The 144179-nt window shown below is 39.5% G+C and overlaps 1 protein-coding gene, 1 long non-coding RNA gene and 2 pseudogenes across 7 annotated transcripts in view; 1 reads left to right on the top strand and 3 right to left on the bottom strand.

Annotated features, from left to right (window-relative positions):
* The window catches only part of LOC140534529 (uncharacterized), a 769311-nt gene extending 754138 nt beyond the window's left edge, over positions 1-15173 (bottom strand). The window contains exon 1 of the long non-coding RNA XR_011977353.1: positions 10972-15173. This is a non-coding gene — a long non-coding RNA (uncharacterized lncRNA). The remainder of the gene's footprint in view (positions 1-10971) is intronic.
* Positions 15174-43151: 27978 nt separating this feature from the next.
* NEDD1 (NEDD1 gamma-tubulin ring complex targeting factor) lies at positions 43152-121222 on the bottom strand. Of its 6 annotated transcripts, none has more exons than XM_072655645.1 (15): positions 114093-121222; positions 110927-111070; positions 107714-107808; positions 101109-101225; positions 98223-98363; positions 78673-78902; positions 76335-76536; positions 75775-75961; positions 71163-71297; positions 56468-56515; positions 56026-56255; positions 54446-54602; positions 49128-49284; positions 45690-45756; positions 43152-45211 (listed from the first exon to the last, which is right to left on the bottom strand). In XM_072655645.1, exons 2-15 carry the CDS (start codon positions 111060-111062, stop codon positions 45107-45109), a joined length of 2007 nt encoding a protein of 668 aa, XP_072511746.1. In that variant the 5' UTR covers positions 111063-111070; positions 114093-121222; the 3' UTR covers positions 43152-45106. The 6 variants fall into 6 exon arrangements, with proteins under 6 accessions (XP_072511746.1, XP_072511748.1, XP_072511750.1 ...); XM_072655647.1 differs by having other exon boundaries at positions 56053-56255; XM_072655649.1 differs by having other exon boundaries at positions 75853-75961.
* LOC140534528 (NADH dehydrogenase [ubiquinone] 1 alpha subcomplex subunit 11 pseudogene) lies at positions 76962-77630 on the bottom strand (annotated as a pseudogene).
* Positions 121223-127463: 6241 nt separating the features above from the next.
* On the top strand, positions 127464-128848 carry LOC140534525 (transforming protein RhoA pseudogene; annotated as a pseudogene).
* The last annotated feature ends 15331 nt before the right edge of the window (positions 128849-144179 follow it).

The raw sequence follows: 144179 nt of genomic DNA, 5'->3' as shown, positions 1-144179 counted from the left end.
TTCTAACAACTAAATAAATAAAACTTTGGACCAAATGTTACCTTAGAACCAAGGATTATCCTACCTCCCCCCAAAAAATCACATGAAAAAATACACAGAAGAAAAAAATAATTTCAGAGGGAGACACAAATGTGGGTAGGGGGAGAGATTTTATTCCTACCTCATTAGATTAACAAATAATAGTTTTTCAAAGTCAACTATACAAACAATGAAACTATATACAAATGATGAAAACACAGAAAGACCTGTATGAAAAAATGATTAATGAAACAAGTAGACTCAAGAGATCGCTGTACACAATATTTTGTACTGTTTGAAGAGTAAATGAATGACTAGGCTATTCTGAGTTACATGAATATTCAAATCATCTACAAAGGGATCTATGAAGGAAGATACTTTCCACTTCCAGAGAAGTTCGTATTGTGTGGTTTCATATCTACATGTGTGTATGTACATCTATGTGTATGTTGTATAAGTGTGTGTGCACATAATGTATGTATATATAATATACATATGTGTATGTGTGTATATATATATGTATGAAACCATACAATACATACTTCCATATATCAGCTCTTTTTCTGGAGGTGGATACCAAACAGACAGATACACACACACACACACACACACACACACACACACAAACATGTAAACTCTTTGTCAAATCTTGGCCAAGTTGGGAAGGAAACAGGTTGGAATTCAAATGTAACAAAAATAAACAATTTTTCTTAAAGTCAATTCACAGTTTTATGTACTATCTTCTTTTTATACTGAAATGTTTTTTATGGAATATTGTTAAATTGACATTTTATTAAAAAGACCACTAAACACAAACACACACACACACACACTCATCTTGATATCAGTTCAATGAATTATTAACCTGGTCATATCCACAGGACTTACTTAGGACACTGGTATTCAGAAAACCAACAGTACAAGTTCATAGGCTATAGATTTGGCCATTGGGAGGGGCCAAAGTTGGGAGGGGCTTTTGAGATCACCCAGTCTGAGACCCTCTATATACCCCTGAGGATATGACTTGCCCAAGGTTCCACAGATAGTAAGTAGAAGAGATGAGGTTTGAACACAGGTCCACTGAATTCAGTGACAGTGCAGTATTCAACAAATTCTGGCTACCACATAGAATTCAGTTCTGGCCTTCACTGGTAAAATTCCCATCTAAATGGATATACACACAATTAGTGGAGGGGAAGAACCAGAAAGGGAGATCAGAAAATGTTCTGAGATCATTGATTGACTTAATAATCAGTCACTTCCATGGTCAATTTCAGTATCCTCTGGAAGAGGATGAAATTTTAATTATAATTTAATAATTTATATTTATTATGTTATATTATATTAAATTATAATTTAATAATAATGAAAATTTGATGTTTTAAAAAGTGATGTAGTAAGAGTGAGGAAGGCTTGTACAGTCAAACGATTCCATCTACCAAAATGGAGGTAGGTTATCACTTTTGGTATCACTGTTAAAAGAAAATCCAGATCAATAAAACCAGTAAGCAACCAAGGTACAGTGGAAAGAACACTAAATTTGGGCCCAAAGGGCCTATGTTTATATTTATAGATTTGCTGCATACTAGATGAATGGCCCTCAGCATGGTATTTCCCCTTTCTGGGCCTTAGTTTCCCCAGATGTAAAAAAGATGACTTTGGACTTAAAAATCTGTGATCTGGTAAGGATTATTTACTTTACAGATACATTCAAGTAGCCAGTTCTTTTTAAGTTCCCATATGTAGTAAAGCATATAAAGTAGGATTTGATTTACAAGAATTCTATTTATCAGTTTTTCCAAAATATATCTATTGAAAAATTCAAGCTGCTTCTTCAACTGCTCATACTTCCTGCTTTCCCACAAAAGTCTACAAGCCAACAAGGAATATTCAGCAATATTCACTATACAGAGCCTGCAAACTACAGGTCCATGAGTTTGACTTTGATTCCTGGGAAAATATTAAAATTGATCATTAAAGAGATGGTTGGCAAACATCTCAAAAAGGAAGCAGTGATTACAAAGAACCAGCATGGCTTCCTCAGCAAAAGGGCATGCCAGACTAACCTCATTTCCTCTTTTGACAGGATTATTGAACTAACTGATGAAAGAATGCTGCAGATAGAGTATGCCAAGATTTTTTAGCAATGCTTCTAATAAAATATCTCAGATTATTCTTATAAAGAAGATGGAGAGATATGGATTAAATGATAATACGATCAGAGGCTTCATAAGTGGATACATGGCTGGACTCAAAAAAGGTTTTTAATGATTCACATCAAGATGACAGGAGGTCTCCAGGGGTACTCTTGGTCCTGTGCTTTTTAACATTTTTATTAGTGATCTGCATAAAGGCATAGATGGGATGCTCATCAAATCTGCAGATAACACAAAACTGTGAGAGACAGAATAATATAGAACATGACAGAATTAGACTCCAAAAGACTAACTCCACTGAAATGAAATTTAATAGATATAAAGGTAAAATAATGGGTATAAGAAGTCAAGAGCAGCTAGGTGGCACAAGGTTGAGCACCACAGAATTGACACTTTTGAACTGTGATGCTGGGGAAGAGTCCCTTGGACAGCAAGGACATCAAATCGGTAAATATTAAAGAAATTAATCCAGGCTATTCACTGGAAGGTCAAATACTGAAAATGAAGCTTAAATATTCTGGCCACATAATGAGAAGCTGGGATTCATTGGAAAAGACCCTGATATGGAGAAAGATTGAAAGCAAAAGAAAAAGGAGATTGCAGAGAATTAGATGGATAGATGGTACCATGAAAACAATAAATATAAATTTGGACAGACTTTAAGGGACAGTAGAGAACAGAAGTGTCTGGCATGCTATGATCCTTCTCATGAAGAGTTGTACACAACTAAGTGACTGAATCACAACAAAAAAATCAACAGAGAGAAGCTTTCCTGAAAGGACTCTGGGATTTTTAGTGAATCAAAGCTGAAGAGGGGTCAGATGTGTGATGTGGCAGCCAAAGGAGCAATTAAGATCTTAGGGGGCAATAAGAGAAGCAATGCTTTTAGGAATAAAGAGGCAATTGTCCTGTGGTATTCTGCTCACCTCAGACCTCATCTGGGTACCATGGTTTAGGAAGACAATGATAAGCTGGAGTTTGTCTAGAGAAAGACAACCAAAATGATGGAAGACCTTGACTCTAGGACATAGGATGATCCCTTAAAGGAACTGGGGAATGTTTTACTTAGAGAAGACAGACTTCAAGTATTTAATGGGCTAATATGTAGAAGCACAATTAGACTTGTTCTGTTTGGTCCCAGAGAGTAGAACCAGGACCAATGGACAAGTTAGAAAGAAGGCAACTAAGGCTCCTAAAAACTTCCTAAGAATTAGTTGTCAACATGGAGAGTGGAAGATCTCAAAGAGGCTTCCTCCTCTTCAGAGATCTACAAGCTGAGATTCAATGGCCATTTTCTGGATATGTTATAGTAGGGATTCCTTTAGTGTCTAGTTGGCCAATGAGGTCCCTTCCACCTCTCAAAATCTGAGATTCTGTAATTTTGTAAGGGTGCTCTGAATCCAAGTAATAATCACCACACTTTAGAGTTGGGGAGAGGATGAAACTTCCAGATCATCTACGCCAACCTGCCCATCCAACCAAGAATTCATTTCAAGCATATTTCCAAAGGATGCCCATCCAACATCTACTTGCATACTTCTAGTCTACAGGAAAATCACTAAAATCACTACCTACAAGGGAAGGCATTCTACTTTGAATGTACCTCAATATAAACTGGTAATATAACAAGTAAAGATGCCCTTATATATCTTCAGTATTGACAGGAAAATTCTACTCATGTGAATGTCTTAAAGAAGAAAGATTCCAACTGCATATTCATATACCCACATGCATGTATTTCAGAACCACAAATTGCGAGTTCAGGTTGTGGAGTGGGACAGGAGTATATTATTTCATTAACTTTGGCCAGATGAAGCTCGTGGGTTAGCAATTCACATGTATGTGTGTGTGTGCATGTGCTGCGCGACATCTCCATGCCATTTACCTATAAATCATCACTTGGCCCAGAACTAAAGCTCTGGATTTACAAAGGCCAGGTCTGATCTTCTTGGCTTCTCACAAAAATCTCTGTATTTGTTTACATTCAGAGTTTTCTGGCACTTGGCTCATGTCTTACATTTCACATCCATGAATCTGACCAATAATTGATCTGACCAAGTCTGACCAATAATCTCTTATGGTATATCAGTAACTAGGAGTTTAACTATGTCATTCAATCAAAAAAAATTATTAAGCACTTACTGTGTGCAATGCACTGTCTTGGGTGCCAGGGATACAAAGGTGAGAAACCTCACAACCCTTGACCTTAATGAACCTGCATTCTGGTATGGGCAATGTGTCACACAGACCAATAGGCACTTGTGGAATACTCCCTCTCCTCTATTCCAACTACTAACCTCCTTGGCTTCCTTTAAGATCCAAGTAAAATCTTACCTTCCACAGAGAGCCTTTCCCAACCCCTCTTAATTCCAGTGCCTTCCCTCCATTAATTATTTCCTATTTATCCTGCATATGGCTGGCTTTGTATATATTTTTTTGCTGGCTGCCTTCCTCATTAGACTATAAGCTCCCTGGGCAGGGACTGTCTTTTGTCTCTTTTTGTGTCCCCAGTACTTAGTACAGTACCTGGTATATTTGTTATTGCTGTGGTTGTTCATAACCCATTAGGGATTTTCTTGGCAAAGATATTGAAGTGGTTTGCCATTTACTTCTCAGTTCATTTTACAGATGAGGCAAATAGGCAAATAGGATTAAGTGACTTGCTCAGGATCACACAGCCAGTAAGTATCTGAGGCCAGATTTGAACTCAGGAAGATGATGCCAAGCCTAGTACTTTATCCATTGCTCCACCTAGCTGCCCTGCCTGTTAGATAGTTGGCACTTAATAAATGTTGATTGGTTAATTGATTATGATAGGGACAAAGAAGAAATCCAGACAAAGTGAACTAGGAACATGTGAGAAGAGACCACTTTTAGCTACGGGATCTGGGATGGCCACATGGGCAAAGTAGATCCTGAGGTGAACCTTGAGGGAAAAGAAAATCTGAAAAGGCAGTATGGTATAGCAGATAGAGTGCTAGACCAGAAGATAGGGAGGGCTGGGTGGGAATTTTGCCTCAGATACTTACTAACCATGGGAGTCTGGGTAAGGCATTTCTCTGAGTCTCAGTTGCCTCATCTGTAAAATGAGATTGGACTTGGACTCCAGGGCCCTTTCTAGCTCTAATCATATAAGCCCATGCTCCAAACATGGGGGAAGATCTATCCAAAAACAGACACACAGGAAAGAGCTTTTGGTTTTGCTACGAAGTACAGGAAGGCAGTTATTTCCTGACTCCAAGTTAAGCAGCTTGTGAATTTACCCCACTGATACTAGTGAATCACTGAAGGGTTCAAGCAGAGGCATAACATGGGACAAACCTGTTTATGAGGAGGAACACTAGCATCTGTACTTAGGATGAATTGCAGGAGAGAAGACAGAATCAATCTATCAACAAACACATTAAGTACCCACTGTGTGCCAGTCACCACATGAGGTTCTACATTCAAACCCAGGTCCACTGACTCCAAATCCAGTGCTCTCAGGGACACATACGTAAGTCAAGCAAGTCCTGTTTCAGAATCCATTTTGGACATCAACCACAAGAAGGCCTTGGCTGATTTTGTAGCATCAATAGTATAACAGCAGAGAGAAAATTTAAAAGTTCTTACCATCAGCTAAGTGAGAAGTGATGAGAGTCTGAACCTTGGTGGTGGCCTTGTGTTTAGAGAGGACAGAAGAGAGAAGGGAAATATCCTGTCAACAGTGTTTAGCCACAAAGGGGCTACCATTGCACTAGGCGATCCTAATAGGGCCACAGGGAGGAGAGACAAGACAAAGTCCTGTCCCTGCCCAAAAGGATTTTACAGTCTCTTCAGGGAGAGAAGATGAACACAATCAAGGCATAAATCATTAAACTAACATTTAAGCTTCCAGCATTGAAACATAAAGTAGAGGGATAATTTGTAGATTTGCTAATTATCATTCCCTGCTACAGACATTAGTCCAGATTGGCTAATGTGAGGCTTAACCAGACTTCAGGGATTCTTCCAAAGGGCCCCTCTTGATTCTGATGCACATTTTGTAACTCCTGCTACTTAATCCTCCTTCCTCAGGCAACACAGCCTATGTTTTGGTATCAGAAACACATCTCTGGCATCTTCAAAGAATAAAACAGGAAAAGTTGGACACTTCCAATACCAACCTTAAATTATTTCCAAAAATTTTCAAACGAGATGCCAATATGGAAATAAGCCTCCGGTATATACAAAGCATGTTCTCTCTCTCTCTCTCTCCCTCTCTCTCCTTCTCTCTGTATATAGACATATATGCATAGACTTACTTGAAACAGTTTTAAATAATTTACAATCCCTTTCACACATTCCTGTAACAGTTTCTTTTAAGCTTAATGTTAACTAGTAAAGAATCAGCTAAAGAAAATAGCAGAAAGTTAACAGCAAACAAAGGCTTGAAAGCAAACACATAAAAGAAATCCACAAATGCTCTGAACAGTTCCTTATTTCTTCTTCTTTTTTCATCCTTCCCTCCCTCCCTCCATTCAATTGCACACTTAAAAACAGCCTCCAAAGCTGAGACAAAGCAGGAAGGATAGATAGCGTAATGTCATTTTTTAAAAGAAAATAACCCCATTCTTCTTGGAGCAAATTCACGTCAACATCTCCCTCCTTTGCAGATGAATAAAGACATTTTAAAATAAAAAGTCACCATAAATTTTGATGCCACTAAAATAAATCCTCCCAAATGTTTTGTACAGCTTCCACAGCAAAAGCTTCTAAAACAATTATCCCAACATAATACTCTATTTTACAATAACAGTCTGAATGCTAATGCTACAGTGGTATTTCGGGTAATATAATTACGTAAACGATATTTGGTGTAATTTAACAAGCTCAAACTTTGGACTTTTCAGGGAACCTGCTTCTTTGAATGTAATTTCTTTGCCAAATACAATGTTGAGGCTACAGCAAATATGCTATTTAATGAGTTTAGGAAAATCAAAGGGCACAGTTTGAACCCAGCTGGTACTAATGCTTAAACCTGGAGTGTGTTTGCTTCAGAAGGGGATCCAAAATTACTGCCATAGCTCCTTGGTTATATCCAGCCAAGATGAAAATGTAGAAAGGTTTGTTAAAAAAAAAAATACTGTTAACATGTCCTATAAAACAAGAGACTGAAGATTGGACAATTCATAGATTTAGAACCAGAAGGACTTTGGAGGTCATCTGGTCTCTCTAGAGGTTTGAAACTTGAGGTCTGTGGACTAAAAAAATATATAAGTAGGTAGATAGGTAGACTGACAGGCTGATAGAATGATATAGATAGGTAGATAGATAGATAGAAATAAAGAAGATAGATGATGGGTAGACATACAAAATGACAGAAATACAGAGATAAGTGAATTATAACCTATTCCTTTTCCTTTGTAAACCTTCACATTTTATTTGATGCATTTGAAAACATAATTCTTCCGATTTCAAATCGGGCTTCAGACACTTGACACTTACTAGCTGTGTGACCTTGGGCAAGTCACCTTCCTCCCCCCCCCCCAAAAAAAAGAAAGAAATAATTCTGAAAAGAGGTACATAGGTTTTACCAGACTGCCAAAGAGGTCCAAAAAAGACTTCAGAAGCCTTGACAGTTCAACCTCTTTCATTTTACAGATGAGGAAACTGTAGCCTAGAGAGGTAAGAAATGACAGTCACCACTTGAGCTCAGGTCTTCTAAATTCCAAAGCCTTTCCATTCTACCACCTGCCCCTCACCTGAAAGCCCATTTTCCTTCTGTTCCCCGCACCTCACAGAGTGCCTGGCATGTAATTGGTGCTTAATAAACTCTTCTTGAACAAATAATTGATTCATTACAATATTTAGAATATAGTGTTTGAGGGCTTGTTTGGATTTTTGTCTTTTTGTTTTGTTTTGTTTGCTCCTAGACCTCAACTAACAAAACACCAGTTTTCCTGAAAACGAAATGTTGGCAAGGCTGAACGAAACTCAGAAAATTTGGGACGGCTGTGCCCTCTGGAGGTGACATGAGGGAATTGACAAAAGCTGCCATCCCTGGGAACAATGACTTTTGTAAAGAATTGAAGGTGCACTTGAAAATGCAAAGAAGGCTTAGAAAGGTTTCATTCCTGATACATTCTTTGTGAGAAAGCAGTTTTCAATGAATACTAATTCAGCATTTCAATTTGGAAGTGTTCAAACAGACGCAAAACATTTTGGTAGGAGGGATTAAAAGATTCTGCTCAATATCTGGTCTGCAATGATTAGGGATCACTGTGGAATATTACAAAAACCGAATGAACTGAGGTTCTAAATCAAATATCCTCTATGCTCCTTAGAGAGAATGTGAGTGAGTTGATGTTCGGCCCTCTTTCAAACACACTTTCCAAAACTCTGGATAACGTGGTACTGTCTGGGCTAGAAAAATATTCCAACTCCTTTCAGAATCCCCACTTTTCCTTGTTGTTTTTTTTTTTAATTAAACTCTTTCTGCAGGGCTCCTTAAAAAAAATGGAACTCAGCTTTGCCCATCTGTAAAAATGAGTGGTAGAGGTGAGAAAGGATGCCTCACACAAAGTCGAGGAAAAGAACTGGAGATTTGTGATCAGAGACCTTAGGTAAGTCACTGACAAGATCATAAACTCAGAGCTGGAAGTGACCTCAAAAGCCAACTTCTCATTTTACAGATGAGGAAACTGAGCCCCAGAGAGGACAAATAACTTGCCCAGGCTCACACAACTTAGTGACTGTCCAAAGCAGGATTTGAATATAGGTCTTCTTAAGGCTAAGCCCAGCTGTTCCACTGGGACACCTGGATGAACCTCTGATATTTAGTTTCTCCTTTTCAGAGAATCCAGTTCCAAGAGTGGTACAATGGATAGAATGTGGGACCTGGAGTGAGGAAGTTTCCTCTTCCTGAGTTCAAATCTAGCCTTAAGACACTTACTAGCTGTGTGACCCTGGGTGAATCACTTAACTCCGTTGTCTCAGTTTCCTCATCTGTAGAACAAGTTGAAGAAGAAAATGGCAAACTATTCCAGTATCCTTACCAAGTAAACCCCAAATGGTGTCACAAAGAGTCACACATGACTTAAAACAACTGAACAACAAATCCTAGAGTGGAGGTTGGCCAAGATTTCCCCTTATGGTTGCTTCCTATTCTAAATCTAGAATCTTAGATGTTGAACCAAAATGTTGTTGGGGGCAAGAAGTGTTTTTCATAGTCTCTACTTGTTGGGAGTTTCAGAAATGGGGGTTAATAAAGGTAGTATCTCCAAAAGCTCAGAATATAAACTCTTTGAAAACAGGAGCTGTCTACAGTTTTTTGTATCCTTGACACTTAGCATGCATAGTGCCTGCATGCAATAAGTGGTCAGGGCCACTGGATAAAAGATTTAAAGCTAGAAGGGACCTTAGAAGCCATCTAAAAAGTTAAGTGACTTGTCCAAAGCCACACCAGTAGCTTAATAAATCCTTACTGAATTCATGAATTTGAATGGCAAAAGAAATGTCAACAGAAAATGTTTCCCTAAGATACCCCTCCACTTTCTTTAACAGAGAACAAAAAGCTTTGCTTTGAAGGGAAACTTAAGACTTCTTTGACGTTTCTAATTATTTTGTTAGATAGAGGTGAACTGTGGCAGTCTTTTTGAAAACAAGTTGGGGTTGGGGAGGGGACGCCACAAGAATTAAGTAAGTCTGGTGTACAAGGGGAGGCTGTATAATTAGTATCAGTTGGTATGTAGGAGAAATAAGCCCAAATATCAGTGGGATATAATTCTTTTAAGTAAATAGGCTCCCTGCTGCCTGGAGAATGAGCTTACCTCCCTTGTTACAGGGCTGGGCCTAGAATTTAGTGCTGTCACATATATTGTTTTGAATGAAAGAGAACTCAGGACACCTTTCCCCCAACCTGGAGGGAGAGATGTCAACTGCCTCTGTCCATCTGAAGAGCAACTTGTTAGTGATTTGGTATTAAAAAAAAAAAATAGAAATCTGGACACTCTGGCCCCTTAACTCTTAATTGGCCAGTATCCCAGCTGTGCTTAGTTTCAACTCAGGAGCACTTATTCAATAACTATCTCTCCTCTCCTTCCCTCTCCTCCCCTCTCCTCTCCTCTCCTCTCCTCTCCTCTCCTCTCCTCTCCTCTCCTCTCCTCTCCTCTCCTCTCCTCTCCTCTCCTCTCCTTCCCTCTCCTCCCCTCTCCTCCCCTCTCCTCCCCTTCCCTCCCCTTCCCTCTTTTCCTCTCCTATCCTGTACTGTCCTGTCCTCTCCTCTTCTGTCATGTCCTCTCCTCTTCTCCTCTGTCCTCTCCTCTCCCTGTCCGTTTGCCTCCAGCTCCTCTGGAGGATCTGCCAAGGGCTGGGAGATTCAAGAAATGTAACTGAAAGGAGTTTAGATTCGCCTTCGATGAAGGCACCTGGGGGTGCGGGGGAGGGCAGGGAGAGAATCTCAACCCAACTTTTAAGAGCTGCTACTTTGGAAGGAAGAAAGAAAGATCCTTTTGAACATCTGATTCAAAAATCCTTGGCTCGGAGATGACTGGCTCCCCGCCCCCGACATTTTTTCCAGACCCTCCTCCGAATCCCCAGATGTAAAGGCAGGGGCTGCGCCCAAGTGTCGCTGTCAGTGCCCCCACCCCAGGAGCACAGGGCAGGACCCCCAAGCTGCCCTTGCTCCCAGGTCATGTCCAGGTCAGCCTGGTGACCCAAAGACGCGAGTCTTCCCGGAAACTTTCTGACACCTGCATTTTGGGGATCTCCGGTCCCCCCTCTCCAGGGCTGCCTACCCCACCCCCCAATCCCCCAGCCGGGCCGCGGTCGTGCTCACCCCGGTAGTAGAGAGGACACGGGTGCTACCTCGGCCGCTGCCTCCACGGGGGCAGCCGTCTCCCCCGGCGCTCCGGCTGTGCCCGATAAGGATCATGCCAGGGGGCGCGGCACAGCGCCGGCAGAAAGAAGGCTCCAGAGCCCGGCTCCGCGAGGCAAGCTAGTGCCGCCTGGCCTCCCGGCCCGCAGCACGCCCTGCCTGGCCCCAAGGTGGCCAAGCGTCGAGCTGCCGGCCCCGCTCCTCTGCCCCGGAGGGCCGGTCCCAGGCTCCTCAGCGCCCACCTCGGGCGCTGGCAAAGTTTCCAGAGTCAGACTGAGTCGAAACCCTGGCCCCCAGCCAGACCTTAAGCACCTGCTGGCCACGGGGACCTGAGTGCTGGAGATGGCCACCTATGCTGGGCTGCAGCCAGGGCCAGTCCGAGGGCAGAGGATGGGGTGGGAGGACCTGGAATCTCACCCCAGTGCTACCACTCGTTACCAGGGCAAGTCATCCAAGCTCTGGGAACCTCAGTTTCTTCATCTGCATCGCGTGACCTCTGATGCCCCTGGCAGCTACAAATCGTGATCCTGCTGTCCTGGAGGGCAGGGGGCACTCCTCTGCCACAGAAGGAGGAGGGGACCCCAGAACACTGTGTTTTTCTGGAAACAGGCTGTTCAGAATTTTGAGAAGAGAGGAAAGGGGCATTATGGAGAAAAGTAGGATACATAGCTTTGCTATTGGCAGGAACTGATGAAGAAGGGTTAAGGGGTGCTAAAGCATCACTTGGCCTGGAGTCAGAAGACTTGAGATCAAGCATGGCTTCAGACATTTACTAGATGTGTGACCCTGAGCAAGTCACTTAACCCTGTTTGCTTCAGTTTCCTCATCTGAAAAATGAATTGGAGAAGGAATCGCAACCACTCCAGTATCTTTGCCAAGAAAACCCCAAATGGGATCAGAAAGAGTCAAACCCGACTGAACAACAACCACCAAAGCAGTGCTGGAGCTGAATTTGGAAAAGACCGGTTCTGGCTTTGGCTAATTAGTGACTTTGGGCAAGTCACTTCACTTTTTCTGGGCATCAGCTTCCTGGTCGGTAAAAATTAAGGGCATTTGACTAGACGACCTCTAAGGTCCCTTCCCATATTAAACCTACAATCCTATGAGGGGGACCTCTCTCAAACTCAGTTTTTTCAAGTGTAAAATGGGCATGGGAATACATGCATCACCAGATTTATTTATTACGAAAAACAAAAGGGATTTACAAAGCCAAAGCACTATGAAAACAATAATAATATAGTTATCATCATCATCATCATTACTATAATTATGGAAAACAGCACACACAAAAAAGAGACTAAATTTTAAATGGAAACTAAAAGTAGAGAATATCAACCAGAGACCCTCACACATTATAAATAAAAGTATAGGAAAGTGATAATCTACAAATGTGCTTATTGAAAGTGGTCTGTTGAAATTATAACAAAGTACCTCCATTTTTCAGACATGAGTCTAGCAACAAATTCTCAAGGGAAGTCATTCCAGGGATGTTGGAGCCATGTGGAGTCACCAAGGTTTGGGTTCAAATCCTGCTTCTGATGGCTACCTTAGACTAGTCATTTCACATTACTGGGGCTCATCTGTAAAAGGAAAGAGTAACTTCTAAAATCCCTTCTAAATGTGCGATCCTAATCTGAGGTATTATTCTCATCATTTTGGCAGTCAGGAAACTAGGACTCAGACAGGACCTATTCTTAACTCTTATTTTTCTTGTTTTCTCTACCAAGATGAAGATCTTTGAGCTAGAAAAGATAGAATAGAAATGGGTGACAAGAAATTGAAACTCCAGACACATGAAGAGATAATACAAGAATATCCATCTGCCCTCCCAGAATTCAATTCCCTTTCTTGTCCTGGAAAAAACTCCTTCTAGGATAATGAAATATCTTGTGAATGTCATTGCATCAACTGTATTGGATGAGTGATTTTTTTAAAAATATGAAAGGTGCCATGGGACTGGAGGTGGGGAAGGGTTCTCCCAATTTCTCATCCCCCTTCCCCCAAAAAAGGGTAACAAATAAGAAGAAAGTACTTCAGATTATAAGAGAATAAGCTTGGCCTCTTTCTGATAAAATTCTAGAATGTGTTATTAAGTGGATGGTTTATGAACCCTTGGGTAGAAGATGTTGAATTTTTTTTTAATTTTTCACAAACATGTACAATCAAAATTTGAAGTGAAGTAATTAACTGGGGGGGAATAATTGCAGTACATTTCTCTGATAATGATCTAATATCCAAGGTGTTTAAGGAAACTGTTCAAATTTATAAGATTGAGTCATTCCCCAAGAGGTTAACAGTCAAAAGATATTACAAGTAGTTTTCAAAGGAAGGAATTCCAGTTATCAATAGCTATGTAAAATGCTCCAAATGACCAATAAAAATGCAAATTAAAGCAATTCTGACATTCTATGTCAAACTCATCATATTGGCAAAGATGACCCCCCAAAAAAGGCAAATGACAATTTGTTGGAGAGACTGAGGGAGAAAAGGCACAGCAATGCACAGTTGGTAGAATTGTGAATTGGCACAGCCATTCTGGAAAGCAATTTGAGACTCTGCCCTTCCAAATGACTAATATGTGTTTATCCTTTGATCCAGTGATATCACACCTAAACAAATATCCCAAAGAGAAAAAAGAGGAAATGGAATCAGATGTCATGGCAAAGAACTAGTTAGAAACAAAGAGGTTACCCTTAATTGGAAAATCAGTAAATTCTGACATTTGAATATGATGAAATTGCACCATAAGAAATCCTAGAAGGAATGATTTCAGAGCAGCCTGAGAAGACTTCTATGAACAAAGAATAATAGCTTAAGAACCGTGTTCCATGCAACGATCAAAACTGATTCTATCAAAGCAGCAATAAAATATGCCACCCACCCTACTGACAGAGATGATGGAATCAAGGTGTAGAATAAGACTTAGATTTTCAGATACCTCCAAGGGGGGTTCGTTTCCCTGAACTTTGCATATTTATTTCAAGCTGTTTTTTTCCCACTTATGGAAATTAAGGGTGAGAGTGGAAGGGATAGAGTACTTAAACAGGGAGGAGAGCGGTGGGTGCTAGGCAAGCAAGGAAAACCAAGGGCCACAAAGAATATCACGCTACTGACAGAAGAATTTTGAAAGTGACATCTTGAATTAATTATATTTTGAAAAGAAAGTCCCTGGCTTGGACAAATGTCCGTGGTCTTCAATAAATTTTAATTCTGTCTTGGAAAAAGCCATAGCTGGAATTCTTGAGATTATAGATAATGAAATTGCAAAGACCAAAAAAAAAAAATGCATTAAATGAAATAATCTAGTTCACAGAGAGAGAAAGCTAACTGAAGTGATCCCAGAGATTGCAGGGTACAATTACCTTATTTTACAGGTAAAGGGTCCAGGTTGTCCTAATATGGAGGCTACGGACGAGGCTTGTCCTGGGCATGCGTGGACCTCCCAACTGAAGGCATTCCATCCCCTAGCACGTGGCTGGTGGGTAGGCTCCTTTGATTGACTGCATAGCCCGAAGAGACAGCCCCTTTTAAAACTGGCAGGCCTGAGTGTGTCCCCTGGGCGCTCCTTACACCTGGGTCCAGAGGATGGAGCGCACCATGCGCTCACAGCGGAGGGACATGCATTGAGCCAGTAAGAGGGACATGCCGCCCTCCCTTGCACCCTCTGGGGCTTGGAGAGTGTTTGTCTCGTTCAGTTTGGGGGGCTGGAGATGATTCCCAAAGGCGGGGACAATTGGAGCCATGGGGACCTTGGAACCAGAGTGTCTGTAGGATGAGCCCAGCCTGGAAGCCAGGGAAGCCAGGGTGCCTGGGACTTGAGGCCAAGGGGAATTTTGAACCTAAAATCGGAACTGTGCTCTATAGGAACAGAAGGAAACTGCAAACCCATGCTCCTTTCTCGCTGCAGAGACCCAGGCAGTATAAGGAGAGACATGGGAATTATACCTCCCGCATGTTGGGGAATGAGTTTGATTATACCTCTGGAGGTGAATATTCCTTTGCAAAAGCGAATCCAACTGTTTGAGGCTCAGGGGAACTGGGTGCAAGGTACCATGCCCTATTCATGGGGGAACATCCATTGGTGAGGGCTGGAGCCTAGACAGCCCCAAACCTGAAAGGGTACCAAAGAACCTTGGGAGAAAGGTGAGATGTCAAGTACCTGGCCTGCGGGCAGTGGGGCTAGGGCAGTCAGCGTTATGTGCAGGTTGAGGAAACTGAGGGGAAGGGAGATGAAATGATGCCTTGCTCAAGAACACAAAGGTAGAATTTGAATCCAGGTCTTCTGCCTTCAGGGCTAGCATACTCTCCTGCCTACCATAATGCAAAAAATTTAAATAAAACTCACCCACAAATATAAACCCACATATATGTATCTATATACATACCCACATATATACACATATGTATACATATGTGTATATATGTATATTATATAGATACATGTATACATATATATATATTTGAAATTTGAAGGAAGCTAGAAAGTCAAAAAGTAGAGGTGAGGAAAGACACCATCCCAGAAATTTGGGCTTACCATCCTGGATCAAAGAACTGGTTCTGACTGGGACTGACAAAGGGACTAGAGGAGGAAAAGACAGGGGAGTACTTGAGCATGCTTGGGGGTGGTATTCAAAGCCATACAAGTTTCTGATGGTTAGTACCTAGACGTCATAGTGCATAGAGTGATAGACTTGGAGTCCTGAAGACATGAGTTCAAATCCTGGCACAGACATTTACCAGCAATGTGACCTGGGGCAAGTTGCTTCATCTCATTATCTATGCATGTATACGCATTGGTTGTTTAATCTTTTCAATTGTGTCCAACACTTCATGACCCCATTTGGAATTTTCTTGGCAGAGACGCTGGAGTGGTTTGCCATTTCCTTCTCCAGCTCATTTTGCCAATGAGGAAACTGAAGCAAACAGGATTAAGTATCTTGCCCAGGGTCACACAGCTAGTGTCTTGAGACTGGATTTGAACTCAGGAAAATGAGTTTTTCTGATTTCAAGTCCAATGTTCTATGCACTATGGCACCACCTAGTTGCCCCCTGTATATGTATACCTATTTGTATGCATGCATGTGTGTACAGATAGAAGATAGATAATGTGTACATGTGTGTTATAAATATTTTCTCTACAAATAGAATATAAACTCCTTGAGCACAGGAATTATTTCTTTTTGGTCACAGTATTTCCAGCATTTGGCACAAAATAAGTACTTCGTAAATGCTTGAATTGCCTTTCCACATTCACCTGGACCAGTTGCCCCAGTTATAATTTTCCTTTTCACTTGAAACTAGTTCCAACATCAAGTAAGCACCTACTATGTGCATCTAGAGCACAGTATCTTTATTGGATTAAGTACAAAATTCAACTAGGTCCACCTCCTTTCATAAAACTTAATTAAATAATTAAGAAAACTTAATTATTCTAGGTCATATTTATACTCAGGGTTGTATTGGTAAATGTATAAAAACCAACTCTTTGAAAAAAAAGTACCTTTAACACATTTTAAGTTTAATTTGCATTATTAAATTTTTCTCTCCATCACTTTCTTAACTTTAAATCAATCTGATTCTTAGCATTTGTTGATTTCCAAGGTGTAAATTCTTGCACTGATAATTTAACAATCAGCTCTGGTCAGAAGTTACTCCAGCACCGCATGGTATCTTACTTACCTCCAAATATATTCACCAAAGACTGGCCCCCTGGGTTGACTTAGTCTGCAGATGACTCAGGGTTTAATCAAGTAAAGTTATAACAGAAGTGAGTTTGGAGGAACAGCTGTTTTAATCAAAGAAAATGTCACTGTTCTAGATGTCATGAGAGAATAATTGTCCATTAAGTAACCTCTCTAATGTCAGCAATGTGGCACAGAACCATTTTATAGGCTGGGGGGAGGAAGAGAGACTTACCTGCTTAGGCATAACTGTCTAATAAAGTGCCAGCCCTCCTCACCTCAGTGGACATTCACACACAACCATAATAATTACTTACAGGTGCATTTCCTGACCACTGTTTTCCCAACAAACCTATAAATTGACTTGATCCTACATTTTCTGGGCAGTTCAGTGACAGATCCCAATTACCTCACTGTTACCATAGTAACTAACAGACCACCTAGGGAAGGGGGAAGAGGGAGGCATAAAGATGAAAATCAGAGAGAAAAGCATTCCAAATGGTCATTAATGGGTGAGCCTTGGAGTGCAATGAAATGTTAATTGACACCTTTGGGAGTAGTCTTGCTGTATCCCATCTCTTAGGAATGGGGATAAGGATGCAAATGGAGATGGGAATGGGGGAGGTGGAAGGGCACTCCATGAGCGCCATCCTGTTTTTCTAGAACAAGTGACAGCTAAAACTTTACAAGCACTTCCTCCTAAGCCTTGCAATGTGTAGCTCTCTCTTATTTGGTTTTTCTCTTTTGTTTGTCATTTCCTCTGCTTCTCCTCCCACCCACCCGCCACCCCCACTTTCTGAACACATTAGTTACTATGGAAACATTGGTGTGAATGTCAAAAGAGACTGCCCAGAAGGAAGAGCTGTCTAAAGTCAATTTATAGAATGGCTTGACATGCGTTTCATGTTTGGGGAATCTGGAGACTTTGAAATATTCATGACCAGTATGTGGGTGGGTGGGTGTTATCTGTGGCTTCAAAATATTTTTGATATAAGCAAAGGAATCCTGCCAAGTATTCTTTTTTAGAAGAAGAGGGGGAAAATAAACAGTGGCCTTGTTGGGAATTTAGAATCCAATTGATTATCAGTCAGGCTCATGGATAATGCTTGCCTTCTAAGTTTTTCACGTGCATTGGAATGGCTATTCAGGTGAATCTGAATCTTTCAAGGAGAAAGAAATAAATGCTTTGGAGAGAATTATACTTGACATTTAAAAAAATAAATTTTATTGATATTTTAATCTGTCTAAATATATCCCCTCATCTCCTTTAACCCATAGAACTGTGCCTTATAATAAAGAATAAACAAAAGATATAAGGTAGATAAAAGAATAAATAAAAAGGGAAAAAATAAAAAACAAAACAAGTAGAGGATAAAATATTTCAGCAAAACTATCACATCGAAAAATGTCTGACACCAAATGCAGCATTCTAAGCCACTGTCCCCCACCCCTGCAGAGAAGTGACTGAAGGTGTTTCTTTGGGGCTAAACCTGCTCATTTTATTTTTGCCACCTTCAAGGTTGTTTAACGTCATGATTCTTCCCATGTTCTTAAAGTAAATGTTGTGTCTGTTGTTTTACCTGGTTATACTTCTTTTAGCTAGGTGACCCAGTGGAGGGAGTCAGGAAGACCTGAGTTCAAATCTGACCACAGATACTTCCTAGCTGTGTGATCCTGGGCAAGTCACTGAACCCCGTTTGCCTCAGTTCCCTCATCTGTAAAATGAGCTGGAGAAGGGAATGGTAAAGCACTCCAGTATCTCTGCCAAAAAAACTCCAAGTGGGGTTACGAAGGGACTAAAAAATGACTAAACAACAAATACTTCTTTCACATATCAGTTCAGAGAAATTTTTCCTTGGCTTATTTTTTAATATGTCATCTGAAAACCAACTAAAAATGAAAACAAAGGAACTTTTTTAAAAGTTATTTTATTTGTTTTCAGTTTTCTACAATCACTTCCACATGTCTTGGATTTTTTCCTCTCCTTTCCCCCCGCTTCTCACTCCCTCCCCTAGATGGTGTGCAATCTTATATAGGTTCTACACATTCATTCCTATTAAATACATTTTCACCTTAGTCATCTTGAATAGAAGAATTAAAATGAATGGGAGAAACCATAAAACAAAACAAAATATAACACAAGAGAAAATTGTCTGCTTCATTCTGCAATCCAATTCCATAGTTCTTTCTCTGGAAGTGGAAGGTGTTTTGCCTCAAGAGTCCATAGAGAATTTTTTAGGTCCTCACACTACTGTGAAGGGCTAAGTCTACCAGAAAAATTTCTCACAGACTGTGGTTGTTGTCATGTACAAAGATCTCCTGGCTCTGCTCCTTTCACTCAGCATCAGTTCATATAAGTCCTTCCAGGCCTCTCTGAAGTCTTCCTGTTCATCATTTCTTACAGCATAATAGTATTCCATTACAGTCATATACCACAATTTGTTCAGTCATTCCCCAATTGTTGGGCATCCCTCAGTTTCCAGTTCTTGGCCACCACAAAGAGAGCTGCCATAAATATTGTTGTACATGTGGGACCCTTTCCCATTTTTATGATCTCTTGGGGATACAGTCCTAGTAGCGATATTGCTGGGTCAAAGGGTATGCACATTTCTGTAGCCCTTTGGGCATAGTTCCAAATTGCTCTCTAGAATGGTTGGATTAGCTCACAACTCCACTATCAATGAATTTGTGTTCCAACTCTCCCACATCCTCTCCAACATTTACCATCTTCCTGTCTTGTCATGTTAGCCAATATGATAGGTGTGATGTGGTACCTCAAAGTTGTTTTGATTTAGAGCATTTTTTCATATGACTATAGATAGCTTTAATTTCTTTCTCTGAAAACTGCCTGTTCATATCTTTTGACTGTTTATCAATTGGGGAATGACTTGTATTCTTGTAAATTTCACTCAGTTCTCTATATAGTCAAGAAATGAGGCCTTTATCACAGACACTAGTTGCAAAAATTCCCAGTTTTCTTCTTCCCTCCTAATCTTGGTTGCATTGGGTTTGTTTATGCAAAATCTTTTCAATTTAATGTAATCAAAATTATCCATTTTGCACTTCATAAACAAAGGAATTTTTAAGCTCCTTGTTGGCAGTCACAACCAATCAATGTGCATTTATTAAGCATTTACGAGGCACTGGGCACTGTCCTAAACCCTGGGCTTACAAAGGCAAAAATAGGCATCAGAGACAAACAACAAATGTTTGTTGAATTCTGTTGAATTACAGTACACAGAGAAATTCAAATAGGATTACTGTAAAAGTCCATGCCCTCCTTTGATGAGTATGGACGTTAACAAGTATAAAAGCTGGTCCTCCTCTACATGTTGGGGGGCCAAGAATCCATGACCTAGTGAATCAGTCTTGTGATGAACCACCACTGCCATGGTTATGGAGGTGAATCGTTAGACAACTGATAGTTGGTAGCTGGGCCCATGTGGGTAGAATTTCCCAGAGCATGTTCCCATGATGGCATAGACTTTCAGAGCCTTCACAATATGAGACATATGAAGACTTTGAACTGGAGGGCAAAAAGAAATCCAAATTGAATTTATCAGATGATGAACTCGGGGCTGTTCTGAGCAAGGAGACTTTTTAAAATGTTCCTTAAAAAAAAGAAAAAAGCCTAGCTTGTAAGCACCATGAAAAAGGCTTCCGCTAAAGTAGCATCTAGGGGTGTAAGAAGAGGCCAGGATCACGGCCTGTGATTATCAGCACCAAGTATGAGACCAAAGGCAGCCAAGGGCAATGTAACGTGCACTCAGGCTGACTAGAACACAAATCTACCCTGATAAGCTGTGTGACTCTGGGCAAGCCCCTTCATCCTATTTGCCTCAGCGTCCTCATTTGTAAAATGAGCTAGAGAAGGAAATTGCAAAACCTGCTCCATTATCTGTGCCAAGAAAACCCCAAATAGGGTCATTAAGGATCAGATATCACTGAAAAATGAGTGAACAACAAAACATGAGAGTAAAAAATAAGTTGAAAGAGTTCCAGATTTGTCAAGAGAATCTGGGCTGGAGTATTAGTTCTTCTTATTATTACCTGGGTGACCTTAGGAAACTCCTATCCATTCTCTAGACCTTTAGCTTTCTCCTGGCAGGAAGTAAGGTATTGTAGGAGACTGAGAGGTACAATAGAAAGCATAGTGACTCTGGAGTCAGATGATAGGAGATCAAATTTGACACTGTGGTCAAGTCTTTTGAGCTCTTTTGGCCTCAGTTTCCTTCCCTGTAAAATGAGAGGGGCTGGACTAGAAATTTGAGGATTTTGAGGATCCTTGATGATTCAAATCTATGACCCTATTAAACTTTAAATGAAGGGATTTCAGCTCTATATCTATGATCCTTTTCACCCCTAACATTCCATATGTTGTCTCTTCTGTAGGACAAACATGTCCAGTTATTTAACAGTCTCGCATTACTGGGTTTGGAGTCTGCAAATGCACCATTAGGACATTTTCTGCCATTGAATCCTATTTGCTCAGTGCTGTTGAAGGGCCACGGCATTGTTTCCTAACGACTTAGTTGATGCTCCACTGTATCCTGGGATGTATCTGTCAAGTATGGGACTTGGCAGCTTGTTCTTTCTGCCCCAGTGATCAGGCATCTAGATTAAAACTGGTAACTCCCTAAGAATCCAATAGGCCTTGAAATCAGTATATAGGAATCCTAGAATTCAGAGGGACCCTACTGATCGTCTAGAGCTGAGATCTGATTCTTGGGGGCCATGAACTTGTTTATATATCATCAATTTATACATAATCAATATTTTATTATTGAGTTGTTTCAGTCATGTTCGAATCTCTGTGACCCCATTTGAGAAGTGCTTGGAAAACATACTGAAGTGTTTTGCCATTTCTTTCTCCCACTCATTTTACAGATGAGGAAACTGACATCAACAGAGTTAAGTGACCTGCCCAGGATTATATTGTGAATTAAGTATCTGAGGCAGGATTTGAACTCAGGAAGGTGAATCTTCCTGACTCATATGTCAACGCTCTTATCTGCTGTGCCATCTAGGTGATATAATCAATATACATATAACCAATTTATATGTGGTTTATGTATAATCAACTTGTTTATATAATGGATTATATGGAAACACAGTTTTCCACATATATATGTGTATATTGATATATAGTGATATATAGCTATATGAAAATGTACCTATATATCACTACATGCATATATTCTTATATATGTAATATAATGATATATTTATTAATATAGATTGATATATTACAAAGGAAATTAATTATACTGAAACAATTTATAGGTATGTATTGATATGTTATGTATTATATATGCACTATATGACTATATATATAACTTGGCATATATAGTAATATATAGAGTAATCTATAGGCATACATGGTGAGTATGTAATGTAGTTATACATCTATATCACCATCTATATATTTACACACATATATATATATTGACCACCATGTTTCAGTATAATTGGTTTCCTTTGTAATCTTTTGTATTTAGAAATATTATTCTGAGAAGGGCTACATAGGCTTTACCAAAGTCTCCATGACACACACAGAAAAGATTAAAAACCCCTGATTCTACTCCAACCTCCTCATTTTGCAGATGGGGAAACTGAGTCATGGGGGGAAATGATTTGAGGAGGGTCATGTAAACAGTAAATAGCAAAGCTGAGACTCCAGTACAGGTCCTCTATGCCAAATCCAGCCTTCTTTATTCTGCAACAAGCTATATAGTTATTAAAGCTAGGTATCTCTTTGTGCTGTTTGCTGTTTGGCAAAACAGCTTAAGATCTGAAGGAAGAATACACAGGACCAAAAAGTCAGTGAGCTATCAAGGTCTCCAGTATGCCTTTCTTTGATTGCTCAGACCCTGTGCTTTTTGGCATTTGCTGGGAGATGCTGGCTTTTAACAGTGAACAGGTTGATCTAGGATAAAGGAAAGAGCAGATGTAGGAATGTAACAGATGTACTGATCCAAAAGGCAGCAGGAAATGAACAAGCCAGAGAGCACACTGACTGGGAGATATCCAAAAGGAGATTGAAGTAAAACAGACAAGCTTTGCCTATTGCCATGAAGTGCTCCTGGAATCTGGACAGTAAAGCAGATTACTGAGAAGGGAAGGAAGGAAGGAAGACAGGGGAGAGGGAGGGAAGGAAGGAAGGAAGGAAGGAAGGAAGGAAGGAAGGAAGGAAGGAAGGAAGGAAGGAAGGAAGGAAAGAAAGAGAGGGAAGGAAGGAAGGAAGGAAGGAAGGAAAGAAAGAGAGGGAAGGAAGGAAGGAAGGAAGGAAGGAAGGAAGGAAGGAAGGAAGGAAGGAAGGAAGGAAGAAAAGAAAGAGAGGGAAGGGAGGAAGGAAAGAAAGAGAGGGAAGGGAGGAAGGAAAGAAAGAGAGGGAAGGAGGAATGAGAGAGGGAGAGAGATGGGAGGGAGAAAAGGAAGAAAGGAAGGGAGGGAAGAAAGGTAAGAAGGGACAGAATGGAAGAAAAGAAATTGGCTAGGCTGGATGGGGTCCCCCAAGGGACTGTCCATTGAGTTGGGTTGGCTGGTGGAGCTGGCTGGTAAGGACTGATGAGTAGAACTTAATTAAGGCTACTAACCCTAAATATACAGAGCAGCAACTGGTAACTGAAGGGCAATGGCAGGTGATTAGCTGGGTAGCCAAGAGCCAGCTGAGAGAAGGGAAAGAGCAGGTTAGGTCCAGAATGTCACATGTATCCCTTATCCAGGGCTCAGAAATCAAGCATGAGTTCAGTCAGTACAGATCAGATAGGTGCTGAATGGCTGGATCTGAACAGTTTTCATTGTGTTCTATCTATAGGCTTCCTCAGTTCGGGAGCATGATGTTTGTGGCTCTAGACAGAGCAGTGTGACCCATAAGCCCAGACTGACAGAGTGACAAGATGGGAGAGTTAGATGGGCCGCTGGACTTGAAGTGAGGGAAACCTGGGGCCAGATCACACCTAGACACTTACTAGTTGTGTAACCCTGGGCAAGTCCGTCCATCTGTAAAATGAGAGGCAAATGAGTGGCCTCCAAGGTCCCTTCTGACACCCAGCTAGTCTGACCTACACAAGGACAAGAATTCCATTTATCTTCCCCATTCTGTCTCAGACTTAATCATCTCTGGTGATGCACATATCCCCACATTCTGAGTATCCCACCTATTCTACTTTTGAACGGCTCTAAATGTTGGCAAACACATTTCTCTGAATTTTGCCTCAGTAATTTCTATCCATTATTCCTAATTTTGCCTTCTGGAGCCAAACAGAACAAATTTGATCCTTGTCTTCCCAAGGGTCATCTCTGTCTCCTGTGCAGCTTTGATAAGCATGTTATCTAAGCCTTTACTGAAGTCATTAAAAATATTAAACAGATCAGTGCCAAGGACAGGCTCCTGGTGCACTCTACCAGTTGCTACTTTGGGAGTTCAGTCTATTCAGTCAATTTCAAATCTACCTTACTAGAATGTTGTCTAGCTCATTTCTCCCATCTTGTCTACCAGAATATCACTCATATCAGAGACAGCTATCTTCTGAGGTTTCCATCATTTCTACTTTGGCAATTAGTTCCTACATACTGTTCAGAATCAGGTCAGATTAAGACTAATGGTTTACTGTATCACTTCTAATTTTTAAGACAGACAGAGAGGAAGAAGGGAGGGAGGGAGAGAGAAAGGAAGTGGGAGGGAGGAGGAGAGAGAGAGGGAGAGAGAGGGAGAGAGAGACAGAGAGAGAGACAGAGAGAGAATGAGAGAGAATTGTTTCCTTTTCTTAATGCCAACCTAATTATATCCTGCCTTCTTCCTAGGCAGGAAGATCTTTTTCCTAAACTCATCATCCATTTCCTCCTTCTGGCTGGGTGATTCCATGATTCATAGGATCATACATGTCATGAATCCCTTTGGCAGAATCTGGTGAAGCCTCTAGACTTCTCAGAATAATGGTCTTTAATTCATAAAATACAACATAGGATTACAAAGAAAAACAATTAGATTGAAATAAAGATGTAAGCTCTTTTTCCAGTCCCATTTTGTGGACTCCCTGAAATCTCTTTTGGGGGCATTCTGAGTCCCAGGTTTAGAGCCCCCAGTCTGGTCAAACTGCCTCATAGTACAGATAAGCAAAGGAAAGCCCAGAGATCATATAAATTTAAAGCTGGTAGGGTCTTCAGAGGCTATCTAGTTTACAGATGAAGGGGCAGCTAGGCAGTGCAGTGGACAGAGCACCAGTACAGGAGTCAGGAGGACCTGAGTTCAAATCTCACCTCAAACACTTGACACTCACTAGCTGTGTGACCTTGGGCAAGTCACTTAACCCCAACTGCCTCATCCTGGGTCAATTCCAGTCATCCTGATGAATATCTGGTCACTGGATTCAGATGACTCTGGAGGAGAAGTGAGGCTAGTGATCTGCACAGCCCTCCCTCACTCAAAAAACAAAAGTTAAGTGCAAGTCATGTCATCATTTCTCTGATGGCATGGTCTTCTTCAGCAACGAAGGATGGATATACAGTTTACAGATGAAGAGACTGAACCCCAAGGAGATTTGCCTAAGTCACTGGAGTGGTACATGTCAGAGGTAGGATTTAAATCCATGTCTTCTGCCCCTGATCCTTCCCCTGAACCACAAAAAATTGAGTGGCAGGCTAAGGTCACAAATACTAACAAGATTCGGACCAAGATTCTCTGATTCCAAATTCTAAACTCTATGCAGTATATGATGTTACTTCTTCCTCCTGTTTCTCACTCCAATGACCTTTATCCAAATGTTCTCCATCATGCTTGTCTCCCCCTAGTGTACATATTTCCTTACATGCATGAACCTTATTTTTAACATTATTTATTCTTTTATGAATTATTTTTATATATACAAGACTAGACCACAACCAGTTTTGTCAATTCTAATCTCTTTTGAGGGCAGCTAGGAGGCAGCGTGGATAGAGCGCTAGGCCTGCAGTCAGAAACACTCATCTTCCTGAGTTCAAATCTGGCCTCAGATACTTACTAGCTGTGTGACCCTGAGCATGTTACCTGCCTGCCTCAGTTTCCTCATCTGCAAAATGAGCTGGAGAAGGAAAGGACAAAACCATTCCAGTATCTTTGCCAAGAAAACCCCAAATGAGGTCACAAAGAGTCAGACAAGACTGAAAAAGTCACTGAAAAACAACAAAAGTCCCTTCTGAATATGGTATAAAATTCTCCTAGCTAAGATAGTAGAGTGTCTGTGAACTCTAAGGGAATATATATTCCACCTTAGATCAGTGAATCATAGAAGCTTGGTGGTGAAGGCCACCAAGTCTCACCTGTACCTGAACAGGGATATCTTGTGCTATTTATATAGCCTTTCCCTGAAGGCCTCCAATACAGAAAACCTACTAAATCTCTACTTTTGTATAGCTGTTAGGAAGTTTTTCTTTACAGAAAACTTAAGCTTGCTTCTCTACAATTCCCACCTATTGGTCCTAAGTTTTTCTTTCTGAGGCCAGCAGAACAAATCTAATCATTTTTTCTGATGATAGTCATTCAAAAACTTAAGACATTTACCTCCTAAATCTTGTCTTCTCCAGCCCTCAATTCTTTCAACTCATCCTCATGATTTTGAGGTCTTTCACTGTTCTGAAACCCTTTCTCTTAACATTTTTCTAAATTATCAATGGCCTTACTAAAACAGTACCCAGAACTGAGTACAATATTCTAGATTAGATGTTCTTAACCTGCCAGTCATGGATATATAGACTTCATAAGGTCTGTGAATTTGGATGAGAAAAAAAAAATATCTCTATTTTCTCTAACCTTTGGGTTCCCTTGTAATCCTATGTATTTTGTCTCATGTATTTAAAAATATGATTATGAGAAGGGCTCATAATCCAGCTTCACTGGATGGCCAAAGGAGTTCATGACACAAAATAATAGACCATGTGTAGGCCCTGTGGGACTGTGATCTCTCTCACCTTGAAGACTATGTCTCTGCCTTCCGAAGATCATTTTAGATTTCTTAGATTCCATATCACATTTTTGACTTGAGCATCCTTGAGATACTCCATTAGAAGTCTTCTTTCCTATGACACTGAATTATGAACTTGGTAAACTCTTTGTATAGTGAAGCTAGGTGGTACAGTAGATAAGAGTGCTAGACCTGGAGTTCAACTCTACTCTCAGACACTAGCTGTGTGACCCTGGGCAAGTCACTTTACCCTGTTGACCTCAGTTTCCTCATCTGTAAAATGAACTGGAGAAGGAAATGGCCATTCGCCCCAGTATCTTTGCCAAGAAAATCCCAAATGGGACCATGAAGGGTCAGAAATGACTGAACAACAACTGTGTATCTTTTTCATTCAACTTGTTTCAAACCCACCGTGCCATTGTCGAGTGCACTACACTAGATGGTCTCTGAGATCTCTACAACTCTAGTTTCATCTCTATAGACAGCCTTCTGATGAAGCAACTGCCTTTACCAATATGCAGTCTTAGATTTTCAAGGGTTCTTAACCTAGGATTCAGGAACATTTTAATTCAATAACTATGTTTCAATATAGTTTGCTTCCATTGTAATCTTATCTATTTTATTTTATGCCTTTAAAAGCATTATTCTGAAAAGGGGTGAGACTCCATGAGGGGTCCAAAACACAGAACAAGATCAAGAATTCTTTGAAGAGAGCTTGGAGTGTTGGTCTTAGCACCAAGAGGTTAAGTGGCTTGCCTCAATCATGCAACTAGCGTGTACCAGACACAGGATTCAAATTCAGTCAGGTTGGCCTGACTCCCAAGGCCATGTCTCAAGTGCCAGGTTGCCTCTTTATAAAATAACAAGCATAGACTATGATAAATATTAGAGAGAAAGACAAATACAGTCACATGGAAGTTAACGAGAGGACACGATCTTTTGAGACTGGGAGACAACAAACAGTGGAGGCGTCATGAAGGAAGTGACATTTAAGCTGGTCTTTGCAGGGTGGATAGGATTTCACCAGGTGCAGGTCGGGGTTGGGGAGGGGGAGAGGTATTTATTGTATTCCGTAGTTTAAACTTTATGAGGAGACAGCCTGGCTTATTGGATGGAGAGCTGACATCAGGGTCAGGAACATCTGAGTTCAAGTTTTACCTGCGAAACTGCCTATGTTTATGATTACAATCTCACCTCAGACACTTGACACTCACTACCTGTGTGACCTTGGGCAAGTCACTTAACCCTAACTGCCTCATCCTGGGTCATCTCCAGTCATCCTGATGGATATCTGGTCACTGGATTCAGTTGGCTCTGGAGGAGAAGTGAGGCTGGTGACCTGCACAGCCCTCCCTCACTCAAAACAAAGTCAAGTGCAAGTCAAGTCATCATTTCTCTGATAGCATGGTCTTCTTCAGCAATGAAGGACGAGTACACAATCCCTTAACTTCTTTAGCATCCCCAGAGGTAATTATGAACAAAAGCTTGTAAGCCAGATGATCAGAGGTGTAGAGCTGGAAAGGGCCTCAGAGACCACGAAGTCCAATCCCCTCATTTTACAGATGAGAAAACTGAGGCCCAGAGAATTGAAATGACTTCACACAAAGCTAGTAAATGGAAAAGTCAGAATCAGAACCCAGGATGTCTAGTGCCAAATTCAGGGCCTCTTCTATTGTACCAGGCTGCCTCTCAAAAGAACAACAAAAATAACATACAATAATTTGATATTTCAGGGGCTACATGATCTCATCTGCTGTTCCTTTCTATAGACTTCAAAACCATGTCTCCTTCATTAGCTCCTCCTCTTTTAAGGTCCTGACGTACTGTGTTCCTCCCATTGGGCAGCTAGGTTGTGAAGTGGATAAAGCTCTAGGCCTGGAGTCAGGAAGATTCATTTTTTTGAGTTCAAATCCGGCCTCAGACATTTACTAGTTGTGTGTCCCTAGGCAAGTCATTTAACCCTATTTGCCTCAATTTACTCATCTGAAAAGTGAGCTGCAGAAGGAAATGGCAAACCACTGCCTTATCTTTGCCAAGAAAACCCTAAATGGAGTCATGAAGAGTCAGACACAACTAAACAACATCTCCCCACACCATTAGAATGTAAGCAGTGACTGTTTCTCTTTCCTTGTTTATGTATCCTTTCTTCAGCAAGGCTGGCAATTCATCCATGGCATAGATCCTCTTATTCCCTGTCATTCCTATCCAAGTGCTTCCACAAATCCTTATAAAGGTTCAACCAGTAAGCTGTGGTTCTTCTTGGTATTTTTACATTTTGGGTATAACAGTACAGACTCAGGGCTGCCTGGTTTGTTTGTTTTTTTTAATATCCCTCAAATAATAATGACATTTTCCATTAGAGAGTACTTTAAAACTATCAAAATGTTTTCCTCACATAAATCGAACCTGAGGTCTTCGGACTCCAGGACACCTACACCAAGCTGCCACTCCAGGCAGGACGTGGTCTAATTTGACAGGAAAGGGAAGGTATGGTGAAGGCAAACTGCACAGGACAGTAGGATTAGAAGTGAACACACATGTACATTTTTCCTTCCTCCCATGCAGAGGTAGGGGCCCTCCTAGAGTGAAACACTGCATGTACCATCAGACTCGGTTGCCATGTGGGTTAGATTTGTTACACTGCCTTTTCTTTTTTTCATTCTATGTTAGAAGGGATAACTTTCTGAGAAAGAGAAGGGAGAATAATATTTTTGAAAATGAAGGGAATGTCAAAAAAAAAGGTTGGCAATTTCAAAACACCAACAACCAAAATGTTATAATAAGGTGAAAGATAATGAAGGTCTGGACCAGAGGGCTAGCAGTAGTAAGGTAACCAGAGTTAGTTATCTTTGGAAGAGGGCACAAGTTCTATAAAATGAATCTTCAGGCAAAGGATAACAAATCTGTTCCATGCTTTGTAAACACAGTAAATATCTGCATGCTGTTTCCGTAAACAAGTATACTTTTAACAAGGGGTAGTTACATAGAGATGAAATGTAATTTAAATGTGTTCCTGATTTCTTATTCTTTTTAGCCAAATGCCTAGATACTTGAAGAAAACTCAATATATATAACAAAATTCAGACATCCAACCTTCTTCTTTCTTGTTTTGGCAAGTATAGATATAATGCAAGAAATCAATAAATAAAGATGATAAATAAAAATTTCTTCTAGTCCCACCAGGATACCAAAAATGTAACAGGTGTCTATTGACAGAATAGGTATTCCAAAGAGGGAGAAAGCATTTCATTTCTTTTGAATGAGAAAGTGAACTTAATGGATTTCTGACAGTTTAATTTTTTTTTTTATGATGGGCTTTATGTCAAATTTTGTTTTAACAGAAAATGGGCCCTCAGAAAAGGTGCTGTGAGGAAACTGCCATCTTCAACCATTCTGGCAATTCTGTTCGTGCACACAAATGCCACCTGTTATGGGAAATTCTAATCAGGTATACTTGGAGAACATGTGGGAACAGGAAAAGGTACACATCTTCTCTGTCATCTTGTTTGCCACTGGAGACAGTCCAAAGATGCTTTCAGTGAGCCTACAGAAAATGAACGTACATCAGAGGCCGTTTAATCCATTTATTTTTATCCACCGATGTGCTGAGTCCCAGAACATTAAATGTAAAAAATAACAGGGCAGTGATTTGTTGTAGGATTAATTCTACCTGTTAATAATAATCATAATAAAGATTTATACAGTAATATAAAATTAGCAAAGCACTTTACACACATTATCTCATTAGGATCTCACGATGACCCTTTGTAGTAGATACTACAGGTCTCACCAACCCCATTTTACCAATAAGAAAATGAGCTCAAAGAGGCTAACTGACTAACCCTTGGTTACACAGTCAGTACCTATCAGAAGTGAGATTGGAACCCAATCTTTTTCTAATTCCAGGTTGTGGTTGTGGCTTGTCCTTCGTTCTCAGAAGACATGACATCAGCAAGATGATGTCATGACTTGCAAATGACTTTGATTTACGTGAGGGAGGGCTGTGCAAAGTCATCAGCCTTACTCTTTCCTCTGGAGCCTTCTAGGTCTAGTGGCCAGATATAGATCAGGACAACAGGAGATGGCCCAGGATGCAGGGGGAGGCCTTGGCCTTTTGAAGCTAAGGTCTTTCCAAAACTACCCATAATAGGATCTCTTAAATTAAATGTTTAAAATGTAAGACCGAGTGTATCTGAATGTTTCTTGGATTCAGAAGGCAGGAATTTGAGATCTGGCAGCCCAGAAACTCTGGGTTAGGGACTCAAAGCAGCTTCAGTGAGCAGAATAAGTAATCTAGATATCTAAATTGGGGCCAGGTTGTATGGTCACTACAGCAAAATGAGAATGTCCTTTAGGTGACAGACCCAAGCAATGGGCCCAACATGATGAAGTCACTCAATAAAGGTGAACTGAATTTTAGGTTCTGGCCCTGCTGGAGGATCATCACTGTGAACCAGTCTGATGTTCAGAATTCCTATTTAATAAAAAGCCTGCTAACCCTGCTTGTGTTGTGCAGTGTTTGGAAAGACGTCATATTTGATCAAAAGCTACGTTAGCTGGAGAACTATTTTTGTTCAGCCTCAGCAATATCCTGCATCCTGTTTTTCTGGGGCAATTATTTATGCAATGATTTGTACAAGGTACTTCCTAGCACACACAAGACCACTAAGTTGCATTTACAATGTGCGTCAAACAGCATTTTCTTCCACAATAGGAATGGTAGTCACCTCATTAGCGTAGCACTGACACTGTGGCATACGTGAGTTTGTGAAACACTTAGCACAATGCCTAACAAACAGCAAACACCATACAAATATCTGCTATCATTACTGCTGTTGTGAGATTTTCGAGTTGGTCTCTGATCAAGTCAAGTCAACGAGTTCAGTGCTTACTCTGCTGCTAGGTCCTGTGTGAAGAGCTGGGAGCACAAGCACAAATTAAAAAGACAAGAATCCCTACCCTGGAGAAGCTTAACTTCTCATGGGGAAAGACAACGCAGAAAATGAAATTGTAAAGGGGAGTCAGGGATATGGGTCCTACAAGGAGGCATGGTAGAGAAAGTCAAGAGTCTGGAGTGGAGCCTGGGGAGAAATAAAAGACATGGCTAGCCTAGGCACTTTCCTTCAAATAGAGATTTTAGGATGAACTAACCAATCAGAGGAAGAGGTCATAGGGGCAAGAGTGAACTTCCAGGGTGAGAAGGAAGCTATGGCAGGACAGAGAAAGACTGGAGAGTCAAGAAGAGAGCACAAGATGGGCAAGGACATTGGTTGGCTGAACTGAGCGGCAGAAACCACTAACATTTCCATAGTGGGGTGAGCAGGAGCACTAGGACCCTCTTCTTGACAAAGGATTCAGAAGTAAAGTAACTGGCTAGGAAAATGCCCAAAAAAGGGAAAAAAATAAGACTATAGAAGGTTACTTTCTTGGTGAACAACTGACAGAGGAAGTTCAGGCTTCTGCATCCAGTACCTCCAAAATGAATATACAATGGGTTCAGGTCATGGAAGAGCTTGAAAAGAGGGTCAGCAGCTTGCTAAAGGAGATCCAAAAAAATAACACCTTTAAAAATAGGCTAACTCAATTGGAGAAAGAGGACCAAAAAGCCAATAAGGAGAAGGCGGCTTTAGAAAGCAGAATTAGCCTAATGGAAAAGGAAGTTCAAAAGCTCACGAGTGGAGTTCAGGAAAGCTAATGACTACATGATAAAGCAAGAAGTTGGAAAACAAAACCAAAGGAATGAAAAAATAGAAGATAATGTGAAATATCTCATTGGAAAAACAACTGACCTGGAAAACAGATCCAGGAGAGACAATTTAAAAATTTTGGGACTACCTGAAAGCCATGATCAAAAAAAAAAAAAACTTAGATATTATCTTTCATGAAACTATCAAGGAAAACTGCCCTGATATTCTAGAACCAGAGGGCAAAATAAATACTGAAAGAATCCACCAATCACCTCCTGAAGGAGACCTGAAAAGAGAAACTCGTAGGAATATTGTGGCCAAATTTCAGAGTTCCCAGGTCAAGGAGAGAATATTGCAAGCAGCCAGAAAGAAACAATTCAAGTATTGTGGAAACACAATCAGGATAACACAGGACCTGGCAGCTTTTACATTAAGGGACTGAAGGGCTTGGAATAGGATATTCCAGAAGTCAAAGGAACTGGGATTAAAACCAAGAATCACCTACCCAGCAAAACTGAGTATAATAGCTCAGGGGGAAAAATAATCATTCAGTGAGATAGAGGACTTTCAAGCATTCTTGATTAAAATACCAGAACTGAAGAGAAAATTTGACTTTCAAACACAAGAATCAAGAGAAGCATGAAAAGGGAAACAGGAAAAAGAAATTATAAAGGACTTTCTAAAGCTGAACTGTTTACATTCCTACATGGAAATATAATATGAGTAACTCTTGAGACTTTTCTCAGTATTTGGGTAGGTGGAGGGATTACACACACACACACACACACACACACACAGCACAGGTTGAGCTGAATCAGAAGGAATGATATCTACAAAAAATAAAATTAAGGGGTGAGAGAGGAATATACTGGGAGGAGAAAGGGAGAAATGGAATGGCGCAAACTATCACTCATAAAAGAGATAAGAAAAATCTTTTTCAATGGAGGAAAAAAGGGAGGAGGTGAGAGGGGAAAAGTGAAGCTTACTCTCTTCGCATATAGCTTAAGGAGGGAATAACACGCTCACTCAATTTAGTATGAAAATCTAGATTACCCTACAGGAAAGTAGGGGAGAAAGGTACAAGTGGGGTGAGGGGGATAACAGAAGGGAGGGCAAATGGGAGAAGGGAGTAATTAGAAGTGAACACTTTGGGGAAGGGACAAGGTCAAATGAGAGAATAGAATAAATGGGGGACAGGGTAGGATGGAGGGAAATATAGTTAATCTTACACAACATGACCATCATGGAAGTCTTTTGCAAAACGACACATATATTGCCTGTATTGAATTGCTTGCCTTCTCAGTGGGGATAAGTGGAGAGGGAGGGAGAGAGGTTGGAATTCAAAGTATTAGAAACGAATGTTGAGAATTGTTATTGCATATAACTGGGAAATAAGAAATATAGGTATGGGGTATAGAAATCTATCTTGCCCATCAAGAAAAGAGAGAAGATAAGGATAAGGGAAGCGTGGGGTGTGAAAGAAGGGAGGGCACATTGAGGGAAGGGGTAATCAGAATGCAAGGTGTTATGGGGTGGGGGGAGGGGAGAGATGGGGAAAAAATTGGAACTCAAAATTTTGTGGTAGTGAATGTTGAAATCTAAAAATAAATAAAACTATGAAAAAGAAGAATGGATTTGGTTGTACAGGGAGGGGAGAAGGGCACATAAGGGTGGTTAAATATATGAGATAGTTATTATCTATGAACGAATGCTTTGATCTCTGGTCCAGGTATAAGGGAGACCTAACTTTAATCAGTTGGCATTCTGCTTGGTTTTAGTTGGTTGGAATACAGAGGCTCTGTATTGTCAACCTGACCTTTTGAGGACAGGTTTTAGTCAGTGTCCTAGCAGACTGCATGCCCAGCAGAAACAGTGCCATGCTTTCATATGCAATCTCAAAGCGTGTCCACTGTCCATTTTTGGGAAAGTATGTCCTAAGTTTGTAAGGGGAATGTTGTACACAATCTTGTCTATCATGCTATTTCACTAAATGTCTTTGTTTTAGGCTGATGGTGTCTTTTGGCAGACATGGTGGTGGGCGCTCAAGAGCTATCATTTGGATAGAGGACTTTGAACCTGGGTAAACTATTCTGGGATAATAAAGAGATAAGGGGAACTACAGACCGAAAGAAACAGTTCCCACGTGAAGGGAGGTCATGCTGGCCATGCAAGAGTGACCAGAAGACTTCCCAGCACACCATACTGCCCCTCAGGGTGGAGCATCCAAATTGCAACAGAGAAGGGACTTGGTCTTCTGCAAGTCTAACCCAGGAGGGGACCAGTGAACAAAAGTGATAATGTAAGGATGTCTTAACTGAAGTCTTACGCTCATCAATCAATGTTTATTTAATACTCTACTGTACAAAGCGTGACCTTCAGGAAGGGAGGCCCAACTTTCTAAAGAAACAACTGAGAAAATAGCAGATTAGCCTTTCTGATGATGGTGAGAGGTTTTTTCCAGCAGAGAAAAGTAAAATGGAAATGGAGTACCTATTCCAAGCCCCATAGTAATAATTATGAATGGAGTACATGCCTTTTTCATGTGTTTAAAGGCTCTATATTTCTGGTCAGAATTCACAAACGGGACATTATCAGAACTCAAGGAACACCGTGATGTAGATCAGATGTCAGACATGCTGGTATAAGATTAAAATGTAATTGGGAAATGTCTTAACAACATAAATAAAAATACAATACAACGAAGTTGATGTTAATTTGTGTTTTTCTAAGTCAATATGTGCCCCACCCACCCAGGGATCCTTTCTATTTGAGTTTGACACCACTGGTATAGTGGACATTGGCAACTTTGGAGAGACAGAAGACTTGGGTCACAATTGTACTGCTCTCAGCCTGTTACTTCATCTATGAAACAGGGTTTAATGATGGCACCTCCCTCACAGGATTGTTACTCAAACGCTAAAGTTTTCATATGGATCTGTAACATTTGAGATTTTACAGATTCTTTCCAACAATGCAGATCACACACAGCCCATTGTGTCTTAGATTTTCCCTGGCTTCCAAAAGCTCTGCCATCTGGCTTCTAATCTCATTTTCCAAAGTTACCGCTGATCTCTTAACTGCCAAATCTAATGGTCTTTTCTCAAATCTCATCCTCCTTAATTTCTCTGCCGTCTCTGAAACTGTCATCTGTCATCTTCTGGATCCCCCATAATACTGCTCTCTCCTGTTCTCATTATGTCCATCAGAGCAGTATTTCTGAGCTTCCTTTGTTAGAACTATAGCCAAGTCAGACTCATTAACCTTGGTGTCTACCAAGTTTCTGTACCTGTCCTCATCTCTTTATATACTCTCTCCTGCGGTTTCGCTGATCACCTCCACGTGAACAATTCCCAGATTTATCTACTCAGCATTCATATTCATTTCTCTCTTGAGTTCTACTCTTGCATCACCAACTGCCCTTTGGACACCTTGAACCAGACACTTCAGAGACATCTCAACAAGTCCACAACAGAAAACATTATCTTTTCCCCCAAACTCTTCCTTCTTCCCAAGTTTTTTATTCTTGTCAAGGACATCACCATCTTCTAAGTCAAACAGGCTGAAAACCTCAGGTCTTCCTGACTCCAAGGATGACCCCTAATATACTATCTTCCGCTGCCTCCTATAGTATGGTGGAAAGACTATTGGACTTGGGAGTCAAGACAGATCTGAGTTAGAATCCTGTCTCTGAAACCTAGTAGCTGTGTGACCCTAGGCAAGTCACTTAACTTCTCTGAGCCTCAGTTTTCCTATCTGTAAAATGGAGGTAATAAAGCATCAACCTCACAGGGTTGTTGAGGATCAAATAAGATTCCATACATAAAGTGCTTTGCGGACCTTAAAGCTGAAAAATAAATTTAGATTGTTATTAGTACTGTTATCACACCATGAGGCCTCTCTAAGAATGCATTTTATCTTTGAGCCCTAGGTTCCTGGTCTATCAAATGGACATAATCATCCTTCACCCCCAAGACTGTTGTGGGATCTGGTCAGATAATATATACAATATAATTTGCCAATCTTTCAGGGCTACATAAATAACAATATTCTCACCCAGGGATTATAGAACTACAATGGGAAAGGACCTTTGAGGCCAGGGCATCCAATCTCTTTGCAGATGAGGAAACTGGAACCTAGAAAGTCTCTGTGGTTTGCTCACCGTCATGGAAATATTAAATCAATGGCTGAGGCAGGACTCAGACTCAGGTCCTCAACTTCAAATCCAGCTGTATTTTCACTGTCCAACACTGCTTCTCCTGTGGTAGATTACATGTCACCTACTTAAAGGAATAGTTCTTATGTCACACCTGACCACTTGTTGGATATGTCATACTGGGAGTCTTCATTGTTTCTAAGTTGGAATTGAGGTCAAATTTGATGATTCCATGATGTAGTGAACTAACGTAACTCTGTCAAAAGGATTTGTTCTAAAGCAAAAATGTAAAAAGCATACTAGGTGGGTTTTTTTTATTTAAACTATAATGAACTTTTAAAAATAATTTTCAATTAATACAGATCAAAAGAAGAAAAACCAATACCAATTAAAAGATGTATGAGAACAGGGTTAATGAGATAGGATCAAGGAGTAACCAAAAAGGTCAGGAGCTGGCTTATCCCCACACCATGCCTACCCCTAGGTCTGCTAGTGCCCATTTCTAGTGAGGTTAACAGCCTTCATATTGCTCAGAGCAAACAGCAACCGTTGACTCAACGCTGGGCAAACTGTCTCCTTCCTTCAAACAGAACCCACCATTGTGTGGACAATTTGTTCTGAGAAGATTCCAGTGACAGTTCTTCAAATACACCCCTTGGCTGCCCTGGATCATTTAAGACAGAGAACAGATAAGGTCTTGTTATGGCTTTCCACAGGACTCTGGGCCTTCCAAGACAAAGGCGCTAAGAGTTTTTCCTGACCAAAGAGGAAACATAAGGGCAAGACCAGCAGGCAATAAAGCCATGTCTAAACTGGGATTCCTTGATCCTGCCAAGGGAGGCAGAGGGGTATAGTGGGGAAAAAAAACTGGATTTGCTCAGAAGTCCCAGTTTCATGCCTCTCTTTTGCACTAGCAGAATGACCTTGGAAAAGTCATCGATTAGCAAGTCAAAAGAACCGTTTGTGAGGGGTGGCTCATGATGGGGGGGAGGGGGTGAAGAGGGAGAAGCACTATCAAGAGTTTGCTTTGAAAATAACCAAAATAACCCAATTAAAATTAAAAATAATAACCTTCATTTTATAGAGGAGGAAAGCGGGGCACTGAGAGGTCAAACAAACACTGAACAGCCACTACTGTATTTCTTTTCTTCAGTGCTGTGGGACTGCGTAGAAATCAGCAGATCACTCTTCCCCACACCCCCACCCCCTGAGAATTTCATGGAGATTCTGGTACTTAAGTCTGGGAGTTATAGTGACAGAAGTAAGAAGTGAAACACATTTTCACAACCACTTTCTGTTAAAAACCATGAAGGTAGAAAGGGGGCACCAACAGGAAGCTAATATTCAGGTGCCACAAAAAAAAAAAAAAAAAGTGATCGCAGGGAAGAAAACTGAGTAGTCCAAAAGGCAAGTAAGCAAGATCATCTTTCCAAACAGCCTTGTGGGACATGAAATGAATTTAGAAAAGTACAATTAATGTTTGCAACAAGCAAATCTTCCTGTCAATGAGCTTTTTGTTGCTGCTTTCGACAAGTCAAAAGCATATCAATGAGCACCATTTTGAGAAGGACCCAGGACCATTTAACCCAATTTTGGGATAACTCAAGGATCAAGGACTGCTGGAAAAACCCACCCAGAGGGAGGGTGTTCTGGAGAGATAATGGAATGGTTTGCCATTTTCTTCTCCATTCATCTTACAGATGAGGAAACTGAGACAAACAGGGTTAAGTGACTTACCAAGGGTCACATAAATAGGAAGTATATGCGGCCATGGGCCAATGATTACTAAGAAGAGAAGGCCACCAGGGCCCCTCCACTGGAGGAAGCAGCATTTGTAGCCAATCTGACTCCATCCAATCCCATCCCATCCCACTTGTACTGTAACGTTACGAGTCTAACGTAGTTATTTTTACTACTTTGGGCAAGAGGAAAACATTAATAAAGTAGTTATTGCTTCTCCTCTCCTGGACGTGTCACCTAGCCTGGAGCAATTTTAAAAGCTCAAGAGCCTATATTTGTCCAAAATGTGAATAGGAGGTTCAATGACATGATAACACTAGAAAGACAGACAGACAGACAGACAGACACACACACACACAATTCACTAACAACTCAGGTTTACACAACAGACTTGCAGAATCTTGCTCACAGGTTAAAAGGCCTTCACTTGTCTTCTAGGTCAACTTGTACCTGGACTGCCTCAACCAAGACAGAAAGTCTAGGACAAGGGAAGCAATAGTTCTCTTGGTTAGATTATATCATCAGTACTCTGGAGAGAGAGAGAGGGGAGGGAGTGATGAAAGGAAGGAGAGAGCAAGAGAGGCAAAGGAATGACTGCACATGCATATTCTGTATCCAACTGCTTGCCTTGTCAAGGACTGGAGAGGGTAAGGGAGGGAGAGACTCTGGAACTCAAAATTCTTTTTTAAGTGTTAAATAAAAATGTTATTACACGTAATTGGAAAAAATACTAAAATAAATACTAAAAACATCTAAATCATCTAAAAACAAAGAAGGGGTGGAAGAAGGGAGGAAGTGAGGGAGACCCTCAGGGACAATGGCCAGGACAGTGCAGGACCTTGAGATCAAAGCATGAGGACTGGCTGAAGGAATTGGAGATGCTTATAGTGGAGAAGAATTAGGGGACACAATGGTTATCTTTAAGTTTTGGAAGGGCGATCACATGGAAAGATGACTGGACCTGTTCTGTTTGGTTCTAGCAGACAGAACTGGGAACAGTGGGTGGAAGTTTCAGGTCAATGTAACAACGCAACTATTTTTCTGGAAGAACTAAGAGTTTGAAAGGGGAATAAAATATATCAATAAAGTGCTCACAGTGAGCAGAAGAAACCCTAAGCAGGTTCTGAAGATGACAGTGCCAAGTGGGACCCTTCTGTACACTTGGGGAAAAACCCCGTAAGTTATCTATAATGAGATCTGCAGTTTCATAAATGATCCTTGCATGTGGAAAAGATCATGTTTGTGGGTGTTTATCAAGTTCAGAATAGAAAAAAATTAAAAATTAAAGCAATGAGAAGTGCTATTGCTTCTCATTCTACATTTCACACATACTGATCAAAGTTCTGTCTTTTTAACTTAATCTTTCCATTTCTAAAATTATAAAACATGGCTATTTGTCTCCACTGGCTACCTGGAGACTAATAGCCTTTCCCCGGTGGGGCATTCTTTGCTGCTATGTGGAAGCTCAGAACTAGCTCATGGCTTTGGACACAGTTTTAGTGGCAACAGGTAACCGTCTGAGGGGCTCCTAGGAGAGTGCCAAGGGAGAGTCTCTCCCTTGAGGGAGAGGAGGGGAAAGTTTGGGGCCACTGTCAGCTGTGATGCCACTGATGGATAGGGGATGTTGCCCTTTAAAACCTGGGCTTCTAGGCCTCATTTCTAAAATATATAGAGAACTGAGTCAAATGTAAAAGAATACAAGTCATTCCCCAACTGATAAATGGTCAAAGAATATGAACAGGCAGTTTTCAGAGGAAGAAATTAAAGCTATCTATAGTCATGTGAAAAATTGCTCTAAATCACTATTGATTAGAGAGATGCAAACCAAAACAACTCTGAGGTACCACATCACACCTATCAGATTGGCTAACATGCCAAAACAGGAGGATGAGAAATGTTGGAGAGGATGTGGGAGAGTTGGAACACCAATTCATTGTTGGTGGAGCTGTGAGCTCATCCAACCATTCTGGAGAGCAATTTGGAAATATGCCCAAAGGGCTACAAAAATGTGCATACCCTTTGACCCAGCAATATCACTTCTAGAACTGTATCCCCAAGAGATCATAAAAATGGGAAAGGGTCCCACATGTACAAAAATATTTATAGCAGCCCTCTTTGTGGTGGCCAAAAACTGGAAATGAAGGGGATGCCCATCAGTTGAAGAATGGCTGAATAAATTGTGGTATATGAATGTAATGGAATACTTTTGTGCTATAAGAAATGATGAACAGGAAGACTTCAGAGAGGCATGGAAAGACCTATATGCACTGATGCTAAGTGAAAGAAGCAGAACCAGGAGAACTTTGTACACAGCAACAACCACAGTGTGCAAGGACTTTTTCTGGTTGACTAAGATCTTCATTGCAATGCAAGGACTTAAAAAATTCCCAATGATCTTTAAAGGCAAAAAGCCTTCCACATCCAGAAAAAGAACTATGGAATTCAATCACAGATTGTAGCAGATCATTTTCTTTTGTATTACGGTTTGGTTTGTTATACGATTTCTCCCATTCATTTTAATTCTTCTATACAACATGACTATGGTGAAAATGTATTTAATAGGAATGTATGTGTAGAACCTATATAAAATTGTATGTCATCTCAGGGAGGAAGGGGGAAGTGGGGGGGGAGGGAGAGGGAGGGAAAGAAAAAAATCTAGGTTGTATGGTAGTAATTGTGGAACATGGAAAATAAATAAACTCAAAAAATAATTAAATAAATAAAAAATAAAAAGGGAACAAAGACCCTGGAAAAAAAACAACAAAAAACCTGGCCTTCTAGAACCCACAGTGATCACTACCCTGTAAGGAGGCATCAGCATAGAATTCGAGTGCCCCCAAAACCTTACTGCTCCAAAATGCCCTTTTTATGGCTGGGTAGAAGGCAATGTTTCAGTCTCAAGAAAAAAACTCTCAGGTCATTCACCTACTTGTCATATGCTGAATATAGTAAACTATGACTAATTTGAACTATGACAAAATGACATGTCAGTTATAGGAATTCACAGGCTCTTAGTTTGAGGGTTAGAAAGGATCTCCAAGGTCATTTAATTCAACCCTCTTACCTTCTTGATCAAGAAACTGAGGCTCAGGACCATTAAGAGACATGCCCAAGATGACCTTGGTATATATTTCCAAGGTAGGATTTGAACTCTGACTCTCCCTGACTCCAGAACAGGTATTCCTTCTAGCACACATCATCAACCTTCTATCTGCCAAAGAAGCTGCACATTAAGTTAATAGCAAAGTTCAACAGAATAGCTCACTGCCACATAAAGGGCATCTTGAATGGACTTTCCTTGGCATGATAATGTTTGAGAAGCTAAAGTTCCTTCAAGGCTTTTTAAAACAACCTGTCAAGCTATGCCAAACATGGATGTGATGTCTTTAAAGTGCATCTTTCCTAAGACGAGACCATCAGATGCTCAGCCTAGCTCCATGTCATGCGTGCTGAAAGGTTTAATAATTACTGATGAAAACAATGAATTACGGCTGCAAGAGCGCTTCCCGACTGATCATTCCTCACACCCACTGACCAGAACACTGCTCCCTGAACATCAACTTGACTCAATTCTAAGAAGAAATTTGGAATTAGAGAGTTTTGCTCTCCTAATTTGTTGGAAAGATGATAAGGACTAGGAATAAAGACTTGATCCCTCAGAGCCTCAGTCTCCTTGTCTGTGAAATGAGGAGGAAGGGCTAGATCGTCCAAGAGGTCTCCATTCTATGATCCTGTGATTAACGGATCTGACAAAGACACAAGTTAATCTACAAATACAGCCAGGCACTGAAATTCTTCTTTCGCTGAAGCTGGGTGTTTTAAGATATAAAACACATTCTCAGGGTAAGTTTTCAGGAAAAGCAGTTGCATAAGTTTTGCTCTAAAAAAAAGTATTCACATTTTACAAAGCAGTAGATAATGCATGTTTTAAAAGAACATTTTCAGTTTTTCTTGTAGCTACTAGAAAACAAAATATAAGAATTACAAAGAAAAAGACTTCTTCCCCCATCCCCACCACTGCCCCAACCAATAAGCTCATTCTGAAACTAATAAGAAAATCATGATCTAATACTCTCATTTCACCTTTTTGTGCTTATGTATCTAATTACAACGCATAAAAACCGTGATAATAATCTTTAAGATGGATACTAGAGTACTTCCTAAAACATGTTAAGAGCAGAGTATTTAGAGTTTGGTGGGAAAGTGCCATCGAGACTATTTTAGTAATTTACAACTACAACAACCGCTATAATTATGACGACAGAATGTATAAGGCCACCTACCTAGATATCAGGTGCTTCATAAATAATTACCTCATTTGATTCTCACAACAACTCTGGGACACAGGTACTATTATCATCATACCTATTTTCCAGTTCAGGAAATTGAGGCAGATGGTGGTGAAGTGACTGGCCCAGGGTCACACAGCTACAGAGGATGGGACTCCAGGTCCAGCACTCCGTGCACACCCCCCCACCCCCACCCCCACTATGCGGATGACGGGAAGAAAATGGCCAATCATACTTTGCAGTAAATAAGTGGCTAAGTCGACTTTAACCTCTCTGGCCCTTTTACCTCATCTGTAACTGAACACCTCCCTCACAAGGATCAAGTGACAAAATGTTTGTAAGGCTCTAGATAAATGTGCACCAGGTTAACAGCAGGTTTCCATTCAGTATCTACGTGCCCACTAGGCATTTGAAATATCTTACACAGTTGGAGGAAAAGTAAAGAGAATCTCCAGAACTGCGAATACAGGATTTTTGCCATGTGCACTGAGATATTATGCTAGTATTTAAGTTCTGCTTATCTGCTTGAAGGATCACATTAGTAAAATGATATTGCAGCAGGTAGTAAAACCATTTTTGTGGCTAAAAATCACCATATTAACATTCCTTTGTTCTTTGATATTTAAAAACCATACTGAGAAAAAGAGCAATAACTCTATTCCTTATTTTTATTTATAAAGTGGTTATTAGTACAAATTACATTTATTAAGTCCTTGTCACTTAAAATTCATCCGTCACATTGTTAAACTATTGCTCATTAACTATGTTGTGCTATTTTTTTGAGTGACTATCAGTTTCATCTCAGTTAAAAAAAATCAAAAGGAGAACTGCACATCAGGTGAACAGTTTACAATCTTTGGAACAAAGAGCTAAGCCAATGCAATTACAAATTTCATTTACGCTGATGAAACTGTAGCTTGAAAAGCTAGAAATAAATCTGCACCTAAGTTAAAGTCTCTGCATTTATCTGGCATTGAATGCTGCCAAAGATTTCTGCTACAAAACCAGGAAAACAAAAACTCTTCACACAGAAACATAAACTTCTGAAAAATGATACAGAAATAATAATTTTAAAAATACAAACCCTTTTATATTTGGAGCAAAATATAGGAAACTACTGCAAATTTGTATATTCATTATATATGATTTCATTTTAGTTATGTGAATTTTTCTAAACATTACTGTTAAAATTTTACAAATTGTCTTTTTCATTATACTTCAAATATAACTTATTATATATTAATGAAAACCTGTGGGCATTTAATGAAATGGTTTTGAGGTACTTCTAAAACTTATCTGATAGTAATGCAAAACAACTTTCAGCAGCTATCTGACAAGTTGTCAGCCTTGAATAATACTGTATTTTGCTTTTAACTTCCTCCCATGCTGTTTTGTCATGACTTGGCTCTTCAGAAGCTACTTAATGAAGAATAGTATTTAAGTGCATGCGTGTGCGTGTGCACGTGTGTGTGTGTGATTCATTTGAAAAACATACATTTGATAGTAGTGGCCACTTGGATATAATCATGGAAAAGAACAAAAAATGAGAGACCTAAACTTTAACTTTTTAACAGATTCAGTGTTTTCCAGATAAGAAACACTGCGCTACCTGTTCTTCAGCCTTACTAAAATTCTAACTTGTACAAAAATACATTGAGAATTTTTCAGAGTTTGTCTCATCTTTACTTGGAGTAAATTAGATTGTTCCAGGAGAACATAAACTCCTTTGGTTTTTGTATTTCTTGCAACCTAGCAGGGTACCCAGCACACATTCAGTGTTTAATAAATTCCTGCCTGCTATTGTTGAAATCACATCTAAGTATTCACCATGAAGTCTGCAAGGTTTACAAGTCTAATCATATTCACTGAACCTTCACAAAATAATTCAGCATATTAACTCATGTGATGCCAATAAAGAAAGGAATGAAATATTTTTATAAAAATCTCAAATAGCTCACTTACTAAAGTAACTTGACCTATAAAAACCAATAGCAGAGGTTATTTTTAAAGTATAATATTCTTACAATAAATGCAGTAGTTTTAATATGCAATTCCAGAATTTTAATTTTTCAAAACATATGGAATAATAAATATGGTCATGTTCAGCTCTGTCATAATAATGAAATAATCACTAATCAACCCTGTATTTTATTAGCTAATTGCTTTAAAATTCCAACTGTCCTATTAAAATGACTTTCAGAAAAACAGGACATCCCAAAATTCTCAGTTTGGGCAGACAAAAAAAAATTGGAAGGCAATGTGTTAATCAAAAATAGATCTGTGAAAAACCTACATAAAATATAATTTTATGCAAATTTCTTTTTCTTATGAAAAGAGGCACTTAAGTGTATATAACTGGAGTTTCAGTACAGTAAACACCCTATGGACCTTCCTATTATGCAAAAGGCATTGTTTACACTTTCATCACAAAAATACACATTTTTAAGAGCAGTCAGTTGAGATACAGTGGTGACTGATAATCTACAGTTTGAGGAAAAAAAACAACTCACAACTCTTCAGTAATCACGAAAACAACACAGTCAGAATGTTTCTGTGCCGCCAAGGCCATCCCACATGACAAAGCCAATGTTTCCAAGTGTAGCTTTTAAAAATTGGTCCGAAGTTTTTTATTCTCTTCTCGCAGCCTCTCGATTTCAGCCACTAAACTCCCATTGACTGAGTACTTTTCCAGTAAGCAGTGCATTTCATTCTGGAGGGGAACAAAATCAGTAGCGAGACTTGATTTGGCAATCTGCACTTTCAGTTGGTCATTTTTCCCATCATGATCCCCTCCTTCAAATGGCTAACAAGAGCTCTTCTCCTGTATTCAAGTCATCCTTTGTACATCATGTTAAAAGAAATGCGATTGAAACTGCTGAGATTCTTTTAAATCTAGGAGTTTTTGCGGGCATATCCTTCTGAAAAGAAGAATATGCAAAAAACAAATCAGACTTATTTAACTGGGTTCTCATATTCATTCCTTTCATTTCACATATACAGTCAGTTAAAAAATATAATTGGTCAATTAAAACTCATTTATTCACTCCGCTCTTATTATTCCTTATTCAGATAGCTTAGCAACTAGATTTAGCAGTTAGGTAAAAAATAACTATAGATGTCCTTTCGATAGACTTGCTAACTTTCCAACTGCTCCGACTTCCTTTTCATACACCATTTGCAGTACATACCAATTGCATATGGAACTGTTTAATCATCTCCACTTGCAAATTTACAATGTCACGATGACATGCTTCCCTAGGAAAACAAGAACAAAGAACATCATAACACAGGAAAGTCGATCCATTCTGTCTTAAAAAAGTTATCTATTAACTTCTCTTCTTCGTGCACTTCTGGTTCAAAGGCATTTCACCGTATTCATTCCTACAGGACTGTCAATGAATTGTTTCAAGAAAAGTAAGATGTCTGGTATAACTGCAGGGAGAAGGAACAGTCAGGAGAAGAGATGCTCTTGGAAGGATTCTCCAAAGCTGAATTTAGAGCCCTCTGGGGTGGAGTTCTCTCTACAAATCACCACTGTGTAAATTCTATACCTGTCTAACTACAGGTCTACGTTCATGCACCTAAAGTAGCCCAAGGTCAGATAATAAATAGGAGTCGTAAAGTTGGTCGAATTTGGCCTGTTTATCTCTACGTTTTAAAAGTATTCCATATGAATTCATTTAACAAATACTTGTAAATGCAAGGCAATGTACAGAATTACTATGCTAAGTAAATACAAACAAGAACGAGCCCTCATTCCTACCCTCTAGAGGCATGGCTGAAATCATGTGTATGTATGTGTGAGTATACATATGTCTGTGAGAAAGAGAGAGACAGGCAGAGAGACAGTGCTAGCGTAAGAGATTTGAGCATATCCCGTACTACAAAGCAATCTATGACAAATGCCGTAAGAAAGCTACACAGCGTTAACAGGAGACTGTGAGAAGGGAAAAAATAATTTCTACTTGGAGTAATCAGATAAACAGGAATTCTGTTGGTGAAAATGGAGAGGACAGAGTTTCTACTGAGTTGTTTCTGAATCAGTTGTTATTTAAATTTCTTAAACCAATGAAGAGAAATCACTGGGACTTGCTCATGTGCCTCCTCCCTCTCATCTCATAGCCCAGGCACAGCAAACTGAAGGCACATGGGAAGAACCTGACAAGAGTTAGCTGAAAACCACCTTGGCCTCTCATGTTGAATCTTAAGCAAAAATTCTCTCTTCTCTCCCACCATTCTTCCTTCCTACCACTCAGGGCCCTAGTGCTCACTTAGATTTTTCTCTGCGCAAAATCCTACATTGCTAGCACCCCCTTACAGATGCCATCGTTCCCCACATCCCAAAATTGTCTCTTCTGCCTCCCCTGGAGCTTAAAAAAAATTAACACCTGGCTCTAAGAAACTGGAAGAGTAAATTGATGCCATATATTATGACTGCAGAGATACCTGTTATATAAAAATTAAGATAATTATTTTCAATTATATGAATAGCTAATACTTATATTTAATTTCCATGCAGCATACCAACAATAACACATATCATTAAATGTGGGTCAGATTAACTGCTTTAAATTTCTTTAATTTCAAAAAGTTAAAATATCTTCATAGTTTATTTTTTAATTAACAGGGCTGTCCATTCACAATTATAAAAAAGGTGAAAGCAGGAAAGTAGAAATGAGAGAGCTTAGGAAAAGGGATATCAGTGTCAAACGAATTCAATTAAATTATTTTGTGGGCAGAAGACTGTGAAAGAAAATGTTATAAACCAATCAACGGATGGCAAAGTCTACTATGGTAGAATGAGCTAAAAGTGGGATTTCTGCTAGGTATATTAAGAATACAAAAACTACAACTAGGAGAGTGTCAAAGCTTGATATAGCATTTTTAGCATCTGAGGGATGTCTCAGATCTTCTAACTGCACTGATACCATTCCCATCACCACTGTTCCTGGAATCACAGATGATTTTAGAAAATGTCATGACAGTCACTTGACTTAGAGCATCTACTTCAGGAAACCCTGGACTAGAGATGACCTCTAAGGGTCCTTCAATACCAACAAAATGTACGGAGTACATGACTTAATATCACTTTGATTTCTTGCCCAAGGTAAGATGGGCGGGTAAGGAAGGGAAGGGGAAGAACGTACAATTAGCTTTCCAATATCAATGCAAAGGAAAACATTACTAAATTTGAATAAGCTTTTTATTAAAAAAAAGAAGCAACTATGACCAATAAAGGGAAATTGTTAGCCTCAGAAATTTATGTTCAAACAAAAACCAAACTTTAGGCTAACTGGTCAACACGCATTTGGTGATACAGACGATAAATGTTTTTGCCTTTCTCAGTATCTAAGCACGGTGTCTGGCACTTTTCATAAAGGATTTTTGACTAACAATAAGATAGTCCCTTCCCTCAAAAAGCTTACATTCAATCACAAGAGAAAATGTGTACATTCACAAGAGAAAATGTGTACATACACAAGTATCCGAAAATGCATTCAAAGTAACTACAAAGTCACATTTTCTTTTGGGGGGGTGGGTGGTGTTGGTGGGCAGCAAGCAAGGGGGAAATCAAAAAAGATTTCAGGTGAAAGGACTCACGTAAGCAGAGTTTTGAAGGAAACAAAAGAAATCTCCAGGCAGAGCTTAGGTGAGGTTCCACTGGCCTCGGGGGTAATAGAGAGGAAGATTACAAACTCAAGGTGGCCTTTCTTTTGTATCCCACTAGCTCCAACAACTTCCTGGCTAACCAAATGTCACCTTTGTCCTCTTGCCCTTTGTAGCAATATTTAAGATCTACAGACTTCTCATTAGTTTCCTTTAGAATGCTCAAATATCCATTACAAATGTTCTTAAAACAGTACATCTCAATAGAGGACTAGTGGCATTCTACAAATCCCCTGCCAATGCTAATCCATCATGGATTTTGAGGGTGTTTAATAGCTGTGTAGGACTTTAAAAAAAAAAAAAAGTAACCAACCCAGTAATTAAACAGTTTCAAATGCTGGATGGAAGACACTGAGAAAGATGTAGCACCATATTTAACAAACTACTTTCACAACTTTCTAGAAGTTTAAGGAAAGGCTGAGAATTAAAAGGCAAGGGACAAACATAAGTTACCAAAAAAAAAAAAAAAAAAAGCTACAAACAGATGTGTTCTACTCACAGAATGCATGTCTCATAATTGCTTTTTAAAATGTATTTCTCTACTGTATAAATAAATGGTATATTTGACAGATAATCTGCAAGTCTTATATTTAGGGGACCTTGTAAAAGGGAAAACCAAAAACTTTATGCTTTCTGTTTTTCAAATTTTAGGAACATTATTTTGTTAACAAAAGCTTCCAAACTGACAGCTTGCCTGCTAAACTGCAGTTGTCAGGTTGCCCTGAATGAATGAGCCTTTCACTGCAGGATAATTGGTAAATGCAAGACTGAGGTCAGCATCATAATCCACTATGTTTGCTAAAGTCATACTGCAAAACCACATTCAAATTTTTGACCTCAGGACTTGAAGTAGAAACTTCAAAGTAGTAGCTTTCAGTTTTAGTTTGCTTGGGTTATGAACAAGAAAACAAACAAAAAACAAGTCAAAATAGGGGGGAAATAATTTTATTAAGTAATACCTAAAGTCATCCAATGTGTCCTGTATCATGTTCTGGATAAAATGGATTTGAACAGATGTCAGTGGTATATTTGATCTGTTGTTTCCAATGGTATCTGCTATTTTTTCTGAAAGTGAATTGGCAACTCCGGAAGTGACAGAGGACGTTATCTTTGGATCTAAAATAGATCAAAAAACAATAAAACATTTCTAAAAAACAAAACACCTGGCAAATAAATACTTGAAAAACTGGGGAAAAGAGCTAAGTTTATATGACATTTAGGAGAGAAAATGTCTCTCAAACAGATTCCAGGAACTTTCTATTAAGTTATTCCCAACAGTCATTTATCTTATCTATACTTATAAACTGCCAACAGACCAACGTGGTAACACATGACAAGGGGATTCATCTTAAAATTTCTACGAGCCATTTACCTATTTTACATAGAACAAACATGACAAGTTGGTCATAGTTCAACAACAAGAGAGTATATGAGTACAGATAAGTATCACTAAGAGATAATTGGCTAAAAATGCTTTTAAAATTATTAGACCAACACCCAGAAAGATGACTGAAAGTCGAAACACACAAGAACCTCATATTTAGTCATAACAAATACAGTTTACTGCCAAGTGACAGTTGAATGTTTAGCTAACATTTTTGCTAACATCTTGAAACGTTATTAAGTTGTACATTCTTCTGTTCAAAGATTTAAATGTCAAAACTTCCCTTCTTCAGAGAACTTTGTAAAGATAGACGTGCGAGAGAAGTCCTAAGGGTACGCACTAAAATGTTGTAAAAACCACTTAACCATGAGCAACGTCTGGGAGTTAAACTCCTTGTAGCTAAATCTGGTGGCCTGAATCCTTGGAAGGATTCAAGCCAGATTTGTGTTATCCCTGAAACTGCAGAATCTTGGGCTGGAATTGACCCTTTTCTAGACTCAACGTTTCTACTTCCAAGATTCATAGAATCTCAGAGCCCTAAATGGGAAGCCCATCTCTACCACCTCCAACAATTCATGAGCCAACTTCTACTTGAAAACCTTGAGGGAAGTGAAACACCCTCAATACCTCTTCCTAAGATACTCCATTCCATGTTGGACTGTTGCTACTTCTTAGAAAGTTTAACTTGACCATCAAAAGACTCTAAAATCCCCACCCACTGATATCAATTTTGCCTTCTGCCAAGCAAAATAAACAGAATCTCTTTACCAGAGGACAATCCTTTGAACACCTGAAGACCTCTATCATGATTCCCCTTAGCCTTCAGAACAGAAGGTGCAACATTCCCAATCCCCTCTACTAATCCTTTTGTGACATGATTTCTATTCTCTCACCATCCTGGAAGCGCACCTCTGGACACTGTCCAGCTGATCAATGTCTTTCCCTAAAATGTGGCATCTAGAACTGGACACAGTGCTCCAGATATGTTCTGACCTTGGAAGAATAAAGAAGGATTACACCCTCCTTCACTGTGGCCACCACACCATTTAAGAAGTTGCCAAATAATGCTGCTATCTCACGCTGAGGTTACAATCCACTAAACATCCTAATTTGTTTCTGGTACATAGCCATGTTCCCCACTTGTGTAGGAAATTCCTCAATCCCAAGGGAAAGAATTGACAATTATCCCTGATAAATCTCATCTTATTAGATATAGCCCATTGTTCCAGTCTGTTAGTTCTTTTTGAAATTCGACAGTCTTACACATACTAATGATCCCCCCCCCCTGGCCTCCCTGCATTGTGTCATCTGCAAATCTGCTATCTGTGACAGTTTTCAAGTTCCTCATAAACATGCTGAGTAGCATAGGGCCCAGGACAGGTCTTTGGAGCACTCTGCTAGAGACCTGGCTGCAGGCTAAAGGCCTATTAATGACCACTCTGTGGGGTTGGTAATTCAACCAACTGAGAATACTATACTGTTGTCTGGCTTGTGTTTTTCCCTGTTATTCTCAAGGACAGCATTGGAGCCTGTCAAATGGTTTACTGAAATACAGGCATACCACAGTTACAGTTTTTCCCTGATCTACTAGACTAGTAATCCTACCAAGAGAAGAAATGAAGTTAATCTGGTATGACTCTGATGAAGCCTTGGGGGATCTTAGGAATAAAAAAAAAACAAAAAAACTCTGCTTTCCTTTCTAAATGGTCATAGTCTTATCTCTTAATCATGGCTTCTTACCTCATTTTGGCAATCCAAGCCTAGATTCATCAGAATAATGTTTTAAATGTATAAAATAAAATACAAAGATTACCAAGAAAGTACACACACACACACACTCACACAGACATGGAAAACAAGTTCACAGACCTCAGGTTGAGGAGATATTTAATAATACTTTCCAGAATTTTACCAGAAATTCAACTCCATTGTCTTCCCTTTCAGAAAACTAAGAAATTTATCAAGTATTCCAACAGATTTTCCATTCTTCATTAATACCAGCATATAGCCATTACACCTTCCTGTTCTTTCAGAACCGAGGACTGTAATTTGTTGTACTTGTTAAGGAGAGCTGGGTGTTCTTTTTTTATCTTATTTATGTTTCATCTCCCTGCTCACCATCTTTTATTCCTCCCAATAAAAAGACTGCTCTTCGAGGAACTGAAATGAGCAAGAGTTGACCCAATTCCATCTTCTTCCTATCCTAACCACTGAGGCTGGTCCTATTTCTGCAATAAAAGGTATTTTTATTGTTCTCCTTATTAGCATTCACCTCCAGCCCCACTGCACCCAAAGATCTGCACTTACATGAATGTGCCACTTTCATATTTGTTCTGAATTACTTGCCCTTCCATCTTTCATCTTTTTAAAATGTGGAACTGGACAACAACTTCCCTCAGTATCCTCAATAGTCTCTTTAGACAGAGGCTTCTTTATTTTCTCAATGGAATAATTCATGCCAATGCATTCAAAACTTCTGGCTATGTCATCCTAATTCTAAGACCAACTCTCCTGTGTATTAATAACTGCTGTGTGTCAGGTTGTTTTGCTTCCTCTGTTAAATACAGACTACAGTCTATTACTCATTCTTCTATCGGTATTTTTCCTACGTCACACTTGCTACTCTCTACAGTTTATATGGCTTAGCAGCTACCATATGGATAGTTTTTTTTTCCCCTCTGTTGTCTATTTAAGGCCCTCTTTTTGATTTTATGAATCTTTAGACAAATACATATTTAAATGGTCCTTTTTAAATATGCTGCATTCAAGATAGAAGTCCATCATTCAGATGCTATTTAGTTGCGATCAATAACCAAGGCCATTTTTAAAGTATCACCTTCATAACCAGATGCTCACTTCCCAATTCTAGCGTTTCTCTTCTGAATATACCTCAGTAAGACAAAAGACTTCCCTGCTGTTAAGGTCAGAGCAACATATGCTCGCTTTCAGCAACCACTATTACTTGTGTCTCCTTTTGGTCATGAGCCCTGGATGGCCTCTCATGGTGGTGCCTGGGGGCTATCAATCATCACTCCTTGCAGTGGAAGAATCTGATCTTTGCTCAAGTGAGTTGAACTCTGTCCTTTTTGGGGAGAGTTTCCCAATCTATTCCTCGTCTTCGAGGGCTGTTTGCTGTCCTTTTTCACCCTTTCCTTGCCTGTGCCCCATTCTTCCATCTTTGTAGGGCCAAAGAGCAAGAGTAAGAAGGGACCACCAGGGCCATCTAGTACAACACCCTGGTTTTATGACTCGGATGCTACTGAGGCCCAGGAATGTGAAGGCATTTGCTCAAAGTCTCACAGGGATGAAGTGTTAAAAGTGTAATTTGAATCCAAGTGTCTGACACCAGAGCCAGTATTTTTTTCACACTGGCTCCCCCAGACTGTGGACACAGGCTAGCATCCATCAAAGTCTGTTTCTTCTGTCTTCCCTTCGATAATTTTTTCTATTGATGTCACTATCTGTCACTAGTGAGCCCAAGATAGCTTCTAGAATACACCACTTCCTTTTGTGTAACCTTCACGATGCATTCATTTAGTAAAAATCGCTAAATTATATATTTGGGGGAAATGTCTTCCTCCTTTCAAACATTTTATTCTCTGGGATGAACTGATTTCAAGCAGCTGTGTGCTCTTCTCATCAGTAGGACCTAGAATCAGGAAAACCAAAGTTCCAATGGAGCCTCAGACATTTACTAGATGACCCGCGGTCCAGGCACTTACCCTCCCTCTGCTTCAATCTCCTCATGTATAAAATGGGGATAACAAAAACAGCCTCTGCCTCATAGGACTGTTGTGAGGATCCAATGAGGTAACTCTGGCACTCTTCAAATATGAGTCATTATGATAACTGTTAGCATCTTGCCTATCTTGGACTCTGAGTCCTTCTCACACATCTGTCTTGCTCTTTCCAGTCTGTCCTTCTGAAGAAGATAAATTAAAACTAGGAGCCACCTCACTCTGCCTTTTCTGTCATCTGTTAAAACTGAACCTTTATCCCCAACAGTGACCCTCTTCCCTCCTTGTTCTGACTGCCTTTCAAAAGCCCTTTTTTGCCCTTTGTGTGTCCCACAAGAGTCAGATCATTTCATTCCAGGCATTAGCTTTTCTGACACTACCCTTGCAGTTCCATTTACAGCTGCATTTGTCAATGGTTACATGTCTCCTCTTCTAACTGTTGAACGTCTTCCTAAAATCTGAGCCAGGCAGTCATAGTGGTTTCTCTGGATTCTTGTCTCTTTCTTACCCATCAGCATCATTTGTTCGTCTATTATCAGAATTTCATATTTTGGTCACGTGAAATTTTTGGTAATTTGATCACTGTCCATCTCTTTTCCTTCTGCAGTCTCTGGCGGTGGGGTGATACCAATCACTTTTCTTATCTCTTTAAAGGCTGCTTTCCTACAGTCTAAGGGACATGTCTCACGATGGCCAGCATTGCCTTCTCTTCACTATGATAGACTCTAAAATTACAAGGGTTACATAGTCAAGCTACAGTGAGTCATATCTGAAAAAAGGCTCCAGTCCATGCAAATCACCTTAAAGAAGTTGGTCCCTGGAAATGTAATGAAATAGTACAGATCTTTGCTGATTCATATACAATGATAATTTCCTTCTGTAGTCTTCAAAAAATTGAAAACAAAGTTACTTTGGACATGGGTACTAAATTAAACTAAATAAACATATGTACATACTTGAGAAATATTTAAATAAGTAAAAATGTATTTTAAAAAATAGAGAATAAGAAAAAACCTAAGTACTGCATATCTTAAACCTCTTTTCCAAACTTGGTGCTCCCTACTGTACTTATTTAAATATTTCAAGTTAAATTTCTAAAACTTTTGAATCCATGCACACACGAAAAACATATCAATAAGCAGTTTTATGCACTTACGAGGTATGGCAGTTCCATTGATTGGGGATTCGTGTGCCAAATGGCCTTGAATTTCTCTGTCTGGTCGTTCTGTTTTCTCAGGGCTTCTTGCTGCATTAGATGTTGAGGAGGTATTCAGATTTCCAGATTCAGCACCAGAAGAGATGAACTTGGCGAGCTTCAAATTTACAATAACAACTCATTTTAGCAATGCATTTGTAGCTTCCAATTTTTTAAATATATTAATCTAAGATATCAACAGATTTTTATCTTCTTTTTGGGAATGGAAGAGAAGTTAAAAAAAAGTCAAAAGAAAAGTAGTACTGGGGCTAATTATTAAGATAAATCTTACCAGAATGTTAGAACTAGACTCACTGACCTCTTCAACAAATACAAAAACAGACTGTTTTTGATAGCCTAATAAAGAAAAATCCAGTCATCCTGAACTTATTCCTAAATATCACCTTCAATAGAAATATAATCTGACAAAATAGGATTCTTTGTGAGAATAAAGGTATACAATTGACCCGTCCCATAAATATCTGTTAAGCAGTGCAAGCATTACTTTCCATTCTTCTTGAACAACATGTATATTGATTGCTTCCTTCCTCTCAGGAAAGAAGTGGTGGACTACAGGTACAGAACGATACCAAGTCTATCCATGGCAGTCCCTGACAGTTTTGTTGTGCTATTTTTTGTTGGTTTTGTTATTGTTAGAAGAAAGTTACTATGGTGGATATTATTGAAATAACCATTGGAAATTGGCTATTGTATTAAAAAATTACACTAATAAAATATTTTAAAAACCTGTTTTAATATATTCAGTACAGCATGAGACTAACAATGGTGCTCTAAACATGAATAAAAATCATATTCTACTGTGTGACTATTTAGCTATAACTCTGGCCTTTCTGCATGTTCTTACTAGTTCTGCCTCTTATGAAGAAGCAAGTTTTTGTAGAAAATAAAATGATTTAAGTCAAGTAAGCTAGATTCTAATCTAAGTGCCACTGATTTGCTATATAGCGTAGGCTAAATTATTTAAGTTATTTTAAGGTATTTTATGTTCCAACAGATATAAGTTCCAGGTGAATAGGGGTGAAGAGTGATGTGACATCCACTTAAAAGAATCTTGTTTTTAAAAGAATAAAGAAAATTTAGCCAATTTAGTCAATTAGCTTATAGATCCTTGCACCAACAACACAATTTCCAATAACCTTCTAACAACAAACTGCACCATCCTCCATACAAGTCATACTCCAATTCCTCATGGTGTAATGGAGGTGACTCTGAATTCCAGAATACTCTATCAGTGGTTTATAAGTTTTGTCACATTTTACAAGACACAAAAAGCTTGGAGACAGACTCAGAGACAAGACCATATGCCTGCTAGGTGAGAGTCAGCCTTGCTAACTCAGCACCCAAGAGGGGCCAGCAGGTGTTGAATCTCTTTGGCCAATGAAACTCATGAAGATGCAAAAAAGTCTTAACTAGCATCAAAAGAGCATTAGCCAAACCTATGAAATCATGAATCTGGTTAACTATTAAAACGCATTATGCTTCCTATCTATAAAAAGATACAAACAAAAAAAAAAACCAACCTGATGGAAATTCTCCTGCAAAGATACCTGTTTTAAAGGTTCCCTCGATTCCTGTTTTCCTGGCTGTATCTTCTTACTCTCAGCTGCTATATCTTGACTTTCATTCTCTTCTGTAAGTGGGAATTCCATTGAGACATGGAGAGAGCTAAGATGTGATCCTGGTGTGTTTGTACTTGATGGTTGTTTTCTTGTTGGAAACATTGCATTTAGCTGTGGAAGAAAGTCTAGGCCTAAAAAGAAGGGAAAATGGACAATACTTCTATTGTACATGACTGATATCACCTGTAATCTATATGCCATTCCACAAAACAGAAGTTGTTTAAGTAGTTCTTATAAATAACAAAGAAAATTATTAACTTCGCAGAGGTTTTAATCTATAACATAAATCTCTCATAAAAGTCCTCTCTATTAAGATGGGGAAAAAGTGTTGCAAAATTCCTACCATCTCCTCTGGCAACAGAGTCCTCACTTGCCTTGTGGACAGCAGCATCTATAAAAAATTATACAGTAAAGAAAAAAGTGAAAATAAAACCAAAGTTCTGATTCCCCTTCTATTCACTATGAAGCCTCTTGAGGGAACAGAAAAGTGGCAGAGGACAAGGAAAGGATTAGAGTTGGCACTTTCCTCTTCATTTCTTCAAGTGGTTGCTACAAAACAATACAAAAAAAACTCCAAACCCACAACTCTACCATGTATGTTCATTTTCCTCCACAATCAATAACTTATTTATTTTACCTTAGATCAGACTAATTTATCAATATATCTAAATGAAACTACCTTTGGAACAAAGAAAATGTAAGCAAAAAGAATGAAGTACATACGTTTCCTCTTCTCTCCAGGTGGGTTCAATTAAATAAGACTAGTAATGTCATATTTAAAGAAGGGTCTTAAAGGCCAGGAGAAATGTGTTCTAATCCTGACTCATTACATCCCAGTGAGTAAACTAAGGAAAGTCATGGCTTCTCCAAATCTCAGTTTTACACTACCTGTAAAACAGGAATAATGATACCTGTCCTGCCCATCTCACATGGTTACTGAGAGGACCAAGCGAGATAACATGGTTGGAAATACTTCAAAATTCATCTAAAAATTTTATACCAGACAGTCTTTTATTTTTAATTAAATTTCATTTTATTTTCAAGCAAAGATCCGTCTTTTCTTGCCCTCCTGCCCCCAAAACAAACACTCGTTAAGTCCCAAACAATGCTTCTCAATTTGCACCCTACCACCTGAACAGCATGTTTTATCCCAAGTGTAAGGTATTATTTTAAACAATATGATGTTCACTTCACTGCTAGTCTGTTCCCACCTAGATCACTTGACCCCAATGCCCCACTGTTCTGGTTCCTTTCTTTGAATTAAAGAAACTTGCTTTTAATTTCTTTCTTCTTTTTCTCCAGACTCTTTAACACGTATTTTGTAGGATGTGAACAGTCTCCCACCCTCTATCTGCCAAACTATCCCTCTCCACATTCAAAACCCAATTCAAACAAGTCATATGGCTGGATTGAAGCATAAGGAATATGAAAGAAAACACATGTGAAATAAGGTATGCAAAGGCAGGTTGGGGTTAGTTTATAGGAAGGCTTGAACGTCACACTATTGGTTTTATTTGTTAGACAATGAGTAGCCACTGAAAGTTAACAGGGAGATAATGCCATAAGCTCTGTGAAATTACAAATACCAATTTGACAGCAAATGGGCACACACTACCTAGCAATTCTTTCATTCAATTCTAATGGAATCAAAGTGTCTTAAACTTCTTCCTCTCTCCTTAAGTCATCAAAATTACCACCATGGTCTTGTTTCTCTCTCAATAGATAACCCTACTTTACTGAAAAGATTGAAGCCATACAGTGTAAGCTCACTTATCTTCAATCATCAAAAACTGAAAAATCTCTCTAAGTGTTCATCCATCCTCTAAGGATGAGGTACTCTACCTATCTGAAGATACTTCTACCCTTGACCTCATGCCACTAAAATTCCCTCTAATCTTCAGCGTCTCCCTCTCTGATGGTTCTTTCCCTGCTGCTTGTAAATATGGTGAAGTCCTGTTATCCTCAAAGGCTAACATTCTATATCTTCTCTCTTCCTATTAACAGTTAAAATTGGGGGCAGAGCCAAGATGGAGGAGTAGAAGCAGGGACCCATTAGAGCTCTCCCCACAAACCCCTTAAAAAAACCTATAAAAAATGACTCTAAACAAATTCTAGAGCAGCAGAAGCCACAAAATGACAGACTGAAGCAAATTTCCAGCCCAAGACAATCTGGAAGGTTGACAGGAAGGGTCTATCACACCAGGCTGGGAGCAGAGCTCAGTCTGGTATGCGCCACACCAACACAGACAGAGTTGGAACAGGCCTTAGGGAAGTGAATTGCTGGTGGCTATGGCGGTTTCCAGACTTCTCAACCCACAAATGCCTAAGACAGCTTCAAAGGTCAGTGGGAAGTGTCTCTCACATGGCTGAGAGGAAAGGGTGGTCCAGCCCTGGCCCCAGCCCTAGGGTGGTGGTAGCCACTGCTAAAGGGGAGATTGCTTCTGGAGCACTCCATTTAACAAAGAGCTCAAAAGTCAAGTAATTGGCTAGGAAAATGAGCCAATGGGAAAAAAGAAAAGGATTACAGATTCTTATTTTCTCAGTGAAGAGGTATTTTCGTACGTCACTGGTGACAAGGAAATGGAAAACATACAACCATAAGAAGACAACAAAACTAAAGTTCCTGCATCCAAAGCCTCCAAGAAAAATATAAATTGGTCTGAAGGAAGAGAATCAAAAGGATTTTGAAAATCAAGCAAAAGAAACAGAAGAAAAACTGGGAAAAAGTGATGCAATAAAATCATGAAAAACTAGTCAACAGCTTGCTAAAGGCAACCCAAAAAAAGTGCTGAAGAAAATAACACCTTTAAAATTAGACTAACCAAATGGAAAAAGAGGTCCAAAATGTCAATGAGAAGAAGAATGCTTTAAAAAGCAGAATTAGCCAAATGGAAAAGGACATCCAAAAGCTCACTGAAGAAAATAATGCCTTAAAAATTAGAATGAAGCAAATGGAAGCTAATGACTTTATAAGAAATCAAGAAATTATAAAGCAAAACCAAAAGAATGAAAAAATAGAAGACAATATGAAGTATCTCACTGGAAAAACAACTGACCTGGAAAATGGATCGAAGGGAGATAATTTAAAAATTATTGGACTAACTTGAAAGCCATGATCAAAAAAAAGGGCTTAGACATTATCTTTCAAGAAATTATCAAGGAAAATTACCCTGATATTCTAGAACCAGAGAGTAAAATAGAAATGGAAAGAATTCACTGATCACCTCCTGAAAGAGATTCCAAAAGGAAAACTCCTAGGAATATTGTAGCCAAATTCCAGAATTTCAGGTTAAAGAGAACACATTACAAAGCAGTCAGAAAAAAGCAATTCAAGTATTGTGGAAACACAATCAGGATAACACAAGATTTAGCAGCTTTGACACTAAGTGACTGGTGGGCTTAGAATATGATATTCCAGAGGTCAAAGGAGATAAGATTAAAACCAAGAATCACCTACTCAGCAAAACTGAGTATAATACTTCAAGGGAAAAAATGGAACTTCAATGAAACAGAGGACTTTCAAACATGCTTGCTGAAAAGACCAGAGTTGAATAGAAAATATGACTTTCAAATACACAAATCAAGAGAACATGAAAAGGTAAATAGGAAAGAGAAACCATAAGGGACTTATTAAAGTTGAACTGTTTACATTCCTACAAGGAAAGATGATATTTGTAACTCATGAGACCTTTCTCAGTATTAGGATAGTTGGAGGGAATATATATATGTGTATGTGTACATATACATATATATGTATATATATAAACCGAGAGAGAGGGGGGGGGAGAGAGGGGGAGAGAGGGAGAGAGAGAGAGAGAGAGAGAGAGAGAGAGAGAGAGAGAGAGAGAGAGAGAGAGAGAGAGAGAGAGCACATGCACAGGGTGAGCTGAATGTGAAAGGATGATATCCAAAAAAGAAAATTAAGGGTTAAGAGGAATGTAGTAGGAGAAAGAGAAAGGGAAAGGTAGGATGTAGTGAAACCATCTCACATAAGAGGCAAAAAAAAGAGCTTTTTCAATGGTGGGGAAGAAAGGAAAGTTGAAAGGGAACAAGTGAGCCTTACTTTCATCAAATTTGACTTCAGGAAGGAATAATATACACTCTCAACTAGGTATGGAAGTTTATCTTATCCTACAGGAAAGCAGGGAGGAAGAGGATAATAGAGAGTCAATAATAGAAGGGACATAAGATTGGGATAATCTGGGATGGGGTAATTGGAAACAAACACTTCAATAAAGGGACAGGTCAAAGGAGCGAATAGAATAAATGGAAGGTAGGACAAGATGGAGGGAAGTATAGTTAGTCTTTCACAACATGACTGTTATGGAAGTGTTTTGCATGGCTACACATGTATAACCTATATTGAATTGCTTACCTTCTCACTGGGTTGGAAGGGGGGAAAGGGAGAGAATGTGGAACTCAAAGCTTTAAAAATGAATGTTAAAAATTGTTTTTACATGCAACTAGGAAATAAGATACATAGGCAATGGGGTACAGAAATCTATCTTGCCCTATAGGAAAACAGAAGAGAATGGGATAACAGGGTGCGGGTAGGGGGGGAATGGGGAGAAAATTTGAAATTCCAAATTTTGTGGAAGTGAATGTTGAAAACTGAAAATAAATTTATTTTTAAAAAAAGTTAAACTTGCAGAAGAGTAGACTAACACTCAGTGCCTCAACTTCCTTACCACCTCAACCCCCTGCAAATCTGGTTTCCATCCAAAGCACTCTCTTCAAGTTCATCAATAACATTTTATCTGCCAAGCTGAACACTCTTTTCTCAGGCCAAATCTTTCTAGTCTTTTCTGTAGCTTCCAATACTCCTGACCATCCTGACCTGTTTTTCCCTAGCTTCTAGGGCAGTTTTCATGGCTTCTCTCCTTTTATCTGACCTGGTATCCCCACAATGGTTCATCATACCACTCTCTCCTTGCCAGTAAATGTAGGGCTGTGTTCCCAAGGTTCTGTCCTCAGCCGGCTTTTCTCAATACTCTTATGGTTCCAATTATGCCCCCTCTGTGTAGCTCTCTTTCCTGATTCTCCTACCTGTTGACAACAGGTAGACAACAAAATATCTGACTGAATTTCTATCTCACCATGAAAAAGCCTTTTTTTTTTTTCTCAGCTTCTGAATTTCCACTATTGGCACCACCATCCTCCAAATCACCCAGGCTTAAAACCTCACAATATTTTCTTTTTTCTTCCAAACCACATCTAACAAGTCTTAATTGACTCTACTTTTTGTCCTTGTTCCCATTGCTATTGTTCTTAGGACAATTTAATCAAGCTACAAATATGTCAAATGGGCTTGAGATTCAAGGCCCAAGTATAGTACAAACATTGTAAACACAGCACTTGGTCATCGGAGAGGGAGAAGACACAGCATTTCTAATTCAGCTGCCAGGCTGCTCGAGAGCCACATTACAATGTCTTGGCCCAGGCTACTGATTAGGGTCCTCATGTTTAAGGGCACCATGAAGGTAGTATCTGTTTGTTCTTCTGCACATTAAGACAACAAGCTAGGTCAGCTTCCCCAAGGTGCCTGGCAGAAAGCAGTTCACTTCTGCTTGTTAGAACATTCCTTACTCCTCTAGAGGTGCAGCTTAAAGGTACTTAAAGGTACTTCACTATGCTTGTCTACAAGCTGAAAGGCCTGTACTCATCTCAGCATCTCATCCACAGAAAGGCCCACAGGAAGGTGATCTGCAAAGGATCCCCTTCTCCTCTGAGTGAAATGTATTTCACTTTGTAACTAGAAAGGCTGATGTCTTTGAACTGCTCATCTGACATAACAACTGTAGCTTTGAAGCCTGGGGCTGGGTACCCAATTCTGGCATTTCATGCTGACAGCAAGCACTCCACAGAATTCTGACTCCAACCCTAATTTCTAACTCTACCATCTGAGGAGGTAAGCAAGTAGCAGCCCCCAACACTACTTCTGAAATCTCTCTCATTCCTGCCCTCTTCTCTCACTTATTTCTCCTCTGCCACCTGCCTCCCTAGTTCAGGCTTTTATCATTTAACACTTGCACTATAGTAACATGTCTAATGGGTCTCCCCACCTCTAATCTCTTACCTTTGTACATCACAAACTTGCCTAAATACATTTTCCAGAAAAGTAAAGATCTTAGTATGACATTTCTCTAAGAAGGAACCTTCCATGAGTTCCTTCTACCAAAGGTAAACCATCTTCAGACTGACTTTTAGGTCCTTTATTTTGGGTTCAACCTACCTTTCCAAACACGTTTGATAACCCTCTCCCTCTTTACATACTCCATGTTCCAGCAATACTGATTACTCACAGTTCTTCCATCTTATTTTTTTTTACTCCTCTTTCTCCATGCAGATGACTCCCATACTGACAACACACTGGCCATACCCTCATTTGCTGAAACCTCATACTGCCTTTAGGGGCCAGAGCTTTGCTTAACATTCCTCCACCAATCCTTCCTTCTTCTTTTCTCTCTTTATACTTTTTTCCTTGGTGAACTCATGAGTTTCCATTGGTTTACTTATCACTTCTATGAAGAATACTCATAGAACTCTAAATTTTAGCCCCAGTATCCTCCTGACCTTCAGTCCAGCATAAGAAACTAATAACTCTACATTTCAAACTTTATGTCTCAAAAGCACTGCAAACATAACTTGTCCAAAACAGCACCTACTATATTTCTCAAAAAAACCTAGACTTCTTCTAAACTTGCCTTTTATAGAAATGTAGATCACCATGAGAGTCTCCCAGGTCCATCACCTTGGTTCCTCACTCTTGCTTGCTCTACATATCTAAGCAGTTGTAAAATGTTGCCATTTCTATCTCAACATCTCTCAGATCTGATCCTTTCTACTCATGTAGTGGCCCCCTTAGTTCAGGTCCCTATCCCCTCTTGCCTCAACAATTTCAATGGCTTCCTAATTGTTCTTCCCACCTCAACTCTCTCTCTACGCAACAAACTCCACACAGCTGCCAAGTGATTTTCCTTAGTACTGCCCTGACCATATTCACTCTCCTCTTTAATAAACTTCTCTCTAATCAAATATAAACTCTGCTTATCCTCTAAAGACCTTCACAACCTGGCCCCAACTTGACTTCCCACATTTGTTATACATGACTTCCCACTTCTGGCAGCCAAGCTGGCCAGTCCACCATTCCTCACATATTCTGTACTTCTGCACTGACAATCTCATGACTTAAATACACTCCCCCTCTTCATCTCCTCCTCAAAGAATCTCTCTGTTCCCACAACAAAATTCAAAGAGGAGTTCTCAACCTGGGATACATGAACTTGAATTTTTAAAAATATTTTGACAATGATTTCAATATAATTAGTTTCCTTTGTAATCCTATTTATTTTTTGCTCTTCATTTAAAAACATTATTCTGAGCAGAGATCCATAGGTTGCACCAGATTGTCCAAGAGGACCATGAGCTATATGAGGATAAGAGCCTCTTTTCTACATGAAGTCTTTCCTGATCCCTTAAATCGCTAGAAGCCTCCCCATCTCCTAAACTACCTTCTCTTTATGTGGTATTTATTCTGTGTATACACACACTATCTCCCTTAATAAAAGACAAGTTCCTTGAAGTACAGATAATTTTATTCTTTGTATTTATATACCTTGTGTCTACCATGATATTGGGCACATAGTAGGTGTCATATAATGGTATGTAGTAGACACAGTGACTGGCACATAGTAGGTGTTGTACAAATGGCACAGTGTAGGCATGGCATCTGCACATAGTGAGCGCAGTGCCTGACACAAGTAGGTACTATATAAATGTTTATTTCCTTCCCTTACCTTCAATGTATGTTGACTGACAAGTGATCACTCCTTTACTCTCCTACCACAGGCATTCACAACTTGTACATTTGTGTGCCTGTCATTTACTCCACCAGGGCACTGGAGATGCAGCTTTAAATGCCATCTGCATAAAGTACTTACTTATGTGAATCCTTTGAATAACTGAGACTTCCAAAGAATGGGGGGAGGGGAATAAAGGGAGCCAAGGACAGTGTTCTTGGGGAACCATTTATCTTAAGAAATCAGGAAAAGTAAAAGGAGTCAGCAAATGAGACAGAAAAGGAAGAAATTGTCTCTGAAGCTGGGATATCTCCACACCTAAGAGGACTTAGTAAACACCAGGCTACAGATATGTCAGGGATGAATGGAGAAAAGTCATTGGAATTGCCAAGTTGCTCATTATTGAGTGACCAATAAGGAAAGCAGAGTCATTACAACACTAGTAAGGGACTCTACTCTTCACCAGACCTCAAAGCCACCAACTGAGGAAGCTGCTCTACAGAAGAGGTCAGCCATCCCCACCAAGTGACAACTAATTGCAACATCCAGTGCAGACATGCCAGCCTAGTTGAAGAGCAAGGCACCCTGAGGGAGAGAGAGGAAGTAAGGGCCAGGCAAACTGAACTAAAATTATCACTATCACCCTGTCATTCTCCTCTCAGACTGTGATGGGGGCAGCTTGGAACCTTGAACCCAAAAGCCTTGGGAATAGCAATGCTTCCAGCCCAGTACTCACAACCATCACCCTGAGATGGAATCCCTGTGCAGATGCAGTCTGTGAACTGCTCCTACAGAGGCTACAGTCATAGCTACTACAGACTAAGAGAGAAAAGTTTTTGCTACCAAAGCTACCTTGGCACTGTCAGAAGGTTTAACATCAGAAAGTGCTATTATTTTATCAGTAGAAGGGACTTTAAAGAAAAGGTATGATGACCATCCGTTTGGAGGCTGCACCCAAAAGACCATGGGGCTTTCTTTCTATCTGTCTCCCATCAGAAATCTTCTGTATGGGTTATCTTTCCCATTAGAATGTGAGATGTTTGAAACAGAGACCATCTGGCCCTTTCATTTATATTCCCAAAGCTTATTGCACAGTAACATGCTTCATAAATGCTCCATTCATTTATTCATTCATTCATTTATCACAGCTACCTTCTTCTGGACAACACTAAGATGTGGTACCTAAAACTGCACAAAATATTCCCAAAGTGCTTTAGTGAGGACAGGGCAAAATAGGACTGTCATCTCCTTCATTCTAGACATTATTCATGGAGTCAAGAGATTTCATTAACTTTTATTTTATAGCTGAGGGTACAAAAATTGGAATCAGGAAAACTTGGGTTACCCAGGCAAATCATGTAAAGTCTCCTGAGCATTAGTTTCCTCAACTGTGAACTTCATAAGACTCAAATGTTATCATCTATATAAGGGGCTTTGGAAAACTTAAAGTACTCTAGAAATTCCAGTAATAAATATGACTCATTCATATTAAGTTTGTAATTCACAATATTCCAAAGGTCTTTTTGATAATAAAGTGCTGTATGGGGAGGCCAGCTAGGTGGCACAGTGGACAGAACGCTGGGCTTAAAATCAGGAAGACTCATCTTCATAAGTTGAAATCTGGCCACAGATACTAACTAGTTGTATGACCCTGAGCAAGACACTTAACCCTGTTTGCCTCAATTTCCTCATCTGGAAAATGAGCTGGAGAAGGAAATGATGAACCACTTCAGCATCTCTGACAAGAAAATCCCAAATGGGGTCACAAAGAGTCAGACATGACCAAACAACAACAAGAAGCTGCAAAGGTAGATTTCCCTCCAAACCACAATGGTATGGTCTTCTGAAGCCATGTGTGGGACTTTGTGTTTGTTTCTAAGAAGCAGATCATCTACCCTATCCAGATATTTTATAATTTAATAAGGCGAGGGGGTAGTGCCAAGATGGCAGAGTAGAAAGATGCACATACTCTAGTTCTTCCCCCACAGCCCACAAAATACCCGTAAAACTGACTCTCAACAAATTCTAGAGCAGCAGAAGCTACAGAACGACAGAGTGAAAGAGATTTCCAGCCCAAGGTAGCCTGGAAGGCCCACAGAAAAGGTCTATCACACGGGGCATGGAGTGGAGCACAGCCCAGCCTTGGCTGAACGGCACAGGGAGGAACAGAACTGGAACAGGCCTCAGGGGCAGAATTCCCAGCAGCAGTGTCGTTTTTCAGATCCCACAACGCACAAACACCAAAGGCAGCTTCAAAGGTCAGTGAGAAAGCTTTTTCACCTCAGTGACAAAAAAGCAGAGTCCTCCCCTACCCCTGGCCTCAGGAGACAGCAGCAGTGCAGCAGCAGCGGCAGCAGCAACAGCGTCCACTTGTGGAGCCCTTCACCTAAAGCCCCTGGGGGAATTGAGCAGCTGATCTAAAACTCAGCAGAGAGCCCCAGGAGTGAGGAGGAGCACTGGTGTGGCAGAGATGGAGGCAGTTGTGGAGAGGGAATGCTACTACTCACAGATTCTGGGCACAAAAGTTTGTTGTTGCTCCCAGACCAGTGTGCAGGACAGGAGAGGAGTAAACTCTTCTCCCTTGATTGTGCCCCCTTAGAGAAACTCAGAACTTATAGGTCTCCAGAGTATACCCTCCTCTTCACAAAGGACTCAAAAGTCAAATAATTGGCTGGGAAAATGCCCAAAACAGGGGAAAAAAATAAGACTACAGAAGGTTACTTTCTTGGTGAACTGGTATTTTCTTCCATCCTTTCCAATGAGAAAGAACAATATATACCCCTAGAGGTCTCTGCACCCAAAACCTCCAAAATAAATATGCAATGGTCTCAGGCCATGGAAGAGCTCAAAAATCAAGTAAGAGAGGTGGAGGAAAAACTGGAAAGGGAAATGAGAGTGATGCAAGAAAATCATGAAAAGCAAGTCAACAGCTTGCTAAAGAGGACCCACAAAACATGCTTAGGAAAATAACACCTTTAAAATAGGCTAACTCAACTGACAAAAGAGGTCCAAAAAGCCAATGAGGAAAAGACTGCTTTAAAAAGCAGAATCAGTCAAATGGAAAAGGAGGTTCAAAACCTCACTGAAGAAAATAATTCTTTAAAAACTAGAATGGAGCAAACGGAAGCTAATGACTTTATGAGAAACCAAGAAATTATAAAACAAAACCAAAAGAATGAAAAAATAGAAGATAATATGAAATATCTCACTGGAAAAACAACTGACCTGGAAAATACATACAGGAGAGACAATTTAAAAATTATGGGACTACCTGAAAGCCATGATCAAAAAAAGAGCCTGGACATCATCTTTCATGAAATTATCAAGGAAAACTGCCATGATATTCTAGAACCAGAAGGCAAAATAAATATTGAAAGAATCTACTGATCACCTCCTGAAAGAGATCCAAAAAGAGAAACTCCTAGGAATACTGTAGCCAAATTCCAGAGTTGCCAGGTCAAGGAGAAAATATTGCAAGTAGCTAGAAAGAAACAATTTTAGTATTGTGGAAATACAATCAGGATAACACAAGATCCAGCATCTTCTACATTAAGGGATCGAAGGGCGTAGAATAAGATATTCCAGAAGTCAAAGGAACTAAGATTAAAACCAAGAATCATCTACGTAGCGAAACTGAATATAATACTTCTGGGGGAAAAATGGTCATTTAATGAAGTAGGGGACTTTCAAGTATTCTTGATGAAAAGACCAAAGCTGAAAAGAAAATATGACTTTCAAACACAAGAATCAAGAGAAGCATGAAAAGGTAAACAGGAAATTATAATAAGGGACTTACTAAAGTTGAACTGTTTACACTACTACATGGAAAGATAATATTTGTAACTCTTGAAACTTTTCTCAGTATTTGGGTAGTTCGAGGGATTATACACATACACACACACACACACACATACACACACACGGGTATAGACAGAGAGCACAGGTTGAGTTGAATAGGAGGGGATGATATCTAAAAAATAAAATTAAGGGGTGAGAGAGGAATATATTGGGAGGAGAAAGGGAGAAATGGAATGGGGCAAATTATCTCTCATAATAGGCTTTTTCAATGGAGGGGAAAAGGGAGAAGGTGAGAGGGGAAAAGTGAAGCTTACTCTCATCACATTTGGCTCAAGGAAGGAATAACATGCATACTTAATTTGGTGTGAAAACCTATTTTACACTACAGGAAAGTAGGGGAGATAAGCAGGGTGGGGGGGATGATAGAAGGGAGAGCAAATGGGAGGAGGGAGCAATTAGAAGTCAACACTCTTGAGAAGGGACAAGGTCAAAAGAGAGAATCGAAGAAATGGGGGGCAGTACAGGATGGAGGGAAATATAGTTAGTCTTACACAACATCACTATTATGGAAGTTATTTGCAAAACTACACATATATAGCCTATATTGAATTGCTTGCCTTCTCAATGGGGATGAGTGGGGAGGGAGGAAGGAAGAGAAGTTGGAACTCAAAGTTTTAGGAATAAATGTTGAGAGTTTGCATACAACTGGGAAATAAGAAATACAGGTAATGGGGTACAGAAATTTATCTTGCCCCACAAGACAAGAGAGAAGATAGGAATAAGGGAAGGGAGGGGTGTTAGAAGGGAGGGCGCATTGGTGAAGGGGCAACCAGAATGCTCGGCGTTTTTGGGTGGGGGGAGGGGAGAGATGGGGAGAAAATCTGGAACTCAAAATTTTGTGGAAATGAATGTTGAAAACTAAAAATAAACAAATAAACATTAAAAAAATAGTTTAATAAGGCTATTTTTTGGACCTTACAGGGTTGTTCTGAGAATCGCATGATAGCATATATGAAAGAGTTAAACAAATATACAGTATTCCTGGATATCATCCACCTTTACCTCATTTCACCATTTACAAATGAGTTGTGAAAAAGGGCCAAACATCATTAACAGTGTTTTACGAACAGGGAAAGAGAATCAGAAGCATTCAAATGACCAGTCCAAGGTTATGGACTAGTAAGTGGCAGAGCCAGGAGTTTAGCCCAGTTCTGAGACCCCACATTCAGCACCATTTTTTCCTTTACAGACAGCATGAAACTAAAAATTGGCAGACTTAGTTAGCCATAAGAACTAGAAAGAAGGCCCAGTTCTAACACTTACTATGTGACCCTAGTAAAGTTACTTCAGTTCTCTAAGCCTCACTTTCCTTATCTGGAAAGTGGGGATAATCCTTGCATTACTCTTGAAACTGGAATGAGGAAAGGGCTCCAGTCAAGCAAGCTGTTAACGGTTATCATTGTCATGACTGTCCATTTCATCTTCTTGCCTCTTGGTACAAGACTGTCAGGGGTGCCTGGCTTTGCTCTCACTACCTCTGTGATTTGGAACAGATCACATCCCTTCTCTGGTTCGATTTCCTCTTCTGTAAAATGAAGAGTTTGGTCTAAATGGCTTCTGAGCCATCTGAAATCCCAGGAATGTGACAATAACTGCACAAAAGCCTCCTATGAACATTCTGTTCCAACAAGTATAATGTATCAGGAAGATTATCATTAGAGGAATTCAGGTATGAAAGAATCGCACCAAATGTTCCTTTGACTCATTTCCTAAACAAACCAGTCTTTCACCGTGTTCTAAAGGTGTAAAGCAGTGATTACCAAAGTTGCAGTGAACTTTATCCACCATTTTTACCCAGGAGATTTTCTGACTATAGTTACTTAAAGAAAAGGGGGCAACTTCCTGTTTGGTAAACCCAAGGACCCCAGCTGCTGGGATAAGAAGTTACTGTTCGACAAAAATTTCTGGGAAAACCGGATAACAGTGTGACGGCAACTGGGCATAGACCCATGCCTGACACCGTACACAAGAATAAAGTCCAAATGGGTACATGATCTAGGTATAAAGACTGAAACCATGGACAAACTGGAGGAACAAGGAATAGTGTGTTTATCAGATTTATGGAGAAGGGAAGAATTTTTGACTAAAGAAGACATAGAAAGCATTATGAAGTGCAAGATGGATAATTTTGATTACATTAAACTGAAAAGTTTTTGCACAACCAAACCCAATGCAACCAAAATTCAGAGGGATGTAGTAAATTGGGAAAGAATTTTTTACAGCTAATCTCGGGATACAGGCCTCATTTCGAGAATATATAGAGAACTGAATCAAATGTACAAAAATACAAGTCATTCCCCACTCGATAAATGGTCAAAGGATATGAACAGGCAGTTTTCAGAGGAAGAAATTAAAGTTATCTATAGTCATATGAAAAAATGCTCTAAATCACTATTGATTAGAGAGATGCAAATCAAAACAACTTTGAGGTACCACATCACACCTATCAGATTGGCTAACATGACAGAACAGGAAAATGATAAATGTTGGAGAGGATATGAGAGTGTTGGAACACTAATTCATTGTTGGTGGAGCTGTGAGCTCATCCAACCATTCTGGAGAGCAATTTGGAACTATGACCAAAGGGCAACAAAAATGTGCATACCCTTTGACCCAGCAATATCGCTTCTAGGACTGTATCGCCAAGAGATCATAAAAATGGGAAAGGGTCCCACATGTACAAAAATGTTTATAGCAGCTCTCTTTGTAGTTGCCAAAAAATGGAAATCAAGGGGATGCCCATCAATTGGGGAATGGCTGAATAAATTATGGTATATGAATGTAATGGAATACTATTGCACCATAAGAAATTATGAACAAGAAGACTTCAGAGAAGCCTGGAAAGACTTATATGATCTGATGCTGAGTGAAAGGAGCAGAACCAGGAGAACTCTGTGCACAGTAACTACCACAGTGCGTGAGAGTTTTTTCTGGTAGACTTCGATCTTCATAGCAATTCAAGGACATAAAAAAAATTTAAAAAATTCCCAATGGTCTTCTAAGGCAAAATGCCTTCCATATTCAGAGAAAGAACTATGGAATTCAATCGCAGAATGCAGCAGATCATTTGTGTGTGTTTGTGTTTGTGTGTGTGTGTGTGTGTGTGTGTGTGTGTGTGTATTATGTTTTGGTTTGTTATATGATTTCTCCCACTTATTTTAGTTCTTCTACACAGCATGACTACAGTGAAAATGTTTTCAATAGGAATGTACGTGTAGATCCTGTATAGAATTGTATGCCATCTTGGGGAGGAAGGGGTGGGGTGTAGGTAGGGCGGAAAAAAATCTAAGTTTTATGGCAGTGATTGTAGAACATTAAAAAGAAAAAAGAAATAAAAAGAAAAGGGGGACAGGGGATGAAAGACAGGAAGTAAAGACTTACCATCTCTCACTGGTGAGAAGAGGTCTCCTAAACTACTTCTCCCTCCAGAATCATCAAAGCTGGAGAGATCTGAATTTTTCCCACATTCTGTCTCTCGAGATGAAATGACATCTGGATTTGTGCTGCGAGGCAAAACTGAAGAAAAAGATAACAGATATAAAACTAAGTCCTATGTTACATGGAATTAGCAACTGAAACCTGCATTCAAAAATTGGAAAATCGTATGTGTTCTGGCAGTGTGGCATTTAGCAATGACATGGCTTCTTCAAGAAGTAGAACACAAACACTAGTACAAGGGAGCACAGAGAGCAAGGTCCCATTTCTGTAGCATCTTTTGAGTTCTATAAAAGTTGAGTTTTTAAGAGAGTGGAAGCTTTTGAGTACCACAATTCTGTTTATCCTAAACAATTCTGATGAAAATCCTGACTAGGATATATGATACCCTTCTATACTCAATGTTGTTTAACCTTTCCTTGAAGATTCGTATCTTTACTATCCATTATTATCCCCACCTGGAATTGACAAATAATTTGGGTGTTTTGGGATAAATGGGTTCTGAAGAGAGCTTAGGCCCCCACGCTCAGAGCAGAAAGCCTAATTTTAGAGCAGGTGCTCAGAGTCATCTGTTCTGGATGGTTAGTAACCCTTTTTGCTTTTCCCACCTTAAGAACTATGTTCCAGAAGGTCAAAGATGGTAAAAGACTCAGGGAATAAGTGGTAGTTTACCATATTATCTGAAAGGAAGCAGCTTTAGTATATTTTTACAGTGGAAACACAAAAGATGCCTAAGAATGGTCACAATATGCTCTGACTTTTCGAAGCCCTGTTGTTGGACCATTTGTTTGGAGTATTATCTGATATGAAACTATGGAACCCAATTATTTCTATAATTAGTGCCAGCCAGAAGCCTCTAGGAGAGCCAGGAGCCAATAGCTAAGATCCACAAGCCTGGCCAAAACAAGATGCTTTAAGCAGCAGCATATTGACAACTTGTCGAGCTTTCAGCTCTCTGATTTTTTTCTGAAATTTGTAGTGAGTGGCAAGAAGATTATAAACAAACATCTGACAAACATTTTGGGTAAATGTCTTTCTGGATGTAAGACAAAAGTCTGTGGAACCGGACAATTATCACAGTGGTCATAATTGTTGACATACGCTACCCAGTTCCCAGAATATAAGGAGACAGCTCTTTAGAAATGACTCCCTTTTAAACAAGCCTGACAGATCTTAGAGAAAAGTTTAAACCACCAAAACCAAAGGAAGAGTTTCCAGCAAGCATTTAATAAAATGTCTTTTTTTTACACTAACAGAGACTATATTATTTATCCTTTAAAATGAAAATAATTTTATCAATTTCTAAGACTGTAAGGTATATGTACACAGACACAATATCTTGTTTCTGAGTGAAGGAAAAAACTCTTTGGGTGGGGGGAGCAGGGAGGAAAAATCTCCAAAAGATATGAGACTGATAGAAATTTCTGTTATTCATGAAACAGCATCAAAGAAATATAGACTCTCCAAATTTGAAGGATGGAACCTCAATCAGCATTAGTCCACCCTATCTAAAGCATGAATTTCCCAAACATGAATCTCATCCCAAAGTGGTAATTTGGCTTCAGCTTAAATATCTTAAGTAATAAGGAACTCACTACCTGCAGGCAACAATTGTCATGAGGAAATACTTACTTACAGTTAGCCAAAATTTATCTAACTTCTGCCAGTAACCTTAGTTCTTCCCTTGAGAGTCAAGAAGTATAAATGTGATCTTTCTTCTAACCTATGAGCCAATCAAATATACAAAGACAGCTTTCATGTTCCGTCCTTCCCCCACAGTATCCTCCTTTCTAGGATAAACACCCCTAATACACAACTATCTCTTTCCATGATGGGTAGTGATCTTGTCAAGTATCATTACAATAGCAAAAGAATATCCAGACCAAGTAGTGGTAATGATAATGATGATGATAAAATGACAGTAGTTGTAGCAGCAGCACTTTCTAAAGCACTTTAGATGTTACTTCATTTGATCTAAGTTTCCATCATGAAGCCTCCTAAGTGCATTTCATGAACACCATATAAAGGATTCTTCTAACTCTCAAGAATTAGGCATCATTTAAAGATTTACCACTTTACCTTTTTAAAGCTTACTCAAAACACTGTAATAACATAATAGTTTAATGAATAAACATTTTTCTAACAAGTTACATGTAAATTCACTCTCAGTACAATGAATCTGTTTAAATGGCCTAGGTGGGACTTTGCTTCTTCACATAGACTCTAAGGTTATTCACTTGACAAAAGTTATTAACTAACATGATGAGAACTGTAGCTATGAAACATTGTCCTCACATTTAAAATTAAATATAATTAAAATAAAGAAAATTAAAATAAAATAATATAAAAATAATATAATAATATAAATAATATAAAAATAAAATAAAAAAAGTTTGCTTCTCCACTTAAAATTAAGAAATCCTCTGGAAAGAAGTGATTAATGGAGCTTGGTCATTTTTGCTCTGGACTTGTCAAAGGACCTGGACCTATGTGTCTTTTGGTCAAATGGCTGAACCTTTGAGTTTTCTGAACTATTAAAAGGCAGATTAAATTAGACAACCATCAAAATTCTTCCAAGCCCTAAAATTCAATAAATGTATGACTCCTCACTCCCTAATTTGTAAATATAAGCCTGATCTTAAAGTTCTTAGTTTTGCAACCCTGGGGTTTTTTTTAAAGGCACATTAGGATAGCTATTCTAATCTCCAGGATAGTAATTCTGGTCAATGATACTTTGTAGGCAAATAGTAAACTCTCTATTTCACCTACAGGGTAACTACCTAATGGTATCATTAAGAAATAATACCCTTAGCAAGCCTGAGGGGGCAGCTAAGTGGCACAGTGGATAGAGCACTGAATTTGAAATCAGGAAGACCTGAGTTCAAATCTGACCTCAGACACGTACTACTTGTATAACCCTGGGCAAGTCACTTAATCCTGTTTGCTTCAGTTTCCTCATTTGGAAAATGAGCTGGAGAAGGAAATGGAAAACCACTATCTTTGCCAAGAAAACCCCAAATGGGGTCATGAAGAATCAGACATGACTAAAAACAACTGAATAAGAACAATAACTTGATACTGAACTTTTTTACTTCTTCAAGACTGTTGTCATTATTAAAAAGAAAGACTTCCAAAAACTTACATTCAATAGCACTAATTTTATAATCCTTAAAAATAACTACAGTTCACATAAAAAATTAATTCTAAGTCCAGGCAAAAATTACTTAATATCATATTGGAAAAAAACAACAGTTTTCCCTACGTGAGGTGAAATGCTATTTCACTGGATTGTATAATGATTAATAATTTCCCCTGTAACTATCAGGACTTATGGGGATAGTACAGATCTCCAGAGCCCATATAAAATAACTACTTAGTTTCCAAAAGCACTCATCACATCAAACACATGAGTGAGAAACAAGTGCTAGTCATATGAGAGAGTAAGAATGTGGTAGGTGGGCTGAGAACTCCATCACCCCACAAAGTCAGGAGAAAGGCCCCCACGCTTTGGGCAGAGCCCTTGGGAAACATTTAAGGGAGGGAATGGACAAAGAGTGCTCAGGACAGGGTGAGATCCTCATCACAAGAAGGAATGTTCAAAGGGATGAGATCACAGATGCATTTGCATATTTTGAAGACTGAACAGCCATTGCTATCCAAGTCAACAAACAGACCATCTATTTTACAATCAGAAAGGAAGGCACATCCACTAACTATACAACCCATGAAAGAAAATATTTTTGCTAAGCTTCTTACATTTTAAAATTAAGACACACATATACAAGTACTTCTATACCAGAAAGTAACTACTATTCTGGAAATGGCCTTGAGCATTGAAGGCATCAATAAATACCTGTTGAATAAGTGAAAAATGGCACCTCCATATGCTCATTTCCATACCAGCACACATTTACGTTTTTTCTTTTAATTAGCTGTTGGAAGTTGATGATGTGACATATTTCTTAGTAGATACTAAAAAGGCTTCCTTCCTTTCAACAATTTAAGAGTGCTGTACCATTGTACTCTATTGCAGGGCAAAAGCAAATGAACAGTTGGTCAATGCAGAAAGAAGTAGTATTGTGGAAAGAAAAAGTTTATCCCAAAGATTTACCTCTAAGTAGCAAAAAAAAAAAAAATCTTTCAATGATTTTCATCCGTAAATTTTGAAATGACAATCTGAAATAAAATATAAAATAAAATATGCTCTACTTAATTGGGTAAGACTGAATTCATGTTTGGGAAGACTACTCCATGCTATCTCAACTTCATAAATGTGAAAGCTCTTTGGTCATGCTACTATACATGTGGTAGCCTGAACATCAAGAATTTCTGCAATCAGCATCACTGTCAGTTTAGCCAATATTCTTTACTGTGCACAGTTTTCATTTTTAATCTTTAAAAGAACCCTAAAACTTTTACTTAAAAATAAACACAAAAAGAAAACTAAGTTTACTTTAAACAAAGAAATAAATAAAACATTCAAAGCTTCGAGGAAAATTCCGGCTGTATAAATCTGATGAAAAACACAAAAAATATTAAGGTGCTAAAGTCGGTTTACCTGACTTGCCCGGAACAGCCACCGATCCTTTCCCTTCCATGAGCTGAGATAAAACAGCAGTACCTGATAGAGAAGTACCTGATAGAGGCTCTCTGACAATTCCAGGATTTTGGACTGGTGTGCTGCTCACTTTACCCGTTCTTTTGTTCACGGCAGATTTATTTGATGAGCCTTTATTTAAACTTGACTAAAATATAATAAGGAATAAGTTTAAAATTTTTGGTTTTTTGCTATGGAGGTCAGAGTTCTCCCCCATCAATTTCAGCATTTTTAATAGCATCTGTACATTTTTTTCTAAATTACAAAGAAAAGTTTAGCTATTTTTAAAATAGAGGTTTCAGAAGGAAGAGAGAATATCTGAGAATTAAATGTAGAAATCAAATATCATAAAGACAGTTTATCACATGGATATTTAAAAAAGCAAGAATGCCATTTAAAATTTAATACACAATAACTTTATTCAAATCATGTTTTAAGTCTTGAACATAAAGCTCAATCTTTCAGATTACTGCCGTGATTTTATTTAGCAAAATCTAAAATGATAAAAGGAAATTTCTCACCTTAGACAGGGCAGAAGAAGCCTGAAATGTTATACACTGCACAGATGTCTTGTGAGCAAGGATAGTCTTTACTGGAGAATTCAACATCCTTAAGTCATATTGATATATTTTCCCACGGGAAGATCCAATTGCCAGCGTAGCTCCATCAGGCATGAAGTCTACCGCAGTCAGGGGAGCCTCAGCCACCAAACTTCTTAGTTGCCTTCACAAAGGAAAGAAGACATAGGTCTATGTGTAAGTGTGTGCTAACGCAGCCTTGAAATATCCCTCATATATAAAATGTCATAGGAATGTGACCCTCCCAATATGGCAGTCTAAACAAACAGTATTCTAGAACAGGACTAAGATATCTTTAATGCACGGCATACATACTTACTTATAAAAGACATTTATTTTCCTGTTAACTTATATGCTTGTGTTACTACACAAAAAATATGTTCCTCTTGTCGCTGCCCATGACTTTGTTGGGTTTGTACATGTTAAACTAGTAGCAGAAAGAACCAAATGAAGGCATGTAAACCACATGCCAAACGGACATGTATATTGACAAATAGGAGGACATGTCCTCCTACCTCCCCTATGTCCATTTCTCCCTCTCAAATGCTGTAGCCCCTGGGTTGGAGATTCTTTTTTTTTTTTTTTCAGGTTTTTCCAAGCTTTATTTAACATCAAGAGAGAATGAGAAAACTGTTTAGGGAAACACTGAGTAGGGTTACTACATATCAATCTTTTTTTTACAAAACGCCCAACAAAGGCATTGTTGGCTTAGATTCGAGGCTCATTGGCCAGCTTCCAACCTTCCAGTTTGCCCAACTTCAAAAGGGCAGTGGCAGCACCCATGTACACACACCCTGCTGCCCCACTGGTGTAGCTGTGCATTCGGGCTCTGAGGGTCAAGCCTGCAGCACAGCCTCCAATGAAGTAGTTCAGGGGATCATCTGGTTTTTCCCGAATTTGAGCACCGATACAGGAAGTGATCCCAAATATGGCGCCTACAGCAGCCATGGAGAACGTAAATTTCCCAGCCCTTAATATTCCTTCAGCAGTTGATTCAGGTGGGACAAACACAAGGTGGTAGGCAGATGTCACCAAGCCAATAGCAGCACCCATCTTGGTGGCGGCACAGGCCTTGCGGTGGCATTCTGTGCCATCGGGGACATCCCAGTATTCCTTCACCAGCACAGACACCATGATCACCCCTCGTCCCGCCCCAAGGGCAGCTACTCCAAGTCCGGATAGAGGCCTGGGTTGGAGATTCTTAAGCATCATCATTCCCACTCCTCCACCCTGCCTTAGTGCTCTACCTTTACATCCACAGCAAAGCAAGCTAGGAGCCTTTCTTGTGAAGAGAACCTTCTCCTTAGCTCTTTTTAGCTGCTCCTCTCTTAGATTTGGAAGCAATTAAGAGGAGAACAGAAGCAGCTTTCCCCAAAGAAGTGGTGGAGTACTTGGGCAGAGGCAACAAACTATAACAGGTAAAGCTTCTAACTCCCATAACTAAGACAAAGCCAACCAGGAGGGAAAGAAGGAAAGGGTGTGGAAGGACAACAGACCAATTCTAGTCAATCTCATCATATCAACAGTATAGCCATTAACATGAATACAGAAGCAATGAATTGAGGGAACAAAGGGCATTACAATTTATAGAACCCTATCAAATTTGAGTAGTTAAGGACTTACTTCTTGGGTAGTAGTTGGGTTATAATAATGAATATTCAAAAAGCTATAAAAGGTAGCAGGGCAGAAGATGTCAGCTAAGACATTCCCTGACATTACTTGTAACATTATCTTTTACCACATGAATCACATAGTTGAGGGCTCTGGTCTTTCTATAACATCCTGGTAACTATTTTTATGAAAGACCAGCATTAGGCCAGATTAGAGCTCAGATAATATGGTACATAATAGTATAGTACCAATATCCAGCAAATTCTCTAACAACAAGATTTTTGGTAATTAGTTTTTCCTAATGTATTAAAACAAAATGAATCCTGTTTTAAAGTTTACATACTCAGCTGATCTACTATGAAGGACATCCAATTTGACAGTTAATTCTGTATGCTTAAAATAATAAGCAACTATACTATATAGAAAATTTCTTTTTAAACACTGTATCATCATTGTAACAAGAACACCATCCCTGAAAAAACATTCTAGCTTTTGGAATATCCTTTGTAAAAGAAGAAAAGAAAAAGTTATCTTGTTTCAAACCATCTCCTTCACATCTTTGGTGCTGCTGAATTTTCTCTAGATTTTGTACAAGTCATAAATGCACACTCTAATTAATATGGGGTAATACTTACTCATTACCAAATTAAGAAAATAATGAACCACTTACATCTTACTTGTAGTGTCATAGAGAATGATTCTTTTATCCAGGCCTATGGTTACAAGCAGCAAGTCATTGACAGGAGAAAAAGCTATTCCTGAGGCTGGAGCTTTGTGGCTACATTCAAAGTTATGATAAGGACTCTGACTATTTGCATCCCAGAGAGTTACCATTCCATTATCAGACACACTGCCCAGAAGAGATTTCTTAAACAAGGAGTACTTCAATTGACGAACAGACTGTTAAAAACAAAACAGAAAACATTTCATGGAAATGTGAACATATACAGCATTTTGTGAATATAGACAAAGATATATGTATATAACTGATCAACCAACAGGCAGATACTGGATGCCCATGGGGTGGGTACCTAACCGGTAATATTCAGGTTTCTAGAACAAGAGCTTTCAAACATCCCAGCAAATATCTTATTTAATGGTTAAGTCCCAGCTTCTGCCCTCAAGGAGCTTGCAAGCAAATGGGAGAAAAGAGGAAGGAAATACTCCATTACCAATGACACAAAGTAGAAGGTGCTAAGTGCTATAAAAGAGATAAAAAGTATGATGGGAATGTATAAAACCACATAATCTTGGAGTTGAAAAGACTCCATCTTAAATCACTAGGCATATCCATTCTGAGATTCCCCATTGCCTGCCAAATCACATTTAAAAGCATGGCCCTCCACTACACGACCCCACTTTGCTTCGGTAACTTCCCTTAGTTATTCCCCTCCCCTCTATGCCCTATCCCTTCTCACCACAGGGCCTTTGGGAACCCTTGTTGCTAAAACACTTTTCCCTAAAAACACTCTTCACCCCCTGAATTCCTATCCATCCTTTAAAGTCCAAATACGATGACATCTTTCAATAACTAGAACTTAAAGTTAGAGAACACTTCTACACTTGTTTTTCCCCAGGTCAGTAATGATCACCCTCTTCCCCTCAGAGTTCAGAAAGTACATTCTTTATGCTTTATTGAGAAATGAGATAGGAAAGCACCACGGAGAACAACACATGGAGAACTATACTTGGGAGTCAGAAAGACTTGGGTTCAAATTCTTCCGCCACCAGTTACTAGAACTGTGTGACCATGGGCAAATCACTCCATCTCTTTAAGCCTCAAAGTTCTCACCTCTAACATGAGGATACTGATACCTTCTATATTGTTACAGCTCATCATTCCACCTGAGCTCTAGAACTTCCACTCACTGACTGCTCCCCTGTGCCATGGGCCCTGGCCTTTAGTAGAGACTGAACAAAACCATCAAGGCTCTGCTATCTCCAGAAATGGAGATAGCAATATCTAACAAGATGAGTGATGACATTTTTAGATAACTCAAACTGTTAGGCAGTGAACTAAAAGTCTGACCACCTCTAACTTCTACCCTCTTGTTCTAACTGTAGGGCCGACCAAACAGTTCCCTCTGCTACATAATAGACCTTTCAAACATGTGAACACTGTGACTGCAACCTTCCCCATGCCCATATCTCTCCTCTTTTCTACAACAAAGTTCTTTAGATTCTGATGCTGACCCTCACAAGCCTGGACAAGCTCCTGCTTATCCAGCTCCTTTATAAAAAGCTAACAGCCAAAAGTGAAGCCAGTGCCCAGATACAACGCCAGGGCCTCTGCATTTGTGGATGTCATGATGTCACTGTTATTCACTCACAAGGGACTTGCAGCGTTAAAAAAAAAAAAAAAGTCTTTTTCATTGGAACTGTTGCTCTCAGAAGTCCTTCCACTGTACAATGGATTTTTTTCTCCTTGACCGCATCATCTTAATAACACTATTAAAACTATTAAAGCCTCTCATTAGATATGGGCCATTATCAAACCCTGCTGAGGCCTTTTCAGATTCTGATCTCACCATCCAGCACATCATCAAGTCTAGCTTCCCAACATCCATGAATAGAATAAACATCCTTCTCCAACTAAACAGAATAAGACCTAGGACCCAGGACAGCACCCGGCAGTGAGAGGCAGACTGCCTCCTGCTGGGAAGGGTGCATTCTCAGAGTCAGGAGAAACTTAGGTCAAAAATCCACCTCTGGCCTTGGTAAGTCAATTAATGTCATTAAGCCTCAGCTTCTACCTCTGTAAAAATGGGAATCCCAATATCTGTTGTAACTACTTCACTAGGCTTTAGCAAGGTTTATATAGGATAATATACATCATGGGCTTTGCAAACATGTAAGTGTCAGATAAACCTCAGCTCTTATTATCTCACTCCAGATTGTATCAAAGGTACCTAATTTTATATCGCTCTAGCACTCTCTTAATCCTTAATAAAAGGATTTATTCTGTGAAGTTTGGATTCAGTCAAAGGATTGTACTTGAGGACCTAGAGGGCCACATGTAGCCTCAAGGCCACAGGTTCCCCACCCCTTCTCTTGCCTGTGTAACTCTATCTTGTCCACCAGGATATTATAAAGTCACTTTTTAAAAAAAATTCATTCACTAACCATTTATTAGTATCTATCAAAAGCAAAATACTATTAAACATCGGAGGAAATAGGAAGAGAAATGAGACACAGTCCCTGCACTCAAAGAGTCTAAAAGTCTTTATGCCAACTCCCTAATGGATGATGGCTCAGTATAATAACCCAATTCCTTTTCAGTGCAAACAAACCATTGCTTTAATAATCCTCCAAGAATTTTGTCAGCTTCCCGGTCTATAAATCTGAATCCACCTAATTCCTTCTTTTTGACAATGAGAGGAATTATTTCCTATTTTAAGTTCCATACCAACGTTCCTGTTCATAATTCGTCACAGACTGCCAACTAAGGTTCAACAATCACACCCACAAGTTTTAGTACACTGGGACGGAATTCACCTGGGCCAGCGAAACTGACTTAGTAAGGACCAATTAGGTGTTCTTGTATTAACTCCTTATCTGCCTCTGCTTTGAGTTCTCTCTTATCTATTTTTGCTCAATCCTTTTTCTGTTTAATGGTCACTTTTCTTGACAGAGAAAACAGAAATAAAGAACTCAATGGTTCTGCTTTCCTTTTCATTCACTGAAATTTTCACACCTACTCATCAAGTTGTAGCTCCATTACCCCTTTGTTTAAAATCTTCCTCTGCCAGGCCCCTACCACAATACAGTTAAGGAAAATGTTTATAGTTGTCCTGGGAATTTATGGGTTTAGACCAGAGTGGTATTTAACCTTCCTAAGGTCTATTTACCATTTCCTTCCTTCTCAGCCCCAGTCACCATTCCCCACCTGACCTTGTTTGCACTATTAGACCTATTCTTCTAAAATATGAGTCCAGATAGTTCAGAGCACAAGCCCCAGAGGTTACAGCCTGACCTTTTCCTCTACATTGGGATTATATATAATTATACTATCAACATATTGTTGTCTCCAAGTCTTATTCCATCATATTTTTCTTTCAGTGTCCATTCATGAGATCATACCAAACTATTTTTCAAACTTACAGAAATCTCTTTTCTAAATTCTTAAGTAAAGGCAACAGCATTCATTCAACATCTGACGTTGAAGTGCATACTACATGTTCTACATGTCTTTTTTTCTAACACAAATGCTAAGATGACATAGCCTCTGTTTCCCAAAGTTCCTGTGAACTTCAACCACTTCCTTACTGATAAGCATTAAATCCAGCAGTAACTTTGCTCCTTGGTTTTTCTATCTTTCAAAAGCTGAATGAATTAGTAAGAGAAGCAAAACTCCCCAGACATCCTGAAGGACTCAAATTTTCTGTGACTATGCCTTTGTGCCATAGTGTCTTGACTTCCTATTATAGTGTTACTTCCTATTACGAACCCCTACCTCCCATCCCCCAGAGAAAAAAGTCTAATCCATTCATGTAAAGATTTGATAATATGGGCCTGTGACTGGTAATGAAAGATTACTTAATGAGATAAGCTTCATATACTTAAGAGGATAAGCTCTGGTAACCCTATGTAACACAGGGTTTAGCCCAGGGGACTGGTCTCATCTGGGGCCATATTATTTCAACAACTTCTCCACATATTCTTTCAAAAGATGCCAGAATTAACTGATTTCAGCTTTACTTTCTTCTTTCTCTTGAATCCTAGTAGGAGATATAAACATGTTCTAAACTAGCTTAAAACATAGACACCAAAGAGAGGCAAGCAAGAGGAGAAAGAGGACAAAACAAACTGGGCAATCAAAATGGGATCAGATTTCTTTTACTAGACACACATCACACGTTTAAAAAAAAACGTTACATTATTGGCAACCTAATAACATAGTTCTAAAGAAAACTTTCACTGCTATAAAACCAATTCCTGACAACAACTATCAGCTAGATAAGAATTCCCTCATTCTTGTTCCATGAGGTACCACCAGTCACAATGGTTTCAAGTAGAGATGAGCTGACACTTCACCCAAACTCACCTCATTTCTTCGTCATTCTGGTACCTACATACTCTTAGGTGGAGAAAGAGGTTTATGTCCATTCTTAAAATAACTAGTCTGACAGCGGCGAGAACGTTGGATTCAGGGTCAGAAAGCCTGGTTTAACATCTCTGCTCAGATACTTGCTATTTGTGTGACCCTAGGCAAATCATTTAGCCTTCAGGGGCCTTACTTTATTCAAATACTTTAAAAAAAAAAAAAAAGGCAGAGGAAGAAGACTGGATCAGTTCAGGGCTCTTAACTGTGAACTTGAGTTTTCTTTTAACACATAAGCTGATCACATAATATATAATTGATCCCTATTATACAACCTTGTGTAATTTGTTCTGCATTTAAAACTATTATTCCAAAAGGGATCCACAGGATTTACCAGATCACCAAATGGGTCCATAAACCAAAAAAGGTTAAGGAACCCTGGACTAGATAATTCCCATGATCCATTCTAGCTCTAAGTGCTATGATTCTTTGATTCTAAGGGCAGGTAATGGTAGAAGAATAAACTCCTTAGGTCAAATTATGTCCTTCACCCTTCTTTTTAAACATGGCCTGAAAAGCCTTCTCTGATTTACCCTAACCAAACACTGACCCCTCCTCTCATCATCGAAGGACTCAGTTTATGTCACATTTTCAAGTGTTCTTTGGTTTTTGCTGTGGGTGTGGGTATGTTTTATTTCACCAAACAAACTAGACCTCTGAGGAAGGGATCTTGTTTTTTATGTTTAGTGTCTCCCTCTGTCAATGTCCAACATAGTGGTATGCATGCTAAAGTCCCTAACACATCACTAACCGAATCAAAATAACTTCAGCTAGAAAACCCATGCAATCAAATTCTTTAAAAAAGGTCAAAAAAGCTTGTTATCAGACAGCATTATCACATCACCATATGCTGCTTTTACCTCTTAGGCAAATCAATACACTGCACATACAGGAAATACAAAAGGCTCTTCTCAGTGAAATGAAAGCTGAAAGGACAATGCTGTGCATACCAAGTCATTAGCTGTATAATGACATTTCACTTAAAACTACCCAAAACCACAATACAAAGACTAAATAAATGGGTATCCACAGATTTCATAGAACTCCAGAAAAGGACAATCAGATGCACATTTTGTGCAACCTGACAGTTCCATTAAATACATAGAGATGCAGCCTTCAGGACAATTCTTGTGGAGACCATTGCTCTAGATATGAAATCTTTTAGCAAATGAAAAAGAGAAATTTTCTAGGAAGCAAGCCTTAAAAAAAAAAGTGAAGAATTAAACAAACTATAGCTAAAGTGGCTTAAAACACTTTATGTGTCATTAATAATAATAATAATTATAATAAGACATTTAGTTATCTCTTACAGTATAAATATATCTACCAATAATAACCTGTTGTATTTTCAAATGTTAAAAATTTCCCTTTAGAAAAAGAAAGTGAGATGTAACTTGCAAAGAGTTTTCTACATATAGCAACATTCTAAAAATCTTAATCTCACTTAAAATGATTATACTAAAATTGCTACATTTAAAGCCCATTTTGGATGTAAAGGGCCAAATATAATCAAATGTTTCATTTCCAAGCTTCATTTCAAGAAATGGATCTCAGGGGTTGGCTAGTCACTAATCTGTGTGCCTAACTAGTTATGAGTAATTATAATCCAAGAGATCTATCAGTCATGGCATTTTTTGCAGAAGCAGCAAAGTTTGTTCCTTTAGAGACATATTCCTGATCTACAGAAAGCTCAACAGTGTTAGAATACCTCAAGACAGTTTCAGGTACTTGAAAGCAAATTTCTTAACATATTCAGAAGATCTATTTCCAACAAAACATTGAGTCTCTGATAATTTATGTGACTCCATAATACTGTTAGCTTCACTAAAAAAAAAAAAACCTAATTTCCCCCTTTTCACAGATTTCAGATTCTTGGTTTTTTAAAGAGTCCATGGAATCAATAATATTAGACTATATTAATGTACTTGTTGAATATGCCCTACTAACAATTTTTCTCAAGAACTCTTTTTAAAGTAATCAACATAAAAAAGAGCAACGAAACCAAGTGTTTTACACTTCTTAAGTGTGTATTTTAATGGAAAGAAGATGAATTTCTCTTCATGGGTGCATACGAAATGTTATTTTTACGAAAGGAGTGCTTTAATCATAGTTCCCTGTCCCCCACCCCTGTCCCATCCCCCTTATCCCCCCAAAGCTGGGTGCTGACAACAGCCCAGTGATGCCATATGGCTGTGAATCGTGGAACACCAGGTCCTGAATAATTAACATGACAAATAACTCAAAAGGTAATGGAAAAGCCAGATGGTGGATATAACTGCTTATAGTTAGCAGGCTCCAGCATGCTACCAACAATGCCTTGCATGAAGGATGTGGCATAAAAGGCATTATGAAGGACATGGATAACTGGGAAAGGAGGTGGGCTGGTTGTGTAAGAGAAAGAGCGACAATAGTTAAACTAAGTCTGAAGGATGCACTGGTACCCCTGAGAACAAGAAAAACACTTTAAATGTGCCCGACAGTTTTCCCAGGTGAGGAATCACACAAGATGAGAGAGAGGTTACAATCTACATCAGTAAAAGAAGCACTTCCACCAATGAAATCATGTCAAACTAAGGGTGACAATTTCAAGAGAAGCTTCCAATTTGCTTCTGGAAAAATAAATAGTTTTCCATAATGCTCCCCCACTCAAGAAGGGAAGAAACTGAGGTCAGGAAGACATAAATCTACAGGCACGATCTGCACATGACTTCTCATCTGAGGATGAGAGGGATGCCTCCTCACCTACATATGGGAAATAACACTTTACCCAGGTTCTATTTTCTGGGCCTTATAAGTTGGTTTGGAGGATAGCCCTCTGGGGAAAAAAGACAGAATTGAGAAATTATTATAGTCATCGCCATCTAAAGCAGATTATGTAGTTATAGAAGCCAATTTTTATGTTCAATAAATGCTAAGGAAAAAAACCTAAATGTTTTAAAATTTACTTGAGAAAGACAAATAGATTAAAAGCTACTTTAACTGATTAGTATTATTACTTTAATAAATCTGATGTACCTAAAAATGCTAAAACTGCCCTGCAGCACAATCTTTCAGATTTCTCATGTGTATAACTATGTCAAAGATCACACAGCCCTGTAGTTTGGTCAAATACAAGCGATGGAAGAGAAATCTCCTGAGTTCTGGCTTTTTTGACCTAGGGCAAGAAACAAGCTCTCAGTATTATAATCTCATCTATAAACTGAGGAGGATAGGAACTAGGCTGTAACAGTTACATGGTGAAGAAAAAGGAAATCAATGATTATATAGATGTTTAAAAATTAGAAGGGTGATAGTCATTCAGTTATCTAAAAATATGAAGGAAATACTGTGGCTCTCTTTATATAAAATACACATTTTAAAAAGACTTTAAGGGGAGCTGGCATGTGAGAGAAATGATTATTAATAACCAAAGATTTGAGAAGACCCAAAGTTCCCCCCTTTTTCTAAAGTCCTCATTTCAAAACTCAGTCTCTGAAGGTTGAATTAACTTTCTCTTCAGTTGTGATCAGACTACACCCAACCTTACAAGGAACTTAGTGTGTAAGGAGTCCACTGGGCTCCACACAGCTTTGCATGGGGATAAATTCTCTGCCTAGATTGCCCAAGGATGATATTGTAGAAGTAAATGACATCATCAAAGTTCATTAGAACAGGTCCAGCTTCTCACTGTAAGATTCATTCTCTCTCATTACTTGTTAGCCAATCAGAGTTGTTTGCCATCCTCTGGAACACTTACTTTTCAAAGCGTGTATAACCCATGAGCCCTGAGAGTGTCACTGACCTCTTTTATTTAAATGCTAGTGTTCTTAATAAAAATGACTAGTTACCCCGAAATTATGTGTTTATGTGTATTATCTTGTTAAATGTCACATGGGTAAGACTTTGGAAGCAGAAAGGGTGGGCAGGTGACCACATCATCCCTTTGTTTTCCCATGATCAGAAACTTAAAACATCAAGGAAAAGAAAAACTGAATCCATGGGTGTCAAGATCCTCAGTCTTCAAGGAGTCATAGGCCCTTGAATATCTATCTACTACATTTGCCTCTGTGCCCATAGATTAAGAAGAGATGTGAGTTAAGAAGCACACTGGTGAATCCACTCAAAAGGGCACAAGATTGAAAAATATATTTTTTCAAACGTTAAGGGCATATATTAAAAGGTCCCGTTCATACCAACAATATGTGGCAAATATTTTGGCCTTTCAGGTAATCCAAGCTCTTGCTGGGTGACACTTCTCCCTTCTTTGGTCACCAAGAACAGAGCCAGTTCAAACCATTCATAGAGTAAGGACAACAGCTACTTCCTTGCTGGATTTGTAAGTTCATCTATTTTTTTTGGACAATTTTTGTCCAAGTTTATATAGGTCACCCTCTCAGTGAAGGGTTCTAAAGGTTTGTGTGTCACAGACTCCTTTGACAATCTGGTGAAACCAAATCCCTTTAGAGAATGTTTTTTTCTACAATGCACAAAATGAAATACAGGATCAAAAAGGAAATTAATTATAATGAAATACAGTTATCAAAATATATACAAAAAAACTAAGTTCATGGACCCCAAGTTAAGAATCTCTGCTCTAGGGGGCGGAGCCAAGATGGCGGAGTCAAGATGGCGGAGTAGAAACACACACATATGCTAGCTCTGAACCCACAGCCCATAAAATATCTGTAAAAAAGAACTCCAAACAAATTCTGGAGCAGCAGAAGCCACAGAACAATGGAACGGACAAGATTTCTGTTCCAGAGAGCCCTGAAAACCTCTCACAAAAGGTCCATCGCACCCCGGACCTGGAGCTGAGCCCAGCCCTGCCTTGGGCGCGGCACCAAAAGGAGCGGATCCGAGCAGGCTTCAGGGATGGAATCTCCAGCGGCCGTGCAGGTCCCTCCACCCATGGGCCCCAAATGTTGGTGAGAGGGTCTTCTCAGCTTGCCGAGAGGGGAGTGGGGTCCCCCCATAACTCAGGCCCCCTCGGGAGGCAGCAGCGGAGGCAGGAGTAGATAGGGGCTCCCCAAGCAGGCAGGAGACTGGATCCATTGTTGAAGGTCTCTGCATAAACCCCCTGAGGGAACTGAGCCCCATGAGGCGGCCCTGCCCCCACCTGAGCACCTGAACTTAATCTCACACTGAACAGCAGCCCCACCCCCGCCAAAAACCCTGAAGCTGGGAAGCAGCATTTGAATCTCAGACCCCAAGAGCTGGCTGGGAGGATCTGGAGGCAAAGTGGGTGTGAAGAGAATACTCAGAAGTCAAGTCACTGGCTGGGAAAACGCCCAGAAAAGGGAAAAAAAAAATAAGACTATAGAAGGTTACTTTCTTAGTGAACAGGTATTTCCTCCCTTCCTTTCTGATGAGGAAGAACAATGCTTACCATCAGGGAAAAACACAGCAGTCAAGGCTTCTGTATCTCAGCCCACCCAATGGGCTCAAAAAGGATTTTGAAAATCAAGTTAGAGAGGTGGAGGAAAAACTGGGAAGAGAAATGAGAGAGATAAAAGAAAAGCATGAAAAGCAGGTCCACACCCTGCTAAAGAAGACCCAAAAAAATGCTGAAGAAAATAACATCTTGAAAAATAGGCTAACTCAACTGGCAAAAGAGGTTCAAAAAGCCAATGAGGAGAAGAATGCTTTCAAAAGCAGAATTAGCCAAATGGAAAAGGAGGTTCAAAAGCTCAATGAAGAAAATTGTTCTTTCAAAATTAGAATGGAACAGATGGAGGCCAACGACTTTATGAGAAACCAAGAAATCACAAAACAAAACCAAAAGAATGAAAAAATGGAAGATAATGTGAAATATCTCATTGGAAAAACAACTGACCTGGAAAATAGATCCAGGAGAGACAATTTAAAAATTATGGGACTACCTAAAAGCCATGATCAAAAAAAGAGCCTAGACATCATCTTTCATGAAATTATCAAGGAAAACTGCCCTGAGATTTTAGAACCAGAGGGCAAAATAAGTATTCAAGGAATCCACAGACCACCTCCTGAAAGAGATCCAAAAAGAGAAACTCCTAGGAACATTGTGGCCAAATTCCAGAGTTCCCAGGTCAAAGGAGAAAATATTGCAAGCAGCTAGAAAGAAGCAATTCAAGTATTATGGAAATACAATCAGGATAACACAAGATCTAGCAGCTTCTACATTAAGATATCAAAAGGCTTGGAATATAATATTCCAGAATTCAAAGGAACTAGGACTAAAACCAAGAATCACCTACCCAACAAAACTGAGTATAATACTTCTGGGGAAAAATTGGTCTTTCAATGAAATAGAGGACTTTCAAGCATTCTTGATGAAAAGACCAGAGCTGAAAAGAAAATTTGACTTTCAAACACAAGAATGAAGAGAAGCATGAAAAGGTAAACAGCAAAGAGAAGTCATAAGGGACTTACTAAAGTTGAACTGTTTACATTCCTACATGGAAAGACAATATTTGTAACTCTTGAAACTTTTCAGTATCTGGGTAGTTGGTGGGATTACATACACACACACACACACACACACACACACACACACACACACACACACACAGAGTGCAGAGAGTGAATTGAAGGGGATGGGATCATATCTTAAAAAAATGAAATCAAGCAGAGAGAAATATATTGGAAGGAGAAAGGGAGAAATGGAATGGGGCAAATTATCTCTCATAAAAGAGGCAAGCAAAAGACTTTTTAGTGGAGGGAAAAAGAGGGGAGGTGAGAGAAAAACATGAAGCTTACTCTCATCACATTCCCCTAAAGGAAGGAATAAAATCCACACTCATTTTGGTATGAAAACCTATCTTCCAATACAGGAAAGTGGGGGAGAAGGGGATAAGCAGGGTGGGGGAGATGATGGAAGGGAGGGCATGGGGAGGAGGGAGCAATTTGAGGTCAACACTCATGGGGAGGGACAGGATCAAAAGAGAGAATAGAAGTAATGGGGGACAGGATAGGATGGAGGGAAATATAGTTAGTCTTACACAACACGACTATTATGGAAGTCATTTGCAAAACTACACAGATATAGCCTATATTGAATTGCTTGCCTTCCAAAGGGAAGGGGTGGGGAGGGAGGGAGGGAGGAAGAGAAGTTGGAACTCAAAAGTTTTAGGAACAACTGTTGAGTACCTTTTTTGCTACTAGGAAACAAGAAATACAGGTAAAGGGGTATGGAAAGTTATTTGGCCCTACAGGACAAAAGAGAAGATGAAGACAAGGGCAGAGAGGGATGATAGAAGAGAGGGCAGATTGGTAATAGGGGCAATCAGAATGCTCGGTGTTTTGGGGTGGGGGGAGGGGACAAACGGGGAGAAAATTTGGAACCCAAAATTTTGTGAAAATGAATGTTAAAAGTTAAATAAAAAAATATAAAAATTAAAAAATTTAAAAAAAGAATCTGCTCTAGGTCTTTTAAGATTCCCTAAGTAGCAATACTGAATTTGGGATATCCCTCACTCTGGAAGAATAGCATAAATTAAAAAGTGACTTTAAAAATTATTCTGGATATTAAATTTAAACTCCTCTAATGTGCCTGAGAACTGTCTTTTCCTTTTCTTCACTTTCTAATAAATATACAAATGAATAAACATCAAAAGAAAAGGAAGACTCCTCAATGATACAGAAACCAAATAATCAGTTGTCAAGTATTAAAAAGCTAAGTGTAATAACATTTCCACTTAGGAACTTAACTAATAATTTGTCTCACTTTGACAAAGAACAATCTGATGTACCTTAAGCAAGTGTGACGCAGGTTCCAAACAAGAAATACACTTTTGTACAAGAAAAAAGTTTTGGTATCTATAATAAAACTGAATAACTGTTAGCACAGTATTTCTCACATGAAAGACACTGAATCTATTACATGCTTAGGTAAGTACAGGTTTCTCATGCCCACATCTGCTATTTACATGATTATACTGCAAATGGCACATGGGGGTAATAACAATTAAATGCATACCCCTCACATACGTCACATACACAAAAGCCACTTATAGATTATTATACACTAAATGGCTTTTGAAGAGCCAAATGGTTACTGATATCATTCTTTATACTAAGAAAATCCAAAGATAATGGTAGAGAGCCAAAAAAAATATGGCAGTATTGAAAAGTGATAGCATTTAAGAGCAATTCCAAATCACCTGTGAAGAAGTTTTATAAGTACCTCAAAAAAATTTTGTTAAATGCCCACAAAGACTCAGGTTTTTCATTAATCAACTTATAGTTAAATCTGAAGTATAATAAAATGCGCAAGTCAGCCTAAAATTACAAGGTAAGGTATTTAGAAAAAAATTTTTAGTATATAAGAATAAATTATACATATATTACTTATGTACGTATGAAGTGTATCTAATACACACACACATACACACATATATACAAACAAACACAGTCAGTGTAAACTTACAGAGCAAGTTTATAAACAGAAAGAGAACAAAGAGGAAGAAAAAGAAAGGAAAACATTCAAGATTTGCTTTGCAAGAAGTAGGTATTTCAGGATTATTTTTTCCTTCTTAGGAATCTTAGCTTCATTTTCTCACTTGTCAGGAGCACACACAATGGGAAGACCACACCCTTCTTGACCTCCAGCTCCCTACAGAGGACTGACTGGAGGCCAAGTGCAAGAAGCTTACAAGAGGAGGGAGCATGACTAGACTGCAATTTGTTGCTAGAGAGGGATCTTAGATCTATCAAAGTAATGAAGGTAATAAACACCAACAAAGCAGAACTATAAAAAAAATTTGTGTTAATATTTATTTTTAAGATTTGAGATAACATTTAATAAATACATAGTTAAAGAAGGAACCATAACCCAATTTCCAAATGAGGTTTTCCAGTATTATTTCCTAGTTTTGCTTTACAAGAAAATAACCAAACAAGATACAGAAAATCATAAAATATGTAATGGAAAATGTTGATTACATGAAAGTGAAAAACTTTTGTACCAATAAAAACAATGCAGTTAGAATTAGAAAGAAATAGCTATAAACCTCTACAACAAATTTCTCTGGTAAAGGTCTGGTATCTAAGATATATAACGAACTGATATAAATATCTAAGAACAAAAACCATTCTCCAATACATAAAGAAATAAGAACAAGCAGCTTTCAAGAGTCTAAATTTAAGCTAATTTTAGACTAACTTTCACATTTTATTATACTTCAAAGAAGAAATGCAAGCTATCAAAAGACATATGAAAAAATATTCCTAATCACTAATAAAAGGAGAAAAACAAATTAAAACTCTGCCTCACACCAATCAGATTGGCAAAGATGATAAAAAAGGAAAATGACATCTATTGGATGGCCTGTGGGAGAATAGGTACACTACTGATGGAGTTGTGAACTGATCCAACCATTTTGGAAAGTCTTGGAACACTCCAAAAGTCACATACTCTGAGTATCCTTGGAGATATTCCACTACTAAATATATATATATATGCAAAAGATCCAAGATGGGGGAAAGAAGGGCTGACATGTACAAAAATATTCGTAAGCTGTTTTTGTTGAAGTGAAGAAACAGAAATAAAGCAGGTGCTCACCAACTGGGGTGTGGCAGAACAAATGACGGCATATTAAAGTAAGGAATATTAACAGTGCTGAATGAATGATGAAGGGGACTGAACTCAGAGGAACTGGGGAAGAGCTGCACAAACTAATGAAAAGTGGGCAGAACCAGAAGAACCATCTATACAACGACAGCAATAACGTAAAGGAAAACAACGATGGAGGACTTCAGAACTGATCAACAAAACAACCAAGCATGATTCCAGAAGCCTGAGGATGAAGCACAATGCCCATTTCTCATCAGGAATGTGATGAACCATGGCTGTCAAACAAGACACATTTTCAGAGCAGGCTAATGTGGGAATTAGGAGAGGGTTTTTATCTTGGGGCTGATGAGAATAGTGACAGGGAGAGTGAATGAGGAGGGAATTAGCGAGGCTAAAAAAAAAAAGGAAGAAAAGGAAACAAGTCCATAAGACAAAATACATATATGTGTGTATGTACATCATATATACATACATATATGCATATATACCATGCAAACAGATAGATGAGGAAGAGATGAGAGCACAAGGAAATTCATATGCTTAGAGAAGTATGTGGGGCAGTTTGGTTATTAGCATAATCTTAAAATATATATCTTTAAAAATAGTATACAACATATAATCCTTTCTGCTCTTTTTTGCATACTGAAATGTCAATGTTTGCTAATATTTGTTAATTTGTTAAGAAAAAGGAAACAAAGGAGCATCTACGTTAATAATTATCTAATTTAAAAAGTGGAAATTGAGATTAAACTCTTAAAAACACTCTCCTAAGATATTCCAAAAGTTAATTTTAAGATGCAATGATCTCACTATCCAGCAAAGAAAAGTGCTTTATTTTTCCCATATAAGAATACTCAAGAGTGTGTATATTTTAATCAGAGATGGACACTGCATGAACTCCTTCATTGTGCCTCAAGGGGGTCAGTGTAGCTCAGTCTTCCTTTGCTCTCACATTCGGGCCTGCTGATACACCCAGTGACATAGCCAAGAGCCTTCCACTTCCTGTCTTCACTTTACCTCCACCACCCACAGGGATGGTCAAGTCTCAGTTCTCACCATAAGCCATGCTATGCACTAACTCCATGACCCAAAATTCTGAGAATTCCCTCTGATCATCACCTGCTTCCTTTGTGGCCTCTACCTTGTTTGTCCTGAAATTATTTTTCTCCTCTCAATGAGCTCTCGCCCCCTACTCTCTGTTCTCTCAATACTGCTTTGGCTTCACTCTCCCCCGTTTTACAGTCAGGAATATGGAGACTGAGTTCAGTCGTACACTGTAGTCTCTTTTTATCTGCAGCAACTCCATTGTATATTTGCCCCTGACATCCAGCCAAACCCTAAATCTGTATTGCTCCCAATCACCTGCCTTCTCTACCACCTGAGTTCCTTCAAATACTGGTAGAAAAAGTCTCATGAAGGTACTGACTGGTCTGCTACAGTTTGATGACATCTAACCTTGACTTGGCCCTCACTGCTCCAATCCTCTTGATTTCAGCTAATTGATCCCCTCTCATACTTCCAAACCTCCTCCCCTCTCCTCAAGGCCCCCCTTCATCACTCCAACTTCTCTTCTTCTGACCTTAGCTCCCATATTATGAAGAAAATTAAGGTCATTCTAAGTGAATCAAATCTTCTTCCTTACTCTACACTTGAAAACTCTCCACAACACATTTCATTCTCTCAGAGAAACAGGCAGCTTTGTTCCTTGCCTCTACTTGGACCCTTGATCCCCTCTACTATATCCTCCAGGAGGGTGCCCCCACAATTAGGCCCTCTCATTTTCAATCTTTCCTTATCTATAAGCATTAATGAAACGCCTACTATGTGCCAGGTACCGTGCTGAACACATAACAAATATTTGTCTCATTTGATCATCACAACAACCTACAAGAAAGGTGCTATCCCTATTATCCCCATTTTAAAGTTGAGGAAACTGAAACAAACAGCATTTAAGTGACTTGTAACTGAAGTTGGATTTGAATTCAGGGCTTCCAGAGCCCAGCACTATCTGCTGTTTCATGTAGCTGCCTCACAACTATTAGAAGCTTCCCTCCTGCTGACTTCATCTAACAGCATCACCAAGTCTTCAAATTCTTGGCAAACCTTCATTTGAACCTGCCATGCCCTCATGTTATCATTTTCTTTTATCTCCTCCCTTTCACAGCCAAAAAAGCAGTTTCTACTTGTCTTTATCTTGTCATCTCCCACTCACACCTCAATCCTTTGCTATTTGACCTCAAACCCCACCGTTTACAAGAAATGGCTCTCTCCAGATTTACCAGTAATTTCTTGATTTCTCAATCAAATGATTTTTTCTCACTCCTTATCCTCCATGACCTCTTTGCAGCTTCTGACATTGTTAACCACTTGCTCCCTCCTCCTGGACACTCTTTCCTCCAAGTTTCCAAGACACTGCTCTCCTTGTTCTCCACACAGATATCAGACAATTCCCTCTCATCTCCTTCGCTGGATCAGCATCTTATCCTGTGTCCCCCAAGCCTCCATCTTGAACTCTTACTTCCCCCTCTCTAGGTGCTCTCCCCTTCAGGGATGTCAGCAACAACCAGAGATTCTTTTGACAAATGAATCCCAAATTTACATGTCCAGCTCCACTCTGTCTCCTCAACTCTAACCAAGTACCATCCACCATCCACTGCCTGCTAGGTAGCTCTATGGAGATGTCCAAACACTAACTCAAAGCAGAAACTCAAAACAGAATGAATCCTCTTTCCCCTACACCTAGCCCTTCTTGTGAGAGCACCACCATTCTTCTGGCTACCTACGTTTACAACCTCAGATACACAACTGACTCTCTCCCAATACTGAATAAGTTGTCTATCACACTGGCCTGATCTCTTGCACATGTTACTTTCTCTCCACTCCCAATTCTAATCCCCTTATTTTAGACTCTCGTTTCTGAGGTTTCTAACTGGTCCTCCTACCTCCAGTTCCTCCCCTTTCCAATCCATCCTTTCCACAGCTTGTCAATTCAATCTTAAAACACAATTGAAAAGATTGAGGTAGGTCACTTCTCTGCTCAAAATTCTTCAGTAGCTCCCTCTCATCTCTGGAATAAGACAGAAACTCCTTAGCTTGGTATCCAAGGCCTTTTGCAACCTGACCCTCACCTCCCTTTCCAGACTTATTGAATATCACTTCCTATAACACACTCTGCATGACAGCCAAACTAGTTCCTTCTCTTTTTCCTGTGCTTTCATTTCCTACCTGTGGCTGCCCTCCTTTGGAAACCTCCATCAGAATCCCAGGGGCTTTCATTTCCTACCTGTGGCTGCCCTCCTTTGGAAACCTCCATCAGAATCCCAGGGACTTCATCATTATCCTTGGAGACTCAAGAGCCTCGACACTGACCCCTCATCATCGCCCTCCGAATGGACGGCTGAGCCAAAGAGCTCCTGCCCAAACCTCCATGAAGGCCTTTTCCAGCCCTCCCCCACTTTAGCTTCTCTTTGGGTGTGATCTTCCCCTATTAGATTTTAGGCTTCTTCAAGCAGACTATCATTCTTTTTCATGTTTGTATCCTCAGCACTTAGCACAGCACCTGGCACACAGTAGATACTTACTTAATAAGGTTTCTCCACCTTTCACTGCAGGTACCCCCTACTGGGTGAAGCCTCTTAGCATCTCCCCAGTTGCCAGTGGTGGCTGTGTCCTCAAGTTAACTTAACATACCTGTAAATATGCATGTGATAGCTCCCCTGGATTTCACTGCCTGTGTGCCTTCCCTGGTATAATTAAGCTTCTTTAGGACAAGGATTATTTCATGTTTGACTCTGGATCCTTAGTACCTAGTACACAGGACCACAGTAAGCAGGCACTGAATTAAATCTCTATTAGACTGAATAAATGACATCAGGTCTTGGACCTTCACTCTGACTCTTCTGCCACATCACTGCCAGGCTTATTTTCTTTAACACATACACCTGGCACATCACTCTTCTGATCAAAACCTTCTCTTCCTCTTGCCCACTGATGAATGAATAAAAAGCATTTATCAAGTCCTTATTATGTGCAAGTATTGAGCTAAGCACAGAGGATACAAAGAGAAAGGAAGACAATCCTTGCTCTCATCTCAAGCCACTCACAATCTAATGATCAATGTTCAAGTTTATTTCCCTAGAAAGGAAGAATCTAAGACTCTGCCACCATACCTTTCAATCTTTACCTCTCCACGCTAGGCAAAAAGCAGCATTGTGCCCCCATCAATAGCCTGTGTCTTAGAATTTATACTTCCCTATGCTCCTATCACCTTCAGGCCCCCAGAGTCATCTGTATAACTTGAAGCACTATGTTAGGAGGCCTTCAGTGGAGAAAAAAATTCTACTTTGCGTGCTAACATTCGGTACTAAAAGGCACAGATAGTCTCTGGGGACTAAAAATTCACCTTATCAACCACAATTACATGCCCTTGGGCCAGTCTTTGATCTTCTCTTAGTCTCAGTTTCTTCAACTGTAAAATAAGAGGGTTTAACTAGGTGACTTCTAAGATCTCTTTTACTTCTAACATTTTATGATCCTTTGAATCTTCCATAATACTAGGATGGTGATGTTTGGGTCTAAGTGCACATCACATGCCATATTGTCCACATAAGACAGTAACTGCAAAACAAACAAAAAAGCCCACAACATTTTAATACAACTCTACGAATATAGCAAAGCACCATTTAAAGAATTTTAACCACCATACATCATAAAAGGTAAATATATTTCTACGGAGAACTTGGAGAAAACTCTTTTTTTAAGGCTTTGACTTTTTTAGCAAATAAAAAAACAAAACCACGTTGTCTGAAAAAAAGTGTTGAGCACTGAAACAATCTTTTCCTTTATGTACAAATACCTTTGATATTCCAACATTAGCCTGATTAAGTTTTGCTATTTATTAAGTTACTTCTTCTTTCATAAACAAACAGAAGAATAAAACCTTTTATTATCTACAAATAAAATGTATTAAAATGTTAGTAAACATGATCCTGTTTACTTTCCCTGTCCCTGCACATGAAGTATAACAAGTATTTTCAAAGTATGACAGAAATCCTTTACAAAACCTGGAAATCAACGGACAGGATTTAAAGAGCTATGCCACCTGCTAATGCCCAGGACATTGATATGCTTACACTCAAAAGGACTAACTCGAACAATAGCTCTATCTTTCGGCAGCTAGGTTCTCAGTAGATAGCGTGCTGGGCCTGAAGTCAGAAGATTCCTCTTCCAAGGTGTGTGACCCTGGGCAAGTTACGTAACCCTGTTTGCTGCAGATTCCCCATCTGTAAAAAGTACCACAGAAGGAAAAGGCAAACCACCCCAGTATTTTTGACAAGGAAACCACACAAGTCACAGAGTTGGACACAATTGAAAAATGACTGAACAAAAAGCCACAAATATTTATATAGGTTATCAACAAGATTAGTTATTTGACAGTTACCAAATACTACTACTTTTAAAATAAGAAATATGAAATGTTTTAAACAAGTTGAAAAAACAATTTCAACCAACAAATTCTGGCTTGCCTTCACCATTTAAAGTGCAATTACCCAAAATTGAAATAAAAATGTAATTAATACCCATACTATACCTGACCATTACCATGACCAAAGGGAGTACTGGATAAATTGGTAGTTAGGCTGTGCAAAATAATTTCACCACTTATAGATCCAGAGGCAATGTAGCAATCATTCCAATTAAACGTTACGCAAGTTACTTCATTTTTATGATCCTGAAAGAGAGAAAATATGATGCGGAAAACTCGTTTTAACAGCCTACTCTTTCAACTGTTACATTACATTTTTTTTTGTCAATTTAAGACTGTTTTCACTTTAACGTGTCCATCTAAAAATTATATAAAGACTAGTGTAGTCTCTATACAATAATGAGTTTTCTTCGGATGGGGTTAGGAGAAAGGAAATATGTAATAACACACCATGGAGATTGTCCATTTCCTTCATTTCAGGAAAAAGTTAGGGCTAGACAGAGAGATTGTGATGGCAATCAAATTAGGATCTTTTGCTGTTTTTGTTTTACTAAAGTGCCTCTGACTGAATCTTGCCTTTATCAATCAAGAGTCTTTACAATGTGTAAAGTACAGAAACAAGAGTTTCTTTAACTAGAAACAGTATATGTATTTGTAGTGCTAATTATTTTAATGTGATTAAAGAACTTCCCTACCCTTAATGGGCCTGCCCATTAACGGGAGTTTGATTAGGGAAGATTTGTAGGAAGACCCATGCCTTTTGTTAATGAGGCAATGGATCAAAGGTTGTGATGCCCTCTAGCTCTAAAAAAAAAGTATAAATACTCTGAGTTGAGGTTTTACTTTGGGGCTTAGTTTTTGTTTGAGGGTCAGATGAAGACTCCAGCAAGCCGCTAAGGAGCCCTCTGGCTTTGAGAACCCAGATGTCGTGCTTCCCTCTCTGGTAACTATGGTCAGACATCTGTACCTGTCTGCTGAATTATGGTCAGGCAGAGGAAGCCATGTCTGTTGATTACTTTGGGGCTTACTGACTGAAAGTGTTTGTTTGGTCAGATGAGGACTCTGGGAAGCCGCTAAGGGGTCCCCCAGCTTTGAGAACACAGGTGTCATGCTTCCCTCTCTGGTAACTATGGTCAGACAGTTGGGGTTCAATTGTCTGTTGAATTTAGGCAAAGCAAGCCATGTCTGTTGATCTTTTGATTTCTCTGTATTTTCTTTGAAGTTCAAGGTGCTGACTCCCCAGAATTAGGTGAATGATATCTGTGCTTGATTAAAGTGATTGTTAATCTTGACAGCTGCTTTCCTTTTATGAATGCAGGTCTAAGAACCTGGGATAACAGGCCCCCATGTGTATGTTAGGGTGCTTACTGATACTGAGATGTGAGTAATTTGGCACCAGAGATCATTCATGATACAAAACCAACCAACTATCATATGGCTGGTAATGGTCAGATTAGCATTAATATGAAGGATAAAAGCCACTACTCTTATTTTTCTGTCACACTAGTCAGCAAGTATTTTTGAAGCACTGTGAGCCAGCCACAATGCTGGATACTGAAGATACAAAGACAAAAATGAAACAGGCCCATCCCTCAAGAAGTTTATATTCTATTGAGGCAGACAACACGTACATAGATAAGTAAATAGGGTGGGAAGAGTGGCCCTAGCAGCTAGGAAGATGAAGCTAGGTCTCATGCCCCTACAGCATTGAATTCAGAAAGGTTTTCTGAGAATCTTATAAGGCTCAACTCTCTTTTTCCTTTTCTAAATCAAATGAAGAACCGCTATTTCAAACAGGCAAAAACTGTAAGAGGAAGGAAAGGAAGTGGGACTACTGTTTCAATATTCCAATTGTTTTTAATGTACAATGAAAACATCTTTTAGTTATGAAAGGCATAAGTATTTTCCTTATCTCAAACTTAGTGAAAACTAAGGCAAAGCAGTTACGCGACTGGGCATATAAGTAAAAGAACTAAGAATATAATCCTAATTTCTTTTCAGTTGAGGGAATGCTCTCCCATTCTCTCTTCCTTTCTCCAATAAATGTATATAATCTAAGTATGGTTTTATTTTATCACCTCTAATTTAAAGAAAACCTATATCACCCTTCTAGGAAGAGCTTTTTAACTTTCCATTTATCTAATATGTCAGATACATATTGTAAAAAGTTGATGATCTTCCAATTCGGCTAACAGGCATCTTTCCCCAAAAGCTGCTCATTACAAAAGTAGTTCTAGTATTACAGATATTTTGAAGGCTATGATTAAAGCTGAGAGAAAACCATTCATCTTTCTGTAATGTTCATTTCTCTAACTATGCTGAACTGACTCAATGGCATCCAGGTCAGTAGGGTTTTCATCTGTCTCATTTCCAAGATGAAATGACCACTATAAAAATTTACCCATAGGTATTCCCATAGATTTTAGTCACTTTTAGAAACTAAAATCAAAGAAAATTATACTCCAAGGTTTTTTTTACGTAAAAAACAAATAACAAAAACCCAGCAGCAGGAGAATATTTTAGAGGACCTGAGTCAAATTCCTGATTCTAATGATTTGTAGGGTTCAATAACAACTGTCATTACTATTCCTTCTCTCATTTACCCATGAGCTCTTTCTTTTTTTTTTTTATTAACTTGGTGGTGACACCCAAAAATGCTTTAATCAAAAATGAGATGGTTCATTTCATTCAAAACAAGAAGTTTCCATTGTAGGGTTAAAAGACATACAAGGAAAAAGGCTTAAATGGAACAGCAATTTATAACTTTCGAGATAAGTTGTATGAGAAAAGAAGGTCTATGTTTAGAGGATTTAATAATACCTATTTTTTTTTTTACTGAGTCTCATAAAATCTGAAGCATCTTACTTTTAGATTAAATGTTAACAATTCTTAGAAAGCAAAACATGGTTAAGACAACAGCAAATCAGAGAAAAAAAACACAGTTCTTCTGAGAAGTCTAGTTGGTGAACTAACACAAAAAGAGTTTCTTACCTTAAGACATCGATGAAGTCTCTTTGATTTTAAATCCCAAATGTTAACAGTGCTATCAAGGCCTCCGCTTACCAGATACGTACATACAGAGTTTAAGTTTATACATGTCTGCTTTTGCTACAAAAAAAAAAAAAGATTCAATATAGTGTACACACATAAATTCTAACTACAAAAAATTAACATGTAATTATGTAACTGTATTTTTTGTAGATCCCATTTCAAGTTCTTTTTGGGGGGGGAAGAAGGAGAAGTCTTTTCAGTAAACCAAGAATGACATCAAGATTTTGGCTTAGAACTCAAATATATACTATGTTACACATACAGCATTAACTTCTGTTCTTCTGAGGAAGGATTTCTCTACTCAACCACTTGGAGTCTGCCAGGCTCCAACTTCCTTTTCCTGGCTTTACTTTATAGCATGAACACCTATGTGGGGACCAGGGCCATACAGGCGGTTCCAACAGCTCATCATATGCTTCATTTAAGCCAAATTGACATGCTGTCAAGAATATAATTTCAATGGATAACTGAGCATCATGTATCAAATATTAACAATCCAGCGGATCTCAGAGATTTTCAGCTATGTCTCTCCTTAGCTCATTCTGACATTTCAATGACCTATAAGCCACAGCCAAGTCAAGGAACCAGGCACAGCCTCCTACTGAGATATAACACCTACACACTATGTTCCTAAAATCTTGTCATGAAATTTCTTTTACAATATTATGCAAAATGGGACTCCTTTTTAGTCAACAGACCATTTTTGTTAATCCAAGTTATTATAACTTATTATAGATAGTTATCTATTATAAACAGATTCCTTTCCCACCCAGCAACAGAGTCCTTCTATGACAACTTATGGAAACCTTCTCCTAAGCTAACTTCTGCCCTGCCCTAGCCCCACCACACCCCCCACATCCCCTCCACCTGGCTACCAGAAGTGCTGAGGTCAGGCCTTCCTGTGTAGGAGTTATCTTACTACACCTCTCAGGTATTGTACAGTCTCCCTCAGTGTTGGCCTCAGGGCTCAAGACCCACAGACATTTACAAAAGATTTTTTATGACCTAGCCTGGGAACCTGACCATCATTTACAGTAACAGGCTAAAGGGAAATACAATCTGAGTTTCAAGCAACCAACTTACTAGTGAATCTTCAGAATACAACCTACTTCTCCACTGGAGAGTACCTTACAGAATTGAGTTGTTTTATTTGTTTTAGGAAATCAATGAGCTCTTAAGTCTGGTTAGGAAATGTCAACATATCCATGAGCATACTTTCAATTGCCTTTGACTATAATAATCAAACACTAATGGGCTTATGAAGATTTTCATAAGAGTTTCATTCCTTTCATTCTAGAATTATCAGAAAAGCCTTGAAGATTAACTGGTATCACTCCCTCATTGGATAGGAAAGGGCTTACCACCAAAACGTTCATCTCTGAGAATCTAATAGTATGTAGAGAGAGCTACTTAAATATCAAGTTATTTAAAGGATTCTCAGAACAACATCTTCTAATCTAGATGCAACAGCAGAAATCTATGGCCATCTGACCAAAAAGGAGGCATAAAGGAAAAGCAGACAAACTGCAATCCTAGTCACATAAAATAGAGGTAATTGTGATAAGCAGAGGGACCACCTTGAAATGTGGCCAGGCAGCCTCAAACCCTTCTCTCAGAGGTCTTATTTTGTCTTTGCCAATAATATTTGTCATCAGGGTCATCAGCCTGTTCAGTTCATCAGCCTATTTATTTTGTTTGTGTTCTTCCTTTGTAGCCAAAGAAGACCATGCCATCAGAGAAACAATGACATGACTTGCACTTGACTTTGTTTTGAGTGAGGGAGGGCTGTGCAGGTCACCAGCCTCACTTCTCCTCCAGAGCCATCTGAATACAGTGACCAGATATTCATCAAGGTGACTGGAGATGACCCAGGATGTACTGGGAGGCCTTAGGCCCTTTAGGCCAAGGTCTTTGCAGGTACTCACTTAGAGTGAGGTAACGCCCATTCACTGAATAGGCCTGTTTAAGTAAAGTAGCCAGGGCATGGCTCCTTTAATGAGGTCAAGAAAAAGAAAGACATCAGGCTGGGAGGGAAACAGGACAGGGCAGGGAAGGGAAAGGCAGGTAAGGAAAGGAAACTAGAGAGTAAAACCCAAGTCAACTGGGCATCTTTTGGCCATTCAAAGTTACCTTCCTTTGGAGAGGAGAAGGAAGGGGAGGGGGAGGCAGACAGGAGAGGAATAGCGGAGTTACCCAGCTAGCTGGGTTCCCATTCAGCCAATTGCGTCTACTCACAGTATTGTTTTTGTCCTTCGTTGCCAAAGAAGACCATGCCATCAGAGAAATGATGACATGACTTGCACTTGACTTTGTTTTGAGTGAGGGAGGTCTGTGCAGGTCACCAGCCTCACTTCTCCTCCAGAGCCATCTGAATCCAGTGACCAGATATTCATCAGAATGCCCGGAGATGACCCAGCAACATACACAATATATACACAATATACACAATAAATACAGCTATATAAACGGAAAAGATATTAAAAATGAAACTGAATTCTGTGTAATTAACCAGTTAATTAATGACCAGTCTTGGCCTCAGAAAAAAGATGAGACTATGGATGTGGAATGATGCTCATATCAGATGTGGACAGTTTACTATGTGAAGCAAAGAGGCAGAGTGGAAAGAAGACGGGTTATGGAATCACAACATCTCAGTTCTAATCCCAGTTCCAATTCCTATTAGCCATGTGACCTTGAGTAAGTCACTGAGAAAAGTGAGGTTCAGGTACTTCAAGTATAAAGCCCTAACTTGTACTATCTGCTTCCCAAGGCCATTTGAGGATCAAACAAGGAATTACGCAGAAAAAACTTTCTCAACTGTGAAGTGCTCTACAGACATCAGCTATCTGTTATTTTTCCACTCAGACCTCCTCCAATTCCTCACCATGCAACAAGGATGGCCCTGGGTCCTCAATTGTTGTACCAGAGAAACACAAACAAATCGCACTGAACTGAAAGGTCTCTGTGTAGAGGTCCAGTGAGAAAGGTGCTGCCCAAACGATCACCTGCCCAAAGAACCTGGGCCTACAAAGAGATCGGTTTTGTGGCCTCTATAATTCTTGAATACAAGTCTGCTAGGGTAAGGAAGGGTTGCATCATTAGGTGGGAAAAAATATCCGGAGCAAAGAAAACTATGGATCCTTAAAGCATTCACCTTGTTAAAATTTTCAAACTACATTAGAACAAGCATAAACTACACTAATCATAAGTGTTCTTGTAGATGATGGGCTCAAGAAAAGCTCTTTTTTTACCTTACAAATATAGTCAGTCAACTTTCCATGATTAGGACTTTGATCTTCACAGTATAAAATAAGTTTCTTTCTTTGTCATGATTCTGTGATCTCTGCAAGTTAGATCTACAATAACGTGTTCTGGAAGTCAGGCAGAGAGGCCATTCTTTTCATCTAAAATTATTTCAGCAGCCTAGAATTAACTAGAAAGGTGTTTTAGTTTTCTATTCAAAACTGTCACCAGTTACAGAACTCATAAACCTCTAGAGCTGCAGAATATCTGTTAACTGTCATTTATTTGCAAGTACCATTCAGAGAAACCACTTCATTCTAAACTAATCTCAGTTTCTCTCTCTCCCTTCCTCCCTCCTCCCAACTCTATCTTTCTGTCTGTCCCTCTGTCTCTGTCAGAGAACTACAATCAATCACCACACATTAAGAGCTAGAAATTTAATTTTAAGGAAAAGACAGGGAAAGGTGGTTTTCTTAGAAGACTCACATCTTTGGATTTTTGGGTGTCTTAAAAATTTCTAACTGACCTATAAGGCACAGTGAAAGATCCATCTTTAAAAGTTAGCTTATGGACAGAGAAGAACTGTTTTTAATGTTGAGATTTTATTAATGTGACTATGAAACATAATTAATGGATTTTTAAGAACTGAGATCTTGTACCCCCAAGATATTTCAAGCAATGGGCATATTTTTGATGCAAAAATAAAACAGCTGATTAAATAAATAAGTCCATGTTACAAGTATATTTAACAGAACATATAAAAATATTTAATACTTTCATTATCAGTTTATCTTTTAAAAGATAATATCTTTGAATATTTTCTTAAGTTTAGCACTTTAGTTGATTCAAAATTTTCAAACATTTACCCACATAGATGAGGCAGAATAACTGGCTACAAATGAACAATCTGCCTCAAAATTTTCATTCCAACATTTATCTGGCACCTGCTCAATGTTTTGCACTGTGCTAGGCAACAGAAAGCTACAAAGATAAATATAAAGACCCTGCCCTCAAGCCATTTATAATCTATGAGGTATCTCTTGCACTTAACGTGAACAAATATGATACAAATGAGAATATAAGTGCATGAGAGGGCCCAGTGCTATAGCACAAATGAGGAGAAATCATTATCAGTTGTGGTATACCAAACAGGCTTCACAGAGAAAGTGGTATTTTAAGTTGCCCTTGGAGAATAATTCTGATTTCAGAAGATGTAGGAGAAGGGCATTCCAGGTCCTTTCCCAAGAGGTAAGGGTAGAGAGGCAGGAAAACATAAAACATCCAAGATGAAGTAAGCAGTCCAGTTTAGTTGGAACAGAATCCATAAAGAGAAGTAGGTTGAGAAAGGTTGGAACCAAATTATAGAAAGCTTTGAAAGCCAGTCTAGGTGTTTTCAATTTTATCCAGGAAGCCATTCTGGGTAATGGAGATAGGATCAGACGCCCATTATGAAGGGAAGACAGACTACTTGTTTAGGATAGATAGAGTCCACAGTCATCTAAAACACGGAAGCTGGTTAGGAGGTTACTAAGTAGCCCAGTCAAGTGGCAATAAAAGCCTAAAGAATGCTGCTGGTCAATGGAAACATTAAGAAAAGAAGTCAAGAAATACGGAGAAGACAGAACGTAATAACAGTAACAATAATTATAGCTAACTTTCATATAGCCTTTGTCATGTGCCAAGTACTTGACAGTTATTGTTTCATTTTATCCTCACAACAACCCTGGGAGGTAGGTGCTATCATAATCCCCTATTTACAGATGAGGAAGTTAAGGTAAACAGATGTAAAGTGACTTACCCCAGGGTAATAGCTACTAAGTGTCTGAGGCCACATCTGAACTCAGGTCTTCCTGACTGGAGGCTCAGCACTCCACTGCTGCCACCTAGCTTTTTACTAACAGGACTACTGGTAGCTTATTTGTACCTTTCCTAGGTATGCTGTTCTATTTTATTTTATATACCAGTCTTATCTTCCATACTTGATAATATCCTTGGGAGCAAAGTGCTTTATAACATGGTATTCAACCCTATGGAAATGCCTGAAGCCCATCAAAGTTAGGTGACTGGCCCAGGGTCACCAAGCTTTTACATATCAGAGGCAGGATGTAAAGTTTAGGTCTTTATAACTCCAAGTTCAGCTCTTCCTGATTCTAAGTCATATGTGCTTCTAGTTGGCACTTAACCAATGTCTGATGAATGAATTACTGGGATCCAATGGCACAGAAACAGCAGAGAGATGCCATAAAATATAGCACATTATTTGACTAGGGTCCTCAAAAGTTCTCTCCAAAACCAGTGATGGTACATTTTATATCTACCAGCAGCTGCGATCTCCCCTCTGCTCTTAGTTATGTCTGCTTTTAGAGGAGATATTTCTCCCATCTTCAATCAACTTCTGGCACTGGTGGCCAAGAATGTGGATTAGTGTTTTCTCTGCCTATCAGCCTAAGCAGCCTATTGTTTACCCCAAAAAAAGAGCAGAAAAAACACTGACTGCCCTCTAAACCAAGCTCGGTTATACTCTATGAGATAGAATGCTATTTATCCTTCTGAACCGATTAAGCAGCTTATCCCATTGGCTAGGGATTGTGGTCTTTCCACAGGCTTTAAAATAGATACAACAAAGTTCTAAAGACAGCAGCAATAAAACTAAGCAAGGCAGTATTATCGAAAAAGTATATTCTATAATCCAAACAAAATCAGGAAGAAACAAGATACCTCAACAAACAAATCCCTTTGGAATACTGCTTTATTTTCTTTTTTTTAACAAAGCAGGGCTGAGCATAAAGGGCAGGTCCAATCTTCCACACTCTACATTCGAGGTGATGGTAGCAATGGAAAGAGTAGTGCCAGTTGAGTAAGGATTCTTGGTGGGGAACCAGGGCCAAAAGGAAGGCTGAATCACCAGGGAGTCAGAAAGATACTACACAGGTCCTAGCCACACTCAGCCTCCTAAAGCAGACACTGAGCTGCACAAAAGGTCAGGGAGTCACAGTGTTCCAAATGGAGGAAGTAAAAAGGTATCTTGATTAGACAAAGGGAATGCAAGCCCTGGAATATATCACTATACCTTCTACAGTGACTCTTCTTTCTGGTAGGAAGCTAAAAAGGAAGCTTGCTGTTATGGAATATTCTCTTTGCTAAGAGTTATTACAGAGTAGCATATTTCTGTATTTAACTTATAGTTCTTAATGAATGATAAACTATTCGATAAACTATCTTTAAAATTAGGAGCAAGTGCCATATACTATCAGGGTATGAAGCAAGGTAAAGACCAAAGGAAAAAAGTCAGGAATACTCACCCCTTCCGCCAGCTCTAAAAGTGAAACTGGTTTATCCTTGCAATTGGAAATGACTATTTTATCACCACTGGCAGATGCACTCACCAAAACATTATCTAAATGGACAGTTATGGAACATTGAACAATACATGAAAATCTACTCAAAGTTCATGTGTAACTAAGCAGTTTTAGAGCTGAAGCAAAACTTTAAAAGAGAAAGAGCTAGTTTATTAAATTTGGAAGAATGTTAAAAGAAATGGATTAAGAACTGGCAGACTGGTGCTTTTTAAAGTTGTTTCAGTAAACACTATCATTTCTGGTTTAACTAGCACTTGAAAGCATCTACAATGTATTTCTCTAAAAGGACAAGTCAACATTTTGAATTTTATTCTCTCAAATATCACAGTAAGCTCAAAGGCCATAGCGAATGACATCAACAACACATCTCCTGCATGCATTTGGGCTCACAATAGGCCCTGGTCTCCTCCTGGCTGTCCCACAAACAAGATACTCCATCTCCTGGGCATTCTCTTTGGCTGCCCCCTATGCCTGGATACAGTCTCTCCTCCACTCTGACCACTAATCTCCCTGGCTTCCTTTAAGCCCCAAGTAAAACCTCACCTTCTACAGGAAGCCTTCCCAAACCCTTCTTCATTCTAGTGCCTTTCGTCCATTCAATATTTCCTGTTGGTTCTGTATATAGCTTGCTCTGTATATTTTTGTTTGCATTGTCTCCCCCATTTAGCTGGCCCTCATCTCATCTAGAAAACAAGGGGCTTGAACCTCTATAGAGGGTCTCTAAAGTCCCTTCCAGCACCAAATTTATGCTCCAATTAACAAGGAAAATAATTTCTAACCTATCCGGCAACATCAGTCTAAAGAATCTTCACAGAATAGTGCATTTATTGTATATATGAGATCTTCTGGCACCAGATATAACAACACTTTAGTAGGGATTCTTTTTTTTAGTCACTGGATTTCTTACAAAATTAAACAAATTAATAACTAATGCTTAGAAATTCTTGAAGTCATGAAAAATACTATTCTTCACTGGAAGTTTTAAAGAAGAGTTCAGAAGGCTCATAAAATGAATTAAATCTTAAGCCAGTATTATAGTTTAGATTCTACTATTTTAATATGTAGCATCTTCAGGAAATCCTTGTGTAATTTTTATTATTTAATAACTTAGGTTAGTTGTAACAGAAACCAAATACTTGTAGCAGTATTTAAAACACAAGTATGTTAAAGTTTAGGATAACTATGTCACAGAAGTATAGACGATGTATTCTTATTTCAGTCTTGCTGAGAAACAACAAATGGCTTCCATAGACAAAAAGATACAAGGTGTCTGATGACCAGGGAAATTTAAATCCGAGCAAAATTCATGATTTAGGAAATTACAGATTATTTTCATAAGATCAAAGATATTAAGGTTAAAGGTTACAAAAAGGGTTCTATAAAGCTCCCCTAAATACCTTACACATTCTAACAAATTTACTTTTAGCACTGGGATTTTCCTATAGGAAAATCAACTGTTGAATTTTGATTTCTCCACGGGAAACTGCATTTTCAAAATCCTTGTTGCCAAAATTAAGGAAAGGAAGGAATGAAATTTTTTATTTAAAAGCTTCACTCTCCCTTTTACCTTACCCATGATAACAGTGGTATGGCAGAAAGAACACTGGATTAGGAAGCAAACTGGGTTTCTTGTGCTAACTCTACAATTACCTTTGGCTAAGTCTTTTCTTGGTCTCATTTTGCTCATCTGTAAAATGAAGTTTCATATGCTGGAAAATGACTATCCAAACTGTGACTTGTGGACAGAATAAAACGTTATTGTACCACAAGAAACAATGAACAGGAAAATTTCAGTGATGTATGGGAAGACTTACATGAACTGATGCAGAGTGAAGTCAGCAAAACCAGAAAAACAATATACACCAAGGACTGCAATAGCATAAATAGAAAGAACGACAAAAAAACAAAAAACCTAGAATGTTATATAATTAAAATGACCAAACTTAGTCATGGAGGAAAAAAAAAATGAAATGGGCATGTGCAAATACACACACATATAACATTCCCCTTCTCCCTTTCTATTTTGCAGTGGTGGAGGCCTATGGGTATGTAACTTCACATACACTAACAACTTTGATGATGTGTTGTTAATTTAGTTTTGCTTTTTTTCCTTTCTTTTTTTATTCATTACTAAAAAGGATGGCTCTCTCCATAGAGAAAATAATCAGAAGTTGGTTAAAAAAAAAACTCCAAAAGTTAGCAATAAAAAATTCAAAGAATAAAATGAAGAAATTAGGACTCAATGATCTTTTAAGGTCCCTTCTACTGCTAAACATTCTCATATTCTGATTCTAAATATTTCTCCTAAACCATGTGAATTTAGAACCCTGCCAGGCTAATTTAGGCTGGTGTTTTGCATCATTTGAAGAGATGAGGTTATTTATCTCCAGCCAGGATAGAAAAGAAAGGTTAAGTTCTAAACAGAGCAGTAGGATGGAACAATTGGGCAACTTTCCATCTCTTCCAGAGTCAAACCTTTATCATGTGCCTTCATAATTTTGTTTAAAATGCTGCCAATTTCCAGACAAGAAAAATCCCTGTTTCAAGAGGTTTTAGATCATTTAGTACTACTACCTGTTTAAAGTATAATTCTCCTTTCCAATACCCTTTTCAAGATTTTTAGGGGAGGCAGTTCTAACTCTTACTAAGTTCTTCTTTAACTTAAACCAAAACCTGCCTTGATACCACTTATAACTTCAATACAACTTACATCCTTTGGTCCAAATTGTCACCTCAAGGGCCAAGCAGAGTGAGGCTAACTATTCTTCCACACAAGGACCCTTTAAATATATAGAGAAGTACCATATTCTCCCTCTACATCAGGGGTTCAGAAGGGAAAAATATTACATCTTTATTTTCACTAACTTCAAACTGAAACATTTCCTTTAATTGTGAATATGGCAATAAGTATTATTCCAAAGAGGCCTTCATTTGCTAAAGGGAATAATGACACATGTTTAAACTATTCCTTCTCTAGGCTAAACCATCCTTAATGCTTTAAGCTGACCTCATTTATCCTCCCCCCTCTCCATTCCCTCAGAGTAGATGAACTGTTTTAGCAAATCCCTGACTCTATATTTTGAATTATTTCTGGAAAAAAAAAAAACCAACAAAACCCTCAAATAGAATACAATGCTTTTACGAAGAAAAGGATACTACTGCCACCCCAACACAAAGAACTGACTCCAAGAGATGATGAATGGGGGTTGAACTGTTCCATCACAGTCATGGAGGACGAGTCCCATATTTTAATATCATCCCCCGATGAGGCAAATCTGATGCTTTCTTCCATGATTGCACCTACAAAAATGTGAAACAATGTACAAAAAGAACGTTGAAATGAAGCAGTTGATGTGAATGAAATGCTTGTTTCCCCTCCATAAAAGCACAATAACAATCAGATCCCACTTATCCCAAAATTTCACCTATATGGAACACAGTAAAATACCAGGAAGCCATCACTGTTACTACACTGGGTAACATTTGCTTAGAATTTTATGATTTGCAGAGGGCTATCACCTACATCATCTCATATGAGTCTTTAAAAAGCCCTCTGAGGTAGCAATGGGAATCATACTCTAATGTTATGGAAGATGAAATGTTATGCCTTAGTGAGGCACAGAACCAGCACGTGGAAAATATTATGGAATCTAGGGTCCTGTCCATCATCTGACTCGCAGGTCAATGCCATCTCCATCACACCACACTGCCAGCTCAAAGCCACTGAGAAGCCAAAAATGCACAGAAGTCAACGTACCAAAGCTCAGTCTGTGACTAACTCAGACAAAAGAACTTGACTATTTTTTATCCTTCACACCTCATGTCTACATGTCTCAGACTTGGGACTCCCAGCCTCACACACTAAGAGTGCACCTCAGAGGCCAAGTCCCATATAGTGTAAGCTTCTTGAAGATAGGACCAGTTTGTACATTTTCTTTTTGCTTCCCTAGTACCTTGCATATAACAGGCCCTTCACAAATGAGAGTCAAACTGAACCTGTAACTAAGCAGGAATCACCTCCAAAATCCTAGCAGTCACCCTCCTTCTCTTTTGAGTCAAACACAGGCTTCTGGTGCACATTCCACTTGCAGTGGCCTAATGTCAAGGTTCTGCTACCCATGTAAATTGTCAGTTTCTGCTTTCTATACTTGCTTCTTCATCTCTAATATACAGATGTTGGGTCGGACTATTACTAAAGTCTCATTGACCTCTGAAACCTATGATCCAAGGTTTTCCTGAAGACAAGGACTACATCTTTTCAAGCTTTGGACCTTGGCACTCAGCACAATACAAGATACATATTAAGCATTACTGAAATGAACATCTATTGGAAGGTGACCTCCACTAAAGTCCTAGTCTGATGCCCCCTATTTGGAAGCAACTCTGGGTTCTTTAATTCAGCAATTCAATCAAGACTTCTCAAATGTCCACTCTTTGCAAGGAATTATAAATACCAAGGAAAACAGTCAAAGGCAAAACAAGCCCAGACCTTAAAGAGCTAGCTTCCACAGGAGGAGGGATGACCAGCTAGCCACTGTTAAATTCTCATAGTGAACATCAGCACCTTGGAAACTGGCAAACACTACAAATCAGGGCTTGTTCTGTTAATTGTCTAGACTTAAGAAAGTGAAGGTGAAATGCTAATAGTGGAGATTAAAATTTAAAGGTTCTTATAAGTACATTAAAGAGGTGGAGCCATTTGTTAAACATTTATCCATGTCACTGGGTGATATACAAACACATTAATAAATACAAAGTTATGGAAAGTAATTTTGAGAAAGAGAAAAAGTGGGGGGAGGGAAGCGAAAGGGAAGAATGCTGGAAAGGACTTCTCTAGCAGGCAGTACCAGAGCTGTGGAGGCTTGTGGACCAACCACCCCTCCCAAGTCAGAGGCAGCTGATGAAAGTTTGTCAAGTGAAGGTTGCTGCCATGGAGCACAAGCCCTGGGCGAGTCCTGCCAAGTGAGAAAGGTTTTCTTTGGCCCCCCCCCATGTCTTAAACTCACTTACTAAATTAAGCAAATCTTGCGATTCCATTCAACAAATTCTGAGAGCGCCTCCAGCGTCCCATTACGTGCTGGGCACCAGGAAATATGAAGACAAAATCATCCCAGTCTTAAAGGAATTTCCCATGAAAACACCTACGTCTGAAAATACCCCAAATCCAATCTCTGAGAGAGGAAGCCTCTGCTACGGGAAGGCCTGCCTCTGGGCACACTGGCTGCGGCGAGACTACCTTTCAGAGACTCTCTAAAGGCAACTCTGGGCGCTCCCTCCAAAAGAAATGGCAGCATCCAGATCTAGAGTTGTAGGGGATCTTAAAGGCCTTCGAGTACAACCCTCCCATTCTACAATGAGGAAACTGAGGCCCGGAGAGGTTCAGCTACGTGGGAGGTCGGGTAGCCTGCAGTCACCAGGACCTCGGTTCAAATCCAGCCTTGGGGTTGAGTTCCCTCATTTCTAAGCTCCTGGCTGGACCTAAGTGCCCTCATCGGTTCGGTGAGGGAGCCTCACGCCTGGAGCGCTCTCCCTTCCCTTCCCGGGCCTCCTTCCCATTCCCACGTTCCACAGGAGCCTTTCTGGCTCCCTCTCAGCGCTGGGGGGATCTCCCCTTATCCAGGCTACGTCTCGTTGGGCAGAGCTCCCTGCGGTCCTCCGCCCTGGTCATGGGCATCTGGCACCTCCAAGATACTCTCGGAACGCTACCTGTTGTTACTCTTAGCTTGGTGCCCGGCACGCAGGAGGTGCCCTATGACATTAGCCATCATCCTTAGTAGCCTCTTTGCTTAGCTTGGTGCCTGGCACGCAGGAGGTGCCCTATGACATTAGCCATCATCCTTAGTAGCCTCTTTGCTTAGCTTGGTGCCTGGCACGCAGGAGGTGCCCTATGACATTAGCCATCATCCTTAGTAGCCTCTTTGCTTAGCTTGGTGCCTGGCACGCAGGAGGTGCCTCGGGGAACACTCTCCTGGCCGCGAGGCACTGAGGGACCGGGTCGTCTGAGCATTCGGCGCTGCTACTGAACGTCTCTGAACGAGGTTCGGGGGCGGGGCGCGCGTGTAAGGAAAGCACGAGAAGCGCGGTCAGTGCCCGCTCCGGCCCTCCCCTCCCCCACACCGCAGTCCACAGCGGGGGGCAGGGGGAGGAACGGGGAGGAGAACGCGGCTGCGCGGGGCAGGAACGAGGCTGCACCGCCCTCCCAGTGCCCTACCCCACCCCCTCCGCTGGGACCTCCAACGCCCGGAGCCTCAGCAGCACGCACGGGAGAGGAGAAGGACGGGACGGGCGAGCCGGCGGCGGGCAGGCGCTGTCCGGGCCTCACCTTTCCGTCACCGGGGGTGAGAATTAGGAAGCCGGCGACGGAATCCACGGTCCGGGATCCCCGCTCCAGAGCGCGACTTCCGGCTCCCGCGCGAACCGGTTAAAAACTTTAGGGGAAATCGGAAGTCCCGCCTTCCCCTCGAGCCCGCGGCCTCGGTTCCGAGCTGGCGCGTGCGCGCCGCGGGACTGGGGCGTGGCTGAGCGCACGCGCGCAGAGCTGACGTCGTAGCGGGGGCGGCTGGTCAGTCACAGGCGCCGCGGGGCTCGGCTGCTGGGGCGTGTGGGCCCGTGCGGGAACGTCGAGTCTGGAGTGAGAAGACTGGCGGGTGCGGCCTCGGAGCCCGTGGGTTCGAACCCCTGCCCCCGGGTGACCCTAAACTAGTCACGTGGGCCCCCATCTGTAAGGGGACTGGGCTGGACGTCCCTTGAGTGTGAACTTAAAACGGGGCTCCTTAACTCCCCTCCCCCCCTCAGTCAGCGGGCCCGTCCATGACACACCTGCCGTGGGCCCAGCAAACCCCCCAACCTCCCCCCACCAGAGTCCTCCCTAACCAGCGTCCGTCCTGCCCTTCGCCCAGCTCCCTCGCTGCCCTGCGCCTGTGCCCACCAACGACTTGGGCCATTTCTTCCCGGCGGTCTCCAGAATCTACCTCTCCCATCCGGCTTCCGTTACGGCTGACGGCCCGACCCCCCTGCCCTCCTCGCCCCCACGTGCACTGGGTTCAGTCCCTCCTGGTTGGTTTATCCCTTCTCCTTCTCTCCCCAGCCTTCCCTAGGGAGCCGCCGAAATCTAGCGCTCTGATCGTGTTAACTCCGTTCTCCAGAATTTTCAGGGAAAAGAAAGCCCCTCTCAGTCTGGTTCCAGGCTAGCCCTTTTTAGACTTACTTGTTTCTGTTTTATTTATGTATGTATTACATATGTAGGCAAACATTGTATATAGAGCACATAGCACGGGGTCTTGCACATAGTATGGGCGTAATAAAATGTAATGGATTGAATTGAGATAGCGTGAAGTATCAGAAAGAGTGCTAAATTTAGGAGTCAGGAAACCTGGGTTCAAATACCAGTTGTGATAAGCTGTCTCTAGACTGTGTCTTCTTTCCTGGAAGCTTCCAGCCTCCTAGCTGATCCCTGCCACCTTGGTGCCTGTGATGTCAGAGGCAAAAAGACAATCAGGCACACCTTAACAGTCCCACCCTGTATTATTGTAAAGCCTCTGCCCTCCTACTTTGGCCATTGAACTGACCTGTTGTATGAGTGATATTGTACTGACCTCGGAAGACTGGAGTGTGATATAACTTGAGTGTCAGATGAAAAGGGCTCTGGCAGGATCAAGGGTTCCCTCCTTTCTGGTACATAGCAAACCTGACTCTTATGAGAGCAGTCCTGCATCACCATTGGAGTTCTGATCATCCCCCCCACCTGAATGTGCCACTGGCATCACAATCTCAATGTGTCCCAAGAGATATGTTTCTCTTTCTCTCTATCCCAACCCTATTCTTAACCTTCCTTTTTTCTGTTGAGGCTACTACCATCCTTCCATTTTTACCAGTTATTCCAACATGAGAATCCTCTTCATTCATTCTTCCTCAGCCCCATATCAACCCAGTCAGTTGCCAAGTCCTTTCAGTTTTTATTTCACGACATCTCTTGTGTTATCCCCTCCTGTCCATTCACGCAGCTACTACTTTCTTCAAAGCCTTGTTAGCTCTTAGCTGGACTATTGCAAAAGTCTCCACCAAGACTCGCCTTTTGCTACAAAAGGCCTTTCCTGATTACCCCAGTGATTAGTGTTCTCATCTGTCCCCTCCAATCACTAGCATTTGTTAAGGATTGAGTGAATAGTAGTGGATAGAGAACTAGAGCTTGAAGCTAGGTAGAAGTCTGATTTCTAACACGCCAGTTGTGTGATCTTGGGCAATTAACCGCCCTTAGTTTCCAAGGCAACTCTCTAAGACTAAGTTGTAGAGAAGGTGCAGATCTGCATTGATAAGGGAAGTTTCTTCCCGGAAGAGGTAGCTCCCTTTCCTAGTGAAATCACAGGTCCATTCCCTATAACCTTCTCTTAGCTCTAGAATGGGAAGAGACTTCAGAGGTGATCTTTGTATACTCATTTTACTCAGTACACTCATTTTACAGCTAAGGAAAACTGAGACCCAGAGAGGTTAAGTGAATTATCCATGATCACTCAGTTGGAAAGTACAGGCCAGGATTTGAATTCAGGTCCTCTGATTCTAAACTCAGCACATGTCACTATGACACAGACAGACAAACACACAGGTATAAATATTTGTATATTTAGTTTATATGTACACATTATCATTCCTTTCTCCCATGGTAGAATGTGATGACTCTTGATGTTTGTCTTTATATCCCCATTGCCCAATAAGGTGCCTTGTATATAGTAGTCACTTAATAAATGCTACTGAACTTTTTTTAATTTCCAGAAGATCGTCTTATCCACATCCCAGCAGGACCCTTCATCTGTCTGTGTCTTTTCTTGTGACTGTGATTATGATATTGTATCTGTTGTGTCTGAAGACTGTGATCCAGCTCTGTCTGTCCTTTAACCTTGAACCCCCCCCCCCTTAACCTTACCTCACTCTGACACCCTTAGGTATCTCAAATTAGACCTTCTGCTTTTCTTGTGTGTGTGTGAAAATTTTCCAATAATAAAGTTATATTACTTTTAGCATTGATTTCTACTCTTCTTCATCTTGGGGAATCCCCAGGCTCCACACTAAACTACAATGAAGAGGGGCAGGGCCAACTCTGATACTTAGTAGTTGTGTAACCATGAGCAAGTCATTTCTTTATGCCACCTTGTACTCATATATGAAGTGATGGTGCCTGCACAGCTTACCTATGTCACAGACATCACCTCAGTTCAGTCCTCTATCTCCTTTCACCTTAACCATTTCAATAGCTTCCTATTTGGTCTCCCTGCCCCAACTTTCTCTCCTGTTCAATCCATTCTCCATACAACTACCAGGTGACTTTCCTAAAACTCAGAGCTGTGATCATCTGCACCCCCGCAACCTTACTCAACAAATTACAGTAACTTCCCTAGAATCAAATATAAACACTTCTGTTTGACATTTAAATTTCTTCACATCCTGGCCTAGAAAGAAGACATTGACTGGTCCATCTTTTCAATCTTTTTACATAATACCTTGGATAGACCTTAATATAAAAAAGACCAATGTCACCCCCTGCACGCGAGGCCTTTTACACTTGTCTTGACCTTTGTCTTGCCTCAGGACTCCAGTAACTCTGGAGGAGTGGCTCTGCCTCACTCAAGCCTAGTTCACTAGCAAGTCAAGACATCACACTGGTGATGTCATCAGTCTTCAAGAACAAAGGATAAACCACAACAATACATTACTCCCCTCCCTGAACTCCATAGGCCAGCTTTACTGACCTATTCCCAGTTCCACCGGCAGAATAATCCACCTCTCATTTCCATGCCTTTAATTGGGATTAGCATCTCCATACCTGGGGTGTTTTCTCTCCTGCCCTCCCTTATGCTCTCTGGCTCTGCTCCCATATGCCTTGACTACATTCTTTGTATTCTCCCTCTTTACCTCCCTGTGGTCTCTCCCTCTTTACTCCCTCACACCTAGAATGCTCCTCCTCGATAACTCCACCTCTTGGATTTCCTGATTCCCCTTGGCACTAAGTTCAAGGGCCACAAGAAGGCTTTACTGATTTCCCCACAACTAGCAGGACACTGCCCCCCCCCATCTATGTTTATGTTCTCTCTCCTGTTAGAATATGTCTCTTTAAGGGTAGAGGCTATTCCACTTTTTATCTTTCCCCAGTATCTTTGAACAAAGTGCTTGGCCATAAATAAAGTAAGCACTTAATAAATCTGTGTTCTTGTCCTCCTTTTTGCTCTTCAGATCTGCTTCATTGGCTTCTTCTGATTCAAATAAAACTTTTTATTTCCATACTCTGCCTAACTAGGAGCAGCCAGACAATGTTTCCTACACATTTTTTGTTATTGTTTTTAGGAAAGATGAAAGAATAGTCTCTTCTCTTACACTCAATGCTTGTTGAAATGACAAAAGATTTTTATGAGCCAATGCAGTTGACTAAATCATGGGCATTTTCTGAAGGATAGCTTTGATATTTTAAATGTTTAGACAAAGCATTAGAAAACTAGATTAGCTAGTAGAAAGCATTCAATCAGCAAACCACAAAATTGAGGCGTATTTGGAGTGAGCAAGAAGGCTGAAGTAACCACTGTTACAGAATAAGAAATAATACTTTTACTGTTGAATGTTCAGAAGATACTAAAAGAGAAAGATTTTAGTAAAATGGACAAAGTAACTTAGGGAAAGTCTTTAGCCCATGATACAGTAATGAAATTTGCAGAAAGCTAGCTATGTTTTACTATCTGGGAAGAAAGACATTTGAACATTCCATTTTGATGAGAGACTTATTTGATAATGTTGACCTGAAAACTTACCAAGAAAAGGCAACATGGCTAAATGCATACATTTTATGATTTAATTAATTAATCAATTCCCTATTAAAGAAAACAGTAACATAATGCATTATGGAGCCAGAAATGTTCTGGCTACCCAGTGCAGAAATCTTCTGGCTTATATACATTTTGCCGTGAGAAAGGAACTCTCCTAGTTGAACAAATCATAAATTTAGTAAGACAAGACAATTAACAAAGTAATGTTGGTCAGGCCTTGGGATTCCAAGCTGGGTAAACATATGTCTCGGAAATCCCACCACTAGTAAGTGGTAGGCTTCCTGCCCTAAACAGATAACTGACATAGGAAAGGGTAAACAAAGTTCAATAGAAATTACGACCTAAGATGTCTGTGTTTTCTTTACCATTAACATGCCATAACATAGTGTAGGTCTACAAATATTAAGATATGGAAAACGTCCCATTATTCAAGATAGTGTCTTAGGTTAAAGGTCTCCTTAAGGAATGTAGAGTCAGCCTTGGCTGGCTTTTGCTGACATAGGAAGAGGCACTCTCTGAGTTTGCTTCAGAGAGAACAAAGAGATTATTCCAAAATTTTATATTAAACATTATCAATAAGCAAATATCTTAGTATCAGGGAAAGTGTTTTTTTTAAAAGCACCCTAACAGGACACGTCATCAGCATAGTCACCTGCACATTTATATTGCTGCTCTATACGGCAATTGATAATGGTAAACTGAAGGCAGTGAAATGTTATTTTTCTGTCATTATGTGAGTGATTGTATCCCAACAGTATGAACACTGGTAATCTTAAGATCATAGATCTAGAGCTAGGAAGAGACCCGAGGTCAAACCACTTCATTATATATAGATGAGGAAACTGAGACCCAGAGATATTAAAGGTTACACAAGTAGTAAGAGTCAGACATGGGATTTGAAATCACATCTTTTCACTCCAGAACGAGAGCCAGTCTTCTAAAAACAAAATCAACAAAAACAAAAAACAAAAAAACAAGGATATGCCAGAATGTCATAGACAGATAGACAGATAGATTTATACCTGTTTTTAGTGAGAATTAGTAAGGAAAACATTTATGGCAAAATATAGCAAAAATATAGCAAAATAGTAGTTTGGCTACTCAATTTTTATTAACCCATTGTTACATGAACATATAAAGTAGCAATGATTATTTACACAAATGACGTAAGGAAATGTGCCTACATTTTTTGAAACACTCAATATCTGGTAGCTATTAAAGACATGACTAGGAAAGCCAGATGTGGGGCAGTGTGGCCTTAAGAGATTTATGACTCATCGAAGAGGGTTGACAATTAAGATAGACCTTAGTAGCAATTGGCAATATAAGGAAGTACAGATAGGGAAGCAGTTGACATCAGAGAGGGATAGCAGTAGATACTAGGGCTTGAGTTTTAAGGACATTATTCCAGTCCATGGAAAGATAATCATTATCATTGTCATCATCATCATCATCATTTATAGTTCTTTAAGGCTTAAACAGCCCATTCTTCACAGTTCTGTGAAGTAAAGTATTGCAAGTATGATGATTCCCATTTTAAGTTGGAGAAAACTGAGGTTCAGAGAGGCTAAGTGACTTGCCAAGATTACATAGCTAATAAGAGCTAAGGATCTGAACCTAGATTTCCTGACCTGAAGTCTAGCATTCTTCATTATACCTTGCTTTGGAAAGGACAAAGTAGAGTCCCTCTTCTTGCAGAAATTGAGATAATGGGCAAGGAATCAAAGCAGAGATTCAAATATAAGAGTTGGGACATGGCAGAAGTAGAAGAGATTAAAAAGAGGTAGCCAGTATATACAGAAGAACTATATAAAAAAGATCTTAACTTCATAATAACCACAGTGGTATGGTTACCCCAATTCAGAGCCAGAGGTCTAGGATAGTGAAGTCAAGTGGACCTTAGGAAGCATTGCTAATGATAAAGCTAGTAGAGAGGACAGAATTCCAGCTGAAGTATTTAAGATCCTAAAAGATGCTGCTGCTTCACTCAGTATGCCAGCAAATTTGAAAAACTTGACTGTGGCCACTGGATTAGAAAGATCCATTTACCTCCTAGTCCTGAAGAAGGGTGATGCCAAGGAATGTTCAAATTATCTAGCAATTATGATCATTTCACATGCCAACAAGGTTAGGCTTAAGCTTCTGCAAACTAGGTTTCAGCAAATATGTTAACCAAGAGTCACCTGAAGAGCAACTTGGTTTTCAAAAAAGCAGAGAAACTAGAGACCAAATTGCCAACATTTGCTGGACTGTGGAGAAAGAAAAGGAGTTATAGAAAAACATCTACTTCTGTTTCATTCACTACATAAAAGCCTTTGACTATGTGGACCACAACAAAATGTGGCAAGTCCTCAAAGAGATGGGAGTATCAGATCATCTTACTTGTCTCCAGAGGAGTCTGCATTCAGGCCAAGAAGCAACAGTTAGACCCAAACATGGAACACCTGATTGGTTTAAGATTAGAAAAGGAGTAATACAAGGATATACATTGTCACCTTATTTATTTAACCTACATGCAGAGTACATCATTTGAAATGCCAGGCTGGAGAGATCAAAAGCCAGAATTAAGGTTGCTGGGAAAAAGATCAACAATCTCAGATATGCAGATGATACCACTCTGATGGCAGAAAGTGAAGAAGAAATAAGAAATCTCTTGAAAGAGGAGTATAAAAAAGCTGGTTTGAAGGTTAACATCAAAAAAAAAAAGAAGATGATCTTGGCAATTGGTCCCATCATTTCCTGGCAAATAGAGGGAGAAGAAATGGAAGCAGTGTCAGATTCTATATTCTTGGGCTCAAAAATCACTGAAGAAGGTGACTGCAGCCATGAAATTAAAAGGTGCTTACTTCTTGTTAGGAAAGCTATGGTAAATCTGGACAGCATACTAAAAAGTAGAGATATCACCTTGCCAACAAAGGGCTGTATAGTCAAAGTTCTGGTTTTTTCCTATTGCAATGTAAGGCTGTGAGAGTTGGACTATAAGGCAAGCTGAGTGTTACAGAGTTTAGACTTTTGAAGTGTGGTGCTAGAGAAGACTTTTGAGAATCCTTTGGACAGCAAGGAGATCAAATCAGTCAATACTTAAAAAAATTAATTCATAATGTGCTATGAGAAATTATGAACAGGAAGGCTTCAGAGAAGCTTAGAAAGACTTATATGAACTGATGATGAGTTAAAGGAGCAAAACCAGGAGAACTTTGTACACAGCAACAACAACAGTGTGCAAGGAATTTTTCTGGTAGACTTAGTACTTCATTGAAATGCACGGACTTAAATAATTTCCAATGGACTCTTGAGGCAAAACGCCTTCCACATCCAGAGAAAGAATTATGGAATTGGATCGCAGATAGAAACAGACCATTTTCTTTTGTATTATGTTTTATTTTATGGTTTCTCCCATTCATTTTAGTTCTTTGATGCAACATGTATTTAATAGGAAAGTAATAGGAAAGTGTAGAATCTATATAAGATTGTATGCTGTGTCAGGGAGTGAGTGGGAAGGGAGGGAGGGGAAAAAATCTAAGTTATATGGAAGTGGTTGTCAAACACTGAAAACAAATGAAATAATTTAATTTTAAAAAAAGAAATTAATTGAGACTACTCACTGGGAGGTCAACTATTAAAGCTGAAGCCTAATTTGGCCACATAATGAGAAGACAGAACTCATTGGAAAAAGTCCTGATGTTAGGAAAGATTGAAGGCAAAAGGAAAAGGGGAAGGAGGAGGATGACATGGCGAGATCATGGAGGCAATGAATATGAGCTTGGACTGACTTCAGGAGATAGTGGAGGACAGAAGCACCTGGCATTCTATGGTCCATGGGAACACAAAGAATTGAACTCAACTGAACAACAGAAAACAACAAAGGTAAATAAAGTGGAGGTACAAGGTAAAAGTCTTCCATCACAAGGAATAAGATGACAGTCAGGTTATTAAAAGGGACTAGCAGCAAGATTCATTTGTTGCTGAACCACTTGAGTGAAATGAGATCGAGCTGTAACTTGTATTTTCCTTGGCCAGTTGATGAATTAAGAGTAGTAGGTAGGGAATTAAGTGACCCAGTTTGTGGAGACCAAAAGACAATGGCAAGAACCATGCCTATCATTCCTTACACCAACTCTGAGTTAGTACCCTATTCCTCTACCCCCCTCCCCAAAAATATACTGACTTGAAACTCTCAGGATGTGTATAGGTGGATCTATACTGGGTATATAGGTCAAAGTAGCCTAAAACAGCTATAACATTATATGAACAATCTAAGGTAGTGTTATTAAGACTAATGAATAATCTGAAGTATAATTCATGTCATGACTGTGGTCTTTGTCACAAAGCCTGAGGGACTCTGGCTTTAGTGATTTCAGTGGTATTTTGAGGTAGCTTTAGCTTGGCAGGTAGCAGTTGGAAGGCTAAACAATTCCAAGACACAACCCTGGCCTGAACAAAGACCAACCTTATGTATAGCTTCCATCATTATGTATAACAAGCTTAATGGTCCCCTATCATATAACCTTAAATAAATTTAATAATAAATTTAATCTTCCTTGCCTAGCAAAAATTTAACACACTTCCACCAACTCAATTTATTAACCTTGTGTTTTAAACTTGATTTCTTACCCACCTCATCAAATAAGTCTTCTTAATGCTCCACATATGTGGGTTCCTCTCCATCAGATTGCTCCCATTATGATTCCTACTTCCTCTAATCTTCAATCTCCCTCTCTACCAGCTTGTTACTTCTCTACTTCTTCCTGAAAACAATGTTTCCCCTTTTGTTAATCCAACCATATTGTCCAATATCTTGTCCAAGCTCTTGTCCGATATCTCCTCTCCTTGGTTAAACTCATTGAGAAAGCATTCTACTTTAGGTACCTTCACTTCATTTCTTACTCTCCTCTAAGTCCTTTTAAAGCTGACTTTTCACCTCTTTATTCAACCAAAACAGCACTGTGCTCCATTCATATAGTCACCTTACTTCAGTCCCTTCATCACCTAGTCTAGACTACTGCAGAAGCTTTCTAATTCAACAGCCTTTTGGCTTCAGTTGTCTCCCCACTCACATCATCCTCCATCATCCTCAGTTGTAAAAGAGATATTCCTAAAGTTTAGACTTGAGCATGATAGCACCTGCTTAGTGAGCTTTCAGAGCTCTCTGTTACTTACAGGCCCAAGTAGAAAGCCATCTGTTTGGCATTTCAAGATTACTTTTCCAGTCTTACACTTTGTACATTACACTATGATCCAACTGTACATCATATAACCAACTATAGGGCAGGGATTGTGTTTTTGCCTTTCTTTGATCAAATGAAGGGGCATATGTGATATTCTTCATAAAACGTAAAGTCCTATGTCAGTCTGTTATGTTATACTTGATCCTATATAGCATTTTAAACTTCTATATGAATATAAAATACTATATCAAGCTTTGACTCCCCATCTCTTAACATGCTGCCTAGCACATAGTAAAAAGTTTTTAATGCTGTTGTCTTACTTACTGTTAAGGACTGGGAGGGAACAGAGAAGTAAAACGATGCCATCAGGAATCTCACAGTCTAGTTGGAGAATCAAGAGTCAAATGTGATCATTGAAGTGATATAAGAAAGAATTACCAATATAGTACAAAGATGTCACAAGGCAGCATCATTTTAGCATCATAGATGTAGAACTGCAAGAGACCTTAGACACCATTTAGTCCAACTCCCTCTTTTAAAGATAAGGAAATTGAGGCCCAGAGAGGCTAAGTGATTTATGCCCAGGGTCTCAGGCAGAGAGTGCTTTACAGGCAATGAGCCTTGTAAGCATTCAAAAAAGGAGAGGAATCATGACTGGCGTGATCTGGGATGGGTCTGTACAGAAGGACTGTTTTTCCTTCTGCTTTATCTCCAGAGCCTAGCACAGTGCTTTATACTTCATGGGTGCTTCATAAATGCTTGTCGGCTTGATCATTGCTGACTAAACACACTCATTTTTGGGCTTTGGGCTCAGATTCTTCACCATTAGATCTGATGTGGCAACTAGTTTTAAAATGTTGGCAACATTTTAATCTCTATAGCAAATCACTAAGTAGAAATGTTCTCTCCACATTTAAATGATATCACTCAGTCTCTTTTTGCTCTTTTATAAAAACTGCTCTAGATTACTCCAGTCTTCAAAGTTTTACTGAGTTTTACTGAGTTACTGGAAGCCAGTTAGAGACCCCAAAGTACTTTTAGCAATTTTGTTTGAGTTGTGATGATGCTTCTCAAACAAAGATTAAAGATTGGTTCAAAGGATGACTTTTTGCATCCCATGCAGCAGCTGATTGATCACAGAGCTTGAGGGAACTTTAGCACAGTGGTACTCTCTAGACCTCTACTGAGAATGCACTGCCCATATCCATGCAGGTTCACTTTTCGGTCACAGAGCTAGGATATTTCCTCTGAACATAAAATTTTAAAATGCTTTATATCACTTATCCCAGTACCATGTCATAGACTTTGATTCAACAGCATCAAGTCATAACATCTAATTGGTCCTGAACACACTTCCTGACCACCTCTCAGAACATGAAGGCTGCCTCAGACTTGTTTTATGAGTATGTTTTAACTTTCAACCTCAAAAAAAAAAAAAAGCTCACTTTAAAGAAGAAACTAGAAATTACAGAATCATAGCAACAGTTCAAGATCTGATGACCTCTCATGGGATTTTCCCTTAATTTCTATTTTGTTACATCTTTTGTGGAAGAGATTTCTTTTTCTGTTCATTTACCAGATGGAAAATTTTCACATTACTATGTTTCACCTGTACTTTCCTATAATTTGTGGGGGAAGAGAGTTAGGAGCTATTTTTGAAGGATGACTTCAAATATGAATAACCTGAGTAATAGGAATAAGCCCACAGTTTGAGAAGCAGTAAGATACATGATCCATAACCAAACAGATGGAACAGGAAAATTTGTCTAAATAGAATTCATTCAGTTAAATGGATTACCTTTCTAACACATTTTTGGATTCAGGAGTACATAATATTCTTGTAAAAAGAAACAAGAAACCTCATATAACCAAAGCAACAATAGCAGAGCAAACTAGCACCAGGCAACCATGTTCCTAATGATTCAGAGGCATTATAAGTCCTGATATGCTCTCTAAATCATTAAAGAAAGATTAACTTATATTCACTATCACTTTAGTGTTAGCTACAGGAATCTGCATAAGATTTAGTTATGGTAACCACTAACTAAAAGCGAGCATCCATATCATAGTGGTACAGGGTCAGTCTTCCAAGTCAGGGAGGTCTTTTTGCCCTTTCCTGTTACCTAATAACTGACTTCACTTTTCAGTGCCCCAAGTGACTCTCTTATAACTAAGACAAATTACCCATCTTAGAGGCACCACACCAAGAAATCCCCTACACCAAAGAAATCACACATCCAGACAAAATCCCAGCCTGTTAGCCATAATATGTGATTTCCCCTAAGTATCACATCAATCCAAGACTGTTGAGTTTCCTCCTCTTCAAGGAACACCAAGCATTTTGCAAATACTATATAGTCTCCATATCAAATATGTACTGATGGAGAAATTAAGACAAAAACCCAAAATTATATCATGAATTTCAGAGTCATGGTATTATAAGATCTGAAAAGGACTTTGAAGATGCCATCTTCCCCACCTCATTTTACAAATGAAGAAAACCAACCCCAGGGAAATGAAGTGAGTTGGTTTAGGTCACACAGAAGTCATTGATGGAGGCAGGACTAGAATTTAGGTCTCTGGACTCCTAATCCACCAGAGTTGGCAAGTAGCTGTTAATCTAATGGCTCCTTATTCTGGCATAATTGTTATGAAAGATATATTCATAGAATTATAGAGCTAGAGATAGAAGACATCTCAAGAGGCCATGTAGTCCAACCCCCTCATTTTACAGATGAGGAAACTGAGACTCAGAAAGGTTAAATGTACTATTCTAGGCCCCATAGGTAGCATAACACACTGTGTTTTCATCAGACGCTTCTAGATTATAATCATTGGACTGACTATATATGAACCATTGTTAGATGGTTAGGAATTCTAAGGCTTCCATTTAAATGTGCATACATTTCCATACACACACAAAAAAAATTTAAAGTAATCCTGCATTGTGATTCTTAACTCTTATCTGGCTTTGGGAGAAGCTGCATCTAAACAGTTGGTATGAAATGTGATAACTGAGGAAGAAAATAAAGTTGATCTCTCAAGGCCATTACCACACAGAGGCATCTGAAGGTGTTTCCCCATTTAGGAATGCTCGATTCCATCTGGATAGCCCTCCTCTTCATTCAGCCCTCTCACCCTCTCCCATTCCTGCAGGTTGCTTACAAGGTGGCTAGGAGAAACCTAAGCAGCAGTTTGAGAATTCATTGGTATTTTAGGTGGCTGGGATGTTTCCATAGCAACAGTGGATACTGCATTTTCAGGCTGCTGTCTGGGACCTTCTTGTACTGAAATAGTGGAAAGGCTATGGAGGAAAAAGCCAAAGACCTTCAACATTTCCCTGCCTCCTGTCACTGCCTGTCTGAGCTCTCAGCCTGCACCAGGCCAGCCAGAACCCACAGAACAAACAACTCATTAAAATTGTTGGCTGGCCCAGTGATGGATTAATGACAACACAGTTTACAGGGTTGGTGGAACAATAAAAAGGGCATGGTCTCCTCCCTGTTTATGTGAAAGAAAACTTTTTTTTTTTAAATCAGGGACAGGTTTTTGATAAATATTTTGTCATTTACAAAATGTAATGCTATTCTGGTGCAAATGACAGATCAGGAGGATAAAAAGCAAAAGAAAGAGTAATATCCAGGTGCAGTTTATAAAGTACAACGCCACTGGAAATACACTGAGCCTTTCTCCCCTGTGCACCTCTGTGCACTGCTTGTATTGAAGTATATGAATTCACAGTTTGAAAATGTGACCCAAACTTTACCAAGAACTATTTATAAATTCTGATTTGGTGGTCCCCCCCCATCACTCTCTTCTCGCCCGCCCGCCAGTTTGTTGTCTAGAAACTGCCTGGTCCTAGAACGCGCTGCTCGAGGAGCAGCTTGCCCGGTCTACCTTAGCCATGGCCGCCATCCGAAAAAAGTTGGTTATAGTTGGTGATGGTGCATGTGGGAAGACATGCCTGCTGATCGTATTTAGCAAAGACCAATTCCCTAGAGTTTATGTACCCACAGTGTTTGAAAATTATGTAGCGGATATTGAAGTGGATGGAAAACAGGTGGAGTTGGCTTTGTGGGACACCGCAGGGCAGGAGGACTATGATCGCCTGAGACCTCTTTCTTACCCAGAAACCGACGTCGTGCTCATGTGCTTTTCCATCGATAGCCCTAAGAGGCTCGAAAACATCCCAGAGAAATGGACCCCGGAGGTGAAGCATTTCTGTCCCAACGTGCCCATTATCCTCGTTGGGAACAAGAAGGATCTTCGAAATGATGACTACACCAGGCGAGAGCTGATCAAGAGGAAGCAGGAGCCAGTGAAACCCGAAGAGGGCAGAGATATGGCGAATCGGATCGGTGCATTTGGTTACCTGGAGTGTTCAGCGAAGACCAAAGACGGTGTGAGGCAGGTTTTTGAAATGGCCGCACGAGCCGCTTTGCAAGTCCGACGAGGAAAGAAAAGATCCAGGTGCCTTGTTTTGTGAACACAGTGGAAAGCCTAAGCCCTCACTCGGCTAATTTTCTAAGTGCTGTTTATTCATCTTAGTGTATGATTACTGGCCTTTTTCATTTATCTATAATTTACTTTAAGAGATTTACAAATTAGAAATCATCTTGCTACCAGTATTTAGAAGCCAACCATGACTGTTCAATAACAGTCTGTGTCCAACATATCTGTACACATCAGGGTCCCTCTGACATGACTTAATAACCTTCCTTCTCCCAACCAGCACATCTGGCACTAATTCAAGGGAATTCTTAACTTCTTGCTTCTTTCTAGAAAGAGGAAAGGTGACAACTTTTGTGACTTGGACTTTAATTACTTTTATACCTAACATGCCCTGTTGCTGTCACCTGCAGGGCCCTCTGGGGAATAAATACAGTCACTTCAGAGCAGGACCTCTTATAAGGCTTTTATTAATATAGCTCTGGGGTATTGTTCAGTTGTTTGAAAGTGGGACCCAGCCAGAGATGGCAAGTCCCTATACAGCTGTGGCAAAGCTACAGTTCTGTGGTTTCATGTTAGTTATTTTAGAGTTACTGTGTAATTAATTAGTACTGCTTAATGTATGTTTCCAAAAAATAAATATATCTACACAAGCTTAGATGTATTTTTTTGTGTAATTGGATTTCCTAATGCTGATATTTGTTATCTCTACAGAAAGTCTCTTTGTTGTTTTTTTTTTAAGAAAGTACATTTGAATATAAAGTCAAAACATTTGAAATCCCTTTTTGTCATTTTCTCCAGGGAATGACAGCCATTAACAGTTCCTTTTCTGCACAGCATAGCCCAGTGTCCACCCCTGTCTTCTGGAGCTGGGGTCAGTGAATGGTGAATTGGTTTCACTCCAAGGCAAAGCCATGGTTCAGAGTGATTGACCTGAACTCAGTTGCTGCATCTTGGTCTATAGGACGTTTCTTTATTTCTTACTCTTACAGTGGTGACTCCCTTTAATCTCCTGGGCAAGCTTGCTACTCATTCTCTTTGTTGGTGGCCAAAGTCCCCCTTGGAACTTCTCATTCCTCTCCAGCTGCCTAGACTTTTTTCTTTATCTGTTCATTTTTTCCAACTACTAATGGAATAAAGGCAGTTTTCTAAAAGAAGAAGAAGAAAGAAAAATAAGAAAAAAAAATTCTGCTTGTCCCAGATGCGATGTTTCTCTGTCTCAGTTCTTTCTTGGACAAGAGCAAAGCTGTGTAATGTGAAGATGGTTGCCTTCCAGTAACCTTGTATGTTTACAACAACATACGGTGCAACGAGATGCAATGCAATGGAACAATATCCACAATTCTCTTAGCAAACCATTACCTTGCAATCTCAGAGATGGACAAAAGTCTGACTTTTTCAGTGACATTTGGTACATGAACAGCACCATCCTCTGTCTCTCTTTCATTCTAGGACCACATAGCAGTCAAAGGCAAAGAAAGTCTTGCTTTGTCTCCTTGCAACAAAGCAGTTGCCCGCTTTGGGGGTTGAACCAATATGGTGGAGTATCAGAAAGTACAGCCAAGCTCTCCAATACATCTTCTCCACAAAGAGTTCAAACAAACACACTAAGTTCTGATCAGGAAATTCAAGAAAAAATCCTAGTGAATTCTATTTCCCACCCATGTCAGCATAAGAAGATAGGAAGAGAGTTCTAGGGATAGAATATAGCCGGACACATGCAATACACAGGAATTGGAATAAGAAAGAGGCTAATCTGCAGAGAAAGAGGAATAAAAATGGAGAGCAGATTAACCAACACAAACCAAGAAGGGTGGATTTAGACCATCACCAATCTGGCAATTCCTTGACTGTGCATGCTTGTTCCAAGAGTTTCATTTTTCTTGTTTTCTCAGTTGGGGATGAGCAGAAGGGGAAGGAAGAGAAGGAGTAGTTTCATATGAAAAAAATATTTAAAAAAAAGAAAGCATTTGGAATAATTGGGCATCTAGGTGGTACAGAAGATAAAGTGTTGGACTTGAAGTTCAAAAGATCCAAATTCCTATGTATCCTGAGACTCTTATTGTGTGACCCTGGATAGATCATTTAACCTCTCTGACCCTCAGTTTCCTCCACTATAAAATGGGAATAATAGCACCTACCTCACACAATCACAGTTTCGAGGATCAAATGAGGTAACATGTAAAGCACTTTATAAACCTTAAAGTGCTTTAAAAACACTAGTTATTATTAGTTTGAGAGAAATTGTAACCAATATCATCCTTTTTTTAAAAAATGTACAAAATTATCAGACAGTTAAGTGACAATCATTTCTTCAAGATTTGTAGTGGACAGTTCTTTCTTTCATGCAATTTTTGAACACTGATTTTTCCAAATAGCTCCATAGCTATTTCAGTGTCTTACGGAACAAGATTTCACAACATGACAAAATTCCTACTTTCATCAGAGCACACTAAAGAGTCAGGGGCTTTCTTGGACACATGTGCATGCTCCAGCTTACTTCAGTTCAGAGTTATCTCTATCAATCAACCAAGTAAGGCACCTTGCTGAGTACTGGAGACAGAAACACCAAAAATAAAACAATCCCTTTTCTTGAAGTCCTTACATTCTTCCTCCACTTCTTGCTCTGGTGAGTCTTCTTTTCTCCACATTAAGCATTCATGAACTGCTAAAACACTAATTACCGAGAGATGCAATACTAACAGACCAACTGTCTGCCTCCTATTTCTTTTGTCTGCTGCCTTGAAAAATATTTAATTTATCCAACCCCAATCAACTGAGGGAGTTTTCTCTGGAGTTGGAAACTGTAGAAACAGCAACTGTTAAGATCTCCTTCAGAACACTTGTCTGGCTGCCTCTGGCATTATCTCTCCTATGCCCAATTCCAGTCCACCTTGGGGATGCCACTTGGAAGATACCATTGGCAAGAGGCATCTCAAGATAACAATCCAATTAGAATTTAGAGGCCTAGCTAGTTTGCAAACTTCTCCATATTTAATACTTCCCCTGGCCTATAGCTAACAAGATCCTAACTCCCTTTCAGTTAATCCCTGATTGATATTTGCCTAAGGCAAAAAAACAAAAACAAAAATACCATCTCTTTTCCCTGCTTCCTCTCCCCACAGACTTTTATCCCTGCCCTTCTGAGTTCTGCAGTCTCTTATGCCCTCTACTTCCACTGTGCCCTCTGGAACCTCTGCTTTATCTTTAACAAACTGCCCTTCAGACTAGTTCTCTTCCTCTCACCCTTTCCATCTTTTGTTACTCACAGAGACTTTCTCTTGAAGACACAGGGTCCTATGCTACTACTCTTTGCGCAGGTGGCCACTTCTTTTACGCCACCAGACACATAAGTCCAGAAGCTGGAGTCACCATAATCTTTGGTTCCCACTGATTCTTCGAGACCTTTCTTTACTCCATCATTATCACTGAGAAAGCTTTTCTCTTCTGAAGGTCATTTATCCTTAGATATCACTATCCAGATGGTTGTGTCTTCTATCAACCAATCTCCTGACTACTCTGTCCTTTTTCCATAAATTAGTACCCCAAACTCTTCCCTTTTCCTTAGTGACAACAATATATACATTGATGACCTATTGAGCATTCTGGATGCCCAGTTTAGGAATCACCTCGTGGTCTCCATCTTTAATCTCCATTATCCACAGGGATAGTCTCACCTTAGACATTACACTTGCAAAACAATATTCTCCCTCCATGATCTTGAGTTGTGAAATTTCTCCTCTCATTTTCCTTACATCTCTTTCCCATTGTTTAAATCCTCCTGAACTTTTTCATCCCTACTGCATCCTTCATTTCCCCAATCTCTGCTCCTAGTCCAGTCACTGAATCAGTAAACATTTATTAAACACCTACTATATGCCAGGCACCATGCTAAGTACTGGGAATACAAAGAAAAGCAAACAATAGTCTCTGCTTTTAGGAAGTTCATGGTCTAATGAGAGAGGCAACAATCTAAACCATGTACTGTTGACCTGAAAACTTGGTTAAAGAAAAGGCAACAGGCTAAATGCATACATTTTATGATTTAATTAATTAATCAATTCCCTATTAAAGAAAATGGTAACATAATGCATTATGGAGCCAGAAATGTTCTGGCTACCCAGTGCGGAAATCTTCTGGCTTATATACATTTTGCCGTGAGAAGGGAGCTCTCCTAGTTGAACAAATCATAAATTTAGTAAGACAAGACAATTAACAAAGTAATGTCAGTCAAGCCTTGGGATTCCAGGCTGGGTAAACATATGTCTCAGTGATAAGGAAGGAAATCCCACCACTAGTGATAATGTTTAATATAAAATTTTGGAATAATCTCTTTGTTTTCTCTGAAGCAAACTCAGAGAATGCCTCTTCCTATGTCAACAAAGCCAGCCAAGGCTGACTTAACATTCCTTAAGAGACCTTTAACCTAAGACACTATCTTGAATAACGGGACGTTTTCCATATCTTAATATTTGTAGACATATACTATGTTATGGCATGTTAATGGTAAAGAAAACACAGACATCTTGGGTCGTAATTTCTATGTGAAACTTTGTCAAACTCTGTTATCTTATTGTATTTCCAACCTATGCAATTAAGAAATTCCTTTCTAATGGTCTAGTTAATCACTCGTGGAGATCATAAATCTGAAGGACACAGAACACTTCTTTGTCCTAAAAACATATTTAAGGCTGCCCAATTCTTTGTATCGGTAGCCAGAACATTTCTGGTTCCATAATGCATCATGTTACCGTTTTCTTTAATAGGGAATTGATTAATTAATTAATTAAATCATAAAATGTATGCTTTTAGCCTGTTGCCTTTTCTCTAACCAAGTTTTCAGGTCAACACTAGTAAGTGACAGGCTTCCTGCCCTAAACAGATAACTGACATAGGAAAGGGTAAACAATGTTCAATAGAAATTACAACCTAAGATGTCTATATTTTCTTTACCATTAATATGCCATGACATAGTAAGTGTCTATAGATAATAAGATATGAAGGAAAGTCCCATTATTCAAGATAGTGTCCTAGGTTAAAGGTCTACTAAGGAATGTAGAGTCGGCCTTGGCTGGCTTTGTTGACATAGGAAGAGGCATTCTCTGAGTTTGCTTCAGAGAGAACAAAGAGATTATTCCAAAATTTTATGTTAAACATTATCAGTACAAACTAGCTATATACAGGATAAATTGGAAATATTCTTCAGAAGGAAGGCACAAGAGTCTCAGGAAAGAATTAACCAGTTTAATAAGCCATTGCTTCACCCTTGAATTCCATACTCCATTGTCCATGTGCCATTCCCCCTGCTCATAATCCTGGGTCACTCCTACCATCTACCCACTTTCTCTGTGCCTATTTCTGAACCATTCGATGCCACTGAAAGAAATTTTGCGATTGCAACAGCATAGTCCACTAAAAATTCATGTTGTCTAAAATCAGCTGGTGAGTGTCATCTTTTTGTCCATCATATTGACTATTACACTCCCCAGAGTAGCTGTTTCAAACATGTTTTTCCCTCTCTCAGCCTCCAATGCCATTCCCATCTCTCTTTCTCAGTGTATGATCATGACACTTGCTTTACTACAAAAATTGGAATAATACCTCATGAGCTCCTTTATGTCCTCTTCTCTAAACCTCAGGACTTTTAAAAATATCTTTGCCCATGTTTCTCATTTATTTCTCTAGTCTCAAGTCAAAGCAACCCCTTCTCCTTCTTTGAGCCAACCTCTCTACCTGTGTTCTAGGTCTCCTCCCTTACTGTTTCCTCCAGGAGCTTGCCCTTTCTCCACTGTCTCAACCCCATCCCCATCACTTCCCCATGAAGCACTGTACCACCCTAGAAGTCCCTGGCCCTATTGCCAATAATTCCATGTGTCACCTTATCCTCCTGCCATGGCCAACAAGCAGTGCAGCTTTTGATGAGACTTTAGAAAAAAGTGATTGACAGGAATGCAAAATACCTATTGACTCATTTACTACTTAGAAACAAGCTCAAGTCTTTTTCACCCTTCAAAAACTTTCCATCAACCCTATCATCTTATCATTTAGATCTTCTAAGTGTTAAAATCTTTTAGCTTTTCTAACTCCTCGTCTTCCTTGATCTCACTGCAGCTTCTGACACTGTTGAATACCCTCTCCACATGAATTCTTTTCTCCCCCTTTGATTCCATGACATTCTTAATGCTCCATTCTCCTTCAGCCTTTCTCTGTTGGATTGTTATCCATCTCCTGCCTCTTTAGCATAGGGTTCCCCACGGCATTGTTATTTATATTTTTTTCTTCTCTCTACACTTTCTGGCTCAATCATCACCTCTACACAAATAACTCCCAAACCATAACTATAATGGATTTCCTCCTCATCTCTGCCTCTCAGAATCTTTTTTCTCTTCAAGGCTCAGTTCAATTCCCTCCACTCCACATTCACCCCAACCCTGACTCTGTGACTTATGGTAGAGAAACAAAAGCATTGAATTCAGAAGGGAACACAGACAAGCAGGGCAGCATTGCAGCTACCATATTAAAAGTGAAAAATAAAACAATAAAACAAGCTGTACCTTGTGAAGTTTTACAGTTTCATATATAATATTTTTCTGTTCTTTATTAAAGAGAATGATCATGTTTATTAGTGTTTTCCAAGTTCATAAAAATAAAAAAGAAACTTTACAAAAAAGAAACAAAAGTCTTCTTGAGGGAGCAAACATATTTAAAGAAATATTATTCTTAGGAATGGAATAGTCCAATGGGTACTAGTGAAAGAAGCAAGCCAATATCTCCAATCCTCTTAAAGACAGATTTTTAAAGTGGTTGTTTCACTTCTACTTGCTTAAATGTTTTCATATATTTTTATGAGAATGTTTCATCTCTCCCTCCGCTGCTACCCTACTTTTTTTAAATGTCTTATAGCAAATATTCATAATCCAGCAAAACAAATACTCACATTGACTATATCCAAAAATGTATGGCTTATCCTACATTTTAGCATTTTGAGTCATTACCTGTCTGACAAGAGATGGGTGGCATGTATTATCTTCAGTCCTTTGGACTCATGATTTATTATTGCATTTATAAGAGTTCTGAAGTCTCTCAAAATTGCTTTTCTCTATAATCTTGTTGTCATATGAATTGTTTTCCTAATTCTGCTTACTTTTCAAGAGTTCATATTTTCCTAGTTTCTTCTAAAACTGACCATTTTGTCATTTCTTATGACAATCATATTCCATTACATGCACATACCATAATTTGTTCATCTATTCCCAAACAGGAGAATATCCCCTTAGTTTCCAATTTTTGACTTCTATGAAAAGAGCTTCTTTAATCTCATGGGCTTTCAGTCCTATGGATAAAGTATAAACTACAAACACAGATAACTGCAACATACAATTATGTGACAAGTACAGTAGAGAGGTACAAAATAAAGTGCCATTTCTGGGGGGGGTTCATAGAATGATAGAACTATATGTGGAAGGGATCTTAGGATCCCTCATTTTACAAATGAGGAAACTGAGGCCTAGGGAAGTTAAGTGAACTGCTCAGAATTACACAGATAGTAAAAATCTGAGGAAGGACCCAGGTCTTCCTGACTCCAGGGTCAGGACTATAGAGGGGGAAGATTGTTACCAACTCAGGGGAGAAGGGAAGTTTTCATGAGATAGGTATCTTTTAAATTGGATTTTAACGAATCAGTGAGAATTCAATAGGAAAAGAAGAGGAAGAAGGAGAATGTATACCTTAGAGAAAAGAGACAATTAGGCCTCTAGGTAAATATCTAAGACTAGAAGGTTCAGAGTAGGTTCTGATGGTGCACTAGACTACCAAAAGCCCCAGTCCTATAATACTTCCTTAATAATTCCTGAAACTCATAAAATTTAAGAGAGCTAGAAGCAAAGCCATAACCAGCCTGATACATCTGGGCATTTGTCCAAGATCTTGCTCTCTCCATGGTACAGGAGGTTGTGTGTTTGTCCTTTGTTCTCAGAGAAGACCATGCCATCAAGATGATGACATGACTTGCAGTTGACTTTGATTTGAGTGAGGGAGGGCTATGTAAGGTCACCAACCTCACTTTCTTCTCCTAAGCCATCTGTGTTCATTGACTTGATATTTATCAGGACAACTGGAGATGGCCCAGGACGCAATGTGGGCCCCTGGCCCTTTCAGGCTAAGGTCTTATCACATTCTAACTTTGAGTGAGATATACCCATTTAATGGCTAGGCTTCTTTAAGTAGTTACTCAAGAGATGGGCCCTTTAATAAAAAAAAAAATCGAACTGGTTGGGGAAGACCCTCAGGGTTCCTGTGTAAAAAAGAAACAATTACTATTTAGTAATTACATTCACTCTGTACTGGGTGGGTGAGGACTTGTTGTCCAGTCTATGAGCTTCAGAGTGAATTGGGTTTAAGGCTTGATTTTTGAGCAAGAAATGTAGCCAGTAGGGGGATGGAGCCAAGATGGTAGAACAGAAGGATGGACCTGTAGAAGCTCCTCTCCATAACCCATAAAATACCTGTAAAAAATGACTGTAAATAAATTCTAGAGCAGCAAAAGTCACAAAACGACAGAGTGAAAGAGATTTCCAGCTGAAGACAGCCTGGAAGGCTGACAGGAAAGGTCTATTGCACTGGCGTGGCAGGGACAGGACTGGAACAGGCTTCAAGGGGTAGAATCCCTGGCAGCAGCTGCAGTTCCCAGATTGCTCAACTCACAAACACCAAAGACATCATCAAGGTTAGTGAGAAAACTCTTTCACTTGAGGGAGAAGGGAACATAGTCTGGCCCTGCCAGCAGCAGCATCTGCAGTGGCAGCATCCATTTTTGGAGCCCTTGGCCTAAAGACCCTGGGGGAATTGAGCAGCTGATCTGAATCTCAGCCCTGAGTGGCTCTCCTGGTTTGAAGAAGAGAACTGGCATGGTGAAGCTGGAGGCAGTTGTGGAGAGGGAATTGTACTTGCAAATCCTGGGTAGAACAGAGTGCTTGTGGTTGCTCACAAACAAGAGCACAGGCCAGGAGAGAAGTAAACTCCTCTCCCTTGATTGTGCCATCTTGGAAAAACTGAGAGCTTACAGGTCCCCAGAGTATACCCTCCTCTTGACAAAGAACTCAAAAGTCAAGTAATTGACTGGGAAAATGCCCAAAAAAGGGAAAAAAACAAGACTAGAGAAGGCTACATTCTTGGTGAACAGGCATTTTCTTCCATCCTTTCTGATGAGGAAGAACAATGCATACTATCAAAGAAAGACCTAAAAGTCAAGGCTTCTGCATCCAAAACCTCCAAAATATATGTGCAATGGACTCAGGCCATGGAAGAGCTCAAAAAGGATTTTGAAAATTAAGTAAGACAGGTGGAGGAAAAATTGGGAAGAAAAATGAAAGCAATACAAGAAAATCATGAAAAATGAATCAACAGCTTGCTAAAGGAAACCCAAAAAAAATGCTGAAGAAAATAACACCTTTAAAAATAGTCTAACTCAATTGGCAAAAGACATCCAAAAAAGCCAATAAGGAGAAGAATGCTTTAAAAAGCAGAATTAGCCAAATGGAAAAGGAGGTTCAAAAGCTCACTGAAGAAAATAGTTCTTTCAAAATTAGAATGGAACAGATGGAGGCTAATGACTTTATGAGAAACTAAAAAATCACAAAACAAAACCAAAAGAATGAAAAAAATAGAAGATAAGGTGAAATATCTCATTGGAAAAACAACTGACCTGGAAAATAGATCCAAGAGAGACAATTTAAAAATCATAGGACTACCTGAAAACTATGATCAAAAAAAGAGCCTAGACATCATCTTTCATGAAATTATCAAGGAAAACTGTCCTGATAGTCTAGAACCAGAGGGCAAAATAAATATTGAAAAAATCCACTGATCACCTCCTGAAAGAGATTCAAAAAGAGAAACTCCTAGGAATATTGTAGCCAAATTCCAGAGTTTCCAGGTCAAGGAGAAAGCATCTCAAGCAGCTAGAAAGAAACAGTTTGAGTATTGTGGAAATGCAATCAGGATAGAACAAGATCTAGCAGCTTCTACATTAAGATATCACAAGGCTTGGAATATAATATTCCAGAAGTCAAAGCAACTAGGATTAAAACCAAGAATCATCTACCTAGTGAAACTGAGTATAATGCTCCAAGGGAAAAAAATGTCATTCAATGAAATAGAGGACTTTCAAGTATTCTTGATGAAAAGACCAGAGCTGAAAAGAAAATTTGACTTTCAAACACAAGAATCAAGAGAAGCATGCAAAGGTAAACAGGAAGTAGAAATCATAAGGGACTTACTAAAGTTGAACTGTTTACATTCCTACATGGAAAGATAATATTTGTAACTCTTAAAACTTTTCTCAGTATTTGGGTAGTTGGAGGGATTATACACACACAGAGAGAGCACAGGGTGAGTTGAATAGGAAGGGATGATATCTAAAAAAGTAAATCCAAAGGGTGAGAGAGGAATATGTTGGGAGGAGAAAGAGAGAAATGGAATGGGGCAGGTTATCTCTCATGAAAGAGGCAAGAAAAAGCTTTTTCACTGGAGGGGAAAAGGGGGGAGGTGAGGGGAAAGTGAAACTTACTCTCATCACCTTAGGCTTAAGGAGAGAATAACATGCACACTCAATTTGGTATGAAAATCTATCTTACACTACAGGAAAGCAGGGGAGAAGGGGAGAAGTGGGGTGTGGGAGGATTATAGAAGGGAGGGCAAATGGGAGGAGGGAGTGATTAGAAGCAAACACTTTTGGGGAGGAACAAGGTCAAAAGAGAGAATAGAATAAATGGGGGTCAGGATAGGATAGAAGGAAATATAATTAGTCTTATACAACATGACTATTTATGGAAGTCTTTTGCAAAACTACACATATATAGCCTATATTGAACTGCTTGCCTTCTCAGTGGGGATGGGTGGGGAGGGAGAAAGGGAGATAAGTTGGAACTCAAAGTTTTAGGAACAAAAGTTGAGAATTGTTTTTGCATGCAACCTGGAAATAAGAAATACAGGCAATGGAGTATAGAAATCTATCTTGCCCTACAAGAAAAGAGAGAAGATGGGGATAAAGGAAGGGAGGGTAGATTGAGGGAAGAGATAGTGTTTTGAGTTGGGGAGTGGGGAGAGATGGGGAGAAAATTTGGACCTCATAATTTTGTGGAAATGAATGTTGAAAACTAAAAATAAATAAATAAACATAAGAAAAGAAATATAGTCAGTAAACCCAGAGAGAAAAAGACAGCTTTTGGGCATGAAGTGTACACTCCCCTGGGTAGAACACCAGAGGTGGGGCAAGGAGAAGGAGAAGCAAGGAGGAAGTAGCTTCACGACCACAAGTCATGAAGGACCACAGCATTAGGAAAGCATCCCTTCCCTGCCACCCTATACCCAACTGGAAATGTTCTAGGTGGGAAAAGGATAACTAAACTTTATAGGGTTAAGGGTTTGCAAAGTGCTTTACTTTCATTTGACCATTAGAATAATCTTGTGAGGTCCAAATAGGTGCTATTATGATCCCCATTTTAGAAATGAGGCAACAGGCTGAAAGAGCTTAATTTCTGACATGACACCACATACCCACATCTGAGGAAGAATTCAGACTCAGGTCTTCCTGATTCCAGTTCCATTACACTATCCACCTATTGCCTTCAATCAAATAGTAAATATCTTCTGCCTTATCTGGTTCAGGGGCTGCCACCTTCAGAAGGTCCTATTGTTGGCATACTCCTCATTCTCACCTGTCCTTTCCTCCTGGCATAAGTACAACAGATTGAAAGGGGGGTAGGGGTAGGGAGTGACCAGCCAGCCATAGGCATATGTGCTGTCCTCAGGGTATCCCGGGGTCTCTGTCTAGTCCCTAAATTTGCTCCACAAACAAGAAACTTCCAATGAATATCTCTGGCTAAAAGGGATCTTAGAGATTTTCCTGTTCACCCCCCTGATTTTACAGATGAGGAAACTAGAATTCAGTTAACCTGGTGGTTAGCAGGAATACCAATTGCATTGCATTCTGTTATAGTTTCCACCTGTGGTTTTCATAGAGCTTTCCCCAGACTTAATCAATCTTTAACATCATTAATGAGAAGAAAAAAATTACTTCTTCTAGGTTCAAAGATCAAGTTCTAATCTATTCCTTAAGGTCACATAATTTCTCTTCACAGCATCCAACATTCATAATTTAAAATTTCAGCTCTTTCACTTTCCCTGTTAAGCAATTATTTTGATTACTTCGTTATTTTAAATTTTTTCCCTCAAGACAATTCAAGATGGTTCCTGACTACCATAAGTCATGCAGCTTTCCAATACATTCTCACTCTCTTTATTAGCATGATCTGCATTAGCAAGGAATTCATTTTCATTCTGAAGGCTAAAAACAATTTTATTATCTGATCAAAATTATCTACTCATACACTGTAAGAAATGATTCTCCTCATTTGTGGTCTCATTAAGCATTTCATCTTCATTCCCTGCAGAAAAGAATGTCTTCATCTCCCACTAAGCAGTCCTTGCTATGACTCAGTTGACAATACCTTTAGCCAAGGACTGTCATGTGACTCACTTTCTTTTCCTCTAATATAATAAAATTTTATATGACTCCCATTTGCATAGTATCTTTTTGACATAACAGGACTTTCCATCATATCTAAATTTACTTAATTATACATCCAGCCATTTTATCTATATATTGTACAAGGAGTAGGAAGATGGAGGAGCCAGAAAGGCCCAAGGGAGTCCCTACTTAGCAAAGGATGACATTGAGCTGGTAAAGGTGGGATGAATGGGGGAAAGGAGAATTTTCTGATCAGGAGATAACAAGAATCATCAGAAGCCCACTAAAACGAGCTTACTGGTATCTGTAGACATGCATTAGACCATCATCAGAAGAAGAGGGAGAGTAAAATAAGCAAAAGGATCCAAGGCTCAGAGCAGGATTTCAAGATCACCATCTTGGAAATGAATGTTTTTATTTCTCTCCTAGAATATCGCCATAGCCTCCTTAACTAGACTACATGCTTCCTCTCTCTCCCCACTTCATCCTGAGCACTGTTCCCAGAGGTAGCCCTGACTCTGGAATCAGGAGACCTGGGTTCTCAACCATTTGCTACCTGTGTGAGCCTGAGCAATTTACGTTATTCCTTTGAGGCTCCGATTCCTCATCTGTAAAATGAGACAATTGGATAAAATCACTTCCACATTCCTTTCTGGCTCTGAATCATTGTCTCTGTGATTAATTAATGCACAGTTCTCCTCTCAGGAATAAACTGTTCAAAATTCTTCAGTAGTGAATGGGGAATTCTTTTAGACTAACATTCAGGGCTTTCCATGACCTCACTCCAGCCTTCTCCAACTTTACCACACACTACCCCACCATCTTAAATCAAGTCCAAACAAGAAAAATCTATGGTGAAGTTATAGATTGTTCCTAGTTGTAAGTGATACGCTAGAATATAACAAAGCTTCCTTAGTGAAATCTACTGCAGTGCAAGAAGTTCTATCTCAATGTCCCTACTTAAAAAATGTAGAAGTTCATATATTGCCTAGACCATGGCATGCTCCTGAGAGGCAGCTCACCAAAGTATATCTTGGAGTTGAGCCCAGAACTGAGTTGGAAAAATCACAAATTTAAACCTAGAAGGTATCTCAGAGACCAATGAATCCAACTTCTTCATTTTATAGATGAGGTATCTGAAGCACAGAGAGATTGAGATGACTTTCCCTGGGGATTGAGTCAGGATTAGAATTCACTTCTTCCTGATGCCAAGTCCAACACTCCATACAGATAAGGATTAGAGGGGCTAAAATATGCATTGGAAACACCAAGGAATTCATGGATCCATCAAAATACCAAAGTCCTCACCAATGGGTGGATTTCCACAATGGTACTGCTTCTTGGAGAAGAGTGACAACTCCAGGCAGGACACTCTTACAGCTAAACAAAGTCATGTCTTGATGGCCAGAAGAATTGGACCTTGTGAGTTTCTAAAACAGTTCAGGTCTGAGATGAATGTTAATATGAGATGTCTGTTAAATAGCTACACTAAGTTGTCATAACTTTCTCAGGGACTAATGAAGCATTTAGATGCTTTATGTTTCCATATTAATGGATGTTTATGAGTATTTTATTCCATAAATATTTATCTTAGCACAGGAAATAAAAACTGACCTATCCTTCAGACTCATATTGTACAAGTAGCTTTCTACTGGAGACCCTATTGCAAACATTTTGGGAGAGATCCTAGATATGAATTAGTTCAACCACCGTTTTTAAAGAGAATAATTATTAACCACTTATGTGCCAGGCAGTGTGCTAGGCACTGGGAATGCAAAAATAAGACAATCCTTCTTCTCAAGAAACTTATGTTCTAATAGGGGAAAACAAAACAAAAGGGAGAAGAAAAGCGGGAAGGGTGATGAGGTAGAAATAGAAAGGGTACCTGCATGGGGTCAAGATGGCAGTTGTGGAGGTGGAGCAGGTTGGAGAGTAAGCTGGAAGTAAGGAAAGAAAGGAATCTGACCCCTCTCCTCCTGATACACACACACACACACACACACACACACACACACACACACACACACACACACACACACACACACACACACGAGTAGGGCCTTCCAGGATGAATCAGGGTCTACTGTTACAACTTGAGGGATGGCCATTTTTTCTCTTCCTCCTAGAATATTGCCATAACTTCCTGAACTAGGTTCTCTGCCTTTCAACTTTCTATCTCCCTTCATCCTGAACATTGTTGCCAGAGGCAAATGGTCTTTCCTTTAATGGGGCTCTCTGGGCCACAGGGTGCTTAAAGTCTGCAGAAGGAGCACAAATAATCCAATTCTTCAAAAATAGCTGTCATTTCATTAGTTTGGTCCTTTCATCTACTGACAGAGATCACAGCCCCTCTGTGCTTTATTGGAATCCTAGAACCATCAGTTTAGAACTGGAAAATACCATAGAGGTCATCGAGTCCAACCACTTTATTTCACAAATGAGCAAACTGAGATCCGACTTAAATGACTTGACAAAGTCACCCAGCTACTAAATGATGGAGATGAGATGAGCATCCAGGTCTGCTGGCTTCAGATCCAGTGCAGCAGGAACTGACCTCTTAATGGGCTGCTATAGCCAAAAATAATCATTACCTTGTGGCAATATTCTGACCAACTCAAATGGGCTGGTTCTTGAATGCCCAGTGCAATCTCTTCCTGGTCCCACCCGCAAAGCCCTTTCCATCTTGATAGAAACTACCTGAGCTTTAACTCATGGGCAGAGCTTGTCAGAACCCATGTCCCCTTAAGACTTTCTTTTCCTCTTATTGTGAACTTGAACAACATCAACAAACAAGAACATTTCATTATACAAAGAACAGAAAAGAGGATTTAAGGTTGTACCTGTTTGGGCTTTAAAAAAAAATACACATTTCAAAATTAGTGCATTAGTTCCAACACTGCCCTGCTTCTCTATCTCTCCATCTGAACTTCTGCTACAGAGCCACCTCTATGTGGTCACAATGAGCCATCAGAGTGAGACTTTAGTGGAGAAATATTTATGAAACAGCCTGTTACTATAATTAGCTTGTTTTAAGCCTAGAAGCATAATGACCCCTAGGGTCTATGGGGTTCTCTTAACTGGGTTTTTGAAGAGTTGGTTTTAGGTGAAAAATTATGGTCTCTCTGTGCCCCCTAAAAAACAGTAACATTGGAAACTTAAAATAAATAAATAAAATTTAAAAAACAAACGAGCCAGTAATTGCTTTCAAGTGGTAGGATAATCAGCAGAGCCCCACCCTTACATTTATAAATCTTTGAAAAAGGCATTATCCTTTTTTATTTTTTTTTAAAGCCAAAGAAAACAAAGTTTATTAAAAATTCTTAAAGATTTGCCAAATTGGGTTGGCTCTTAAGGAGCCTAAGCACTTGTAACACTTGGATTCACAAGCGGGCAAGACAGAATCTCAGCTAGAGAGAGTCTGAGCTGGATTGAATCTGAGCACCTTCATGGAGGTG

The sequence above is a fragment of the Notamacropus eugenii genome, chromosome 3, assembly GCF_028372415.1.
Source record: "Notamacropus eugenii isolate mMacEug1 chromosome 3, mMacEug1.pri_v2, whole genome shotgun sequence".
NCBI lineage: Eukaryota > Metazoa > Chordata > Mammalia > Diprotodontia > Macropodidae > Notamacropus > Notamacropus eugenii.
Note: the sequence above shows the minus strand (reverse complement) of the source record. Positions and strands in the feature narration are given on the sequence as shown.

Bases quoted from the DNA above. Each gene is read 5' to 3' on its own strand.
- NEDD1 (XM_072655645.1), bottom strand. From the start codon at position 111,062: ATGGAAGAAAGCATCAGATTTGCCTCATCGGGGGATGATATTAAAATA. The intron at 76,537-78,672 runs GTAAGTGGTTCA...TCCTTTGTGAAG, and splicing joins TATGACACTACAAGTAAGAT to GCAACTAAGAAGTTTGGTGG. The intron at 56,516-71,162 runs GTAAGTCTTTAC...AATTTTTTATAG, and splicing joins CTTCTCACCAGTGAGAGATG to ATGCTGCTGTCCACAAGGCA.